Raw genomic sequence first — 144,179 nt, 5'->3', positions numbered from 1 at the left:
CAAGATTGCAACCAAATCTTATTCTCCATCCAATTTCCATTCTACACTAGCACACTACTTACATCTTAGTGTCTAATTTCAAAGTCCGGGTTTTAGGAAGTCCAAGTACATAACACAGAGACTTTGACTGTGGCACAGTATCCCCGCTGTGTTTTTAGATTCCCTGGGGGAATTACAAATCTCCTTCAGTGTTTAACCAATAATACCCATTTTAAAATTTATTTTCAACCCACATAGTTTTTGGAGAAAACATTTGCACTAAATGACTTGGATAATTTAGATGGAATCACAACTTCTGTGCCAGTCAATCCAGTTTACCTTCCAATCATCATTGTTTCAGATAATGGAGAATTCTTTTATTTCTTCTAACAAAATATCTCACTCAGGTATTTTCATCCTGACCTTTACACTTATTATCCCTTCAGTTTTTTGTTTGTTTGTTTGTTTGCTTATTTTGAGATGGAGTCTCACTCTATTGTCCAGGCTGGAGTGCAGTGACATGATCTCAGTTCACTGCAACCTCTGCCTTCCAGATCCAAGCGATTCTCCTGCCTCACCCTCTCAAATAGCTGGGATTACAGGTGTGTGCTGCTATACCTGGCTAATTCTTATACTTTTAGTAGAGAGGGGATTTTGCCATGTTAGCTAGGCTGGTCTTGAACTCCTGGCCTCAAGTGATCCGCCTGCCTCCGCCTCCCAAAGGGCTGGGATTACAGGCACGAGCCACTGTGCCCAGCCTCTTCAGTTTTGTTTTGTGTTTCTTTTTTGTTCTCGAATTTAAACATAACATTACATTAAAAATATTATAGAAGGAGCCATTAGGTGAATGATCTTTTCTCTGGTTCTTTAGACTCTAATCTAGACTTATATTTATTCACCCATGAAGAGGGAGTCTATAGTTTATATAGGTGCCTTTTGCAAAATAAATATTTATTTTCTGAAGATCACTACTGCTCTGTAGACTCCATTTCAGAATTATTGCTAAATAGATGATTGGTGGATAGATAGATGAAAATCTGGAATGTTAATGTGCGATCTGCTGCCATTAGTGCTGTAATTTTAAAATATTAGTCATTTATAAACATTCGGCATGTTCATTTTTATTCAAAATAAAATTTCCCACATAAATATATATTTATCTACAATTTCTCTTTTGTTCTAAAATAACCAAATTATCTGAAATTTGTTGTTCCTTTTTTTTTTTTAATTTTTTTTTTTTTTTTATTTGAGACAGAGTCTTGCTCTGTCGCCCAGGCTGGAATGCAGTGGTGCAATCTTGGCTCACTGCAACCTCCACCTCCCAGGTTCAAGTGATTCTCCTCCTGCCTCAGCCTCCCAAGTAGCTGGGATTACAGGTATGTGCCACCATGCCTGGCTAATTTTTGTATTTTTAGTAGGGACGGGGTTTCACCATGTTGGCCAGGCTGGTCTTAAACTCCTGACCTCAGGTGATCTGCCTGCCTAGGCCTCCCAAAGTGCTGAGATTACAGGCATGAGCCACCACACCCAGCCAATTTGTTGTTCTTCAAAAAACACCCATTTAGAATGTTTATGCTACTTATCTAATCCTCTCTATATTCAGAGTATAGACATGTGTCTAGTAATTCCCACTTTTACAAATATATCTTAACAAAATTCTCATGGGATGTCTAATAGGATTTTGCTAGAAGAATATCACAGCATTGTTTATTGTGCAAACTATTGAAAACTAAATGTGCAACAAGAGAGGATCTAATAAATGTATTATGGTACCTTTTATATTATCAACCTATTTAAAACTACATGATAGACTTAAAATACACTCATGATTTATTTTTGAATGGCAACAAAACAGAGCTACAAAACAATATGAGCATCATTATGTCATTTTTGTAAAAGATCATATAGATTGATAAAAGCCTGAAAAATATATGCACTAAGGTGGTTTGTTATTTTAAAAATCCCATCTGACAATATTTTGGTCAGTCTGGAAATCCTGCAAACTGGGTTGATCTGAGGAACAGAAAACTATAAGTCTACATGAACTTTGAATTTTAAGAGTTTATCGTTTAACATGTGCTCCTCCTTTTCTGCTTCCTCTTTTCTCTCACATGTTAACATTCTACAAATGTAGGGTGTTTTCTTTAGTTAACGTCATTGATTGTGTCAAAACATTAAATGCTACTGGCATTAATAAAGTTATCTTTTGTCTGTTGTTCATATCTATTAATGCAACTGAGTTCACCAGAATATTTCCAAAGAAAGGATGAAGACAGAGGAAAACGGAGAGGGCATAAAGTACACTGGGTCCAAGCCAGCAGAATCTTCTTATCTCCCTGAACCTCAGTTTCCCCCTCAGGAATGAGGAGATTAGACCATATCACTTTAGCAAGACTTCCTTGCACAGCTATTTCATGACTATGGTGGGGGGGGGCAATGCATATCAAAGGGAGAAAAAGCTATAGAAAGGAGAAAAAGGAAGCCCCTATCAATCTCATACTTAGAGTCCAATTTTATTGTAATGGCTTTCAAATCGGTGTGTCCATTCAAATCATCTGCAGTTCTGCTAAAATTAAGCCAAGTGTCCCTTTTGAGTCCATACATCTGACCTCGGATTTAAATGTCTGTATTTTGAGGGCCCTAAGCAGTTTCGATACAGCAGGACTGTGAACTAGTGTTTGGGAACTACTGCTCAAGGATAATGTTCTAAACATATTTCCATCTTAAAGTTAGACAGATAAATAGAACACCTCAGAAAGCATTTGATTGACTTGGTGTTTCTGCATAAATCTTCTTACCTTTTCTAGGCAAGAAAAGCAGAAAATGCAGCCAAGCCAGTGATGTTATTTTGATTAGCCGCAGAGAACACTTAGCCACCATGTTTTGAAAGTATTTGTATTCACAGCCATTTTCCAATAAACATTATCTATTAAGGGTCATAGGGTTAAAAGGCTCCTTGTTAATTTGATAAGGTACTGAGTTACTTGGTATTATATCTGTTTAAAATCTCAGCTTTTAATGTGACCATTAGACATAGAAGAAATCAATGATTTCATCAGCTTAATAGGGCTATTGCTCCTGTGTTCATCTTACTTTATGGAGCTCCAAGAGTGCCATTGGAGACGGCTTTGAACATTTCAAACAGATTCGATTTCAGTTTCTGATTCAAAATTCAGTAGATATTCTTGAAAGATGATAGTATGTGATGGAAATTATACATCAAAATAGCATACAGGAAAAAATAATCAGAAATATAGCAATAATGGAGAGTCCTACTCTGAGAATACAGAGGTAGGGCATTAAAAAGGCAAACATCTTTGAGTCTAGCCTTCTATTTCCATATGAGGACTCTGCCATTAAGGTGAATTTTCTGATTTCATTTCTTACACACACACACACACACACACACACACACCAAACTTGAAATGATTTTTCTGATTGCAAACTTTCTGCCTGGAAGTACAAATTGGTCACGACAGTCTCAGTCCATTCTGAGTTCTCTTTTCAGAGATGTTTGATGCAAAGACCACATGTTCTTATTTGTCTCTGACCTTTGAGGACCCTTGACAGGACAGACTGTCATGCTGGCAAGGAAACCCGAGGTTGCAGCCTGTGAAGGGCTGGGTAGCTAAGTCTAATATAGGGGAAAATTCTCATGCCCATATGAATTCACACCTAGGCCACATCCTTCAGCTTCAGTCTTCTAATCTTATCAATCATGAGGTTGATATATTGATTTTCATGTCTCTGAATGTTGTGCCTATTTTTAAGTTGGATCTAAAGATTCAACTTTATGAACCTATAAAATCCCACCTAGGGGATCCATGGAGAACCTTCAGAGAGTTTAGGGACCTCTCCAAATTTTATAGAAAATTTCTACTCCAGGAGACAGAACTGATTTTTCTAATTTCTATCCTTGTTGGAAAACAAAAGCAACCCCAGGGAATCTCTTTATACAAAGTGACTAAAAAATTATAGAAGTAGTTTAAGTCAGTTACAGATTTGTTGGCTATAGTTTATCTTTTGTTTCTGGTAATATACACAGCAGCCCTCACCTAGAGATGGGCATGTGGCCCTGAAAACGGTACCATGATTTACTCAGAGATGGATACACAAGCCAGGCCTGCCCAACCAGACCCATTTGCAGATTTGCAGGGGTCTTGCAGTTAATAAAGAAAAGATTGCCCTTTTCATCTCAATTTTAGTTTCAATTTCCATTTTAAGTAGGAAAATGTAAATCTAGAGACTTTTAGCAGTCATGTTAATCATGTTCTCCATCTCTTGAAGAAAGTTTTTTTCCTGAAATGTATGGTAAGCGACCAAACAGGTGAAAAGACTATTACACCTTAAGCCTTTTGGCAAAACCATTGCATAATCCCATGAGCATTTTGCCTTGCTCAAAGCCAATTTGATTATGCTTAAAATAACTTTTTATACCTAAAAGAACTTTTCACAGCAGAAGTAATATATTCTTACTGTTGAAAATTAAATCAATACAGGGACAGAAAATAATTACTCCAAGTGTAGATCAAAATGTTGATGTGGTTTTTTAGCATGTTCTCTGTATGTTTGTTTTTACAAAACACACATACCTTCATACACACATACAAGTAAACATCCAAAGCACTGTTAGTGAACATCCAAAGCACTTTGTAGTGAACTTTTTTTGTTCACTACAAATTCATCGTGAAAAATTGTATTGCATACAACATTTTTGTAGCAGAACTTACTATGCAGCAAAGACTTGCTCGTGGTCCTATCTTCTTACTTTCCTTTCTTCCAGGTGCCAGGAATTGTCCTATGCATTGGGGATATAGTGCTGAATGAGAAAGGTGGAGTTTCTCCTTATATGAAAATTTTATATTAATGAATAAGGCTGACCCTAAGCAAGAAAACAAAATATATCCAGAGGACCAATAGTAACAAGCAAACAAACAAGATTGTGTGATAAAATTAACAGGAAATGGGAAGAGATAGCACTCAATAGGACAGTTAGGAAAGGGTCCTTGGAGGAGGCAAGAATTTGATGAGAAGAAACAGTAAGTCTTTTAGTATTGGGGTGAGCATTTTCTAGAAAGAAGGATTCACTAGTGCTTGGGCCTTGCAGTGGAGACAAGGTTAGTGAGTTTGAGACACACGAGAAACAGGTGGTGGTTCAATTAGAATGGGTAGAGAGGGCAACAGAAGATACAGTCAGAAAAATAGGCTGGAAACAGGTGACATAGTAACTGGGAGGGCATGCAAAGGAATCTGGATTTTATTCTAAACGAAATAGAAAAAAAAATCATGAGGTTTGAAAAAGAGGAGGAAAACAATCAAGGAAATTTAATTTATCGAGATACATTTGTGGCCTTCATTATGCTGGGGGCAATAGAAATGGAGAAAAGTGGACAGATTTGGGTGCATTTTGAGGTAGAACCAACAAGACTTCCATCTGGGCATTGACAAATAACCTGAGCCTCCATCCCCTCATCTATAAATAAAATCAGTGGCGTTAACTTAGTCCTGAGCTCCCTTCCATGGCCTCTGTCATGTTTCTGCAAGTAGCACACCCATTTTAATAGTACTTTGATCTATAGAAAATTCTGAGGTGGTTATCTTATTTATGTTTTTCTAGTGACTGCTGCTTAATTTCTGGAAAATTACATGGGTGAAAGGGAAAATCATTGGTGAAGTTAAACTCCTTTGCAGAGAAGCTGTCCTGTTGGAGGGTGGAGATGGCTTAGTGAGCCCAGCAGCTGGTTCAAACACTTAGAATCCCTGGATGCCGAGGCTCAGATCTCAGCAGGACTCACTCGACCATTCATCCTTCCAAGGTAGATAAATTGAATGTTGCACAATTTAGAATGTGTGTGTCTTTCAGATAATGCCTTAGAAAGCAAATTCTGTATGAACATTAAAGACTACATAGCACTATAGAGGAATAGGGGCCACCCTGTGTCCTTGGCCTAAATTTCCTCCTTCCCTAATGTGGTAGGGTGGACTACTTCAGATACCAATATTTTACTGTTGCTAAGTCCATGCCTTTTGCTTGGTCACTAGAATCCTTCAGAATAAAATGAACTTTATTAACAGAAAACTGTTTTGACTTACTATGAGTACCTCCAAAGTTGACTCTAACTTCCCTGTGCTTTTTAATGATGTTCCCATCACAGAGACTTCAGCCCTCACAGACTGGAACAAACACATTTCGCAGGTGAAAGGTAGCTTGATCTCTCCTATAGGAGGTCTGTAGTCAAGCTCTGATACCAGGGGAAATTCCACCACTGAGGGCTCCCTGCCCTGAAGATAACCCAGTTGAAGGCACTGAAAGATGTGGAAAAGGACACTATGAACAAATGAAGGGCAGGAAACCCAGGCACAGTCACCAGACGGCTGCACCTTTTATTTTTTTTCTTTTAGAGATTACCAAACTTTGCAATGAATTTGGATGGAGATTCGAAACTGAAGTCTGGATAATTTATTTAGCCACAATATCTAATACATTTTCAAAGACTTTATATAAATAAACCATTTAACAGTATAATATACATTCTTATTTTTATAATTGTAGAAAATTTTCATACATTCAATCATGAGATAGTGGTTTCATATGCATTTTTTTCCCTCACCTCCCTTCCAATACTCTCCATTCCCTGGCACCTAGAGACCTGCTCCTTTCTAAGAAATTCACCAACTGGAACCCATTACCAGGCACTGAACCCAAAGAAATGAGGAGTCAAAGTTTTGACTTCTGAGTTCCAAAAGCAGACGTTTACATGAAAGGCAAAATGACAAAGAGAAGTATCAGTCCTGATAGAACAAGTTCTTTCTGCCTACTGGAGTCCAGATAAAATTGACAGATTGGATGAAGGCAGAAGGAAGTGAGCTAGAATGACGATGATAAAGAGGTGAAACCAGGGATACAGGGAACAAGATTTGAAAGAAGTGGGGACAACACCCAGAAATATCTCAGCACGTCCTTGAGTCAGCAACAGAAGGCCACACAGGAATCGAATAAGCCCTTTAGGCCAAAACACAATTCATTAATTCTATTAGATTTAATTCAGTGCTCATCATGGTGCCAAACATGGTGTCAAGTGACAAAAACAAAATATTAATAATATATTGTAGTATATTTATATTAATATATATTAATTCTATATATAGTGAGAGCTAGTCGTGTGTGTGTGTGTGTGTGTGTGTATGTGTGTGCATATACACACAACTAGCTTTGAACTCTTTAGAAGTTCAAAGTTAGTTTGAAAGACAAATATAATAATTATAATACAGGGTAAAATCATCCAGGAGGTCTGAGAAGGCGATAATTGATTTGAGGACTGCAGTTTTCTGAGAAAAGAATTTATTTGGCAAGTCTTTCTTTAGGTAAAACAGAATGATTCCCAAGAGATCACCCCCTATCCCTGCTCTCTTCCTCCTGAAAAATACAAGAATAGGAACAACTCAGCTTCACATAATGAGAAAATATGGATGAAAGATGTGTTGCTAGGAAGGATTAAAGAGCCACAGAAAGTTTGGGAAATAGATGGGTTTTTGTTTGTTTGTTTTACTTTTTGTGCTGACGCAAATAGCCACAATGAGATACAAAGATTTTAAATGAAAGTAAAAGATTTTGTATGATTTGGCCAAAGTGACTCTTAAACTAAGCCAAAGATCTACCATTTGTCTCCTAATGGAGAAGAAAGAAAGAAAGAATGAGTGGGAGTTATAGATCCCGTGGAAATGAAGTAACAAGTGGAAGGGCCTACCAAGCTTGTGCTTGGTGTGGTGAGGAGGGTGATGGCTTGCAGGGCGGGGATATCAAATCAGAATCTTTACCTTTTCAATGCTGTGATAATAGAATCGTGAAGTTAAAATTGATTTGATAATTATTTCAATCCCTTTAAAATATTTTGAATCTATCTATGGACCATGTATCCAGTCTTTTGTACAAATCTGTAATTTAGTTGATTATCTTATTTAATAATGGGCATAGGATATGGTAGAATATAGACATGTAATTATTCAAAATCTGCATTTTGTAGCTGGAAGTATTTAATAAAAAATTGTTCATGATTTTATCAGCTTGATTCATGAAAATAAAAAAATAATAAAAATAAATACCTAAAAAAAAGCGAAGTTTACCTCTAATAAAAGCTATGTTAGAGGTTGCAAGATGTTTTCGGAGCTCAAGTTGGATTCTCCCATGTGGGCTGTCATGATACTTTCTTTTGACTCTGTGTACCTCGTACTCTCAAAGCTACATCACTGGTGATCCCATCTGAATGAGGAGATATTCACCCTCTCAGAAGCAGGAATTATATAAGTATTTTCACAACCCCACCCTTTTAAGAAACATGAGATTGTCATGTATTCTAGACCTAGGATCCATTAAAAGGAGACTACCTATAGATTCCTGGATGACTCTTCTTCTCATACTGCTTCTTTTTTTTTTTGAGACGGAGTTTCCCTCTGTTGCCAGGCTGGAGGGCAGTGGTGCGATCTCCGCTCACTGCAAGCTCCACCTCCCGCGTTCACGCCATTCTCCTGCCTCAGCCTCCCGAGTAGCTGGGACTACAGGCACTCGCCAACATGCCCGGCTAATATTTTGTATTTTTAGTAGAGACTGGGTTTCACCATGTTAACCAGGATGGTCTCGATCTCCTGACCGCGTGATCCGCCCACCTCGGCCTCCCAAAGTGCTGGGATTACAGGCGTGATCTCATACCTCTTCTTTACACAGCATCTATTTCTCACATATTATCCCCTCCATTCTTGTTGCCCCATATGAGTAATGCATCCTATATTGTATTAGACTCCAGAACTGCTCTTGTCCACTTGCCTTGACTCTGTAAATTTGTAGTTTCACCTGATTACTCTTCTCTAAGATCCTTTCCCAAACGTTGCCCTTCTCTGAACCTCTAAGGTAGCTGGAGACCCTGCTTTGTTATCTAACTCATATTCACTCTTATTCACTGAAGACTACTTTCCTTTTCTTTATTGGTGGAACCACATTAAGTGGTTCTACATGGTCTACTACTCTTTCTGTGTCACAATGGAGATAAATACTGAAAAAATTCATTGCCAGTTTTCACACACCAGACTAAACCTCCAGACATCACAATTGCCTACATTTCACCTGGTTTTGGGCCATGTGTAATTTCCAAGCCTTGTTTTTATAGTTGGTTCAGATGATCTAATCCTTACTCTGCTCTAAGAACCCCACATTGATGCACACATACACAGCCACTTGGGACATAGAAATTTACTGAATATATAGAGACAAATAGCAGAGACAAGGCTATAGAGGACTTGGGAAGACTCTAAATACACATCTGGCTGAAATGGAGCAGGGGGTGGAGATAGAATACAGAGACAAAACAGGGTACCAATTGCTGCAGCAAGGCAGTCATTTACTTTCCATCTCTATTATCCCAACAATACAATAAACATAGAGCAGGGACATTTAAAACTCTACTAAAATGAGATTCTTTGACATCTTTAACATTCTCCCTGATTGGCCTTATCACACTTTCCTACCTTATACCACATTACTCCTCTAAGAACAATATGCTCCAGAAATATCTACTGATTTGTAATTCCAGGCGTATGTCACATTCCTTGATATTGGTATACTACTGAATTAGGCACATATTCAAAATATAACCCCTCCCCTCCAGTTCTACAAAGTCTATTTAAAGAGAGATGCATAACACACCAAATAACATAAAACATAGGATTGTACCTGCCGGAAAACAAACAACTTGGAAAGTGAGACTCAGTTTGGAGAGTAGGGGAAGGGTAAAATATAGAGTGGCATAACAAAGAGGCAAGCAACTGACCAGGTGAGGTTGCAGGTTCTTGAATCAAACCCACCAGAATTTGAATCTTGATCCTCCCATTTACTCACAGTGGGGTCAGTTGCTGAAATATTCATTGCTCAAGTTTCCATATTTGTAAAGTTCCTTATCTTTAAAGCTTCTAGCACATAGGAAGTGCTTAATGTAAGTTAATTAACATCATTTATGAAATAGCACTTTTTATGAGACAACAACTTAACAGGAGAATTTACAAGTAAAAATGAGTGTAAATAATTCATTATTGGTGCTCAATTAATATTTGTTCACAGCATATCCTCAGAAATACGAGGAATAAAGTTTTCCTGAGGATTCACCTCAAAGAGTGAATAAAATCTCTCAAATTTAATTTTCTTACTTTTTATTAGACATCTGCAAGATTTGAGGTATTGTGCTAAGAAGTTTCATGCATAAAATTTCATTTAAATTTTATAAAAATTTTGAGTCTGTAATATTATTACAGTTTTATAGATGAAAAACTAGCTCTCAGAAAAGTGAAGTGATTTTTCCCAAGTTCCACACTTATAAGAGGGTTGAGAATCTGGGTTCTGTGAATCATAGCCTAGGTTTTTTTTTTTTTTTTTTTTTTTTTTTTATGTATATATAGCTCATTAAGGAAAAAAGTAACAAACAAAAATTATATAGATACAAGAGACAGAATGAATTATCCTAACAAAGAAAATATAGTGCATAACCACCAGCCTAAACAGACCAACTGCAAAATTGATAGCTAATGCAAAAATAAAAAAGAAATAAGAAAAATGGCTGTCCAGGTGGAAGGTTAACACATATAATAAACAGGACTGAAAAGACTTAGGGAATGTGCCAGATTTTGCCATCACGTGAACAGCAGAATCTTCAGAAACATAATCTTCAAATGGAAAGGGTGATGATACTTATGAATAGGCTCAAATTTGCTTAAAAGGTCTTTTATCATTAAGAGTTTATTCATATTAAGAAACAGATCCAGTTACATTGCTTCAGGAAAAAATGTGCTGTAGGAATAAATGTCTTAAAATTTGTCAGACCTGGAGAGCAGACTTTTTGTCCATGCATGTCTTCTTTCATCTAGCCTTCTATTTCCCAACTAACTAGCTTCCCGTCAATTGCCTTAACTCTTATGCCATTATTACTCTTTTACATACAAATTTGGTTTTGGTTTGTATGGCGCCAACTCCAACTCAAGGCCTTTTTATAATTACGCTTTTTTTTTTGTATTAACATCTTCGGCTAGCCTTTGGATTGAATGGTTTAGGCTGAGGCAAGTAATCAGCATTTTTTCTAGACAATTGTGTTGGGAAAGTCACACAGTGTTGAACTTGGCCATTTAGACAGTAACAGGTTTCCAGAAGGGTCCCTTAAAAGCCAGACTATGGGGAGCAGGCTATTATGCCACTTAAACCTGGTCTTGGGTAGAAAAGGAGATAAAACACCTAGAGGACTGCATTGTGTCATACATATGGAAACTATATTAAATATAATGCAATGATTTTAGCAACGTGTGTCATCAAAAAAATAGTTATGGGTTAAAGGTTTATTACAAAAGTTAGATGAACATTAACTGTTGGCAATTATTCCTCCAAGGCCATAAAATCTCAATTAAACAAAACCAAATACTTTCTCCTTTTAAAGTGCTGTTTTAAAAGTATACATAAAGGGCATATACATCATACTAGAATGAACCACACGCTTATTTATAGTTACTAACTCATGACAGGGAGGGGGATTTAAAATAGGTAAAGTTAGGAGAGTTAGACTTGCCTCTGAAAATAGGGTACTAGGAATCCTAGGAGAGTTACATAAAATTTTCTTCTTTCCTTTTTGTTCGTTTTGGTATCAAGTTTAGAGAAAATAAATACGATACTTTTCCAATCAATATTTTGAATCCATTGTACCATATTCTTTGTTTTTCCTTCTGCTGCAGTGTGTATTTAGAAACACATTCACCATTGAAGAGGAGCTGGTCAGAGTTCTTGCTCTCACTAGCACATTTTATACAGGTTGTTTGTCCAGATGACCATTTCCCATAGCCTATCACAGCTATCTTACAATCTTATTCCATTTCTCGATAGTATTCTTAAAGTCATGGCTCCTGGACTATCTTTCCCTGCTCTCTTGCCACTGTCTGCATGCTAGCACCTTTTACTTTTGAATCAGACACTATTCATTGTTGCAAACTCAAGTTCATTTTGTGAACCTGTTTTGTACTCACAGATGTCCATCCTGAATCAAAAAGCATTATGATTAAATGAAAGAAAAAACAATCAATTAATTAAGATATTTCTATCAATTTCGGCTTACCAAGTCATATTTTATTAGATATGCAACTTTAAGTAAGCCACCTAAAATTTAAACCAATTTCAGGTGAAAATTATTGAATTTCAATATTGAAGAAAGTAAGGAATCTTTCTACTTAAGAAGTTCTTCAGTCAGTAACTGCAGTTCGTTTGCTAGGAGACTTTGAAATATACCAGAAAACAGGCTGGCTGGCAGGTTGGTTTGTGCTGCAAGATATTCTGACAACCTGTCAAAGTTCCACTTTTCTCACATTCTACCAACTTCTCTTTTCTAAAGAAAGCATGAAATGTCAAAATGACAGGTGCCGAAGCACAGCAGCATCCAGCTTCTGGGCCTATTACCTTAGGAAGGAAGGAGCTGAAAAGTTGTGCAAGTGACACATGCTGAAGAGTGATATAATTTGCCAGGTAAAGGAGTGGCTTGATGGGGCTTGTATTAACCCTTTGGGACTGACTAATTTGAGGTACATCCTTTGGGAGGAAATTCTAGAGGTAGCTAGAGAAGAAAAAATACATAGCTTTTGAGAAATAACTTTCATAAATAATTGGGTACCAATTTCTTTATTGTTGGTGACTTTTTCCAATTAATTTGTTGAATGAAATCAACATTGCCTAGCTACAGAGGATCTGTTGTTGCAGTTCCACAATTTTCAAATGGAAGGATGGGGCATGTAGCCAGAAGAAAGATAAAAACATGAGAAGCAATTGCAATTGTATCTCTATGGAATCTGTTCGTGTGTGTGTGTGTGTGTGTGTGTGTGTATAAATACCTATTGAGAGAGTTAAGTATGACTCAGTTAATTGGGAAAAAGCCTATCTAAATTAATTGACAAGACTGAGTTATGAAATACAATTTTCAAAATTTTTTATTTTACTACTTTTAAGTTCTGATTATGTCTTATACAGATAATAGTAACTTGCAACTCTCAGCCATTTCTTTAAAATGTACAGAGAAAGCCTATAAAAGAGCAATTTCTTCTAAGTGATGAATAGTTCTTAATTGTGTTAATAGTTGCCGCTTTGTATGGTAAACAGAAGTTATGTTTGAGGACAATGGAAATAGATAAGTAAGACTGTGGTGATCACAGTCTTTGGCTGGGAGAAGAATGGACAGGGAATCTAATAAAACAAGAAAATTTGAAGGATTGGAAGAAGAAGAAACAGATCAACTTCTCAGATTTGAGAAGGGTCTACAAAGTTAAGGATGAGACTAGGAGAAGATTTGGAAGTGGCTGAGAGAGAGAGAGAGAGTTAGTTCTAGGTTTCTGGGTTCTGAGAGAAAATGAGATTTAATGGTAGGAGTCTGGAAATGTAATCCTACCAGTTCCCTGAGAAGTTATATCACGTAGCAGTTAGGAATTAAGACTCTGAAGTTGTACTGCAAATAACTGTGACCTTGGGCCTGCTACCCAATTCTTGTTGTTCAAAATTTATCTACGTGAAAACAGAGGTACTTGAAGTATCTGCCTCATTGTATTGTGAGAAATTAAGTGTGATTATGTGTACATATAGTAGTTATTTCATGATTATATCTTTAGAAAACCAGTTAAAAAGGACTTTCTTTCCTATGATTTCAGAAGAAAATAAAAGGGGGGAATGGTATCAAATTAGAGCGATCAATCAGATTCGGAAATTTCTTAGCCTGAGGGGAGTTAGGACTCTATTACTACAAGAGGAGGGGCTTCAATTAACCAATCTGCTTACTGAATCTTTATATTACATTTGTTAAATGCTCTTACAACAATCAGAGAGATAGCTGTGTGTGATGTTGCCGATGAAGAGTTACAATAGCAACAGCTAATCATTACTGAGCATCTATCAATTGTCAGGCAATGTATTAAGAGTTAAAGACTACACGACTGATATAACTTATCCCACTTATAATCCATGTGGGTAATGTAATTTTTGCCTTTATTTGACAGAAATGGAGTATTTTTTTTCAGAGTCACATAGTGGCAGGTGCCATGCATCTCGGGCAATTTGACTGGGAAGATGGTGTTCCAACCCACTTTCTTGTGATTTCATTCCCAAATCAGAGAAAAGATACTTAAGGATGAGGGGGAAGTGATGGATATTTTCAAAGAAGAACGTCATATTATTGAAAAATGATCAATATCCCCTTTATGGTAGGAATTTATGCAGGATTCTTATCTATGTTAATCTGTCTCTCAAGTGGGATGGGTTTCTTCTGCTCTAAGAAGATGGTAGTTACCCCTTTAAAATATATGACTGACAAAAATTTAAGGAGTATCAAAGAGCCATAAGGAAAAGCAAGAGCAAAAGAGGTAAGTTTTGCTGTCTTTCACTCCATCCAAGGAGCTGTTACTGGAATCCATTATTGTTGCTTCCTAGCTTATATCCGGTTCTGTCTTTGTAATAAGATGCTATAAGATAGCATCTCCCTGGACCCTTTACCTTCACTTCATACTTTTGATGAAGGGGTTTTGACTGTCACTCTCCTTATCTCCCAATATTGAGAGGTAAGGGGGAATATTGGAAAGGTTTGACAATCTAGAATATAGCATTACCCTGGTAAAATTGAATAGTACAGAAAGAGGCTAATGACTCAATTAAAGCCACTGAGATTGACTGTGAATTTGGCTGGAACTATTACAATAGATGCATGTTCTATTTTTTGCTGATTCTGAGATTATTTAGGATAATGTGACCCGGAGCTATTGGGGCCACCACAGAAAGCCTCAGAATGAAGACCATCTAGCAGAAGACAGAGCCAAGAGAGGTCATCATCACATTACTTGAGTCCCAGGATCAAACCTTAAGTTAATTACAACTGGAATTCCCCCTCTCTTTTTTTTTTGGCTTAAAAGGGTTGAAAGCTTTAACATTTGATTGTTTTCATTTGCAATTTCACCTGTATTAAAAGATATAAAATCTCCCTATTTGAGGTTGTCTGTCAGCAACTCAAAACATGACACTTTGTTCCCCATGTCATGATGACTAGAAACCTGGGAACTACAATTCCCACAGTACTTTGCTGGCAGGTGTTTGGCTTATCATCTACCATAAAAGTCACATAAATTAGATTGAAAAGTAAAGGGCAGTCAGAAGTGATGGTTTTGTTACTATAACAACAATATGCAGTTTGATGGATTCAAATTTTGCAAAAAATCCTGCAGGTACCTATTAATAGTTCCTAGGAAATCACCTGATTCTAGGCTGTAAACTGTAGTGATCATTCCCATGGCCTCTGCACTTTCTTAACTCTCTGAATAAAAATAAAATTTGGTAGCTAAAATGAGATATTGACAGTTTCCCAACACTTAGATTATTCAGTCTTACCAATGGATCTATAGCACCTAATTACCTCTATTATCTTCCACCTGCTCTGGAATACCTAGAGATGTTTACAGTTTTGTTCTGATCACACAGGAACATTATATTTGCTGTCAGAAATAATTCCAGGGAAAAAAGACCTTCAAAAGTGGTGATGAAAGGGAGTTCATCCTTAATAGTTAGAGGGGAAACAAGTGCCCATAACATCGTAGAGCAGAAAATGAGAAACTAATGTTCCAAAGCATTCAATGTCAAACAACTATTTTAATTATATTGTAGCAGCCTTAAATTAAGTAGATCGAAAAGCTTCTGCAATGCAATAATATGCAGACTGTGATGCATTCACAGAAAAGCGGTATGGCTGATTCTAACTGCACTGGAGATCTTTCAGAAAGAGCATGTCAAGAACAGAGATTTCAATTTTCAGCTCAAGATGTTGTCAGAAAACCACAGAACTTCTGTGATTACCCTAAAGAAGTATTCCTTTTTACAGCGAGGGCTGATATATCTGAAAAATAGAGCCAACATTGAATTATTCAGGTTAAATAATGAATTAGATTTATAGACACACGAGGTCTCATATGAAAGCTAGGCCACTGTTTGGCAAAAGGTGGAACTCTGGGAATTGTAATGGACATATTTGGGTAGATGCAAATGACTGTGAGTGTCTTGCCTCTCTAAATCTCATTGAACTTCCTTTACTGGCAACAGCAGACCCCCTGCATCCACCATCTGAGGAGACAACCTACCCCTTCCTTGAATACATACAATGACATAATTTGAGACAGAGCTCTTTGAAGGGGGTGGAAATATTTTTCAACATCCAGACCTAGTGCCCAGCTTTGCCTCTAGACCCTTGGCGAGAATCAGAAAGAACTTTAGGAAATTATCTTCAAAGACCCACCGAGAAAGAGCTAGCATATGCATAAGATAGACTTCAACATGTTAAAACACTTAAAATTTAAAACACACAAACACATCATATGTTTTAAAAATCATGGGCTATATCTATATGTTACACACACACGCACACACACAGAGATTCCAAGAGTGCTATGTTAGAATTTGTCTAATTCCACCAATAATGATACACATACCAGAGATTTTGAATTCAAGGTGTTAGCATGAACAGATGGCCATGGTGCTCATGGTTTTCCGGGTTGATAGATTGAAACACGGACTCAGTATTAGCCTACGATTAGCCTGCATTGTAATGTACAGAAAAGAATCCAAAGGTTTAACAGAATAGGAATGTTGGATTATTCTATGCATTCTGTTCATCCATCCCTCACTATATTTCTTAGAAGGGCCCTAAGAAATGTCACCAAAGCCTCAATAATTACATTAGAGATGTTAACAATGCATTTGTAAGGATCTCTATAATTGCCATACTTTACTGTTTGGAATAACAATCACATCATCCCTTTCTTGCTCTTTGCCCTTGGTCAAGCTACTTAAACTCGCTGAGACTCAGTTTCCTTAACAGTAAAATGAGAACAACAATGCCCACTTTGTTGAGTAATTGACAGTCTTGGTAGAAAAATAAATATTAACGTTTTATTGTGTGTTCTATATGTAAGACACTCTTCTAAAGCTATGCATTGTATTTAATCCTCTGAACAATTAAATTAGTATGTACTTTGTCTAGCCCCCTTTTACAGGCAAAACATTTGATTCCCACTTAGGCCACGGTAAACCCAAGATTTGAACTAAGGTAGCTTGATTCTAAGATTCACATATTTAAGCACTATGCTGTACTACATAGAGCAGACTCTCCATAAAATAAATTATCATTATCGTCATCACCACCATTAGCAACATCACCATTATTATGTGATCATTTCTCTTTATTTTGTGATCATAGTTTGTACTTTATCCTCACTTTATAGTCATAGTTACATTAAGGTACTTCAGATCAAAGATGGATGTAGGAAGGTTTTAAATAACAAACTGTTGATGATCACAGTATAATAAGATCTACAAATCATGATTTCTATAGATCTGAGTTTCCTGATCTGAAATAGAATATATACGATTGTATGCCACCTGGGGTCCCTTTTAGTTCTATTAGGCAAGTTTTAGCAAGTTTATTCTTCCAAGGCTGTCAGCTCGTGATACATAGCATATGTTCACAGCTTCAGTTAGAAGGATCATTGATGATGGCAATATCAAAGCCTTCCTGATTAAATATTAGTTATATTAATATTAATTTAATGCAAAGAATTTCATCCTAGGGCTCTTAGAGCCTCAAAAAAAGCCCAGGATATGTTATTTATGCTTTTACTTGATAAAAAATAAATTCTTTCTAGAGGATACCCTTCTACCCAAAGATCAGTTGCCACAGATTATTTTTTGTTTCTATTAAGATTTCATAGGTTCATTAAAATTATGTGTGTGTGTGTATATACATATACAAGGACTATTGCTGTTGGAAAAATTTAAAAACGTGGTAGGGCCTTAATTTTTATGCAGTCATTTCAACTGCAACACATACATACAAGGACTATTGCTGATGGAAAAAATTAGAAATGTGGTATGGCCTTAATTTTTATGCAATCATTTCAACTGCAACTTAATAAGAGAAGTTTCTTAGGTCTGTTGGGAAATTGTAGTGCCTTCTAAAAACTTGATGTTGGGAGTTTGTTTGAAAGTTTATGATTGCTTTATTCAAATGTAAATTTCACTTAAATTACAAAATAAAATGCTAGGTTAAGGAGCATTACCTCTTTATCATTTAGACTTCTGAGACCTTAAATTCAGTCTAGAATTTTAACGAGTGAATTACAATACCCACCTCTTTCAGCACTAATTATCATCATCCTTGATGTATAAAAGGCCATTTTTATTAATTATTGTAAAATATAGATAATACAAAGAAAAGAGTCTGTCCCAGTTCCAGAAAATTTACAAAAACAAAACAAAGATTACAATGAGACCCTTACGTGCAGACTCTGTGTCATGTCAAATCAATCAGCTGAGAAAAGAATAATTCAGCCAGGAAGTTCATTGTTTGATGGACACAATGCCAATTAACTAATTTGACACAATGCAGTTAACAAGTTTGACTTATTTTTTTTTTAACAAATTGACTGCCTTTACTTCTTGTTTCAGTGTCATGTAGATGTAGTAGCAGATAACAGTAACGATATTGAATCAAGAGGTTAAGGGATTTAATTTTGAAGACGTTACTATTACAGAGGCCACATTTGATAAATCAATGTGTTTAAGATGCTTGGAGATCTATGGATTAAAGATTACTTTGCTTGTGAAGTGCCTAATAATCATTATATGTTGCAAAGCCACACACAACACTAAGAGCTTGTCTTTCTTAGCTGTCGATAATTCTATGCATCTCCAGGTAGCCCCAAACCTCCCCTCCACCCAACACTGGCTGGCTTTCTTCAACAGAAATCATCCACTTATCTATAATAATAGATCAAACTCTGCACCTCCCTGCCTCAGCCTTAATTACTGGTGCTTGACAAATTTAGTTTAAAATATCAATACAATAGTTATAGTAAGCAGAGAACAAGTCATTCATTATTTGAGGTGAAAACAATATTGTGCTTTGGATTTTTTTTTTAACTAAGCAAGCTGAGTCACTTGTGTGGATGAAGAAACAAACAAATTCAGATGCTCTTGCTGTGCAGCAAAACTCGGTGTCAAAGCTGACCTCCTGCTCCTATAGGCAATTGTTTAGCACTGCTCATTATTTGTAACTTGCGGGCTGTTGCACAGGACTAACCTCAGAGCATGATATGAAACCAGCATGGGAATGGTGGAAGGTATCCTTTTAGGACAGAAGAGCTATTAAATCATAATCATAAAATTAAATCTTTATTTCTCTCCAAAGATAAATTGCCAGCTGTTTGAATTCATCATGTCAATCAATAAATTTTAATAATCAAACATCTTTCATAATGAATTCCAGTGAAGAAAGAGATGAACATCTAATTTGAATGAAATATCAGAAAAAACTGATAGTCATTAGAATCATCAAATTACAGAATACAAGATATGGATTGGAGCTTAAATATTGCCTAGTCCAATCTTTGATTAAAAAATAAGTCTAGGGACTTATCCAAGGTTATAACCTCATCAGAGGCAAAGTTGAGTCTAGACTCCGTTTCTTCCTTCAGCATTTTTCTAGGGTCATGTTTCAGTATGCGCTGGAATTACTTTCCAATGTAGGGAATGTCAGAAAAAGAATTTTTATTTTCTTACAAGATTGCAGTTGTACTGTGTCACACTCTGGGATAAATTATAAATAATTCTATTTAAAGCATTCTTCTTCCACATCTTGGCCAGTCCCAACGAATCATAGCTTCCCATTCTTGGATTAAGTGTATTTGAATTAATCGTCTCTTCCCCACACTTACTACCTGATGGAAGTGTCCTAAGGCAAAGGCCCACATCTTCTCTGTCTCCCGTTATTAGTCCAGCCAGGAAGAGAGACAGGGCTCAATAAAAATGTGTCCACTGCATTACAACGCTCCCCAATCCTGACTCCTAGGCTAGCTTTTCCCCTTCACATGCCGTCATCCTTTGAATGTATATATGAGATTATATTGAGCTAACCAACCTGATGCCCACCTGCTCCTACCTCCACCAGCACAGGGCATTAGATAACATGTGTTCTTTTTTTTCTGAATCAATAGTGTTCTTTATTCTCAGAGAGGAAACCAGCACCTCTCTGCGGGGAAGCCATACTGGTGGAAAAAGCACCCATGAGGTCATTACCGATGTGAAAGGAAAATAAATCTTGGGACCCCAAAATCATTAAGCCAAGGGAAAAGTCAAGCTGAGAACTATGTCAGACAAATCTGCCTCCCATTTTATTCCTAAATAAGATAGCTACAAAGATAAGAAGCTACGTACCTCCCTCACAAGTTGCCCACAAGGAAATTTCTTGTGGACAAAGGACAGACAGAACTCAAAGTCGTCCCTCTGTTCACGTGAGACAAGTGCGTATCTGAGTTCTTCCTCTGCTCCATTGTTTCACTAAGCCAGCCTAAGGGGGAAGTAACTATTCCTGTAAATTGCATATTCAGTGAAAGGCTAATCAGAAACTCAAAAGAATGCAACCATTTTTCTTTTATCTACCTACAACCTGAAAGCCATGTCCCCACTTTGAGTTGTCCTGCCTTTCCGAACTGAACCAATGTACATCTTACATATATTGATTGATGTCTCATGTCTCCCTAAAATGTATGAAACCAGGCTGTGTCCCAACCACCATGGCACATGTCCTCAGGACCTCCTAAAGCTGTGCCATGGGTGTGTCTTTGACCTTGGCAAAATAAACTTCCCAAATTGACTGAGACTTGACTCAGATACCCTTTGGTTTACGCTGACTTTGAGGAAAAGAAGCTATTTAATCCTAAGCTTTTAAAATGTATTCTTTAAGGTCTCTTCGAGGCTATACATGGATGAAATTTCTATTCTAGCACGATTTTCTGTAGCATATTAAATATAATTTTCAGCCATAAAATGGGATGATAATATGGTTTTATACAACTCTTAGCAGCTCTTCTAATTTAGTGGATTGGGTCTAGTATATATCCCTCTGCCTCCACTGTTTTATATCATTCAATTACAAGGAAGCATTCTTTCGAACCCTAAGTATCTAATAGTAAGTATTCTGCCTAAATAACATACGACAAAATTTCCACCTCAGAGTAAATTTGAAAAAGAAAAAGAATGAAACTATAATTTTGCCATCTATCTTACACAACAATAAGCATAGGAGCTTATGTTTGTGAAGCATTGTACACAACTTTCCCATCCTCTACATCCTTTGAATTCATAAAGACCTTGTGGCCGGAAGATTAGGCCCCAGTGTTCCCATTTGGCCGATGTCATGGAGCCTCATACAAGGCATGTGACTACACCAAGATCACACACACTGAAAAGATGCAGAGTAAGAAACCACACCACACATTTTCCACTTCGTTTGCTCTCTTTCCTCTTCCTGACCTGCATGACCTCAAAATATACAGGTCTATAAGCCAGAGAATGCAAGAAGACTCTGAATCAACATGGTGTATTTCCATTTCTCTCTTCAGTTTACATACCTAGGTTCCTGGTTACAGGTTCATTTCCTGTCATAAGACATGCTTCTGTGGGAACATGTAAGCAGCTTGGGTATCATGCTTTCTCACAAGCAGAGAGAAAGCCTGGCCATCCTGCCTCCATCTTCCTATCTGTGTTCTCCACTGGGGTATGCAGACTTGGAAAACAAGAAGCTGATGATAGTGACACGAGAAATGGAGCTGGTTTTGATTACAAAATGAATTATATGAGAACTCAATCACATGCAGGTTAACATATAATCCTTCAAAAATGCAGATGAGTTGGCAACGGAGGTTTAAACTGTGTAAAACAGTTTTCTCTATTGTCAAACTTCTTAGAGACATCAATGTGGTATATGTGTAATGGTTTCCCTGTAAAGTACGATATGTAGTATTTCATTGTACTTTGTTAAAGAAAAAATTAGTTTGGCATCTGTTAAAATGATAAAGAAGGGTTACTCAAGATTATAGAGTATTGCAACAGGGGCATTGCGACAGGGGATTGAGATTGAGGTCAGCTTCTGATATAGGAGAGGCAACTTAGGATTTATAGCCAACAAGCAGAGTGAGGGGGTCAGTGAATGAAAAAGCACAAAGATGAGACATCAAGGGTCTTAGCAAGATTATTGCTGAAATCAGGCCAGGGGCAGGGTAATCAGATAACAAAGTTAGAGAATTCTTTCTTTCTTTTTTTTTCTTTTATGAGACAGGGTCTCACTCTAACACCCAGGCTGGAGTCCACTGGTGCTATCACGCGTCATTGCAGCCTCAACTTCCCGGGATCAAGCAATCCTCCCACCTCAACCTTTCAAGTAGCTGAGACCATAAGCACATTCCATCATGCCCAGCTAATTTAATTTATTATTATTATTATTATTATTATTACTATTATTTTTTTTTTTTGGTGGAGACAGAGTCTTTCTATGTTGCCCTGGCTTGGAATTCTTGCTAAACCAACTTAGCAGGATTCTTGCTACAACAGAACTAGGTGGACAGAAGACAGGAGTGGAACCAAGGTCCAGGATTATTCGAGAAGATTGCTCAGAGAACCCTAGCTAAAGTTTGGCCAAGGAGAGAGTCTGTTTAAATGTACTTGATGGAGAGCCCTTTTGGTGGGCCTTTGCTTTGGATTAGTTGCCACAGAATACATTTTGGAAGACAATGCCCTAGTACATTTATCAGACAACCAGACACACCTTAGAAATTGGTCTTCATTGATTCTACTTGCCAGCCTCAGAATAGGTGAGCCCAATTTAGAGACACAAAGTTATCCTTGTGCCAGACTATTAAGATTACATAGGTAGGGAAAATAAACAATGGATTTAGCTTGCCTTTTGTTCATCTGAGATTCCTTCTAGAAGAATCTTTATTTTTCACTTATTCACTGAATAACTCTGGGTAAGCCACTTAACCTTTGGGTCTTCAGTTCCTCACTGGTGTAATAAAAAGGTTTAACTGAATGATCTCTGATGCCCTTTCCATCATAAAAAAATACCTGTTACGTTTTCTGTGCTTCTGTATATCCAATTAATGTTTTACGAAGAGCAGATTAAAATGATCAGTTTTCACTGCCATGGGCTGCGGAGAGGAACAAAAGATTTTAGACAGGAGAGGAAGGCAAGTGTCAATTTCTAATCTCTGCTGACAAAAGATGTATTCGTTCTGGTTAACAGAGAAATTTTCTCCAAAGTAGGCTGGATGCTTTAAAAATAAAGGAATTTGTTTCAGGATGTAAAACCGAGGCACAAGCATGAAACTTGTGCCTAAATGAACTGTAATGAAAACAGTCCTAAATGAACTGTAAACAGGGGATATTCACATTTCTCAATGAGAAGGAAACTACGCCATATCTGCAATCCAGTGGTGTTAATTCATCACAGTAAAAAAGAACATTGACATGCAAAGTCCTGTATGAATAAAGGTGTAGACTTTTGTTCTTTTCTTTTCTTCTCTTTTCTTTTCTTTCTTTTCTTTTTTGAAAAGACAGGGTCTTGCTCTGTCAGCCAGACTGGAGCGCAATAGTGCAATCATAGCTCACTGCAGCCTCGAACTCCTGGGCTCAAGCAATCCTCCCACTTGAGCCTCCTGAGTAGCTAGGACTACAGGCATGCACCACACCTGGCTTATTAATAGTTTTAATTTTGTGTGTGTGTAGAGGTGGGGTCTTGCTATGTTGCCCAGGCTGATCTTGAACTCCTGGCCTCAAACAATCCTCCTGCTTCAGCGTCTCAAAGCACTGGGATTACAGGCATGAGCCACTGCACCCAGCCAACATTCAACTAAATGAATTAAATTTGCTCGGAAAGCTTATTTGAAGGAGAGAAGTTGGGGAGTGAATTTCCTCATGGAACGCCACTCTTTTGTCTTTAACTTTCAAAATCAACATCTCACATTTACAGTAGGAATCCCTTACTTGATCGTTTTTTTAAAATGTTAATTAAAAGTGGAGAAAAACATTCACCTTCACGCCTGTTTATCAATGTAGGTATGGATAGACATAGATGAATTTTTTAACTCAGAAGCAAGATTTAAGGCACAGGCATTTAAACTCACATCTCTTGTTTCTGTGAAGAAAAAAAAAAGTTACAATTTCATTACCATTTTATAGTAAAATCCAGAGTTACAGTTGGAAGTGACCTTCAAAATAATTTCCTTTAACTCCCTCATTTTACAGATATGAGCATGGAGTCTCAGAAAGATCAGAGTCCACAGCTGGTGAGTGGCAGAGTTAGGCGCAGAGGCCCCACTTCCTGACCCTGGGTGCAGGGTGACTTTTGACCCACCATAAACCTAACAGGAATTAGGCCAGCAATTCTTAGAAGGCCTAACACAGGACTCACTTGTGGAATCAGCGTGCATTTGTCCCATGGAATTTGTTATCTCCAATTGTGTTCCTGTTATGGAATTTGTTGTCCTGTTTTCTGACTCTGCACTTGATTTGCAATTCTGGGCCATAGCAATATGCTTCCCCAGAGCACTGAGCAGTGGTCAGTGAATTTAATCTGTCTCTCACTGTGATCTGTGAGCGAAGTTGTTACAGCTCCACCTAGTGGACAAATTCACATAGAGGGGAAATTGCAAAGGGGAATCGGCCCGCTGAGGACGAATCTGCAGGCGAGAGGGCAGAACACATCACAGAGAGGTTAAAGCTGCAAGAAGTTGTACTGACAACTGGCTGTAAACTAAAGACTGTTGTGGAGAAATCAAAGTATAATTATTAGAGAGGGGGAAAAAACATCAGCTTTCTCATTACTTCAAGGACCTCTAGAGATTTTTATAGCTTCTGGAGGATGCTGTTAGGTATGAAGAAGGACGAGTCAGAGGATGGAATTAATAGAACTCACAAATGAAAACTAATTCTTGGAATTTTTCTAAAAGTGCACACAGGCAAAATTTACTCAGCCTCGGGTATCTGACTGGTCCCCAAGATTTCTTAAGGCCCCAGTACAGTAGAAAGGCAGATGCTGAACGGTGGGCTCCAGTCTTCAGCCAGAGTTAGTTAATCCCCTCTGCCCTCTCAGGTTCATAACAGGAGCTCTGGGCTCAGCGCTTCAGAAGATCCCTTGTTAGTTTATATTCACTGTCTGTCTTTTGTTGTCTTTCTAAAGAGACAGGACCAGAAGCCAAAGGATTGAGTTAATATTACACAATCCCTTGAAAGCAGAAGCAACACTGTCTCTAAAAAATACAAGCCCCAGAACATGAGTGTTATATGTGTGTCTATGTGTGACACACATAGACAAAAAAAATTAACCATCTCTCAAGATAACTGTTCACATTGATTCCTTCCCCGCTTCTCCTCTATACCCCTTTCTTACATCTTAGCTTTCCATTACCAAGGAGCCAAGTAGCTTTTATGGTATTAATTTCCACTCTATGCAAACATCTCTGAGACATATTGCTCCATGTTAAGTACAACTGCTTTCTGAAAAGAACTGACAAAACAACTGCTGCTGATTTTCCTTTACTCAAATCAAGTTTATCTTTTTTATCTTCTTATCAACATCTATACAGTATGTTTTAAAAGCTTTTGCATCGATAGCAATTTTAAGAATGTCCTTGACATTAATGATTTCTATGTTTGAGCTCAGATCACATTCTCTTCTGAAGAAAGTGTATAATGCTCTAAGGCTGAGTTGGCATAAACATTGCAGAATCACAGGTAAATGACACCTGGAATGTAGCATACATTCAATAAATACTATCGAATTGAATTGGAAAGATGGTTTGTCTTTTAATAGATGTGATTGGCATGGTTCCTCAGGCAGCTGGTTGAGCAACCGAAGTGAGAACCTCAGAGAGCCGAGACCTATAACTTATTGCCAACGACCTTGGAGTTTGTGATCGGGAGCTCAGATCAAGCCGGTTTTGACCCTAACTTGCTATGTGAACACAAATAAGCTACCTGAACTCTTTGTGACTCAAAGTCAAACCTACTGCAAGTTGGGAAGAGAAAGAAGAGTATATAATTTAGAATTTTCTGATCATAATAAGACATGTCGAGTTCTTAGCATAGTGTTACAAACAGTATTGCAAGCTCTTGAAGAATCCTGGCTATTTGTAGATGCTAGATTGAGGAGCTGAACTTTTTTATCAAGAAAGACTTCTACCAAAGGTTTCACTTAGAAAGGATGGTAAAATAATGAGAACAGACGTAATTGACCAAGGATTATTCAACTAATTATTAAGTACTCTGATGAACTTCTTTTTTTGAAGCAAATCTTTGTATGTGACATGAGTGTGAGAAAAATATGCAGGCAAAAATGAACAAAACTTTGCATTAGACATTAGAGACTAAAAGAAGCTAAAAATGCACATTTTTAAGGGAAAAAGAAAAAATACATAACAAAGTAGCAAAATGCCCACATCACAGAGAAAATTAAGAAATCTATGAAATAGTTGCTGTTAGGCAGGAAGAAATATGTAATAAATTCTAGATACCAAGCAAAGAAATGTTAAAGACAGAGAAATCTGGAGTAATTCGAGTTGAGTGGAGGTGTCAAGGACATCTCACAGCATAGAAGTTTTGAAACCAGAAGCATTACATAGATTGATACGGATGAAAAAAATCAAAGGGTACCTGGGGAGTTTGTAAACATAGAAGCCATGTTTACTGTGGAAGCAGGTTGTTTAAGAGATGGATAAGGGAGATCCCTTGGCCTGGAATTCCATACTTACGTGGTTGCTGCTTTCATAAACCAAATATCGTGGGCAGTAAAGGGATGCAATTTAAAGTCATGATTTGGTCATTGTGGTAGGCAGAATAACGGCCCCCCAAAAGAACGCTCACATTGTCATCTCCAGAAGCTGTGACTATGTTATGTTACATGACAAGGAGGGATTAAGGTCGCAGATGGAATTAGGTTTACTAATCAGCTCACCCTAAAATTAGATTATTTGGGGTTATCTGATGGGCCCAATGTAATCATAAGGGAAAAAAGAGGCAGAAAAATTATTGTCAGATATGATTTAAGAAAGTGCTGGGTTTGAAGATAGAAAAGAGCAGTGAGTGAAGGAATGGTGAGCAGCCATAGAAGCTGGGAAGGGCAAGAAAACAGATCTTCTCCTAGACCTTCCAGAAAGAAATGCAGCTGTGCCAACATCTTGATTTTAGCCCACTGGTACCTGTGTCAGATTTCTGACTTGCAGTCTATAAGATAATACATTTCTGTTGTTTTCAGCCACTGAGGGTGTGGCAATTTGTTAACAGTAGCAATAGGAAACGCATACAGCCCACCTTTCTTCTTCCAAGACAGTGAATGCAGGAAGCCCACACCCTTGGAACATAGTTGTAGCAAAACACCTAGATGGGATTTAAAAGTAAAGGAGGTAGAATTAGAGCAGAGAGGATCTTTTTTTTTTTTTTTTTTTTGAGAGGGAGTCTCACTTTGTTGCCTGGGCTGGAGTGCAGTGGCACGATCTCGGCTCATTGCAAGCTCTGCCTCCTGGGTTCACGCCATTCTCCTGCCTCAGCCTCCCAAGTAGCTGGGACTACAGGTGCCTGCCACCACGCTCGGCTAATTTTTTGTATTTTTAGTAGAGACGGGGTTTCACCGTGTTAGCCAGGATGGTCTTGATCTCCTGACCTTGTGATCCGCCAGCCTCGGCCTCCCAAAGTGGAGAGGATCCATTTTAATTGCTAAGAGTTGAAGTACCTTCTGTCCTCCTAAGAGCACCCCAGAATAAGCTTAACCATCCTCAAGGATAGGCTTTCAGAGGATGCGCTGTCAGCCCCTCTCATTGTGTGCTCATGGTGACCTGTGAGTTCAAGAATCGGGGCAGATAATTTTGACAAAACGCAACCAGAGAGGCTGACCCTGGATGTCCCAAGAAGGAGGACTTATATATAGTAACAGCAGTAGGAGGATGCAGTCATCAAATGCATAGAATTTGCAAATTGTGGGGGATAGGAATGTAGCCCAGTCAGAAAGGCAAAGGGAACAAAAATTGCAGAATTGGGCCTTTCTTCTTTCCAGGGGAAAGAGCTCAGCCCCTGTGTGTAGAAATTTTGCAAGGAAAAAAAGTAAAAGATTTAGGCTGGATTAAGTTTTAGTAAGAGAAATAAATTGACCAGGTAGAGTCTGTTAAAATGCCTGCTCTGATTTACTTCTGGGGTTTATATACCAGCTTCTTTTCTCACAAACTCAGGGCTCTATTCTCTTAAAGCCCAGATAGATTAATCTGCAAAGCAGAAACAACAAAAGGACCTATGTTATAAAATTATTGTGAGAATGGTACCATGTCAGGCACTGAGCGTAGTGTCTACCACAGGATAAGCTATTATGATTGTTGCTATTAGATCTAGCTAAGAACTATCATGAATACACTAGACAAGCGTGATTCATAGTTAAAATTCCATTTGCATTTGTAGAACTTTTCAGAGCTAATGACCCCCTCAGACTAGAACAATGTTTCTTAAACTTTGGTCTGCACTAGAAACACTGGAGGGCATGTTTAAACAGATGGCTGAGCCCTACCTTCAGGGTGCAGGGGACTAAGAATTTTTTTTTTTTTTTTTTTGAGACAGAGTCTCACTGTCTCACCCAGACTGGAGTACAGTGGCCCTATCTCAGCCAACCACAATCTCTACCTTCCTGGCTCAAGGGATTCTCCTGCCTCAGCCTCCTGAGTAGCTGGGATTACAGGTGCGCGTCACTACTGCCCAGCTAATTTTTGTATTTTTATAGAGACAGGGTTTCACCATGTTGGCCAGGCTGGTCTCGAACTCCTGATCTTAAATGATCCACCCACTTTGGCCTCCCAAAGTGTTGGGATTACAGGCATGAGCCACCATGCCCAGCCAAGAATTTATATTTCTAACATGTGTCAAGATGATGCAACTAGTTGAGAGACTACACTTTGCGAAATGCTGGCCTAGGTGATACAACTTAACTTGAATTTTCACGATAGATCATCTTACATTACAGTATCCTCAAATAAGCCCTTTTAGTTTCAGATCCAGTAGGAGATGGTTTCATGTTTCATTGGAAAACCATATACAAGAAGGGAGATAAGAGTCCATGTGATTACTTCCAATCATTGGGGTTAGAGAAAGTGGTTATATTTCCAGGCTAAATAATTTAAGAGCCAACGAATGACCCTTCAGCTTTCACCTTCTCTGCTCAGTGTCAAAGAAGCAATCATGGAGATCTGATCTTGAGTTCCAAATGGTTCATTTAGAAGAGGACGGAATGTCATCAGCCTGGATCTTGACCAGAGCCCCTCTACGAGCCCAAATAAACATGTAATGTGAGGAGGAATTCAGCTTTTGTTGAGTGAAGGGTTTATTTTTTCCCTTAGGCTAACTTAGCCTCTTCTGACTAATACGGATTCCAAGTTAGGACTCATAAATGGGCATTAGAAGACTACTGCTCTTGCTGTTACTAAGCTGGTCATGAACCAAGATTTGAACCATGCATTTCATCACTCACTACATATCAAGAAAGTGGTGTTAAGGTAATCCTTCCCTTCCCAATCTCAGTGCTGGCTACCTAGCAGAACTGCATACATGCTTTTTAGATACATAATACATTTGCCTTTCTCTCTGTCTTCTTCCCTTCACTTTTCTTCTTCATTCTCTTGTGAACTTTACAGTCTGGTCTGCATAAAGGAGAATGGAGAGCCATTTGAGGAGGACAGAGACAAAAGATTGAATGGCCTTGGAAAGACACTGAAAAAGTATTTGCCTGGATTCAATAGCAACTGTGGTCCCTGGCACCGAATCCTAACAACCTCTGCACTAGTTGGCACAGGCTGCCACAACAAAATACTACAGGCTGGCTGGCTTAAACAACAGAATTTAATTTTCTCGCCATTCTGGAGGCTGGAAGTTTGAAATCAGGGTGCCAGCACAGTTGGATTCTGGTGTGGGTGTTCTTTCTGGCTTACAGGCAGTACTTTCTTGCTGTGTAACTCCAATGGTGGAGTGAGTGGAGGAGGGAGGAGAAAGCAAGCTCTTTGGTGTCTCCTACGAGGCTACAAATCTCCTTAGGAAGGCCCCACTCTCACGACCTTGTCAAAACCCTGTCACCAAATGACATTACATGGGCAGTTAGGACTTATAAACATATAAATATGGGGGGATGTGAATCAACCCATAGCAATTTTTCTATTATAAACAGCATGAGGATTTCCTAGTCTTACCATCATAGTCTTACCACCAGATATTCCTCAAACCTATCTCAAATTTATGTCACACAAATATATGCAATACAGTAGTTTCCCCTTGCCCACAGTTTTCCCTTTTGCGGTTTTAGTTACCCTGGTTCAACCACGTTCTGAAAACATTAAATGGAAAATCCCAGAAATAGACAATTCAGATGTTTTAAATCATGCACCATTCTGAGTATAGCCATGAAATCTTGCACTGTCCTGCCCCCCACGCCAGACACAAATCATCTCTTTGTCCAACATATCCATACCATACCCACCCATTAGACACTTAGTAGCCATCTCGGCTATCAGAGCAATTGTCGTGGTATCACTCCATTTTAGTATTAGTTAATGTTGTCAATATCTTACAATGCCTATTTTATAAATTAAACTTTATCATAGGTATGCAGGTATAGAAAAAAACATAGTGTAGACAGCGTTTAGTACTATTTCTTGTTTCAGGCATCCACTAGGTATCTTAGAATGCATCCCTGATGAATAAGAGGGTACTATTGTATATGTTTTCCACAGTCAATTCAGGGCAAAAGATAAAAGGAAAACCAGAGAAAGGCAGTTATTACAAGTTTTTGCTTAAATATTTATAAAAATAAACATTTGAAGCTTGGTGTATTAGTTCGTGTGACAGAGTAACTGCCATGTGAGAAGGTAACAATTATAATATGCATTTCTTAGAAGTACAGTATTCTGTATACTATACCCACACACACAACACACACAATACACACACACACACGCACACACACACACAGTTTCATGACCTTTTATCCTCATAATTTGCTTCAATAAACAGAAAGCTAGAAATCCTGGCACAAAATATTCACAATCTTTAGAACAGTCTCTTTCTCCTAATTCAACAAGCTCCTGTTCCAATTCTTCCTTAGAAACAAAAACAAGAACCAATGTCTGTAAAGTTATTTTCCCAAAGAAGCCCCTCTCTCAGTAGCTGGATGAAGGTGCAGAGTCGCAACTAATGAAAATCCCTTTATGTAGTGTTTTTCATTCTGTGCCTTGCATGGTTTCACTTTCTCTTTTTCTTAATGCCATGACTGCTTTCTTCTCTAGATTGTAATTTGCTTGAGGGCAGAGGCTGCACTTTCCCTTTGTTGAGCACAAGTATTTTGAAAGAGCCTGCAGGATTGTGAGCACTCAGTAGAATTTTGTTGATGACAGTGATGTTTCTGAAAATGTCTAAGAAAAAAGCAGACACCTCTGGCCTGCTGTGGCCTTCACCTGCTTAATCTAAAGTGTCTTTTTTTTTCCTTTCATAAACAAAAATGCACCCAGGCAGCACATATGCAAGAAAGTGAGTCAGAAGAGCAATTCAGTTTTCCAGTGCCCTTATGTGACTCCTTCAATGCCTTAGGAATCAGCTTGAGGATTTATGTGAAGCATACCAGCCACGCAGTTTCTAGACTCCATGAGCACAAGATATGATTCCACTCCCTCCTCCTCAATCCTCACATTCTTAATGCTTAAACTGTGCCCTCGCGACTTTTCTGTTAGTTAAGAGATGTACAACATAGGGGCAAAAATCAATCTTAATTAAGGCGAACTCTGGAATTATGATCGAAGGAGGTACACTTGCCCAGTGCTTCCAGCCCCCCATACACTGTTGTTATTGATGTTTGGACAGATGGGGAAAGTGAAACAGGAGTCAATACTTCGATCTACTGTGTTCTCTAAGGATCTGAATTTTTAACACATCCATAATGAGTGCTGGTGGTGTTTAATAAATACACAGCAGCCCCTAAGAGTGGCTCTGTGTGTAGAAGGTACCAACAAAGTCCCTGAAGCTTTTGGGTGGTAGAAGAAAGTAGGCTTAGCCTAGAAGAATTGAGATATAAACGTGACTTTTCCCAATGACACCATGTCTGGGAAGCCCTTTTGCCAAAGCAATCAGTGCTACTCACATGACCTTAGGCAGTTTGCTCAAGGAAAAAGGCAATTCGGTAAAATTATTCATTTTGATATGTAAGAATTCAGTTACTTCTCTTGCTTATATGTGGCAGACAGATGTTGTCCCATCCAACATTCTCTCCTCTCCTTATCTGGAAAGCCCCATAATGCCTCCTTAGCATTAATTCTACTTCAAGTCCCCAAATTCCTGGCTGTTGTTAATTGGCTTATGAGAGTCATCTAACCTAAGAGGACCAATCAAATCCTCTCTCTGACGAACTGTTATTAAGGTGCAAGAGGCCTAGTTGTTCTTCATAATATGAGTGAATGGAAAAGACATTTCATTTTGGGGGTGTGATGGTTAATACTGAGTGTCAACTTGATTGGATTGAAGGATGTAAAGTATTGATCCTGGGTGTGTCTGTGAGGGTGTTGCCAAAGGAGATAAACATTTGACTCAGTACGCTGGGAAAGGCAGACCCATCCCCTAATCTGGGTGGGCATCATTTAATCAGCTGCCAGCAAGACTAGAATATAAAGCAGCCAGAAAAACATGAAAAGACTAGGCTGGCCTAGCCTCCCAGATTACATCTTTCTCCCAGGCTCGATGCTTCCTGCCCTTGAACATCGGACCCCAACTTTTTCAGTTTTGGGTCTCAGACTGGCTCTCTTTGTTCCTTGGCTTACAGATGGCCTATTGTGGGACCTTCTGTTTATGTGAGTTAATATGTAATAAACTCATATATATATATATTTTTTGATATGTAAGATATATATATATATCTTATTAGTTCTGTCCCTCTAGAGAACCATAATACAGGGGAGAATAAGGTGGGCATTTTGGGGTGCCTATCTTCTTGCCTCTTTTGCTTGAGATGCAAAGACAGCAGGCCGAAGAGAGGAAAAAATGAAATAGATGTGTCCAGTGTGACAGAAACCAAGGAATTTTTAACAGTGAGAGATGGAGAGAATCAGTCATGAAACTGACAACTGCTCATTTAAGCCCTAGCTCCCCTTTCCAATCCTTGGTTTCATTAACACTTCCATATCCTTTTCATAAATTATTTTTTCTTAAGCGAGTGATTCTTGGAACTCAAATATTCTTGAGTTCATTGCTTCCTTCGTCAAAAATTTGCCATACTTTCAGCAGTGTACTAGGTTCTGTGCTGCTATATGGGACATGGAGATAGAAAAGACGTGTTTTCTGCCTCAAGTAGATCCCTATGTAGTTGGTGGACAAGATAGTAAAGCAACAAGTCATAATGGTATATTCTAAGTGGAAGGAAAGGACCAATACAAGGCCTGAAGGTAGCTTAGAAATGGATAGATGGACAATTGGCAAAGAGGTGTAGAGAGGGAAGTAGTATCTGAGACAGCTGTTGAATGGTCAATACAGGTTTCCTAAGTGAATAAGGAGGCTAAGAGCATTCTTGGTAGAGGGAATAGAAGATATATACAAACAAAAAGGCCTCAGAAGATAGCATGTGTATTTGAAAAAAACAATATATTTCCTGGCCTTGGCGCACATAAAATGTCACTCAATGGAAAAAAGTAAAGAAGGGAAGAGGGGTCAGATCCCATCCAATTATAAAAAGCTTGGACTCAGGTTGTATTTTAAGAGATAATTTATGAACAGATGGATAAATGTACACTCTCTGTTAAGAAAAGTGCCCCTAAATGATAGCATCTCAAATAGTAACCTTAGGCCGGTGAAAGAGGCTGATGAATAAGAATGGCTTCAGAAGTCTTTAAATAACCAGATGCTTCTCAAGACACTCTGTAGATTGTTAGAACTCCACGACTTGCACCATCTGGCTGTGCGTCACCTCTAGTACACATGAATTTGGCAAGGATATGCCCTCTCTTGTCTTGGCTTATGGTCAGCCTAAGAATGCCCATTTATCTTTGCTTTTGACTCAACCTCAATAGGCCTCTGGAAAAGGGAGAGATTCTGCAGGTGGGGAGTAAGCTGGTTTGGCTGGAGAGATTGAATCCATCTGTCCATGACAAACACTTTCCCAATTCTCTCATAGAACATTGAATATGCCAAGAAAATTGAGAAATCTTTTAAGATAAAGTTATTGTAGAAAGAGCTGTATATCATAGAACATGAAGAGATGATTAATGCTTTGTATTATTATAGCCTGGGCAATAAAGTGAGACTCCGTTTCTACAAAAAATAAATATGTAAAGTAGCCAGGTGTATTGGCACATGCCTATCGTCCCAGCTATTGGGGAGGATGAGGGAAGAGGATCACTCGAGCCTGGGAGGTAGAGGCTGCAGTGAGTCATGATCAAGCCGATACACTACAGCCTGGGTAACAGAACGAGACCCTGTCTCAAAAATTAATAATAATAATTTGTATTATTATCACAAATTATAATAATGACTAACTTGCTATTGAGTACTTATTAGGTATCAGATAACATGCTAAAAGCTCTATGTACATTTTCAAATTTTATCTTTTCAAAAATTCTATGAGGGCTACGCAATTATTGAGCATATTCTACAGATGAGAAATATAAGGACCAGAAATGTTAAGTAACTGAACTGAGTTTGTACAACCAAGAAGTGTTAGGAACTATACACATATTCTAATTTTCACAATATTAAATTTCTTAATAAATCAATTATTATTTTACTAGTGTGAAAAACTAGACTCTAACTACTAATAGCTATCATTTACTAAAAGATCTTTGATGTTTTATTTCCACTAGTTTATTTAATTATCACAAATACACTATGAAATTGAAACTGATACTATTGTTGTTTCCACAGAAAATAGAAACCGAAGAACCTGCCAATAATTAGCACTTCAAATAGGCAAAAATAATATTTCCCTACCCAAAAATCTTCACATTCTAATCCTCAGAACATGTGAATATATTAGGATACCTGGCAAAGAAGAATTACGGTTGCAGATGAAATTAGGGTTGCTAATCAGGTAACTTTTTTTTTTTTTTTTTGAGATAAAATCTTGCTATGTCGCCCAGGCTGGAGTGCAGTGGCAGGATCTCGGCTCACTGCAACTTCTGTCTCCTGGGTTCAAGTGATTGTCCTCTCCCAGTCTCCCAAGTAGCTGGGATTACAGGCATGTGCCATCATGCCTAGCTAATTGTTTTTTTTATTTTTAGTAGAGACAGGGTTTCACCATGTTGGCCAGGCTGGTCTCAAACTCCTGACCTCAGGTGATCTGCCTGCCTCGGCCTCCGAAAACGCTGGGATAACAGGCTTGAGCCACCGTGCCCAGTAACTTTCAAGGAGCTAGAGCAGCCTGAATTATCCAGGTGTGTCTAATGTAATCCTAAGTGTTCTTAAAATGGAAGGAGAACTCAAATAAGAACTGAAGAGATCCTCTCATGAGCAGGACTTGGTCTTAAACTGTTGAATTTGAAGATGGAAGAAGCAGACCATGAGAAAAGGAAAGCAGGTGGTTTATAGAAGCTGGAGAAGGCAAAACATGAACTCTTCCCTAAAGCCCCCCAAAAGGAAAGCACTGTGCCAAAACCTTGATCTCACCCTGTAAGATCCGCATCAAACTCCTGCTCTGAAGAACTGTAAGATAATGAATGTTACGGTGTTTTAGGCCAAAAATTTGTGGCAAATTTTCACAGCTAGCGTATCAAACTAATACAGCACTTCCAACCATTTTGTCATTTAGTTTTTATATCAGCTGACAAAGTTAACAGTATTATTGGCCAGACACCATGGCTCACGCCGGTAATCCCAGCAATTTGGGAGTCCGAGGTGTGTGGATCACTTGAGGCTGGGAGTTTGAGACCAGACTGGCTAGCAAGGTGAAACCCCATCTGTATTAAAAAATACAGAAGTTAGCTGGGCATGGTGGTGCACGTCTGTAATCTCAGCTATTTTGGAGGCTGAAGTGGGAGGATTGCTTGAGCCCTGGAGACGGAGATTGCCATGAGCCAAGATTGTGCCACTGTACTCCAGCCTGGGCAACAGATGGAGACTCTGTCTCAAAAAAAAAAAAAAAAAAAGTTAACATTATTATTTTCACTTCACAATACAGCAATTGAGACTTTGATTTTTTAGTTAACTTTTCCAGAGACATTTACCTAGTAAACAGGAAACTGCGCTCTCTGATTCTGAAACTTCTGGGCACAAGTCACATTTTGGGTGACCCAACAATTCTATCGAGTTTCTAGGAGATCTTTTGGTTGATTTGTAATTCGGTGTTTCAAAGCAATAATAATTCTCTAAATTCTTTAACTTTACTCCCAACCATTTCTCACATTAAACTGTAGAACTGTTGCTGTTCCTCAGAGATATGCTAAGAGTAGGAAGGATCTAAAGATAAATGCCTATTATATTACATCTTATCCTATCCCCAAACCTCAAAATTTTAGTAAAAAATGTGGCATACTCCAATGCTGCTTACAGGAAATAAGGGATTAGAGGAAATTCCTCCAGAAGCCCACTCTGTTATAATGCCTCAAATTGTCTCCTCATGGCCAAGTGAATATCCAGGCCTTTCTAAATATCTAACCTATTCCACCTCTGAGTTATTACCTGAACATTTGAGTCTCTACCACAAAGTGTTTAGTTTTGTACATTGCAGAATAATTTAGGGGTGTGGAGAATAAAAGACCCAGAAAAGCAAACTACTAGCTTTTCTAGTATTCATTATTCAGATTTTTTGAAAAGCTACAAGAGTATCTTTGGGCCATCCTTTTCCCTAAAGAATATCAGACTTAGGATCCTTGTAAGACTGAGGAAGTGAATAAAGAAGTCTCCATTCACCTGACTCATCTACCCTTGAGTAGAAAAAGGCCAAACATTGCTCCCTTTAGAAAGCAGTGTGTATATTTATTCTTCTATTGAACTGTACCCCCCATTCATCCATCCATCATTCCATCCATTAAACGCATATTTTCTAAACCAACTTATGCAAGCCATTTCATTTTAACTTTGGAAATACAGGTACAGAATATGAACTGCATGACAAAGTTGTTGGAATATATAAGCTAACATTTGCAACAGTGCATTAGAAAATAGTTAGAAAACACAGAATAAATTTTGCTAAATATGGTAGTTGTTACATGTAGAATCGGTAACGTATCCAATGGTAACTTAGAGAATAAAGTTTCCTTTGAATATAAAATCACAATAGCAGTGCATATAGAATCAGAATGCAAACAGTCACTTTACAGGAGTTGAACAAAAGCTCTCTAACTCGAATAAGAACAAAATTAATTACCATAAAAATGCCCTAGCTGTAGTTCTGAGTGAGATGGAGTAAGCACACTCCATCTTCTTTCTTCCACTGAGTACAGCTATAAAATTTGGACAAAATGCATGGAGCAGATATTTGAGGTCTTAGAAAAGTAAATAGAAGCAGGCAAATTTGGAGTAGGAGGCCAGAATTCAAGATACCACTGAAATGGCAGTGAGGTTAGCATTGTTTGTCCTCAAGTACCCCCTTGGCTAAATTCAATTCACTGGAACTGGATACTAGGGAACAGATATAGGAAGCTCCAGGAAAAACCTTCTAGTTCTAGTTTAGAGAGTGAGAAAGTGAGCATTTAATTCTCATAGGGAATGTGAAAATTCATCAATTTTTTTGGTTTCTTTTCTCTGTTCTCCTTTGCCCCAGGATCCAAGCAATACCATAGTGGTAGCAGCACTCAGCAGTAACAGAAGCTTGCAGCAGCCAAACTCCTGAGGGTAAGGAATCTTCTTATCCAGTTGGTGGAGCTGTGGCTCCAAGAGGGTGGGGCAATCATTTCCTAACAGGGAACAGTAATTTAAATTACTGCAGATTACTCATCAGAAACCATAGAAGCCCCACATGAAGAAAGTGGCACATTTTCTAAATAATGGAAAGGTCTCTTATTTCAAAATTCTACACTCAGTGACAATATCCTTAAGAAGTGAAAGTGAAATAAAGGTATTCTAAGATAAAGAAAAATTTAGAGTTCTAGCCAACAGACCTCCTCTAAAGGATTTCTAAAGGAATTTTATCAGACAGAAAGGAAATAATACTAGAAGAAATTTTTGAAAACAGTAATGAAGGAAGAGCAACCAAGATGATAAATATGTCAGTAAATATAACATACCAATTTTCTCCTCTTGATTTCTTTAGACTACGTTTGACAATTTAAATTTAAATCACTGCATGTAGATGTAACATATAAGATGTATGTAGATGTAACATATAAGAAAACTGTAAGATAAAGATGATAGCGTAAAGGACCTACATGGTAGTAAGATTTTTATATTCCAGTTGAAGTGGTAAAATATTGACTAAGTAGATTGCAAAAAGTCAAGTAGGTATGTTACTGTCTCTGGAGAAAAAAAAACAAGGAAAACTATATGCACATTATACTTTTAAATACAATATACAGATTAAAATGGAACCATATAATTTTGAAAAAACCTACAAGAAAATAAGAAAAGGAAAACAGAGGAACAAAAATCAGAGCAAATAAACAAAAAGCAGATAATGTTACAGTAGAATAAATTAAAACTTAATAATCACAAATGTGGAGAAAAAGGAACGCTTTTACACTGTTGGTAGGAGCGTAAATTAGTTCAACCATTGTGGAAGACAGTTTGGCAATTCCTCAAAGACCTAGAGGTAGAAATACTATTTGGCCCACCAATCCCATTACTGGGTATCTACCCAGAGGAATATAAATCATTCTATTATAAAGATACATACATGAGTAAGTTCATTGCAGCACTATTAACAAGAGCAAAGATATGGAATCAATCTAAATGCCCATCAATGATAGACTGAATAAAGAAAATGTGGTACATATACACCATGGAATAATATGCAGCCATAAAAAAAAAGATCATGTATTTTGCAGGGGCATAGATGGAGTTGGAGTTGGGAGAAGGGAGAGCATCAGGAAAAATAACTAATGCATCCTGTGCTTAATAACCTAGGTGATGATAGAAGATGGCCGAATAGGAACAGCTCTGGTCTGCAGCTGCCAGCGTGATCAAAGCAGAAGACAGGTGATTTCTGCATTTCCAACTGAGGTACCTGGTTCATCTCATTGGGACTGGTTGGACAGTGGGTGCAGCCCAGGGAGGGCAAGCCGAAGCAGGGCGGGGCATTGCCTCACCCAGAAGCACAAGGGGTCAAAACCCTCAAAATAAGAGCTATTTATGACAAATCCACAGCCAATATCATACTGAATGGTCAAAAACTGGAAGCATTCCCTTTGAAAACTGGCACAATACAGGGATGCCCTCTCTCACCACTCCTATTCAACATAGTGTTGGAAGTTCTGGCCAGGGCAATCAGGCAAGAGAATGAAATAAAGGGTATTCAATTAGGAAGAGAGGAAGTCAAATTGTCCGTTTGCAGATGACACGATTATATATTGAGAAAACCCCATCATCTCAGCCCAAAATCTCCTTAAGCTGATAAGCAACTTCAGCAAAGTCTCAGGACACAAAATCAATATGCGAAAATCACAAGCATTCCTATACACCAATAATAGACAAACAGAGAGCCAAATCATGAGCGAACTCCCATTCACAATTGCTACAAAGGGAATAAAATACCTAGGAATACCACTTACAAGGGATGTGAAGGACCTCTTCAAGGAGAACTACAAACCACTGCTCAATGAAATAAAGGAGGACACAAACAAATGGAAGAATATTCCATGCTCATGGATAGGAAGAATCAGTATCATGAAAATGGTCATACTGCCCAAGGTAATTTATAGATTCAATGCCATCCCCATCAAGCTACCAATGACTTTCTTCACAGAATTGGAAAAAACTACTTTAAAGTTCATATGGAACCAAAAGAGAGCCTGCATTGCCAAGACAATCCTAAGCCAAAAGAACAAAGCTGGAGGCATCACGCTAGCTGACTTCAAATTATACTACAAGGCTACAGTAACCAAAACAGCATGGTACTGGTACCAAAACAGAGATATAGATCAATGGAACAGAACAGAGGCCACAGAAATAACACCACACACCTACAACCATCTGATCTTTGACAAGCCTGACAAAAACAAGAAATGGGGAAAGGATTCCCTATTTAATAAATGGTGCTGGGAAAACTGGGAGCCATATGTAGAAAACTGAAACTGGACCCCTTCCTTACACCTTATACAAAAATTAATTTGAGATGGATTAATGATTTAAATGTTATACCTAAACCCATAAAAAACCCTAGAAGAAAACCTAGGCAATACCATTCAGGACATAGGCATAGGCAAGGACTTCATGCCTAAAACACCGAAAGCAATGGCAACAAAAGCCAAAATTAACAAATGGGATCTAATTAAACTAAAGAGCTTCTGCACAGCAAAAGAAACTACCATCAGAGTGAACAGGCAACCTACAGAATGGGAGAAAATTTCTGCAACCTACTCATCTGGCAAAGGGCTAATATCCAGAATCTACAAAGAACTTAAATTTACAAGAAACAAACAACCCCATCAAAAAGTGGGCAAAGGATATGAACAGACACTTCTCAAAAGAAGACATTTATGCAGCCAACAGACACATGAAAAAATGCTCATCCTCACTGGTCATCAGAGAAATGCAAATCAAAACCACAATGAGATACCATCTCACATTAGTTAGAATGGCGATCATTAAAAAGTCAGGAAACAACAGATGGTGGAGAGGATATGGAGAAATAGGAACACTTTTACACTGTTGGTGGAACTGTAAACTAGTTCAACCATTGTGGAAGTCAGTGTGGTGATTCCTCAAGGATCCAGAACTAGAAATACCATTTGACCCAGCCATCCCATTACTGGGTATATACCCAAAGGACTATAAATCATACTACTATAAAGACACATGCACACGTATGTTTATTGTAGCACTATTCACAATAGCAAAGACTTGGAACCAACCCAAATGTCCATCAATGATAGACTGGATTAAGAAAATGTGGCACATATACACCATGGAATACTATCACCCATAAAAGTGGTTGAGTTCATATATTTTGCAGGGACATGGATGAAGCTGGAAACCATCATTCTCAGCAAACTGTCACAAGGACAGAAAACCAAACACCACATGTCCTCACTCATAGATGGGAATTGAGCAATGAAAACACTTGGACAGAGGGCAGGGAACATCACATACTGGGGCCTATGATGGGGTTGGGGGCAGGGAGAGGGATAGCATTAGGAGAAATACCTAATGTAAATGACGAGTTAATGGGTGCAGCAAACCAACATGGCACATGTATACATATGTAACAAACCTGCACGTTGTGCACATGTAACCTAGAACTTAAAGTATATATATATATATATATAAAATAACCTAGGTGTTGGGCTGATCTGTGCAGCAAACTGCCATAGCACACATTTACCTATGTAACAAACCTACACCTCCTGCACATGTACCCCAGAACTTAAAAGTTGAAGGAAAAAAAATCATAAAGGCAACTGCCCCAACCATACCAATTAAAAGACAGATATTGTCAGCATGTATTAAAAATTATATAGATCATCCTCATGTTCTGTCAAAAAACTCAGTCCACCTGTAGTGACATAGTAGGATAAAGTAAACAAATGAAAAAAGACATACCATATACTAATATATTACTTTTAAAAAGCAGAGGTGTCTGTATTAATAGCAGACAAAGTTGACTTCAAAGCAAAAATTATCAGAAATGAAGGTGGACCTTACATAGTGCTAAAAGGGTAAAAACACTAGGATGTCATAAGTCATAACATTCTCACATGCATATACACCTAACAAAGCATGTTAAAATACATGAAGCAAAAACTAAAAAGAAAGTACTGCAAGAAGAAAGAAATAAACTCAATTTATAGTTGTAAACTTCATCATACCCTCTCAGTAAAAAATACAATGTGTAGACAGAAATTCAACAATGCATAGAACTGAGAAACACTATAAGCTGCCTGCATCTAATTGACATTTGTAGAACACTTCACTAAGCAAGAATAAAGTGCACATGCTTTTGAAGCATTCATGGAACATTCACCAAGACAGATCACACCTTAGGTATAAAAAATAAAAATATGAAACCTGAAATTACACAAAATATGTTCTCTGATCATTACGGAATTAAACCACTAATCACCAAAAGAAAGTAGAAAAACTCCAAATATTTGGAAGTTAACACACATTAAATAATCCATGGGTCAAAGAGAAAGACACAAGAGAGATTAAAGAGTATTTTGAACTGAATGAGAATATAAATTTGACAAATCAAAATCTGTGAGATGCAGCTAAAGCAGTGCTAGGAGAGAAACTTATCATATGAAGTATTTATATTAGAAAAGATAAAGGTTCTCAAATTAACAATGTAATTTTCTACCTTAAAAAATTGGTACAAGCAAAATAAACTGAAAACAAACAAAAAGACAGAAATAATAAATATAAGGACATAAATGAAGGAAATTGAAAAGAAAAAGTCATAGAGGAAGTTAAAGGAACAAAAACTTGTTATTTAAAAAGATTAACAAAATTATTAATAATAAACTTCTGACAAAGCTGACAAAATAGAGAAGACAAACCAGAAGCTACTGACGCTCACTCAAGATGAAATAGAAAATAAGAATAGTCCAACTACTCAAGAAATGAAATCTATAGTTAAAAACATTCTGAAAAAAATTTTCCAGGCTTAGAAGGCTTCACTGGGGAATTCTGCCAAACATATGAGAATAAATTGTACCAATTCTGTATAATATTTTCCAAGTAATAGAAGAGGAAAGAATTTATTCTGAGATTATATGATGGGCTATCGACCTTTAGGACTGTATTGAAATCAAGGACTTGTGTCATAGCACAAACACATCTTCATAGTAGTCAAATAAAAAGTATGAAGACTCAATTATAGAAGTATTTAAATTATGATTGAAGTTTGGCTGGTTTTACTATCATCTAAGTTAGCAAAAATGTGTATATTCCACCAACTTACAAATGCAAACAATGTAATATATATTTTTTTGTTTTACAGGAGAAAAGAGTGGATGGCATTATTGTTTGCCTGTTTAAATCCCTTATTTACCTTTGTTTTTACTAAAGAAAACCCATGCTTTCCAAGGATATTAGACCCAATTTATTTTATTTATGTAAGCCTCATCCCCTTGTCAAATGATTAATTTAGGCATAGGTTTGACACAAGACTTGCCAAAGAGACATGAGAAGATATCAACTAGAAGACTTAATACAATGATTTTCTTTCTCCTTTTTAAAAATAGAGCACAAGACAAGAACAGTTCTGCCTCATGTAGAATCTGACATGTACATGTGACGCCTTGGAAAGTGTCAGCCATCATTGGATTATGCACAGTGACACACTAAGAGCACAAGTCTACAAGCTGAAGATGACAGGATGGAAATATGGAAGAAAATTTGATAAAATTTTTGAACTATTTGATTAACCAATTCTGGAAACTTTCTGACTAAACTTTTTGGTATGTGAGATATAAATGCCCTATGGTTTATTGAGGTTTTGTTAGTTTTTTTAATATTAGTTGGAGAATAAAATGCTTCAAATGATACGAGCAAACATTTTTGTATTAACCTATCATCAGCAGTTTTCTAGATCTGGCATAAAGAAACTAAAAAATTTGACATCTTAACATTTTTGTTTGGGTCCACATATCTATAAATCTATTATAAGACATGAACAAGGAAATGAAAACTAACAGAAAAAAACATATATATGTATATTATATATAGATATATAGGTATGCATACATATACATACACATATATTATGGCATATTATACATGCCTTTATATTCCATGAAAAGCATAGGTGATTTTTTTCAAGTGATAATACAATATGGGATAATAGAAAGGACTTTGATCTGAAAATTGAGGACCTTAAAGTCTGTTTTTTTTTTTTCTTTCTTTCTTTACAAATGGCAGACTGCCACATGCAGCACCTCATTGGGATGTGTCTGGAGTCTTGGAAGCCTGACTACTCCATGTTCTCTTAGAATTGGATCTTGAGGCCGGTGCAGTGGCTCATGCCTGTAATCCCAGCACTCTGGGAGGCTGAGGAGGGTGGATCATTTGAGGTCAGGAGTTCAAGACCAGCCTGAAACCCCATCTGTCCTAAAGATACAAAAATTAGCTGTGCAGTGGTGGTGTGAGCCTGTAATGCCAGCTACTCGGGAGGCTGAGGCAGGAGAATCATGTGAGCCTGGAAGGTGGAGGTTGCAATGAGCCGAGATTGGGCCACTGCACTCCAATCTGGGTGAGAGAGTGAGACCCTGTCTCCAAAAAAAAAAAAAAGAAAAAAGAAAAAGGAAAAAGAAAAAAAAAAAGGATCTTGAGAAATTGTCTGGAATTTCTTCTAGCAGGCGAGTGCAGCTACTCTTCTATTCTTTACAGAAGACTGGTTCTTTCCTGTAAGGGAAGGTCGTCCTCTTGACTGAGTGCTCGGTTCTGGAGGGGTGCGATGAGGGAGGAAGGAAACACCAGTCTAGGCAACCAGATCAGCAGTTTCAACTCTGGTGAACAAAGAGGTGGCAGATAGTGCAGCCAAATCACCTTCAGATCCACTGAGGCACCTGAATTTTTGTTCTCACTTTGACATTAATTAACTGTATGAGCATTGGTAAATGATATAATTTTTTTCTCCCTCAGTTAATGTTGCAATAAATTAAGAGGCTTGGATTATAGAATCTTGATGTCATTTTCTATCTTACGAGAATATAAGTTTGAATTTATTTTAATTAACAACACCAAATAGTGAATGAAATATGTTAACATTGTGGTTCTTGCATGCTTTCTTTAATGGATTCAAAGAGGAAAAAAGACTGGCATAGCACTACTACTGTGCGGTGAAAATGAGAAAAAAATTAAAAGACTAGTTTCATTTTCAAGGGATCTCAGATTTCTTAATGGTTTCAAATTATGAGGGATGTGTGAGATATATGTTAAAATAAGAAAGCTTCAAATTGCACCTCCCACAAACTTGAAAGGCAAAATTTAACATTTGTTATGATATTAGTTTTTTATTAAACTTGGAAGATACTTCCAAGGGATCACGATTGGATGCACCTTTAATAGTCTCTTTTCTTCAGTTATTAAGTCAGTTTACTACATATAAAGTTTTCGGAAGTAATTATTAGAAATCACAGACTCTAAATCTGACATATGCCTATGGAAATTTACTATTAATTGACAATGAATTCAGATATAAATGAGGCATCCATCTAAATGTAAAGAGTTAGGAATTTACAGAACTGATTCCGTCTGTATTTATTATCAGGCTTTTATTGAGTACCTGCTCTATGTCAGGCACACTTCTAGGCACATGCAACACACAAGCAATAAAAACTTCAGCCTCTGTGAAGCCAAGGTCTTATGCTGGCTAATGAGAAATGTTGCAAAAATAAAAACATAAACCAACATAGGTGGGATTAGAGTGACAACGCGTGGATAGAGTAAGTTATATTAAAAGGAAGGTCTGAGTATGCCTCATTGAGAAGATAATATTTGAGCTTATACTTTAAAGGAGTGAGAGAGTTAGCCATTTAAATTTCTATGTGAAAAGTGATCTAAGCAGAAAGAACTGCTAGCGCAAAATCCTAATCTGGAAGAATATCTATCTTGTTTGCTGAATGGCAAAGACACCAGTACAACTGAAATGGAATAATCAAAGAACAGATTTGTAGACGATGTCAGAGAGGTAATGAGTGGCAGACTGTAAGGCTTTTAGGCCATTATAATGAATTTAGCTTTTACTCTGAGTGAAATAGAGAGACACTGGAGGGCTTAGAGCAGAGGAAAGATAGTATATACTTTATCACTAGATAAATGCAAATCAAAACCACAATGAGATACCATCTCACACAAGTCAGAGGGCTATGATTAATGGCCCTTAATAATAATATTAAGGGATGTAAATAATAATAGGGACTATTAATATTGTTTAAGCAGATGTAGTTTTACATTTATATCTCTCATATATTCAGAATTTGTACTGTTAAGGATGTGATGATGGCTCTATTTATATCTCTCATCTGCATGGAAACTTGACCATGAAATAAATAAGAATAAAATAATTAATATTATTAAGAGCACTTAATAGTCAAAAAATAACAGATGCTGGAGAGGTTGTGGAGAAAGGGGAACACTTATACACTGTTGGTAGGAGTGTAAATTAGTTCAACCATCATGGAAAGCAGTATGGTGATTCCTGTAAAAGCTAAAAGCATAACTACCATTCAACCCGGCAATCCCATTACTGGGTATATACCCAGAGGAACAGAAATCAACACATGCACAAAAATGTTCATTGCAGCACTATTCACAATAACAAAGGCATAGAACCAACCTAAATGCCCATCAATGGCAGACTGGATAAAGAAAACATGATACATATACACCATGAAATATTATGCAGCCATACGAAAGAATGAGATCATGTCTTTTGCGGGAACATGGATGGAGCTGGAGGCTATTTTCTTTTTGTTTCTTTTTTTTTATTTTTATTTTTTGAGACAGAGTCTTGCTCTGTTGCCCAGGCTGGAACGCAGCGGCGCCATCTCGGCTCACTGCAATCTCCACCTCCCGGGTTCAAACGATTCTTCTGCCTCAGCCTCCCAAGCAGCTGGGACTATAGGATCCTGCCACCACACCCAGATAATCTTTGCATTTTTAGTAGAGACGGGGTTTCAACATGTTGGCCAGGCTGGCCTCGAACTCCTGACCTCAAGGTGATCCACCCGCCTCGGCCACCAAAAGTGCTCGGATTACAGGCATGAGCCACCACGCCCAGCCGCCGGAGGCTCTTTTCCTTAGCAAACTAATGCAGGATCAGAGAACCAAATGCCACATATTCTCACTTATAAGTGGGAGCTAAATAACTCTTGAACAGAAAGAAGGAAACGACAAACTGTGAGGTCTATTTGAAGGAGGAAGGTGAGAGGAGTGAGAGGAGCAGAAAAGATAGCTCTTGGGTACTGGGATTAATACCTGGGTGATGAAATAATCTGTATCACAAACCTCCATGATATGAGTTCATCTCTGTAACAAACCTTCTCACGTACCCTCAAACCTAAAATAAATGTTTTTTTTTTAATTAAAAAAGGTGATATATACTTTTAAGTTTGAAAAGAATGACTCTGGCCTCTGAAAATATTGAACGGAGAAAGCAGGAGGACCAGTTAAGAGGTTGTAAGTAGTTTATATATAAAATGTTAGCACCTCTTACCAGTGTGGTAATAGTAGAGTTGGTAGGAAACATACAAATTAGAAATATTTTGGAATTAGAACCAATAATATTCCTTGATGAATTAATTAAGTGTTAAGTTGAAGAGGAAAAGAAGAGTCAATAAAGATGCATGACTTTGTGATCTGATATGTCTTCACTGGATACACTCCTACTTGGACAACTGCTGAAAGGAACGCAGATATTGGGCAGTCAAAGTCATTGTCACTAGAGTGTACTTGATTACTGGGCATCCTTGTAATATAATTTCATACCACTGACACATTATACTTATAAGAGAACATCTTTCCCAGAGTGCCTCAGACCTTATTGCTTTAAAAATAATAATGTTTTCATTACTTTTATTATTTGAGTGATTTAGTAAAGTTGACTGAATCTGGTATAGACTTTGGGAGTATGTGTGTGAAGTTTTTATCAAACTGTAATATTTGTGAATGGAATGCCTTGCAATATGAATGTTAATATAATGTGTAAAGGGAGATTGAAAAGTTTGAATGATTATCCTAAAAAAATAAAAAATAAAAACAATAAAGATGCATGGCTTGGGGTCTTAATAATAAAAAAATGGCTGGGCGCGGTGGCTCACGCCTGTAATCCCAGCACTTTGGGAGGCCAAGGCGGGCGGATCACGAGGTCAGGAGATCGAGACCACGGTGAAACCCCGTCTCTACTAAAAATACAAAAAATTAGCCAGGCGTGGTGGTGGGTGCCTGTAGTCCCAGCTACTTGGGAGGCTGAGGCAGGAGAACGGCCTAAATGGGCAAGGCAGAGCTTGCAGTGAGCCGAGATCCCGCCACTGCACTCCAGCCTGGGCAACAGAGCTAGACTCCATCTCAAAAAAAAAATAATAATAATAATGTATTTGCCATCAATGGAAAAGAGAAGTCTTAAGGTGGCAGGGCTAAGTTAGGAGGAGGCAAATCAAGAAATCAGTTTTGAACACTTGAGTTTGAGGTGTCTTTTAGAAATCCAAGACAAGATGTTGAGTAAAAACTGTATATGTGAGTCTGGAAGTTAACAGATAGATCTAGGCAGTAGATACAAAGCTGGAAATCTGGGAGACGAAAAGAAGCAGCAAAAGAAGCTGAAGAAGCAATGAGAAAGGTATACAGAGAAACAAGAACGTAGTGTCCTAAAAACAAAATGAAGGAAGTATATTCAGAAGGAGAAAGTTATCATTGCTATCTACTACTACTGAGAAATCAAGCAAAATGAGGGCTGAGAATCGACCAATGGAGTTTTGCAAAACAATAGCAGCATGATTTCAAATCTCCCCTTAACTCTTAAAAAATAAAAAACAACACAGCAAACATAAAACCACACTAGACAAATATCTTTAGCATTCCTAGGAGACAGAGAGAATCAATCTTCAAATTATCTCTAAGTAGAAGAAAAAGGAAAAATTCCTACAACCCCCAACTGTGGCCACTATCACAAGCCAGTGGTAATGGTGGGCAGCAGGAAGAAAACTGGAGGCTCCATGAAAAATAGAAGAGGGGAATGAAAGTCTTAGGAAGTTCAGTAAAATCACTGTCAGAAACAGGAAAAAATACACAAAAATACTGAACATCACAACTCCATGGGGAAGGGGCCTTCCTCATGAGCAGAACTGGAAGTAGCAGTCTTAGAGAAGCTTTGCTTCTGGGGAAGAATTAGCTGTACAGAAAAAGGGTGATCCCCTGTAAGACAACACAGGGAGAAGAAAGGACATGAAAAGAGACAATATGAGACCTTGAAGAGAAGGAAAAAAGTTGTGATATACCAAACCTTATCCCAACTTCCACCAGCAACAGCACATTTATAGGAGAAACTACACAGGAGAGGGTAGGACTGACACAAGAGGATACTCTTACCCAAGAGTTCGAGACCAGCCTGGGCAAGACAGGGAGACACCATCTCTACAGAAATAATAATAATAATAATTAATAATTAATAATAATAATAATAATAATAATAATAATAAAGCAGGATACTCTTGAACTTGGAAACTTGACCATAAAATCAATTAGAATAAAAGAAACTGGGCTACATAAACACAAAACTACTGTAAAATGCTAGAAAATGTGAAAGACCCGCTAACAAAAATAGAAAAACTTTATCCTAAAAAACAAAACAAAACCCAAACCAACCAAACAAAAAATCAGCCAATGAAAATTGAAACACAGCACCCCCAAGACTGAATTACATATACTCAAGTGAGAATTTTGTGAATAGGAAAAAACACTTTGATTCAGAAATATAAAAACTTAAATAGGAAATGCAAAACAGGAAGAATTAAAATAAGTGCTGATTGAACTAATTAAATAATGTTGTAAACAGACAACTCATTAAAAATATAGACAATTGTAGGATACAAAAGGGAGTCTAGAACTAAATGAAAACGTAAGGCATTGAAGGAAATTAGAAAAACAACCAAAGAATAAAAATGAGATGAAGAAAGAAGATAAAGGGGTGAGAGAGAAAATGATTTAAATGGAAAACATATAAAGGAGGTTAAACATTCATATTAGTGATGTCCCTGAAAAAGAAAATAAAAACATGGAAAGCCGAACATTTAAAACCATAACTCAAGAAGAGTTTCCAGAAATTAAAGAAGATTTTTCTTTTTTTTTTTTTTTTTAGATGGCGTCTCGCTCTGTCACCCAGGCTGGAGTGCAGTGGCGTGATCTCTGCTCACTGCAACCTCCGCCTTCTGGGTTCACGCCATTCTCCTGCCTCAGCCTCCCGAGTAGCTGGGACTACGGGCGCCCACCACCACGCCCGGCTAATTTTTTAAATTTTTTTTAGTAGAGACGGGATCTCACCGTGTTAGCCAGGATGGTCTCGATCTCCTGACCTCGTGATCTGCCCACCTTGGCCTCATAAAGTGCTGGGATTACAGGCGTTCGTGAGCTGCCGTGCCCAGCCTAAAGAAGATTTTAATCTATGCATTGAAAGATCCCACTGAGTACAGAGGCAAACTGACCCTAGAAGGCTAAATTCTAAACATATCCTAGTAAAAGTATCAAATTTTAAACATAAAGAAAGATCCTCAGTGATTCACAAGCACTTCTCTATGAGAATTAAACTGGCACCACATTTTCGACAACGCAAATAGAGAAACAGTGCATCATTTTTTGTAAATGGCATTGAAACAACTAGATAGCCATTTAGTGAAAGATATAAATACGACCATCAACACATCCTTACCAGTATAAATTCTAAATATATGAGAGATTCTAAATGTAAAAATAAAGCTGCATAAATACTAGAAAACATATGGGTAACTTCTTCTATTGTAAGACTTTCTAACTTGACTAAAAATCCATATGCAATTAAAGAACATACCAATACATAGTGCTACATAAATATTTTTTAAACATAGTAAAAATAAAATAATAAGCACTGTCAAAAGACAAATAGAAAACTAGAAAACAATTATGATGTATATCACAGATAAAGAATGGATATCCCTAATTTCTAAAGAACCTGTAAAAATTGAGGCTAACAGGACCGAGAGTCCTATCATGGTAAAGTATATGAACTTAATTATTCACAAAAAGAGATCTGAAAATGACCATTAAACTTATGAAAATACATTCAATAACACTCCTAATAGATAAATGTAAATTAAAATGATATTGAAGTTCCATTTTTCTACTGTAAGATTGGCAAATACTCAAAATCTGAAAATAACATCTCTTGGCAGGATGATGGGGAAAAAGGCACTCTCATACATTGGTGATAGGAATGTAAATGTCACGACTGACACACATAAGAATTTAGCAATATCTAGCAAAATATTACACTGAATTTACTCTTTAATTCATCAGTACAAGTTCTAGGAATTTATCCTGAAGATACACATCCAAAAATATGAGTATGTACACACAAAGGTTATTCATTGCAGTATTATTTGTCATTGCAAAATGTTGGAAGTGCAGGAAGTCCTCTCTTAACATAAATGATACGTTCTTTGAAACTGTGACTTTAAGTGAAACGATGTATAACAAAATCAGTGTTACCATCGGGTAAGTGTTAGAAGCAAGAGTTTAGTTTCTGCAGCCTATTTCCTGTCACAAAACATCACTACATTACTAAATAACGACCCAAAACACTTCTAATACTAAACTTTAAAATAAATGTGAGCTATATATTTAAGAAACATTACTAAAAACAAGTGAAAAGGGCCGGGCACTGTGGCTCATGCCTGTAATCCCAGCACTTTGGGAGGCCGAGGAGGGCGGATCACGAGGTCAGGAGATCGAGACCATCCGGGCTAACACAGTGAAACGCCGTCTCTACTAAAAATACAAAAAAAATTAGTCAGGCGTGGTGGCGGGCGCTTGTAGTCCCAGCTACTCGGGAGGCTGAGGCGGGAGAATGGCTTGAACCCGGGAGGCGGAGCTTGCAGTGAGCTGAGATCGCGGCAATGCACTCCAGCCTGGGCGACAGAACGAAAGCCCATCTCAAAAAAAAAGAAAAAGAAAAAAAAAAACTAGTGAGAGGATGATACCCAATTTTGGGTGAATCAGTGAGCAAGGGCAGTTGTAGTGGTGATGGGTTCAATCAAGAAATAAATGTTTACAAAGGGAATATTGTCAGGAGCACCTCCTCCCACCATGCAGTTCAAAAAACAAGCAATCTCCAATACAGCAGGCTTGCTGAGCACTGTTCTGTCACATTGTTTACTGTCATGCACTTGTACGATTATTGTATACTTGATGAATTTTTTAATTTTATGATCTGCATTCATTCATTCGTTCGTTCGTTCATTCATTCATTCATTCGTTCGTTTGTTCATTCATTCATTCATTCGTTTGTTCACTTGTTCATTCATTTGTTCATTCATTCATTCATTCATTCATTCGTTTTCCAACCCACTTATTCCATTTCAGGGGCCTGGGTAGCCAGATCCTGTCTCAGTAGCAGGACTCCAGGTGGGAACCCACCTTGTCCAGGACACCATCCCATCGCAGGGCACACTCACACACACACTCACATTCACTCACCCCGGGACCATGTAGACATGCCCCAGTTCATCTTATGTGTGCACCATTGGGATGTGAGAGGAAAGGAGAGAACCCTGAGAAGCCCCATGCAGACAAGGGGAGAAAATGCAAACTCCGCAAGGCCGTGGGCCCCAGACAGGAAGAGAATTTTTTCCTCTTTAACATTATAAGGAAAGAACATTGAACAAAATAATGTTATTCAAGGAACTGTGGTATTTAAATTTTTTGAGCATCCAAGATTGGTTAAATAAACTATAGTACAATGGAAGTACATTGCAGCTGTAAAACTGAATGAGAAAGAACTGAATGACAAGGAGTGATTTCTAAGTAATCTAAGTGGGGGTTAAAAGTACAGAAAGCAAATACTATGTTACATTTTGTGGAAGAAAGAAGTAAGAAGGCATACACATATCTGCTTATGATGACAAACACAGCACAGGATTAATAAACAAACACAAAAAAACAAAGCAAAGTCAAAACAAAACAATAAGATTAGTTATCTACAAAGGAGAATGAATTCAAAGGGACAGGGCAGGAAAGATACTTCTATGACTAAAATTTTTGGCATAGTTTCTTTTTCTTTTGAAGGTACAGTGTTATTAAATTAAATTATTTTATCAAATTATAAACATAAGAATTTATAAATAAATAAAATTTAACCTTTCATTTCCCTTAAGAATGAGAAGGTGGGGAATAATCTCAAAAAAATGGAATAAATGAACACAATTTTATTGCAATGAATACTATAATCACATAGACGGGATGAAAGAAAGGAAAGGAGGAAGGAAGGGAGGGGGCAAGGGAGGCTGGCCAAATCAAAATAATTTATCAACACAGTTTTTGTGTTGGGCAGGCCAGGTGGAAGCAGGGATATAATTGCAAAGAAATCTTAAGCTTTTTTAGTAAGTTTGTTTATTGTAGTGGTATGGCCATAAAACTTCTAAAGCTATTTTAGAATTCCAAATTACATCTACTGTTTTAGATGTAATATAAGATTGAGTAAACGAGTAAATGTGTGGAGGCTGTCAGGAGGCAGGATTCTCACTGTGGAAGAATGGGAAAACAAATATGGAATGAGAGAAGGGAGGAACAAACTCTGTGGGAACGGATAGGAATGGAAGGTATTGCTGTGAATTTGTGATTTCACATGTATGCATGCATGTATACAAGTAAATGTAATTCTTTACATTTGTATGTGTGTATGGATATATACATGTATATGCATGCGTATATTTCCGAGACATAATTACTGAAAGGGCAATCGAGAAAAGATACTCAAAGCATATCTTGCACCCAAATCCTGATCTCCACTACCTTCCTGAAAAGAACCAGAGATCCTAGGAGAAACAGTTGATTGTCAAGGCTGGGCAGAATAGGTACAAAATGAGCCTATAACATCTTGTTAGGTCAGAAAGTAAAGCAGTGCTCAAAATTGATGGGGGCCTTTTACAAAAACACAGGAGCCAGACTGATCAAATCTACACAATGTTAGCACCGAAATGGTGACATACAGTAACGAATTATGAACCAATGAAAAAATAGGAAACCCTGAGTTCATATGACAACAAACAAATAAATAAATAAATGAGAGAATCGGGAGGGGTCTTACTTATAGTAAAATGCTGAAGGCCAACTGGTAAATGTGGAAGAAAGACCGGGGTTGGAAAAAATCATCATTTTGCAACAATCACGGTGAAGTTTGGATCAGGCAAAACTACCTGGATGCTAAATCTAAGGAAGAAATTTTACATGGGGATAGGATGTTTATTTCCATTATTTTTTAAATTAATTTACAGACCATTTATTAGTTGAAAAGGGGGAAAAATTACAGTATTTATAAAGTGAAGATATCAAGAGACACCTTGAATGCGTGATCAAAATTACTATCAGTGGGGGACCGAAGGACATTATGTGCCTGCATATGTGATACCTTGACATAGATAGAATATTGCCTATTTCACTCAAGAAGGAGGTATGTTATATTAATGAAAATAGTTTGTGTTGGGTACACTTTATTTTCTAGAAACATCAATGTCATAAAAGGCAAAGAGAATAAGTGGAAATGTTTCAGAAAGAATAAGCTGCTACATGAAATAACTAGCAGTAGACTAGATTTTGTACCTGAGAATGGAAGGAAGGCATAAAACACATTGTTAGATCAAATGGAAAAATTAGAGTATCAATAGCAGGTTAGATACAATTATGATATCTATGTAAATTTATGAAGATTATAACTCTGTCGTGGTAATGTAAGATATTTATATTTTTAGAAAATATACACTGAAGTATTTAAAATTAAATGTCCATCCATGACATATATGTAACTCAACCTCTAAATTTTCAAAAAAAAAAATGGATGTGTGTATGTGTGTTTGTGTATGTTAGAGAGAGAGAGGAAATCAGATAAAAACTTATAAATGAATATGATTAAAGGCTGATTATGTTATTTGCACTACTTTTATTGTTGGAACTTTAATAAGTTTGAAGTGTTTCCAAATAAAGTAAAAATAACTCATCATCTGGCTACACAGAAGTTACTGATGACCTTGTTATGGTCATTTTTGATGGTGTTTAGGATGAAAGCCAAGTTGAAGTACATTTTTTAAATGAAACCTGAGAGAGTAGAAACCTTAAGTACAAACATATATTTTAGGAAGTTGTGCTGCTGCCGGGCTCTGTGGCTCATGCCTGTAATCCCAGCACTTTGGGAGGCCAAGGCAGGCAAATCACAAGGTTAGGAGTTCGAGACCAGCCTTGGCCAACATGGTGAAAAGCTGTCTCTACTAAAAATACAAAAAAAAAAAAAATTAGCTGGGCATGGTGGCAGGCACCTGTAATCCCAACTACTTTGGAGGCTGGGGCAGGAGAATCACATGAACCTGGGAGGCTGAGGTTGCAGTGAGGTGAGATTGCACCACTGCACTCCAATCCAGGTGACAGTGAGAGACTCAAAAAAAAAAAAAAAAAAAGAAGTTGTGCTGTAAAATAGAGCAATAGAGCAGTAAAAAGAAGGATCTATATACATACATGATATAAACAGATTAAGCAGATAAGAACGATTTTGATAATTAAAAATGAGTGATGTAAGAAAGCAACAGAAAGCTAGTGGAGTGAAGTCCTTGCTTGAACAGGCATGAAAAGACAATCTATTATGCAAGTGGGGATAGAGATTAGCTATGAATAAATAGTTTCATTGACAACAAAAGGAAGACAGGCAGGAGTTGATGTGTGAGTAGATGTGTTGATGGAAGCTGGTGAGAGTCCTGTTCCAACCATGCATCAGCCACTTCATTAGGTGCCAAAGATGTAAAGATGAACATGAAATAATTCCTGTCCTTGAAGACTTTGCAGTCTAAGGGAGACCAAGAAGAAAATAGGACATTTCATAACTGCTAAAGATAGAAGATGGTTTTATGAGTCAGAGAATGCTCTCTCAAGGAAGAACAATCTCAGTTGAGATCCTGAGCCCATGGAGGCATAAGCCAAGTTAAAACATGGTGGCAACATAGCCTTGGCACAGGCCTGAAAGGCGAGCAAATCATGGGGAATTGAACGTAACTCAGTATGGTGGGAACATGGCCCTGGAGGTGGTTTGAACAGGGCATAAGATGAGACAAGAGAGATAGGAAAAGGCCAAATAATAAATGTCCTTATGTGCTATGTTAAGAAGCTTGACCATCATCTTATAAAGACAGTGTCTGGCCATTTAAGAATGGTAAGTAGACAGTATGATGAATTTACTTTTTAGACTACTCTTGCTACTGTTTTGTGTGGCATAATGAAAACATCTAAATTTTGCATGGTGACTTCTACTAAGCAATGCACCAAGCTCCTTACATATTTTATCACTTGATCCTTACAGCAGCATAGTGAACTAGGTGATATTACTACCCACATTTTACAGAAAAGATATTAAATGAACAAATAATTTACTGAAAGCCTATGATATACTAATGCTTCACTCTAAGTTGCAAGAGATAGAAGAGTGATAAGACAGAGTGAGTTCTTGCCTGTAAGTTTAAAAAAAAAAGATAAATATGTACACAAGAAAATTTCTGGAGCTGCTTCTTGCTAAGAACAAATAAAATAGAAGTATTTCTCAAGTAAGAATGACAATGGAAATTGAAGGTTTTTTTAAAATTTGGATTATCAGAATAGGTACCTCTGAGTTGATATCTGATTCACAACCCGCCTGATTCAAATATTCATTCAACATACATCTTTTGAGGGCCTACCATGAACCAGGCACTCTTATAGATTCTGGAGAGACAGCAGTGAACTAAACATAAACATCTCTGTTTTTCCAGAATTTATGTTATTTGGGGGACTAGAACAAAAGGAAAATCAAGCATATATAAAAGGAAAAAATATTTCAAAAGCTAAAAATGAAAACCTAAGGCTCACAGAGATTAACAAAAAACATCAAAAGAAAGGGAGTTAAGGGGTCAAATCTTTGAGATACTGATGAGATAAAAGAAAGATTTAGGGCAAGTCACTAATGAAAAAGCTACACAGATATGAAAATAGGAGGCTTGTTAAGAAACAGGAACATCTGAATATCACATTTTTAGGATAAAGCAGGCAAAACCTAAGGAACAGTTACAGATGTGAAATTTGATGGAGGTGAACATTATTAGAGGTGAACATGGGAATGAACTGGGGCATGATAACATTTGGTCGTTCAACAGCATGAAGTACAAAAAGGTAAAAAGCAGGGTTTGGAATAGGGTGTAACACCAACTGCAAAAGCCTTCAACTAATGAGGATAAATGACCAGGACATTGTTGAAGAGAGAAAAGATGATGGCAATAATTCTCAAAAGAGCTAGGGATGTTCCAGAAGGGTAGAAGATTAGATGAATAGTGTCTTAGAAGTCACATTAAAGAACAGTGTCTTTAATGATAGCCAGATTTCATATCAATCATGGATACAGTGACCATTTAATTTATCATACAACTAGGGATGCTTTCTAGAGTGAAGGGGAATTATTGATGGTGTGCAGAGATACTAGCATTGATTGGAACTATCATGGGCAAATCGGAATATTTGTTCACCCTAAACACAGAGTACAGAGAGCACCCAGTCGGGATGTTGAGAAACTGGAGATTTGTTACATATGGTCACTTTTAAATTAATAAATAGAATACACGTAAATTTTTATCACTTACATAAACAATATTTTGTCAATATCTGTATCAACAGAGAAAGAAAAACCCTTTGTTCTAGTTGGCATCTTGCAAAAAAAAATACATATGGTATTGCCTTAGAGAGTAAGATATGCACACGTACATAATAAATTATAATTTATTTAAAAATTACAACGGCCATTATAATATGAGTAAAATGGCATGTTCAGAACTTTAGACGAACTGAGTAAGATAAAAACATGAAACCTAAGATATGTGAACGCACAGGACATAGCATGAACAGGAAATATAACAGGATACAGGCACATGAATTACATATGAGATATTGTTTGTTGAAACAGAATACTGGGTGTAATCAGATCATCAATACCAACAAGATATTAATTCTTTAAACAACAAATTACTTTAGTGCAAATAATGTAAAAAATGTTTAATGTGTTTTACTCTTTGTTAAATTATCTTATTCCTGTCTTTAAAACAAAAGAAAAAACAAATTTGAGGCTGGGCCATAGACCCTCTCGAAACTTCTTATTATTGCTGATGTGCTGAGCAACCAAGATTAATGAGAAAATGTTTGCAGCCACCAGAAACTACATGCTGTTCCGTGATATGTTAAGCTTCACATCCCATTTGAGGCCATTTAAATGGTAACAGAGTGAAGTTGAGTCGATAGGCTGTTAAAAATTCTTCATTAACTCTTCACTCTTTAGGAATGGCTTCTTTCATTGGCTATTTCAGAGCTTATTTCTTCAGCACATTAGATTTTCCATCACACTACTTAAGCAGGGAGTTGATTGGGAACAAAAGAAAAAAAATACAACCCCCAATTGCGAAAGGAGAAAAGGATTGTAATCTATCATCCTCAGTCCCAATTTCTGCAGGAAAGTTAAAAAAAAAAAAAATCATTTGTCCTCTTTCTTCCTCTCTTTTTAAAACTGCAGCGTTGCTCTCACATATTCACTGTTTACCTTTTTCATTTGTTCTCTTTTTCATTTGTAACGTAGCACTAGATATACATGTATTTATTAAGAATATTGCTTATTGTCTGGTTTTTTTTTCTCACTAGAAAAAGGTTAAGTTTCTCTAGGGTAAAAATCAGTGTCTATTCTGTCTATCAATGTACCCAAGTGCCTAGAAAAGTTCCTTGCATATAGTAGGCACTCAATACTTGTGTGTTGAAAGAATAAATTTTAAAATTACATAATTGCACACATGACCCAAGCATAAGGAGATTCATATCCCATATTGTCAACAAATTGATAAATCGGTGACTGTTACAAGAATGGCCTAGAATCAGTTAAAAGGTTTTATAACGTATCTTTTTCTTAAATGGGTATGTTAAAACCCCAAATGTTCCCTGGGATTGTAGGTTTTCTCTCCATGTGAAGCAGGGATACGCAAGAAGGTAAAATCCTATCCGGACAGACAGGATCATGAAAATAGCGTTTATGAAAAAAATTAAATCCTGCTATAGCCCACCAATGCCAAGCAATATTCTAACAACAAAATTCTGGTGCAGTCAACCCATAAGGATGATGAATAATAAGTCTTTGGAATTGTATCCATGTCAGTATTTACTGTGTACCTAATATAAAGTCAGAAGTGAAGTAACATTGGGCCTACAAGGTGGGCATAATTGGTTTCTATCCTCAAGAATTTACAATTCGGGACAGGCATAATTACTTAGTAAATAATGGACATTGAGTAAAGAAGAAAGAGTGGGATGACTAAGGTTCTCAATTAACTGAGCACAGTAAGTTGGGACACTAACAGTTTCATTATAATAATATAGTTGAGAAGACAAGTTTAAGGGAAAATAAAATGGAATCAGATTTAGGTGGGATATGTTTAATATGTATCTAGGCCGAGGAATCTAGCAGGTGGAAATACAATATGAAATCTAGATACACTAGAAGAGGTGACACTTCAGCTCATGGATATGAATAAGGATTGCTTCAGGAGAAATCATAGAGCAAAATGATAGACACAAGGTTTATGAAAAATGTTTATGAAAGAGAAGAGCTAATCATAAATGTAGAATTATAATCAGGTTTAATAGGCAGAAATTGTCAGACTACGAGATCAAATAAAATAATGACTAAAAATAGCATGTTAACTTTGGTCATTGGTCACTTGCTGATGACTTTTATGGCAGCCTATTCATCAAACAAACCTATCAGATGAAGCAATTTTCTGCTAAAAGGAAAATTGATATTTTTAATGATAAATCTGATTTTTTAGTTCATTGATATTTATAGGTACATATACTGGATGCTCTTAGTTTTCTTCATTAATTAATACATGTTTATTTGTATTTGAATTTCTAGCCTCATTTAAGGCTTAGGAAAATAGGTATCTGAAAGAGTTAATATATTTATCTAAGCACCTGAGTGATAAACTCACTGGGGAAAACAAGATACCATATGTCTATTTCAGAAATTTATAATGCAGGTAATTACCAGCATTACATTGTCACATGTGAGTGATTTTTCAACAACAAAGCTAATATTAGGCCTCTCAAGATAGCGTAGTAACTGAAAACTAGGTAGAATGTTAAGTATGAAAAAATCAACTTTCAAGTTTGACTCCAAAGTCAAACTCTTATGTTAATAAGAGAAGAACATTTTTTGACATAAGAAATCAAGGAGGAGATTATGAGGAATAAAGTACACATTTTAATTGCAAGTGAAAGCACTCATGTTATTTTAAGAACAAAGGTAAAATTTTTAATCATATTCCTACACCTCCTTTTTTTTTTCTCTGCAGTTTCACTGTTTTGTTTTTTTGAATGTCATGATACTTAAAGTTAATTTTCTAAATTTCCATGAGCACAAATGAAATAAATCAGATTTTCCAAACAACTTTTTTTTCGTCACCTTTTCAAATCTGAATTCATGGACATTAGGGGAAAGACATTGTAGACAAAGATTGTTAGTGGGGCTCATGGGGCCTTTTTTCTGGTTTTGAATTCCTGGCAAACAGATTGCTCCAGCTCGGAGAGTAAAAATAGCAGATGGGATTAATTAACTTGGTGACAACTCTTCAGACCTACCTAAATTAATATTTTTCTCCAAACAATGTATTCTGATTATCATACAACTAAGTGACGTTCATAGAAATAGATACTGGTCTCAGTGATTTTCAGAATATATTGCTAACTATTTATCCCCCCGTAAGAGGTTTAGTCTGTTATTTGCATATTAATCTTTCTAATCATTTTCTTGAAGAAAGCAAACATATAGAAGAAAAGTACATTTTGTTTGTAATGCTAGAGTTTGTCCTGACCTGAGGGATTCCTTCCTCTGCAGAAGTAAAAGGTTCAGGAGATTAATTTATTCACAGAAATTCTTCTCAAACCCAAACCTCTAAGGAGCAATTAATTATCTTTTGTATGAAAACTGCAAATGAACACATCAACATAACATTTTCACCAGAGCTGTTTAAACTATGTAGAATCCAAGGGTAAAAGGTCATTTGTTCCAAAAACAAAAGACAAAAAAGTACCACATTTCATCAAATTGAATACAACACAGACTGACAGAAAAATCACAATTTCAAAGATTTTAAAATGTGAATCTGTTCTCTCTCTCTGTCTCTATCTATCTTTTTCTCTCTCTCTGTCTCCTATGACCTATGGGACTTTTGTTTCAGGATATCTGCAGCCAGCACAAGGCCAAATAATACCTTATGGAAGATAATATAACACTTTTATTAGTAAAGGGATTGTCTTTTAATTTGGGGTCATTTTGTGTCCAACAACAAGAAAACAGTAGCGAAGGACACTCCTTTTTGGCTTCCTTCAGATTTCGTGTGTGTGTGTTTTACTAGTTGACATTGTGAACTCTACTTACATTGAGAGACTCTACCATGGAAGTATGGTGAATTACCATGAACCTGCTATTTAATGTGTTGTATAAAGACTGTTAATGACAGTACTGTCCTCTCCCATGCTCTACTGTAGTGTGCTAGGTATAAAGGCTAGTAGAAAAAATTACTTTAAAGCCAAAACAAACAAACAAAGAAACCCCAAACAAACCAAAAATCCATCTCCACCACTTTGTTCAGCCAGTGAGAAATGACATTTAGGTGAACAGGTTTACCTTGTTGCTTTCATGACCAAGGAGCAGAGTGACATATTTGTTGTTAATTTTTAATAATGTTTTTGGCCTCTTTGCATTTTGATTTATTCTTAGGTCTTAAGTTCTTCTTCTAATTTAGAGCACTATTTGATGATTGCTTTCTAAAATTATACTCATGCTAATACACATACAAGTATAGACACACACATACACATACACTTCTATCTATTTCAATTTACATATCTTTTTAGTCTACAGCTAATCCTAAGGGAAGAAGTCTGGGTACAACAAGCAAAGGACAAGTAGCAATCAGAATTCTGAGTCCCAACAGAACACATTTTAAAAAAAATCCTTACCATTTACAAATTTTAAGTTTAAAAAAAAAGTCCCTCCCTCCCTTCTTTCCTTCCTTCCTTCCCTCCTTTCCCTCTTTTCTTTCTTTTGCAGATGGTTCTAGAATGACAACGTTATTTCTTTACCTGCCTGCCTGCTTGCCTTCCTTCCTTCTTTCCTTACTTCCTTCCTTCCCTCCTTCTCTCCTCCCTCCCTCCCTCCCTTCTTTCTTTTCCCTCTTTCCTTTCTTTTGCAGAGGGTCCTAGAATGACATTATTTCTTTGCCTGCCTGCCTTCCTTAAAGTGCACATTTTAATTGCATGTGAAAGCGTTCATGTTATTTTAGGAACAAAGGTAAAATTTTTAATCATATTCCTACACCTCCTTTTTTTTCTCTGCAGTTTCACAGTTTTGTTTTCCTTCCTTCCTTCCTTCCTTCCTTCCTTCCTTCCTTCCTTCCTTTGTTTTTCTTCCTTCCTTTCTTCCTTTTTTTATTTTGCAGGTGGCCCTATTGCAAAATATAATGATATTATCTCTTTGTTTTTCTTCCTTCCTTCCTTTTGCAGATGGCCCTACAATGACGATATTCTTTCTTTATGTGTTCTACTCTCTCCTCAAATTTAGAATAAATGCAGATTGATAGCTATAGTTTTGAAATTAATAGCAAGTAAATCCACAGCCATTTAACTAGCTAGAGAAAGAGGAAGACAAGGAATAAAGAAAGAAGGAATCTTTTTTCTTCTTTAACCTACTCTGCAACAAAATGTCCAGTAGAGGTTTCTTAAAATGTTACATACAAGTAAATCAGTTTGTTATGGATTGTGTTTCAGAATATGCTATTTTGTACTATGTTATTTACTTTTGAAATCTACTAAAATCTCATTCATACCCCAAGGGTACTATTTTGCAAATGCCTGCATTGGTCAACCAGCTACTAAGTGATACAAATGAAGTTTAGACATAGCACGGATTAAAAAAAAAAAAAAAAAAAAAGTTACAGAATAATACTCTAATGTCAGCCAAAAAACAAAAATTCTATTTTTTCTGCTAAATATTTTATCAAATTTTCTTTGCTTTAAAATATTAGTATTTCCTCCTTCTATCATTTTTGGGGAGATTCATAAGGAATAATATAGTAAAAGTGGAATAAGAAAGAATATAATAAGAGAAACACATGACATACGTTCTTACTAGGTCAATTTCCTTAGATTCTCTGGACATCAGTTTTTATCTTGACCAGATAATTTCTGCCATTCTTCATTTCAGACATTATCTGCTTCTAATTCATGTTAAAATACATAGCAAGTCTGTGAATTATTATTAAATATAACGCTCTGTAGTTGAATAAAAAATATAAACCCACTTAATTAAAAAACGTTATCTGGAATATGTTAAAATAATATATAGCTTTTTTGTTTGTTTGTTTTTGTTTTTGGTGATGGAGTCTCACTCTGTCACCCAGGCTGGAGTGCAGTGGCGCAATCTCGGCTCACTGCAAGCTCTGCTTCCTGGGTTCATGCCATTCTCCTGCCTCAGCCTCCTGAGTAGCTGGGACTACAGGCACCTGCCACCATGCCTGGCTAATTTTTCTGTATTTTTAGTAGAGACGGGGTTTCACTGTGTTAGCCAGGATGGTCTCGATCTCCTGACCTCGTGATCCACCCGCCTCGGCCTCCCAAACTGCTGGGATTACAGGCATGAGCCACCGCGCCCAGCAATAATATATAGCTTTTAATAATGAAACTTGCCCAAGTCTAAGTATGGTTGCCAACCCCCATTATTATCCCACAAGTTTCGGTTTATCAAGGAAAACTTCAGCCAACCTTGAAATATTAAAAACTTGAAAAAACAGTAAAACATATTACTTGAAATGACAATTAAAATTTTCCACATTAACAGAATTTTTTTAAACAAAACTGTTCCTTTTTATATTGTTTGAAAAAAATGTGTTTTGGAGTGTGAATTTCTTATGTATCAAGTTTTAAAATGACAAACAAGAAGCTTAGATTTTTCAGAAATTTTTTTCTAATCCTATGATGTCTACAGAGAGTCCCATAAGATTGGATGTCTATGCAATATATTTAAAATTTAGCCATCTAATGTGGAATAAGCACATGAGTCATTAATGAAAGTATGTTTGCAAAATGTCTCTGATCCATTCTTCAAGTACAGTTATTTCTTAGAGTCCTAGAACTAAATAAAAAGCATCAATAGCACATAATATTCTACTCAGCTCATATCATGGAACACATATTTAAACATTGATTGTAATAGCAACAGTTTTGATCTTCATTATTTCAAAAGTTGACATCCTTCATGTGTGTATTCAACAACAGTCAATATCCACTGATTGATATTTAAGAGTAAATGATGGGCCGGGCACGGTAGCCCACGCCTGTAATCCCAGCACTTTGGGAGGCCGAGTGGGTGGATCACCTGAGGTCGGGAGTTGGAGACCAGCCTGACCACGTGGAGAAACCCCGTCTCTACTAAAAACAGAAAATTAGCCCTGCATGGTGGTGCATATCTGTAATCCCAGCTACTTGGGAAGGCTGAGGCAGGAGAATCACTTGAACCTGGGAGGCAGAGGTTGCCGTGAGCCAAGATCGTGCCATTGTACTCCAACATTGGCAACAAGAGCAAAACTCCGTCTCAAAAAAAAAAAAAAAAAGTAAGTGATGGTACCTGCAAATACTTCAGTATGTTTTGCATGAGAACTATGACATTCCCCTTTCTAACCACACTATGATTATCAAAATAAGGAACTTTAACAAAAACATAATATTATCTAAGCCACAACCCATTTTAATTGTTCCATTAATGTCCTTTTTAGCGCTCATTTTCCTGTCCAAGAATGAATCTGGGATCATGTACTGCATTTATATATGATGTCTCATTCGTCTCTTTTAATTTAGAAAAGTATCTCAGCCTTTCTTGGTGTACATTGATCTTCATATTTCTGAAGAACATAGGCCAGTTATTTTAGGCAATGTTTCTCAGTTGGAGTCTATCTGTTGTATTTTATGGTTAGATCATGCATGTGAACAGAAGTATTGCAGCAGTGTTATCACGGGCCTCTTTAAGTGTTCCATATGAGGAGGCCCATGATGTGTGTCCCAGTATGAGTGATGTTAACTTTCATCCCTTGGTGAAGGCAGAGTCCACAGATTTCTGCTCTGTAGCATTGTATTTCCCTTTATAATTACCAATGAGAAATTTGTAAGGACATTCTTTGAGATTATAGAGAATTTCTGCTCTTCAAACTCACTACTTTAGCAAACATTGATAATGTTTTAGCTCCATCATGCTTTCTAGATCTATTATTTGGCATTCCAGTTAAGTAAAAATTTTTCTATTTATTTATTTATAGCAGTATGGCTTCACACATATTTTATTCAATTCGTCACAATTCATCATTATCATTGTGTATTTTGATACTCAAATTGTCCCAGATGTGGTCAGAGAAAGAGCACTTTCAAATGGCTCCTGCAGACACCAAGTTTTATCTGCCCAGCTCCACCCTCTCCTACCAATTTCTCAGAAATGTTCTTTTCCTACTTCTATCTCCTTAGTCACATACAAGACAGCCACACTTTTGCACTTGGAAGCTGATAAAGTGGGCATAGTTTATGTCTATAAATGGGTATGTGACCTAATCTGCCAATCAAAGTCACATCCACAGATGCCACTGGCAGATTTGTCAAAAGGTCTGCAGCTGACCCTAGCTAGGCCAATCACAGGCCCAGCTCAGCATCTGCAGTTGAAATTAAGTAATTCTATTTAGAATATGACTGGTCCCTTGAATAGAAGCCAAATTAATTTGTAAGTTATGGGTAACATAACTCTTGAACACAGCTAATTTGTTTTTATAATACCCTGTCACATAGTAGACACAGAACAAATATTATTTCTCCCTTTAAATGTTTCTTTTATTTCTTGCTACTAAGCAAGACATGGGAATGTGGTGGACTTTCAGCCAGTAATCCCCTGCCTTTAAATCATAAGGATCCTCAACTCTCCTTACAAATAGCCCTTCAGTTATATTCTTTACCCTGGTGATTTCTAGTCCATCCCTTTCTATTTCTGTCTCTAATACACATACAGTCAGCCCTTTGTATCTGCAGCTTCTCCATCAGGGATTCAAACAATGGTGGATGACAAACATTTGGGAAAAATATTTTAAATGCAACAATACAAAATGATACAAATTTAAAAATACATCTATTTATATTGCATTAGGCATTATAAGTAACCTAGAGATTATTTAAAGTATATGGGAGGGTGTATGTAGGTTTACACAAATACTGTGCTATTTTATATCAGGGACTTGAGCAAACATAGATTTTGGTCTCCACAGGGCCTCTGGAACCAATCCCCTGCAGATACCAAGGAGTTGACTATAGGACAACTGCTCTATGCTTTTTCCCCTCTTCAAACGTTTTATACATTTTTCTTGTTTGGCAGATTCAGATTAGTCTACCTAATGTCCTGTTTTCTGAAGGTGGAAAAGAAAAGCAAATCCAGACATAAATCCACTCTGAGTTAACATTGAGTCAGGGAAAGAGTTTCCAGTCTTCACTAAGGGAAGTGGTGGTAGCGTTAGACAGCATCGGTTGACACTGTTACGTGGACATTTGCATATTCTGCTTTACATATCATATATGATTATGTAAATTATAAAAGCTACATGTAGACTATTGTGAATAAAATATTCCAGTATGTCTCATCAGTTCATTCTCGTGTATAATCCTACTGTGTGTTGCTAAATCAATGTCACAGTTGCAGTTTTTCCCTCCACTGCCTCTCAAATCATTTTTAAAGCAATTTAATAAGACTCAGTAAGACAAATTCCTGTTTGAGTTCATTATCAGGAAATATTTTATGTACATATATTTATTTTTTTCTTATCAGAAAGCTAAAATGATGTAAAAATATCTCTAATCCTACCCCAAATAGCAGAAAAGTTCGAGATAATTACACTGTCCAAATATGATAAACCAATGAAAATAAACATCTGAAAATAGGTACCAATTATTATTTCAATGGCATTTCTTATACATTATTTTCACATGGATTTTCCAGAACTTTATGTAACCTTAAGCAAACAATAAAAATGTATTCATAAGGTTATATAAATATTTTTGAAAGTAGATGGGCTTATGCATTAATCATGTATTTTTCCAAAGTTGTTTTCTTTGCTGATGGATAGAATCTTTAGTTCATGTATCCAGTGATGTAGGTCCTTAGTATTGATATAATAAGGTAGCTAAATAGGAGATACTTTGTGTCTCCCTCACTATATGGAATAACTGTCAGCTGAGCCCAACCCTTTACTTTTATATGCAGTAAGGCGATTTTCATTTCAGATTTCATTTTATTATTCCCTTTTCTTCATATACTCTAGGAAGAGGCATCTATGTCTCCAACTCCAGGAGAGGAGCCAATTGGCCTAAGGCAATTATCTTCAGAATACAATCATCAGTTCAGAGATAAGTATGTGACGAAATTGTGGGGGCAAATGAGGTGAAAACATTTGCTTGGAGCTTCTGGAAATGGAGAAAAAAATAATTTCTCATTTTCATGCGACATCTACCGAGACTAACATTCTCTTCCTTCTGGATGTGAACAAGGAAGAATATAGGCTCCAGAATCTGCAGAATGCTGTCTACCACCATGAGGAGATATAATATTAAGATGAGGTTCAAGACTAATACCAGCTTTCTATGAAGATTTTACTGTGTCACTGGATTAAGCCACACCTGGAGTCCATTCTCTCTATCTCTGTATTTTTCAGTTAATTCCATTGAGTGTTTAAGCCACTGCATTTTCCGTCACTTGTAAGAAAACGTTTTGTGTTAGATTCCATACCAATTGTAATTGTTTGGAGATGGCATCAAATTGCACAATATTGAGAAGGTACTAAGAATTTGTTTTCTTCTCTTTTCTTTTTTTTTTTTTTTTTTCCTTTTTTGAGACGAAGTCTTGCTCTGTCACCCGGGCTGGTGTGCAGTGGTGCAATCTCGGCTTACTGCAACCTCCACCTCCTGGGTTCAAGCAATTCTCCTGCCTCAGCCTCCCAAGTAGCTGGGATTACAGATGCCCGCCACCACACCCGGCTAATTTTTTGTATTTTTAATAAAGACAGGGTTTCACTACGTTGGCCAGGCTGGTCTCGAACTCCTGACATCATGATTGGCCCACCTCGGCCTCCCAAAGGGCTGGGATTACAGGCATGAGCCACCGCACCCAGTCACATTTGTTTTCTTATTCTTGATTTAACAGAAAAGGCAAGCCAAACGAAGAAATGATTGGTGAATTAAAATGTCTGTTGGTTTATTTGGGGGGGAGATTATTAGGATTATAGCATAATCCTACCTATTTCCCCAGAAGCAAATAAAGAAAAGTATCAATCTGGTTAAAGCTTCCACCAGAGAAGCAAATTTTAGCTTTAAAGCAGATAATTATTGGAGAAAAGGAGTACACAAGAGTCAAGAATATCCCAGTTGTTAGTCTTCAATTAACCTACCGAAGGACCTAATAGCTCTTGCTTAGACACAGTGAAAATTCACATTGCTGGTTCTAAAATCTTAAAGTGTAAAGGAGGTCATTGAGGAATTTTTTTAAATGGCTGTACTCGATCTTCACCCTCAAATATTTTTATTTAATTGTTTTGGGGTGGAGCCAAGGCATCTGAATTTTTAGCAGCTTTCCCAGATGACTCTGTTGCAGGTGTTCCAGGGACCACTGCTTTAGAGTAATGTAGATGTTAACTTCTTTCACTACACCTGAAGGATTTTAACAGAGTCCCTCAACAGATGCCTCCTTGCCTAGGGCTTGGCTGAACAAAAACTTTCCAGGGAGAACTGAGTTTGCTTCCCCAGGCTTCCTGAAGACTCTAGGCAATAATCAATCATCCAGAAATGGATATGCCAATAAAGAGAATCAGCAAGGGAGCACATTCTTTTCTGTGGCAAACCTGAACCAGCACTGTTGGCTGTTACAGGAAAGCTTTGTAAGGACCAAGTCCCCTTTCCCTAAAGCAGAGAGATGTGGCATTGTGTCTCACTGTGCTTGGTCTTCCATTTACTTGTCGAATTGAATTAATTTATGGGAGAAAATGGAGATTGCAATTTCTGTTACTTAATCGGAGAAAGGAACCAAAATAAATGTGAAATGAGGTGTATGCCTAGTACAAAGGCTATAGGAATTACAAAGTTTACTAATTCTAAAGTAGAAATTTGGAACACTAACCTCAAGATACATTTTACACTCCAGGAAAGTGGTCAGTTAAACTTTTGCAACACTGTTACATTGTGCATGGATCTTTTTCTGAAGAATGGGATTAGCTGTTTATCTTAAAGTGCCAAGATTTATATATTCCATGTTAAAGTAACATCTATCTAGCTGTATTTATATATTTTTAATTTAGATAGCAAAAAAAGTAGAATGAAAAGAAAATTACTCATGTTTTCATTATTCATATATATATGCTCATTGCTTTTTATATTTTCTCAGGATTATTTTTAGTATGTATAAGATATTTTCTAGCATAGCACATAGAAGCTATTTTATAGTCAATATTTTAAATAGATTTGTCTCTTTCCCTCATTTAACTGAATAGTTTTCATTGAAGTCTTTAATAATGACTATGCTTTAATCCTCCAAATGTATGTAATGTATGTCATTAGTCCATCTTCTACGGTTGGATACTGTGAATGTTTCCACTATAAAATAGGAATAATAATAATAAAACAAAATGCCTATTAATTTTGAGTGCTTACTATTTCCCAAGCACTGTTCCTGAGGTCTTTTTATGCAATACCTGAGAAAAAAAATTAATATTTTATATAAAAAAATGAGGATTTTAAATCACGTTCTACAAGGAGATGAGCCCCAAACAATCATCAAATTTAATTTGGGGATATTTAGCCATGTAACAGAAATGAAACCATCCTACATGAAAGAAATCTGCTGCCAAGTAAAAATTTATTGCTTTGATATTGAACATTAGCATGCATTTGCAGGGGCAAAAAGAGATAATCTTCCAATTTCCCATCTTTACAAAATAAACAGATAATTTTGATAATTACATTTTTATGCAGGTAGGAGACATGGCCTGATTCCCATCTGCCACCTTCTCTATCATCTAGCTAAGCTTTAAATGAAAGATGAAACTAAAGAGAAAAAATAAGTTTGTATTTCATGACTAGCCTCAAGGTTAGCACAGATAAAAAAGAGAAAAAAGTAGCTGATTTTCCCCTAACTTCTTATCTTCTTTTTTTGACTTTAAAGAGGATCAGAAAACAACTAGGGAGGTCTCATGCAAAGAAGATCCTATATGGCTAGTGGAAGCTGGAGACTGGCAGTGAGAAAGAAGGAGCCACGACAGGCCTTACATAGCAGCCCTAGGGATCTTTGAAGATGCAAGAAGATCATGAGAGCCTGCAGCTTACAATAGCTAACAGGGAGATGCCTTTCATCTTTGAAGAGCTGTCCCTTACATTTTTCTTGCACCTGGTGCACCTTAGCAGAGTGGTGAGTCTACGGACTGACTCCTCTCTATAAATATGCGATCGCAGATTACTATCAGCATCATTGAACAGATGAAACTTCTTCAATTCATATTTTATATTGTGGCTAATCTTAGCTATTTTGTGGATGAAAACCCTTATAAAGCAATAAACTGCTGTTAGCAAAAGATCTCCTTTATAAAATCAAAAAATCAGAGAAAACGCCAAATGTAACCAAGAAACAGCTTCAATCTTTTACCTCTCTTTATGCAGTAACGTAGAGGCCTTTGGAACAGAATGATCTTCCTTCTTAAGTGGAATACACTATATTTGGGGTAGGTTAGGGTTTTATACACTTTTTTTTCCTTTTTACTCTTTCTCTAAAACCAGAAATTGCTTTTACATGGTGATTTCTACCTGCCCAAATAGTCCTAAAACCACTACTAAGAAAATACTTACATATATAAAATTGCTACCTTCAGTTTGATCAATTATGGAAGAAAAGCTATCATTTCCATAGCCTTAAAAATGACATTTTCAACTGCCTCACACAGAGCATGCCCCAGGGGGTTCTTGGAGACTCAGAAGCAAAAATTATCCATTTTCATTTTTCAAAATTTTAGAGGTATGAGCCAGATTTTCCTTAAGTCTCTTTACCCAAAATTGCAAAAATAATCTGCTATGACTTTGTACTCATGAAATAATGTTCAGTCACACTGTTGATTTTTCTGTTCAGAAATACATTTATTTTTAATGTAACACCTATCTTTACGCATCACCAAGCATTCCTGTTACAGGGTAAAAGTTTAAAAAGAAGGACCGCATATGATTTACTAAATACATGAATTCAGGTGAAATGGCAATACAGGGGAGGAAGAAATACAGGGAAAAATAAGAAACTGGATATAAATTGGATTTTATATATATATGTGTTATCTTTTATGACAGGATTTGATAAGAAGAAATTAGAAAGGGGATATATTACTAAAACATTAGTCAGTAGTGTTTTGCTTTTTTCAATGAATTCATGCATTAATTCTACAATTAAGAAAGGAAAGGCTGGGCGCGATGGCTCACGCCTGTAATCCCAGCACTTTGGGAGCCCGAGGCGGGTGGATTATGAGGTCAGGAGATCAAGACCATCCTTGCCAACATGGTGATACCCCGCCTCTACTAAAAATGCAAAAATTAGCTGGGCATGGCGGCACGTGCCTGTAGTCCCAACTACTCGGGAGGCTGAGGCAGGAGAATTGCTCGAACGCGGGAGGCAGAGGCTGCAGTGAGCCAAGATCGTGCCACTGCACTCCAGCCTGGCGACAGAGCGAAACTCCGTCTCAAAAAAAAAAAAAAAAAAAAAAAAAAAAAAACAAAAGAAAGAAAGAAAGAAAAGAAAAAGAAAAAAAAAGAAAGAAAAATAAGGATGTTACCACTGGAGTGGAGCTCAGATATCATGTGTTCGTTTGTGTTCCAAACCACTTTCTAAGAAAAACTAGTTCCATAATATGGTACAAGGTTATTAACAACAAATGAGAAAACAAAAGTAAAATTTGTCTTTTTAAATAGATTTGAGGATCAGGGACTTCTACCTACTTTAGGAGCATCAGATTATACTATACTTCACTGTTTTAAAGTAGTATTCTGAGGAATGCTAAAGGAAATAAACAACAAGCATTTAACTTTATCCAAGTACTTGCCAAGCCTTTTTGATCATAGAATGTGGTTTTCATAGAACATCAAATAATACCTTGTGGAACTAATTTTGTGGTTCACAATTTTGTAAACACTGAGTTAGAATCCTATCCAGATTAACAGATGGGGAAGTTTATACTCAGGATATTCTCCTTTCTACAACTACAGCAGTATTTAAACAAATCAATAATATGGCAAAATAATGTAGGTTAAAACTTCAATGTCCCATTAATTAGATAAAATATTATTATATTAAATACTAATCTCACCACATGCCCTGGTTCCAAAGTTCTCTTTTTACTAATATCTCTATTATTTTCAATGTTACGTGGTTGCATATAAAACATCTTATATTAGAGATAAATTATATCTATCTTATTTGAGAAGTCCGTTTCACAATGCTGATAAAGACATACCCAAGACTGGGAAGAAAAAGAGGTTTAATTGGTCCAAGCGCGGGGGCTTACGCCTGTAATCCCAGCACTTTGGGAGGCCAAGGCAGGCAGATCACGAGGTCAGGAGATCAAGACCATCCTGGCTAACACGGTGAAACCCCGCCTCTACTAAAAATACAAAAAATTAGCCAGGCGTGGTGGCAAGCACCTGTAGTCCCAGCTACTAGGGAGGCTGAGGCAGGAGAATGGCAAATGGCATGAACCCTGGAGGAGGAGCCTGCAGTGAGTGGAGATCGTGCCACTGCACTTGCACTCCAGCCTGGGCGACAGAGACTCCATCTCAAAATAAATAAATAAATAAATAAATAAATAAATAAATAAATAAATATAAATAAATATAAATAAATAAAAAGAGGTTTAATTTGGATTTACAGTTCTACATGGCTGGGGAGGCCTCGGAATCATGGCGGGAGGCAAAAGGCACTTCTTACATGGCAGCGGCAAGAGAAAATGAGGAAGATGCAAAAGCGGAAGCCCCTGATAAACCCATCAGATCTCATGAAACTTATTCATTTCCAAGAGGATATGGGGGAAACTTCCCCCGTGATTAAAATTATTTCCCACTGGGTCCCTCCCACAACACATGGGAATTATAGGAGTAAAATTTAAGATGAGTTTTGGGTGGGGACACAGAGCCAAACCGTATCTGTTAAGGCATTGGATCTATTTGGAAGAAGTAAAATGTATTAAGTCATTGAATTCTGGGACAACATGGCAGATAAGAACACGGAAAAAGACTAGCATGTGCCCACATCCTTTTAAACATAAAAATGAATGATTCCAGTATAGAGTTCCAAATCGACTAAATAGAACAGGAAACTGAAATTAAAAATTACAATATGATACTTCTAGTTCCCTCAATTACCAGGCTCATACTCTTCATGTTAATAATAGAATAAGTTAAAATGCTACATCAAACAAAATGAAGAAGTAAAGTGAAGACATATCTAAGCGAACAGGTCAAAGTTTAAAAGAAGCTGTGAGATAAAGTTTCAAATTGGTTCACATAACAGAAAGGAGATGTTTCGGTTTATAAAAGAATTAATCGTAGGGAGTCTGTGAGCTTGCCAGCCTCCTGAGTATTGCAGACTTGTGTCTGCTAATGTGGCTGTCATCAGTGTAAATAAGTAAATATTTTAATAATTCCATGTTGTTTCACCTCCTGTCTAGAGAAAATCCCAGGACTGGCCACTGCTGTGACTTTTGCAAATTGGCTTCAGTTACCAGAAATTACAGCAGTTACTTTCTTAATTATTTTCTCTAGTCCTTGCTATTACCAAAGAACCTTGGTCCTTATCAAATAAGCTAGAATCAACTCTCAGAATCATTTTGTCAATCTATGACTATTAATAACTCCAGTTTGGTTATACAATTATAAAATCTTTGAGACTGATATAATTCACAATGAAAATCCATCATTTTCTAGGCACAAGAAAATGAATATCTGTAAGACTTCAAAGACAGAAATTCCCTAACTATCCTTGCTACTGCAGAACATTATAATGTTAAATAAATAATAATAGTTAACATCTGTGTGTGACTTTTCTAGCCACTTTACAAGAATCATTCTCTTTAATGCTCACACAATTCTATGAAATGGATTCTTACTATTATATTATCATAATCATATTTTTAAAAACCACCAAAATACTGAACAAATTATAATTTGCCCAATTTTCATAGTAACAAAAAGTAGTTAGTTTTCAAACTTAAAACAGTTGGGCTGTAGAGCCTACTACACTCATAAACATTATTCTATATGCATTAGCTTTCTGGAACTGCTGTAACAGATTACCACAAACTTGGTAGTTTAAAACAACAGATGCTTATGCTTTCACAGTTCTGGAGACCAGAAGTTCAAAATCAGTTTCAGTGGACTGAAATCAAGGTGTCAGTAGGGCTACACTTTCTCTGGAGGCCCTAGGGGAGAATGTGGTCTTTGCGGTCCCTTGACAGTTACTGGCATTCCTTGGCTTGTGGCTTCTGGCATTCCTTGGCCTGTGGCCACATTACTGCTATTTCTGCCTGCAGGATCACATTAACTTCTGTCTGTGAAACTCCCCTCTCCCTCCCGCCTGGAAGGACACTTGTGATTACATTTAGGATGCACCCAGATAATCTAGGATAATCTACCTATATGAAAATCATTAACCTAATCACAATTGCAAAGACCATTTTCCCATATAAAACAACATTCACAGATTCCAGACATTAAGACCTTATACAATTGAGGGGGTATTATATGGACTGCCACACAAAACCTTCCCACTTATATGCCTTTGGTCTGTTCAACTTGAGACTTTACTTATATAAACGGCCATCATATTTCTTAAGTTAGTTAAAAAGAAAGTAAGCAAAGAGATTGGTGATGTTATTCTTATTCTGTGCTTGGTAGAAAGCATACATTGAATGATAGATTTAATAAAGAAGATTTCAACGAATTTTCCAAAAAGAATAAAAAATATGTGCCTAATTTTTCATCCTTGCAAGGTAAGCCTAGGGCTTCATACCCAAGTAAGTAAGCCTACAAAGCATAGGCTTTGGGCATATATAAAAATAGCATCCGAACAGCGATGACTTCAAATATCTAGCCAGGCAATACTATATGGGTTTACCCCCAAAATTAGAAACTAAGGTCACAAAATAAGAGCAAGAGATGCAAACTCTACTTAATTTTGGAAAAGGGATAGCTTTGAAAGGCCGTATATATCGTACATATATTTAAGATACTGGGAAGTGGCTTCTGGGGCCTGTTTTAGTATAAAGGCAGAGTTTGAGGGCAGGATAACAAATGTGGAAAGAAGTAGAACAAGTCGAAAAAACTAGTCTAGAAACTCAATTCATGGTTTCTTTGTTGAGCGTACCAATGTAGGCCCAACTGTTTGAAACAGAAACCTAGGAGTCAGACTTGTCATCTTACCCTCTCACTCTCCATAATCTATTCACCCAGGACTGGTGGCCTTAGCTCTTAAACAGCTCTCATATCCATCTATCAGCTACACTACCTTTTCTATGCTATGAGTATCTCTTGCCAGGACTATCTTAATAACCTACTTATAGACATTCAAATTGAGGCATGGTCTATTCTTTATTGATATATTAAAAGTTCAATGTATGTAATGCAGCTTAATAAACTCAAGTGGTCGTATTTTTCAATTTAACAAGAACTCTGTAGTCATATCATATACATAGAAAAATTTCCAAGCTAGATATAAATTACTATCTTAAAAGTAAAATTCAGTAGAAGTTAGATGTGAACATCATGAGAAATGGTACCAACAATATGTGAAAACACATTTTTGTGATATTAAGCTAATGTTTTCTCTTAGAAAAATTTCCATAAAAAACAAGGACGAGGGAGCTTGTGTCCTTTGTAGAAATTTACTATATGACTTCCTAAATTATATTAAGCTCCTGCAAAAAATGACACATATGGGATGACTTTTTATTTGAAATTTTGTTTCTTATACTAGGGTTCATCAAGCTGTTTCATATTTATTTCTCTGATTAATGATATGTCAAAATTCTAATTCTAGTACAAATTTATGGTGTGTTGGCAATTGGAGAATGAAAACAGCAATGTAGACAACAGGCAAAATTGATTTGTATCCATCTTTTTTGAATTCTAGTAAACGTTTTCCAAATGTGCTTTTCTGTTGCAACCAAATTAAATATTATAGTCTTTATTTCTCTCAACTATTAATTATGTTACTTCTGAGAGTTGAGAATTTTTTAGAGCACAATGGTACAGTTGGATGATGATTTAGTGTGCCAGTTACTCAGAATTAGAGGTTCTTTTTTTTAAGAGCTTCTAGTATTATGTTTCCCATTCATCAAGATGCATCATATCTTTAAAAGGTTATGTAGTACAATTGGTTTTATTAAGGTTTCAAAAATGAACATGAATGTTGTGAATTGATAAGAAATGAAATATAACTGGGTGACTATACTGGACATGGATGCAATCAGAAAGGAAGAAAATAAATGAACTACTGGAAAAAAAACCACAAAATAAAGAATATCAGACTGGGTGTGGTGGCTCATGCCTGTAATCTCAAAGCTTTCAGAGGCTGAGATGTTAGGATTGCTTGAGGCCAGGAGTTTCAGACCACCCTGGGCAACAAGGTGAGAGTCAATCTCTTCAAAAATATAAAATAATTAGCTGGGCATGGTGGTGAGCACCTGTAGTTCCAACTACTTGGGAGGCTAAGGCAGGGCGATTGCTTAAGCCCAGGAGTTAAAGGTTACAGTGAGCCATGATTATGCTATGGCAGTCCAGCTGGGTGACAGAGTGAGACCCTGTCTAAAAAAAAAAAAACAAACAAACAAACAAGCAAAAAAGAACATAAGAGAGAAAACGGGGATGAAGAAAGAAAGAAAATGCATGGAAAACACACAGCTCATATATTCAGGAGGTTGAACATTTATTCCACCTGTTTAACATGTAAAGTAGTATCAAGAGAGTTCTAAATAAATAAGCACTCACAGAGGCAAACATAGCACCATCAAAATGGAGAATAGGACATTAAAATTGCTTGTGTTTTCAATGGTTCTTACAGATTCAGGACATGAAGTATTGAGTCAGAAAAGAAAAATAACTATTGGCATTTGAGGCAAAATGCTAACAAAGCCAACTTCTTATTTTTTTATATATCAAATGTTACTAAGAAATAAACCTTAAACTTGTTTGCAAAGATTAATGAGCATATTCTTTCAGACGCCACAATTTTTGTCAAAGTTCAAATAGTGCAACAATGTTGAAAAACACACTATTCATACTTACGAATCTTACCACTTTATAAGTAATGAAAAATAGTTACTTCAACAGTATTTATCAAACCTAACTCCTTGGAGACCTGATGATAATAGGATTTTGAATGTTGACTACAGGGAATGTTTCTTAGTCTATTGCAAATCACTATTGCAACAAGTTGTTCTACCAGGAGTTTAGCTTATATAGTAGTTAATGTGACATAGAGGTTCACCTTCCTGCCATTAGTCAAGAAGAAACTACAGTCCTGCATGCACAATCAGTATATATCTAGGGATTAGGGCAGAATGAAATGGAATGTGACTCAAACTGAGATTCTTCACTTAAATGTTTGAGATACCTAGTTTTGTAACAGGATGAACTTCAGTTATAAATGCAAAGGAGAAAATAGAAGTGTTCTTTGTAGCTCAGAAGTATTGCACATAGACTTTGTACCATTTCATAATGAAATCATGGGGATTTCTTACTTGAAGTTACTCAGTTTCAATCTCTCTTTGTATACTCTCCATTTTGTTGTGGGGGAATTAATCTCCTTATCCCCAGGCTTGGTAAGAAGGTTATTGCTGCTGGTATTTTCCTAGGCTGGAAGATAAAAACGGCTGAAGTTGGCCAGGCATGGTGGCTCACTCCTGTAATCCCAGCACTTTGGGAGGCCGAGGCAGGCGGATCACGAGGTCAGGAGATCGAGACCATCCTGGTTAAGACGATGAAACCCCATCTCTACTAAAAATTAGCCGGGCGTGGTGGTGGGCGCCTGTAGTCCCAGCTACTCGGGAGGCTGAGGCAGGAGAATGGCGTGAACCCGGGAAGTGAGCGGAGATCATGCCACTGCACTCCAGCCTGGGCAACAGAGTGAGACTCCGTCTCAAAAAATAATAATAACAAAATAAAATAAAAATGGCTTAAGTTGTAATTCAAGAGACCATTTACTCATCTCCTGCCCCAAGAGATCTAGGGGGCCAGCCTGTAGCTTAAATATTTTCGATCACTGAGGCTCTGGTGAACCAAAGAGAAAGGAATATATGTAGGTCATTCAACCTTATACGTCATCCAACATCCTGACCACATTGTTTCAGTTACAAAATGATCACTGTGCATCTTTCTTCTTGGTTTCTGACAATTTCCGTGTTTTGTCCTCCAGCCTCCTACTAATTGTTTGAGACTCCATAGTACTTCTGACAAATTCATTTTTACTTAGATGCAGATATCATCAGTGAATTCATATTGAAATAAGCAAAATAGAAAACCTCAGAAATGAACTCATTGCCATGTGAATAATCTTTAACATTAGTATACTGAGTTAGCTTTGAATCTTGTTCACTTTATAAAATAAACAGTTCCTCATTAGGATTATCACAGGCTTTTCTAATTAAAAGCACGCTCAAAACTTTCAATTCTAATCTCTCATTTTTTTGTTTCCTTGCCTCTGCGGGAGCAGTGACAATGATGTAGCTGTAAAAATGTGAAGTATCTTTGAAAAAGAGTCACAAACTATGGGAAGAATAACACAAATTAGTTACATTTATTTCTATGTCTTAAAAAAGATACATTAAAAACAATTTATATTATTCTTATTCTTCTGATAGTTTTGATGTGTTTTACATAATTGTTGAAGTACAACAGTCCTTGATACCTTAGGCTCCCAAATCATGAAATCATGTACACATAAACAGTTCTAAGTATTGAAGTTTTGGAAACAGTCTAAATTCATCTAACAATACTTTTTGAGTAATTATCATGTAATTGACTCTTTTTTTTTTTAAGACAGATCTCAGTTGCCCAAGCTGGAGTGCAGTGGTGCAATTATGGCTCACTGCAGCTTTGACCTCCCAGCGCCAAGTGATACTCCCACCTCAGCCTCCCAAGTAGCTAGGACTATGGGCATTTTTAAATTTTTTTATGCTCTTGTAGAGACAGGGTTGCCTTTCATTATGTTGCCAGGGCTGGTCTAAAACTTCCGGTTTCAAGGGATCCTACATCTTGGCCTCCCAAAGTGCTGGGATTACAGGTGTGAACCACTGCACCTGGAGAGATGGTTGACTCTTTTATACAAAAGGTAAGCAACAAAGAAATAGTCAGTGATTGATGCATCATGTTTCCCAGTGGAATACATTAGGAATTGAGATGCCTTATTAGAAAGTTCTGTATAATATCACTACTAATATATAAATGCTGAGGATAGAACAAACTATAGCAACAAACAATGCATTTTTATGGGCCATGCAGAATCTCCTGTATGACATAGTGGAAATTAAAACACAATAGTAGTTCACAGTACTCAGAGAAGAGTTGCAGTTTAAGAAAAGGGAAGTGTACAATAAGGAAAATCTTACAGAAGGAAAAGAGAAAGCAGCGGTAGCTATCTGACACCAAAAAGTCCTGCCAGTTCTGCTTCTTTCTTTTTGCAGTTGCCCTTGCCTCCTTGCCAGATTAACTCTAGAGATCTGTCACCAGGGGTCTTGAAATCTATAGCTTTTTGGTAGGTGGACACATATTTCAAATCTAGATGAGTTGGCCTGAATCCTATTTAATGGGAATATTGAGTCTGCTCCCACTTTGATTTTGGAAACACTTGGTGTTGACGATGCTGAAGACCATAACCTGGAGAGTAGCAGTGTGAGATCCAAAGATATCAGTGCCCAGAAGCTTGCGAGAGTGACAGCCATCTTCATAAAAACGGCTTGGAATCATATGTCCAACTGAGAAATATCTCTTTTGTTCATTTTCTCTCTCTTTATCTCTCACTCAGCAAGAAAAAAAGCTACTCTACACTCTTGCCTACTTTAAACACCGGACAAAAAATACAACATCTATTTTGAAATGCACATAGAGATTCAGGTTATATTGGAAGGAGAAAAGCTTCCACAAAGCTAAGAGGGTGCATCTGTGAATGGAGGAGTCAGACAGATGCACCTGATGCTAAACCAACTTCCGAGGAGGCTTGGAAAAAGCAACACACTTCCTTTCTCATTGGAAATGAATCATGGCCATTCCCTGCTTATGAAGATGGAACACAGTTTCCTATTTTTATTACAGGAAGCATTACCTGGCAAGAAAAGTGAAACAATCCCCACACACTTAAAGAAAATAAGTGGAAAGGAAAAATCACTAATTTACTTTTCATAATGAGTTTCTCCAGACCTTCACTTTGATTATTTTCATCATCACGTCTTTTAAATGAGTTTTTTCTGTTTTTTTTTCTGAGTTATTGTTTAAATTAATGATGTTCTTTTACGTTGATGAGAACAAATGAAAATGAGGGCATGCACACAAAAGGTGTATTTTCCCTTGAATATTGGCATTAAGGTATTTTAGGTTATGATTTCCAGAATTAAACCAATGAAGATAGATATATTCAAAAAAGTTTTGTTCTAATGATCCGGAATGAGATACTACAGAAATAGAGGTTCTATATTATTCTGTCAGTGCCATTCATTAACACACTGTACAAGTGTGAAGTGTGCATTGCAAAGTGCACAACTCTTTGTCATAAAATTTTTTTTAGTACCACTGACGTCAACTCCTTCACTGTCCTTAATGCTCTCTTAAATCCTGTATGTACCTGGTTCTTGATCTTGGCTTAAATTTCCTTGATTTTGGCTTCCCTATTTTTCTTCCTTGAATCATACTCTGACTCATCTTTAGTCTGAATGCTCCGGGAAGCAGCACATGCAATGGAAGCCCTGGCACCCACGACCCTTCCCCTGTGCCAGCCTACTTGATTGGTTGACGTCTCATCCTACCCAACACTTGCCAACCTGTCTACCCAAATGTGTATGAACGAATAATAAGTCATTTAATATTTTAACATTTCTTCCATATTTGGAACACCGGAAAATTAAAGAAATTCAGTGAGGGCAATTAAAAAGAAATATATAAATTCTTGTTGGCATAATATTTACCTTAATATTTTAGATTTCCATATATCTGAAGTGGTTACAAGTACAAAACGCTGTATTTAGATGAATAAAATGAAAGTAGAAATCAATCATCTAAGAAATTATAATCATTAGCATACTCTAGGTAGAATATATTTATTTAATTAACCATTTGATCAGTGTAGTTTTTTTCTAAGTAATCCTTACTATAAGAATAGTATTAGTTTGTCATTCCAATTTCAAAATTCCTTTTGGTGCTTTTGCTTATGGTAGTAATAATGTTGCAAAGACTTGATTATTAACTACTTTGTGAATAAAGAGAGTAGAATTCTTTACTGTAACATATCTACAGTTCTGATCTTGCCTTTATTTCTAGACTCATCTACTTCCATGCCTTACGTTCAGTTTTTAAATTAAGTAAAATAGTTTAGAGTTCCCTAAAGCATGTGCCTTTGCACTTGCCATTTTATCAGCAAGAAAAGCCCCTTCTTCTCTACCATCATGACCCTGAAGAACTATTTTCTTTTTTTTTTTTTTTTTTTGGGGGGACAGAGTCTCACTCTGTCACCCAGGCTGGAGTGCAGTGGCGTGATCTTGGCTCACTGCAACCTCTGCCTCCCAGGGTCAAGTGATTCTCGTGCCTCAGCCTTCCACGTAGCTGGAATTACAGGCATATGCCACCGTGCCCAGTAATTTTTGTATTTTTAGTAGAGACAGGTGTTTCGCTAGGTTGGCCAGGCTGGTCTCAAACTCCTGGCCTCAAGAGATCTGCCTGTTTTGGCCTTCCAAAATGCTGGGATTACAGGCGTGAGCCACCACGTCCAGCCTGAAGAACTATTATTAAAATGACTTTCAAGACATAACGCCTTTCGAAGCTTTTCCTGACTAACCCCCAGCAAGCACCTCTGGCATGATTGTCTCCCTCTTTCTGTTCTTAAATTATGCCCCCATATATACCTTTTTCAGTCAAAGAGTATGTGGCACAAAAATGTGTTGATTTTGCCTCTATCATCCTGTTACTACAGCTAGCTTTTAACTTCTATAAAATCTTACGTGGTTATGTGGTTATGACAGTTGTAACAAACTTAAAAAAATAATTCATATGAAGCTTTAAAGGGTTCTGCGATAGTTTTTTAAACATCTAGGAATTATTTGATAATATTCTTTTCAAGATATGAAGCTTGATTCCTCTCCTGTTGAGTGTGAGCTGGACTTAACGACTTGCTTCTGATAAATAATGTATGGTGAAAATGATAGTGTGTGACTTCCAAGACTAGGTTATCTAGATAGGCATTGCAGCCTCCTTCTTGGTTTTCTGTCTAAAATCCCTTGTTCTGAGAGCAGCTAAGTGCCATGCCATGAGAACACTCACAGTCTACAAAAAGACCCATGTGGCAAGGAATGAGGGTGCCTGCTGATAGCCATGTGAATGAGCATTTTGTAAGTGAATTCTCCAGCCCCAACCAAACCCTCAGATAATAACAGTTCCCACTGACATGCTGAATTCAACTTCTTGAGCTAGCCTGAGCTAGTACCACTGAGATGAGTCACTTCTGATTTTCTCATCTCCAGAAACTGTGAGGTAATAAATGTTTGTTGCTTTAGGGCACTAAATTTGGGGGTCAATTTGTTATGTAGTGATATGGTTTGGCTGTGTCTCCACCTAAATCTCATCTTGAATTGTATTTCCCAAATCCCCATGTGTCATCGGAAGGACTTGGTGGGAGGTAATTGACTTCTCACTGCTGCCACCATATGAAGAAGGATGTGTTTGCTTCCCCTTCTGCCATGATTGCAAGTTTCCTGAGGCCTCCCCAGGCCTGTGGAACTATGAGTCAATTAAACCTCTTTTCTGTGTAAATTGTAGAATCTCGGGTATTTCTCCCTAGCATCATGAGAATGGACTAATACAGTAAATTGTTACCACAGAGAGTGGGATGCTGCTATAAAGACACCCAAAAATGTGAAAGCAACTTTGGAACTGGGTAACAGGCAGAAACTGGGACAGTTTGGAGGGCTCAGAAGACAAGAAAATGTGGGAACGTTTGGAACTTCCTAGACACTTGCTGAATGGTTTTGATGAAAATGTTGATAATGATGTGGGCAATGAAGTCTAGGCTGAGGTGGTGTCTGATAGAGATGAGGAAATTATTGGGAACTGAAGCAAAAGTCACCCTATGCATTAGCAAAGAGACTGGTGGCATTTTTCCACTGCTCTAGAGATCTGTGGAACTTTAAGCTAGAGAGAGATGATTTAGGGTATCTGATGGAAGAAATTTGTCAGTGGCAAAGTGTCCAAGAGGAAGCAGAGCATAAAAGGTCAGAAAAGTTGTAACCTGACTATGAGGTAGAAAAGCAAAACTCATTCCCCGAGAAGTCCAAGCCAGCTGCAGAAATTTGCATAAGTAACAAGGAGCCAAATATTAATCATCAAGACAATGGGGAAAATGTCTCTGGGGTACGTCAGAGACCTTCACAGCAGCCCCTCCCATCACAGGCTTAGAGACCTATGTCTCTGGTTTCATGGGCCAGGTCCAGGGACCCCTTTGCCCTATGCAGCCTCAGAACATGGTGCCCTCTGTCTCAGTCACTTCAGCTCCAGCCATAGTTAAAAGGGGTCAATGTACAGCTCAGGCTGTTGCTTCAAACGGTGCAAGCTCCAAGCCTTGGTGGCTTTCATGCAGTGTTGAGCCTGAGGGTGCACAAAAGTCAAGAATTGAGGTTTGGGAACCTCTGCCTAGATTTCAGAGGATGTATGGAAATGCCTGGATATCCAGGCAGAAGTTTGCTGTGGGGATGGAACCCTTATGGAGAACCTCTGCTAGGGTAGTGTGAAAGGGAAATGTGGGGTTGGAGCCCCCACACAGAGTCCCTACTGGGGCACTGGCTAGTAGAACTGTGAGAAGAGGGCCACTGTTCTCCAGACCCCAGAATGGTAAATCCACTGACAACTTACACTGAGCACCTGGAAAAGCTGCAGACACACAATGCCAGTCCATGAAAGCAGCCAGGGAGGGGGTTGTACCTTGCAAAGCCACAGGGGCAGAGTTACCCAAGGCAATGAGAGCTCACCTTTTGCATCAGCGTGCCCCGGATGTGAGACATGGAGTCAAAGGAGATTATTTTGGAGATGTAAGGTTTAATGACTGCCCTATTGTATTTTGGACTTGCATGGGGCTTGCAGCCCCTTTGTTTTGGCCAATTTCTCCCATTTGGAATGGAAGTATTTACCCAATGCCTGTATTCTTATTTTACCTAGGAAGTAACACACTTGCTTTTGATTTCACAGGCTCACAGGTGGAAGGGATTTGGCTTGTTGCAGATGAAGCTTTGGACTTGGACTTTTGGGTTAATGCTGGAATAAATTAAGACTTTGGGGGACTGTTGGAAAGGCATGATTGTGTTTTGAAATGTGAGGACATGAGTTTTGGGAGGGGCCGAGGGCAGATTGACATGGTTTGGCTGTGTCCCCACTCAAATCTCATCTGGAATTGTAGTTTTCACAATCCCCATGTGTTGTGGGAGGGACCCAGTGGGAGGTAATTGAATCATGGCGGCAGTTACTTTCATCCTGCTCTCGTGATAGTGAGTGAGTTCTCACGAGGTCTGATGGTCTTACGAGGGGCTTTCCCCACTCTTGCTCTGCACTTCTCCTTACTGCTGTCATATGAAACAGGATGTGTTTGCTTCCCCTTCCACCATGATTGTACGTTTCCTGAGGCCTCCCCAGCCCTGCACAGTTTAATTAACTGTGAGTCGACTAAACATCTTTGGTTTATAAATCACTCAGTCCTGAGTATTCCTTCATAGCAGCATGAGAACAGACTAATACATGCAACAATAGATAACTAATACATGTCCTTTAAGTAACACTTAAATAGTGTAGTAGATACCTGTATAGTCCTTTTAGTGATGGGTAAATATCATAATATTCAGAGCAAGAGAGTTATGAGGCTATACATTCAGAAGAAGGGAGGATTTTGATTATTTAAGAGAGGATATTACTAATAGTTGTATTAAACACTAGAGTAGGCTGACTGAAATATATTGCTGAATCTTCTAAATGCTTCTTAAAATAAAATAGATTTTTTTTTTACCTGTGTTTGATCTTCCAGTACAACTTTTTAGATCTTATTGCTATATAACATTGAAATTAAGTATTTCCATAACTTCCTGATATGTGAGTTGCAGTTCTGTCATGCTTGTCATATGGCAAATGATTAATCATTGTTTAATTTCACATCATTAAAACTCAGTGAATGAAATGGAAAATATATTTTTTAATTTATTAGGTAAAAATAGGTATGGTGGAATGAATGAAACTGCTAAACATCTACATGAATTTGGAATGTGGTTCTTAATTTTGGCTGCATATTAGAATCACTTGCAAAAATATTAATATATAAATATTAATATATGAATTAAACAAGAATGATGCATGGATCCTATTTTCAGAGGATCTACTTGAATCTATTGGGTAGGAGTCTGGGCATTTGGATTTAAAATGTTTCAAGATGACTCAAATGTGCCACTATATTTGAAAACCACTGATTTATAACAGCATCATCAACATCTGATTACAACTCTGAAATGGCTCACGAAATTATACACCAGTAGGTCAAAAATATTAGGGTGCATGAGAATCACTTGTAGAACATGTTAAATATACTGTTCTGCATTCTGAGGCATTCCCCAAGAGATTCCCAATTCAGTATATCCAGAATTGGTCCTATGATACTGTAATTAAGAAGCAGCAAAGAGGATTTTGATGCATGAGGGACATGTATTCTGAAACATTGACCTACACAAGAAAAGCCAGCAAGCTCATCAAAAAGAGCAATTAAAACCCAACTACAAATGAACAAACACCCCATCATAAAAATGGGCAAAAAGTCTATACAGACACCACACCAAGGAAGATATACAGGTGGCAAATAAACATTGCTCAACACAGTGCCACTTGAGAAACAAATTAAAACAATGAATACCACTATAAACATATTAGAAATTGCTAAAATCCAAAAAAGGGCCTGATAATAACAAGTGCTGGCAAGGATTCTCTTCCATTACTGGATTATATGCAAAAGGGTACACAGCCACTTTGAAATATAGTTTTACTCTTTTTATAAGCTACATGTAGACTTAACATACAACACAACAATTACCATCCTATATATTTACAAAACAGATTTGAAAACTTATGTCCAAACATAAGTCCAACAATATTCCTATGAATGTTGATAACAGCTTTGTTCACAATCACCACCAAAAACTGGAAGCAGCTGAGATGCCCTTCAAAAGTGAATTGATTAATGGTGGTACATTCATACTGTTCAGCAATCAAAAGGAACAAACTATTAATCCACACAAAAGCATGAATGAATTTTAAATGCATATTGTAAGTGAAGGAAGCCAGTGTAAGACAGCTTTGTACTATATGATTCCATTCATGCAGTATTCTAAAAAAGGCAAACTAGAGAGGCTGAAAACAGATGGTTGTTTGACAGGGGTTTGGAGGAGTATTGAGAAGGTGAAGCACAGGGGATATTTTAGGGCTATGAAATTATTTTGTATGGTCCTGTAGTTGAGGATCCTTGACACTACCTATTTGTCATAAGCTATATAGCTATACAGCAGTAAGTTTAATGTATGCAAAAAAACCCATAAATAATCAACTAGGAGAGCAGAAGACACCAGTATAAACTCTGATTTAGCTTAGTATAGACACTAGTGGATACTGATGAGCATCTATTAGTGTGTGTATAGATATGTAGATATTGGTATTCTGATGGATAATAATGATATACATTAATATATATATGCAGAAATATATATATATATATATATATATGTATACATGGGGTACTATACATACATACACTTCCTAGCTTTGTCCCTTGAGAAGACCTAGAAACAATGAAATTCTAGTAGCCGTGAGCAATTGCCCAGCTCTTTGCTTCCAATCTCATTCTCCAATAAAAGGAATCTGGGATCCTTAAAGAAACAGCTGATTCTAGAGCTGAGGAAGAAATGTACAATATGGGCCTGATGGATCTATTAGTGCCAGAAAGTAATTAAATGAGAGAAAAAAGAAATAAAAATTCACTATGAGGATATGTCAAAGGGACAGAGGAACCACTGAAATAACTTCCAATGGCAAAGCTGCAACAAAATAGTAGCATAGTAGTAGATTATAATCCTAAATATAAAGTAAATATTCACGAGTCCATACTGATACAAAAAACAATCACCGAATCAATTAATAAATAGAGAAGAAAAGACACATCTCAGGTATAGAAGAATTCAAACAATTTATGTAGATATTTCCCACTCACAAAATTTGAGTATAGCTGTCTGCCCCTTAAGTGTGGGCTACAGTTAATGAGTTACTCTCAAGGAGTACAGTAAAGAAAAAAATTAAAAATGAAGTATACTATGGAGAATACCTTTGCCAGGTGGGCAAGGTTAGCATCATCAGTGATGAAAAGTCATGCTGATAGAATACATGCTACTCTGTATATATAATCTGTTTAATTGAGAAGGGCACTCTACCTCTGTGTTCTTGCTTCCAATAACCCATAACCCCAGTCCAGCCATGACGGAAATATCAGCCAAGCTCAAATTGAGGAACAGTTTACATACTACCTGAGAAAGACTCTAAAACTGTCAAGGTCATCAAAACAAACAAACAAACAATAACAACAACAACAACAAAAAACAAAAAACAGAAAGAAAAGTATGGAAAACTGTCACAGCCAAAAGCAGCCTAAGGAGACATGATGACTAAATGTGACCTGGATGCGATCATGGAGTAGAAAAGGGACAATAACTATTGTCCTAATAGTTACTAGGACAATAATGTATGGAGTATAGTTAACATTCGTATATTATTATTTGTCCATTAATTGTAACAAATATGCCACAGTGGTATATTAACAAAAGAAGAAATTATGCAGGGTATTTGAAAATTCTCTGGCTGTTTTTGCAAATTTTGTGTAACTGTATAATTGAAAAGAAATGTAGAATGAAATAATAACTTTAGTTTTTAAAATGAGCCCAGTTCCCCTTGTTTATGGTATATAGTAAAATGTTGTCCCTGTAAATTACAGTACAGGGTGTAGCCTTAATTAAGCTCTCTCTCTAGACTTGAGGGCTTAGCTTGGCCTAACTTTTTATTGAAAAACAATGAATGAGTATGTTCACTCTGGCAGCAGTTTTTCAAGTTCACACAGCTCTAACAGAAATCTATTAGAGATAAAAAGAAGCTTAAACAGCCTATATTACTACTTCTTGCTTTTGTTTATACACGGTGAAGAGTATTCAGAATGGACCTCATCTCAGGCTTTCACTAATCCTTAAATAATTACAATTCATCTACTCGATGCTGGAAACACCTCATGGAATGTGACTTTGTTCTGCTGGCTTGTCTAATCCGATTCAATTACTTCAGTTCCCTCTCCCAGAGGCTTCACACTCAGAAACTGAGCTCTTTGTGGAAGGGAGGACTTGGGAGGGGTGATGTTCAGTTTCAGTGGAAATAACTGAACATTAGAAAAGAAAATCTTAGTCCTTTCCCAAATATCAATCCATCAATAAACATGAGAAACAGCCTGTAATTCACAAAGCTTCCAGCACCTCTGTTGTGATAAGGGCAGATTGGTCTGGCTGAAGAGATGGGAATAGTTCACTGGCTTGGACCAATCTGAATGGATAGAAATCATAAAAGTCCCTGAAGCTGGAGAAAATGAAGCTCTGAAGCTGGTGGAAGCTTGTCATCTGCATGCAGAAAGTGACAGAGATATTACAGATTTTCCGTACAAAGCGAACTCCTTTAATCACCTGTAAAGAGTTCCCTTGTCAATTAGAACTCTCAGAGAAAGGCCCCGACAACTAAGGCATGCCTCCTTCCTCTCCTTGCCAAGAACAGCCACCTGACCAGAATGAAAACTTTGATTTAAAAAGAGAATAAAATATCAGAGTTCAGTGATTGCTCACCAGAAATTCCATTAAAGAAATTGCAATCCAAAGGAACAGAGAGGCAAAGCACATGCTATAACACATGTAAGGGTAGATTTGGGGTTGTATGATCTCAAGATGAAAAAGATCGAGGTCTTAATTAATCACCCAGCTTCTTGACAGAGGTAAATGCTACAATGAAATAAAAAGGTATTGCCATTCTGCTCTTATGCCCAATTCCTGACCCTTTGTTATATTATTTTCAGTGAATCATGTCTTTCGTCTCAAAATCATCTTCATCATTCCCCTAAGCTGCCTACAATTTTACAATTGAAGAATGAATAATGAATCATGGGGATGCATGAGAGATGTATTTAGAGATAACGTTCTTTAAATGCAAATGCGTATCTTTTTCAGGTTCCTGCCTGTAGTGAAAATGGAAAACAAAATTACACCTTAGAATTAAAAGTATGTTTGCTCTTGATGTTGTTATCTTCCGGGTAGTTAGCAAACTTTCATGGCTGCATTTAAAAGCAGTTTAATATTCCAAAATAAATGCTGCTATATGAAAAACAAACAAACAAACAAACAAAAAAAAACCATGAACCTTTTTAATTCAGTAAGCTTCCTTCTCTTCCATGACATTGAGAAATGACAGTAAATAGATTATTGGGATTTAGGGAGTTAGTATAGGACAGGTTAAATAGCTCTGTTTTAAAAAGTAGAGAAACAAGCATACAAGGTATGACCCTGTTGCTTTTCCACCACACTATATACTGAATACTTACCTTCTGTTAGTCTTTACTATTTGCAAAATGCAAACAACGGTAGTATCCAGTACAGTGCTGTTGAGAACATTAAATGAGATAATATAAAAGTGCTCATTCTCAGAGCCTATCATGTAGAAAGTACCCACTCATTGTGGTTACATGAAAGAAAACTATGCTTATGTTATTGGTGAATGTCTCAGGTGAGTAAGACACTAAGCAATACAAAAACTCGAACTTAGAATCTAGTGGCTAATATAAATGAAAAGACTATAATTTATTATTTCATTTTTAAAACATATGTTTATGGAGGTCTTCTTGTGTGCCAGCCACTGTTCTTGATATTGAATATAATACATCAACAAAAGCAAGATAGACAAGGCCATGATGCCCAAGGAGCTCACATTCTGGAGTAATATACTGGGTGATATGGTCTGGCTCTGCGTCCCCACCCGAAGATCACCTCGAATTATAATCCAAATTGTAATCCCCAGGTGTTGAGGGAGGAATCTGGTGAGAGGTGACTGGATCATGGGGTCAGTTTCCCTCATGCTGTTTTCATGACAGTGAGTGAATTCTCATGACATCTAATGGTTTCATAAATGGCGATTTCCTCTGCTCTCCTTCTCCTGCCTCCTTGTGAAGATGGTTGCTTCCCCTTCACCTTCCGCCATGATTGTAAGTTTCCTGAGGCCTCCCCAGCCATGCGGACCCGTGAGTCAATTAAACCTCTTTTTTCCTTAATAAACTACCCAATCTCAGGTATTCTTTATAGCAGTGTGAGAACAGACTAATACACTATGTTATTTAACAATTATTTTTAATTAAATAACCAATATCATCAAAAGATTCTTGTAAACAGACTGTCATTATTGTTCTTTTAGTTTTCCCAGGATTTATCTGAGATAATGTTTACAGATATCAATAACCAATTTTACTGTATACTTCAATTAAGTTTGTTTTATTATTCCAAAATCAAGGGTGGGCAGAAGTTTGATTAAGGATTTTCAGAGATGGCAAATTGTTCAGATCAGTTGTTTCATTCAGATATCTTTCAATTGATATGTTTAAAGTCTCTTTACTCCAAGTGATTTTCAACAAAACCTGTCCTTTTATGACTACTGGCATGCAGCCTCTTAAAGGGATGAAAACAATAAGGAGTTAGGACACTGCCGGGAAGCTTTTCCCCCCAAATTCCCAGGTGTTCTATTCATAGAAATAATTTGAATTGCAAACATTTCCACAAAGATTAAGTTTGATCTCTCTCCCAATATGGAAGCTACTCCACGGCTAAAGTATTCTTCCGAGGAGTCAAACTTGAACCACAACAGAACTAAGATATTACAAAATAATTTATGCGAGGAGGAAAAAGCCCTTCCTTTAGGTTTGTGAATAACTTCTTTTAGGAGAGATAAAAAGTCTTCTTAATCCTGGGAGTACTGATACCTGTATTGATATTGATATTCGACCACTGGTTCTTCAAAGGGCTGGTTCTTCAAAGGAAATAAAATCCACAGTAAAATACACTGACTTAAATCTCAACTCCCTGTGACTTTATGTAGCACAGTTAAGGAGAATAAAAATTTTATGTTTTACCTATATTAAATTTGCTATGTTTTATTGTCTAAAATAGATAATAATATTGTTAATTAATACATTTGTTAAAAGCCTTAAAACTTCTTGGTCTGTGAGTTTAGTTCAAGTAAAACCTTCAATTCCTGGCCAGTGTTTGCTAAACCTGGAATGTTGTATATCACGATTTAAGCCACTATAGGTATCTGTTCCTCATTTGCAGATTAGAGCTAAGAAATATAGAAGTGTATCACATTATACTATCCTGTAGATATTAATAGATTTGCTCTGGAGAAAAACCTGATCATTAGTACCATGGACATTGAAAAAAATGATAAATTTTCGTCATTTATGATGAACACAATTTCTAGATAAAAGTTAGAAATAAAGCAAATATATTAAAATTTTAAAGGATATCTATCAAAAAACCACAGCAAGCATCTTATATAATAATGAAAGATTAATCCGTCTTCTTGAAATCTAATACAAGACAAGGATATCACTATCTCTTTTTGAATTTAACATTGGTCTGGACTAAAGCATGAAAAGCAAATAGGAACAAAGATTGAAATGAATAAATAAAATCACTACTATTCACAGAAAATAATTTATGATCACTTAATAGCTATCCAGGGGAAATTACACATAAAACAGTACAAATAACAAGAGTTTTCGTTGAGGATTCTGGATATATAATCAATATATTTAAAAGCTAGTAGAATTATTTCCCCCAGCACCAACAATTAGGAAATACTTTTGTAATAATAAAGCTCCAAAATAATAATGTACTTATGAGTAAATGGGAGTAAAATGTGCAATTAGATAAATGGAAACACATACCATTTTCTTAAATGGTATGACTCAAAATCATACAGATGTCCAATTTTATGCATCAACCTATAAAATTCACAGCAATTTTACTAAAACTCTCCTCAGAATTTCACAGAGGGTAACACATTTTTCTAAAATAATAGTGTAGAAAACTTTCCAAAGTAACAAAGACAACTTTGAGAACGGATAAAGTGTGTAGTCCACATAACTAGATATAACAGCTTACTATATAAGGAGACCATTGTAGTTCTAATATTAGGGTAAAATAAATGTACTCAAGCAGACCACATTATAAGTTTCTCATATATTTACATGCAATGTATTAAACACTTAGTATACGTTAGAAGTGAGTTTTATGAAAGAGAAGAGGGGAACAATGAATACATTAGACATTAATTTGTATTATTCAACTCTAATCTGAATATCACCTTGTTTGTTTGTTTGTTTGTTTGTTTGTTTGTTTGTTTGTTTTGAGACATAGTCTTGCTCTCTTGCCCAGGCTGGAGTGCAATGGCACAATCTTGGCTCACTGCAGCCTTGGCCTCCTGGGTTCAAGCAACTCTCCTACTTCAGCCTCTAGAGCAACTGGTATTACAGGTGTGCGCCACCACGTCCGGCTGATTTTTGTATTTTTAGTAGAGATGTAGTTTCACCATGTTGGCCGGGCCGGTCTCGAACTCCTGACCTGAAGTGATCTGTCTGCCTTGGCATCCTAAAGTGTTGGGATTACAGGTGTGAGCCACTGCACCCGATCATCACCTCCTCTTTAAAGCAGTTACATATTTCTCCTACTAGCTTTCAAAACTCTCTTATTTTTTGATACATTTTACCTCCTTCTATTATAGTTTATATACAGTATTTTAATTATCTTCTTGCCTACCTTTTCCCCTTTGTAGACTAAAAGTTTATTCAAGGCAACATCTGTGGCATATTAATATTTATATCATCAAATTCCCCAAAATTATCTGTACTCATCAAAGTGTCTGATGTAATTTTTTTTAATAAAAACAAATACAATTGTGGACATAGAGGTCATTCTTCAAGGGAATTAAGCATGATTTTCTCTGCATTTCTAAGAATGAGAACAATAAAAACATTTCTAGACACAAACAGTTTCCTACATACATTTTTGAATATATAAAGAAATTATATATCTTTCTATTCGTGTTACATACATGTATACCCATGTGTTTATTTAATACATTAAACCATCATCATGCATGTATATATGTATATTTCTCTACATTTACATGGATGCATCAGTAATCTCATGTGACCCAAACCGATGTAAACATTATTTAAAGTGGAGTTTTACTCTAGATTATTCCAAGCTTCATTCGTCCTCCTGTCAGTCAGGAAGCTTCTCCTCATATTTCTACAGTTCTGTCATCTTTGTTCCTCTGCTCTTATTTTCTGTCCTTCTGTCTGCCTTTTAAGCTAACACTCTTAAAAACCTTCTTTTAAATGTTTACTAAAGCTAGCATCAGACCATGTTTCTTCCCTGGTGTTAAATCAACACTTCCCACTACATCTAGTTTTTGACTGCTGAGTTTAACACTGGGAGGAGGTGAGGATTTCTGTGTCTGCCAATTGGCACTGCTTAGGAGGAAATCTGGCATTGGAACTATTGCACATGTAAAGTTGATGTCACCCGGCCACTTTTCAATGGGCATTTCCCCTGCTCTTTTCGTGGACTTTTGTTCCTCTGAAACTTCATATGGCTCTCACAAAGGATAGTAAAATGAATGGTAGGCTTTCCAGAAAATTACATTTTACACAAAATGGAATGTGTTATCTGGGCATGATATAGCAGAGAATCTGGAGTGAATACCAAGAGAAAAGACTTATGCTTCTATATGTGTGAGTTCCAAACTGTATCGAGATATGCATAAGAACCAAACTGTATCTAGACAAGAATAAGGTTTTTAAAAAATAAATTAAAATACTTTGTAAGCTGACAGTTGGAGATTAAGCAAAAGAAATAACGTAACTCCACAAAGTATTATTCTGGGATTTGTCTTTCCAGGTAGGTCAGTGCAGGCTAACACTCTCGTGGTAAGAACCAGGAAGAAAACTGGATAATTTGTAATCACAGGCTTAAATAGATCCGATTGCTGGGGGAAAACAAACAAACAACACCACAAAGACTTGATGCACTAAAAATTTTACAGAAGAAATAGCCCTTACTAGGAAGTCTGAAAATTGCTCTTTGACCTTTGCAAATTCTAATTATAGGTTGAAGATAAGTTTGGGCTTGGCATAGCAACTAAACTGGGAGAAAGAAAACCCAGGTGAGTACTGATGGTCTGGTGAACCGGCATGACAGGTTGAAATCTAGCAAAGCTCCAAAAGCACGAGTATTTCCTAATTGAACACTGCTGAGTCCTGAGGCAACATGGAAAGTTAGAGGGCTATCCAGAAACAGCTGAAGGCAGAAGGAAATCACCACCATCACAATAGTCCTTAGGAGACAAAGTCCTACTAGAAAGAGGAAGTCTGCCTGAGGCTAGACCTCCCTCAAGATTTGCAAAAATATAATTGCTACTGGGTGGGAAGCGAAGGAGCTTGGTTCAAGGCTTCTAAAAAAAAGAACTGATCACTTCCTATGTTTCAGAGATGAAGAAACAAAGAGCTATCAATCTTGCAATCAACAGTCTAGGAGGAACATGCCCAAGAAATTGGTGATATACCAGTTGTGAATTAAGGCTTGCTAAAACTGCTATTTAGACCTGACCCACCTGACTGTATTGCTACCTAACAGATGAAAAAATTTACCCTCTTTGAGGGGGGGAAAAAATCTTTGGCTTCTACAGTTTTTCCACACAATTTCCTGAATGCAAAAAAAATTACAAGGTATGCAAAGAGGAATGAAAATGTGACCAAAAAGTTTTTAAATGTTAACAAAAACAATAAAGACAGAGATCATTCAGATAGTACATTATACTCACGTGGACTTAAAACACCTATTATAAATATGTTAAACAACACAAGGAATATAATAAAATGAGGCCAGGTGTGGTGGCTCATGCCTATAATCCCAGGACTTTAGGAGGCCGAGCCAGGCAGGATCACTTGAGGTCAGGAGTTCGAGACCAGCCTTGCCAACATGGTGAAACGCTTTATTAAAATACAGAGATTGGCTGGCTGTGGTGGTGTGCACCTGTAACACCAGCTATTCGAGGGGCTGAGGCAAGAGAATCGCTTGAACCAGAGGTTAAGTGAGCCAAGATTGCACCACTCCAGGCTGGGAGACAAGAGTAAGACTCCACCTCGGCCAGGCACGGTGGCTCACGCCTGTAATCCCAGCACTTTGGGAGGCCGAGGCGGGTGGATCACGAGGTCAGGAGATGGAGACCATCCTGGCTAACACGGTGAAGCTCCGTCTCTACTAAAAATGCAAAAAAAAATAGCCTGGCGTGGTGGCGGGCGCCTGTAGTCCCAGCTACTTGGGAGGCTGAGGCAGGTGAATGGCGTGAACCCGGGAGGCAGAGCTTGCAGTGAGCAGAGAGAGTGCCACTGCACTCCAGCCTGGGCAACAGAGGGAGACTCTGTCTCAAAAAAAAAAAAGAAAAAAAGAAAAGAAAAAAAAAAGACTCCATCTCAAATAAATAAATAAATAAATGAACAAAATTATTAAAAATATCGAGAGAATTGGAATCTATAAAAAAGAATAAAAATGACATTCCAGAATTGAAAACACACAAAAAAATCACATAGCAAAGTATGACTATTGACCTCAAGGAAATAAAAAAAAATCCAAACAGGAGCACAGAGAGGGTAAGTAAAAGATTGGAAAAAAGAAGAGTGTAAAAAACATGTAGAACAAAATAAATTATGTTCAAGATAATGGCTGAGAAATATCTGATAAAATGATAAAAGATGTCAGCCCACACATTCAAGCACAGCAAACTCCAATTAGGACAAAGAACTAGATGACCATATTTACGTGTGTCTTAGTCAAATTACTGAAAACCAAAGGCAAAGTGAAATATTAGCAGCTAGAGACAAATACATTTTTTGTTCAAAGAAGCAACAGGAAGACCCCAGGCAAGCTTTTCAACCGTAACTGTAAAAGCCAAATGACAATAAATGACAGCAATAAAGAGACAAAAGAAACAAACAAAAGAGTGTGAGTCGAGAGTTCTGTATCATGCTAAATTATCCTTTAGAAGTAAAAGTCATAAAAATACTTTAATATTAAAATAATCTGAGAGAATTTGTCACCAAGGAACTTATAAAAAAAAATAAGGGAAGTTCTCCAGACTAATGCAACATGATGTCACACAGATGCACAAAATTACAAGGAGAAAGGAATACCACTGAACAGAGTAAAACCGTAAAAACACTTCAAATAATATTAACATTTAAATTAATAATGCTAGCAATCCATTGTGGGGCTAAATTATTCACACCAGTAAAATAACGTGGGAGCATGAACAACAGAAAAAGGGAAATGGGTTCCCAATTGTAAAATTCTTGCATTATGTAGAAATATTGAAAATGTTAATTTAGAATAGAGTATTATAAGTTGAAACTGCATGTGGTAATTTCTGGGGTGATCAGTAACAGAGTAACAAAAAATACACAATTACAAGCTAATAGAACATATAAAATGAATAACACTTGATCAATTATAAAAGGAGGCAAGAAAGGAGATAGAAAGGAACGGGAACAAACTATAAATATATAGGATAATTCCAACTATATCAATCATGACAGTAAATATAAATATATTCGTTAATTATATCAAAAAGCAGAAATCATAGGACTGAATTAAAAAACATAATTATACCCTGTTGATAAGAAATATACATGAAATACAATTACACAAGTTCAAAATAATAAGATAGATAAAATTATATCTTGCAAACATTAACCAAAAGAAAGCTTGTATAGTGATATTAATATAGACAAGGTAGACTTTAAAGCAGGTAGAATTTTAAGTCACAAAGAGTGATATTTTAATATGATAAAAGGTCAGCTGGAAAGGAAGACAAAATAATCTCAAATTTGTGTGTACCTGATAACAACTTTAAAAGAAAAAATTATCAGAACTAACAATAAGATCAACAAACCTGTAATTCTACATTAAATTTTAGTGCATCTTTCTAAATAACAGAAAAAGTACGTAAAAATCAGTACTATTGTGAAGAAAATTGAGCATCACATTTTAACAACATGACAATTGACATGCAGAACAGTATACTCAATAACTGCAAAATACGTAAGATTTTCCAGTGTATTTGGGAAATCAAAATAGAGCTTACGCTTGACCATGCAACACATCTCAATGAATTCCAGATGTTTGAAATCAGACAAGATATGTTTTCTTTTTTTTTTTTTTTTTTTTTTTTTTGAGACGGAGTCTCGCTCTGTCGCCCAGGCTGGAGTGCAGTGGCGCAATCTCGGCTCACTGCAAGCTCCGCCTCCTGGGTTCACGCCATTCTCCTGCCTCAGCCTCTCCGAGTAGCTGGGACTACAGGTGCCCGCCACCACGCCCGGCTAATTTTTTGTATTTTTAGTAGAGACGGGGTTTCACCGTGGTCTCGACCTCCTGACCTCGTGATCCGCCCGCCTCGGCCTCCCAAAGTGCTGGGATTACAAGCGTGAGCCACCGCGCCCGGCCACAAGATATGTTTTCTGACCAGAAAGGAATGATACTAAAATTCACCAAGAAAATGGTAACTAGAAATGTCACAAAAGTTTGGAAAATATAACACAACACTGCTCTAAATAACTATGAGTTAAATTAAAAATCAAATAAAAAGAGAAAGAAAATTCTGTTTCTTTAATTTTTATTTTATATTCAGGGGTACATGTGCAGGTTTATTATATAGATATACTTGTGTCCTGCAGGTTTGTTGTGCAGATTATTTCAGCACCCAGGTATTAAGCCTAGTACTCATCAGTTATTTTTGCTGACCCTCTCCCTCCTCCCACCTGCTACCCTCCAGTAGGACCCAGTGTGTGTTGTTTCCCTCTATGTGTCCGTGTGTTCTCATCATTGAGCTCTCACTTGTAAGTGAGAATACGTGGTCTTTGATTTTCTGTTCCCCCATTTTTTTTGCCAAGGATAATGGCCTCTAGCTCCATCTAGGTCCCTGCAAAGGATAGGATCTTGTTCCATCTTACGGCTGCATAGTATTCCATGGTGTATACGTACCACATTTTCTTTATCCAGTCTATCATTGATAGGCATATAGGTTAATTCCATGTCTTTGCTATGTGAATAGTGCTGCGACGAACATATGCATACATGTCTTTATAACAGAACAATTTATATTGGGTTAGGGTTAGTGATGGGATTGCTGGGTCAAATGGTATTTCTGTCTTCAGGACTTTGAGGAATGGCCACACTGTCTTCCACAATGGTTGAACTAATTTACACTCCCACCAACAGTGTAAAAGTGTTCTTTTTTCTCCACAACCTCACCAGCATCTGTTATTTTTTGGTTTTTTATTAGTAGCCATTCTAACTGGTGTGAGATGGTATCTCATTATGGTTTTTGATTTGCATTTCTCTAATGATCAGTAATGTTGAGGCTTTTTTTCATATGACTGTTGGCTGCATGTATGTCTTCTTTTGAAAAGTGTCTGTTCATGTTCTTTGCCAACTTTTTAATGGGATTGTTTGTTTTTTTGTTTCTTGTAAATTTAAGTTCCTACAGATGCTGGATATTAGACCTTTGTCAGATGCATAGTTTGCAAAAAATTTCTCCCATTCCGTAGTTATCTGGTTGCTCTGAAATATAACTAAAAGTTTACTTTTAATTTATTTTATTTTATTATTATTTCTTTGAGATGGTGTCTTGCTCTTGTCACCCAGGCTGGAATGCAATGGTGCAATCTTGACTCACTGCAACCTCCAACTCCCAGGTTCAAGCGATTCTCCTGCCTCAGCCTCCCTAGTAGTTGAGATTACAAGTGCATGCCACCACACTTGACTAGTTTGTGTGTGTGTGTGTGTGTGTGTGTGTCTTTTTTTGAGATGGAGTCTCGCTCTGTTGCCCAGATTGGAGTGCAGTGGTGTAATCTCAGCTCACTGCAACCTCCACCTCCTGGGTTCAAGCAGTTCTCCTGCCTCAGCCTCCCAAGTAGCTGGGATTACAGGCACCTGCCATCGTGCTGGTTAATTTTTGTATTTTTGTAGAGACAGGTTTTCACCATGTTGGCCAGGCTGGTCTTGAACTCCTGACCTCAGGTGATCCACCTGCCTCGGCCTCCCAAAGTGTTGGGATTACAGGCATAAGCCACCACGCCCAGCCCTAATTTTAGTGTTTTTAGTAGAGACTGAGTTTCACCATGTTGGTCATGCTGGTCTTGAACTCCTGACCATCCACCTCGGCCTCCCAAAGTGCTGGGATTACAGGTGTGAGCCACCGTGCCTGGCCTAAAAGTTTACTTTTAATTATAACAAAGTTTACTCTGTTAATAGTTTCTTTTGCTGTAAAGCTCTTTATTTTAATTTGAAGTTTTGCTTTTGTTGCAATTGCTTTTGGCATCTTCATCATGAAATCTTTGCCTGTGCCAATGTCCTGAATGGTATTACCTAGGTTGTCTTGCAGAGTTTTTGTAGTTTGGGGTTTTACATTTGAGTCTTTAATCCATCTTGAGTTAATTGTTGCATGTAGCGTAAGGAAGGGGTCCAGTTTCAAAAAGTTCTGTATTTAAGAAAATATTTTTAATTGAAGAATAATGAAAGTACAGCATATCAAACCTGCAGGATGCAGCTAAAAGAGTACTCAGAGGAAAAAATATAACTGTAAACACACATACTAGGAAAAGAAATAAAGGTTTAAAAATCATTGATCCATGCTTTTAGCTTAGGAAGATGGGAAAAGAAAGGTAAACGAAACCCAAGGGAGGAAGGAAGAAAAGAGAAAGGTAGAAAGCAAAAAAGGAAGAATTAGTTTTTGTAGTATAGGCTACCTGTTACTTCATGAAATTCACTCACTGTTTCTTTAGGTTCATGGTTGGAATAAATATTTCAGCCTCCCTAGCAGTTAGGGGTGAATAAATATGAGATTTCTGGCCAATAGAACTGACATGTTCCTCTTACAAGATAAATCGTTTAAAGCCACCAATGCAGAATCTTTAACCCAGCTTAATATCAACACTCAGGGTTGTATTAGACATCACGTGGTAAAGATGGCATTGTCTCTGCCAGCCTTGTTTTCTGAATTGTTGCTGGAGCAATTCACTCTCTCCACCTCCCACCATATGCAAACAGGAGTTTGTGAAAGAAAAAAAAATCTATTGTGTTGATGCACTGAGATTTCAGGTTTATCTGTTATATAGAGACTCTTATAAGATTAGGGTGCATATTTTTAGCCACAATTCCTGTACAACAGAAAAAATTCACTTAGCACAAAATAGAATTCTATTGCATTACCAAATGTTTGAAAAGGGTTCCATGAAGTAAATTCCAAGAGGGATGCAATTATGACCTCTAAATTTGAGCATCTAAATTCATATAAATGTTTTCTGGAGAGAAATAAAATCTTCAGGTTAACAAGGTAATTGGTGAATGAATATTTTAAACTATAAATCTTGCTTGAGTGAAATGTGATTACTCATAGTTTTCAGCCAAAAGATGGCTTTAAAATGTTTTATAGCGCCTCAGAGTGATGCCCACGTTAGGATCATTGCCTTGCTGTGGTTGTTATTAAAGTAGCACACAAATCAGTGAAATGCAACATTGTGGCCTACCAAAGTGAGTTCCTTTCAATCTGTTTCTGTCGGCCTTCAGAAGACAGAGAGGATACACTGGGGACAAAATGATGCAGGTTGGAATAACAAACAAAGTTGTGATATCTTTGTGATAAATACGGAGAGCATATGAAACCTGAAGGAGCTGGCAATGTATTCTCTTGTACCAAATTAAACCCAACAGAAATGCTAGGCATCTTTTAATATTTTGTTATAACAACAGGTTCCTAAAGATTAAAAAGATGCAAAATGAAAGATGAGTTCATTCATCAAGATCTTAGGATAAGGAAACAAATATTACCTTTTTTTTTTTTTTTTTTTTTTTTTTTACTTTTAACGTGTACACACGTAAATGGCTATGTGCATGCACACACACATACCCACAACTCTAATGGACAAATTGATGATGAGAGAATTTTTCAATAATCTATAGTAAGACTGTATCATTTTGAAATGTTAAACATTATTAAAATCATGGAAAGTGCTATATCTTGCTTCTTTATATCCAATTTATCAACATGTACTGTTATTACTTCCTTCAAAAATACCTCTAGGTTTCATTCCTTTTCCTCTATTTCCAGCACTTCCAGTCCCTAAATTACTTCATGTCTGGACTTCAGCAGATTTCGGGTTTCAGAGTCTCTCCGCTTCAATCTACTCCATTCCCACTGGCAAAGATATCTTTCTAAAATAACTGCTTTCATTATAACATGTCCCTCTTGCAAGACTTATAATGTATGGCTCCTTTGGGGAAATCACTTGGGAAATTGTTCAAAAATGCATTGCTTTTTAATGTCATGTTCAAATCTATGATGATGTTTTACTTGCTTGCCAGAGAAATGCCTTAAGACAAGGCCGTGTGATAAGGGGACTTCTATGAGCAGAAGAGCCAAGAAGGATGGAGGATGGATGGATGGATGGATGTGTGGATATGTGAGTAGTTCTTTCTTAACTTAAGATTACAGTATTTCTTGAGCTCTTAATGCAGATCAACTTTAAATTGAGATCATATTAGATCACGGAGTTAGGTAGAAGGACCCAGTATGTCAAGCACCCTAAAAGGGAAGGATGTAAATTTGCAGAATCTTTGCTTTCCAGAAATGGAAATCATCATGGAAAAAAAAAAGAGGTCAGAAAGGCATACTTCTCTTTTTGACCATGAGAATTACCATGTGAACTCAGATAAGAACAGGCTCGGAGACTGTCTCATTCCTTCAGCGTAACTGACAGTTAGAAACAAACACCCAATGTTATATTTAAAAAAAAAAAACATTTGAAAGGATTTGATTCCAAAAATCTCATCAACTTTGCATGAAAATGTTTTATGAAAGATTTCAGGATAAAATACTGACTCAGTTCTTTCTCCAAAGATCTTAAAGAACAGAAGAGATATATTTAAATAATTACATAAAATACGTTTCATTTTGCTTAATTATCCTTGTAGTGAGGGCTACAGAGCAGAATTTCAGGGTGTGAAGGGAACAAGGGAAAATGCATTTGAAGTATAATTAGGACGTTCTTAGAGGTGTGATTTAAGCTGGGACATGAAGAAAGAGTAGGAGGCTAAATAGGTTGAAATAAATATGTTGTTGTAGGGGAGTGTGTGGTGAGCAAAAATGGCACATTCTTTCCTAGCCCAAGAGAGTCCGTGGCAGGAGCTCAATTGCCCATGATTTGCAGTAGAGGTCACTGGACTCAAAAGAACTCCTTGGCTGTCATTTTGGTTTTGGTTATGTCAAATAACAATAGTAATAATTTAAGTGGAATTTGGATGGCTTTCTGCAATTCTGGGGTTTCATCATAATTTGTTTTAGATAATGAGATTTTGACTCATATTAAATCACTGTCACCTCTGAGACCAAGTCAGGGCTAATTAATAAAAGGGCTATGATTTTCAAATCAAGTAATATTCAGAGTTAAATAGACTGTACTATTCTATTTGATAGACAACAGTCTGGCCAGAATGGACTATCGAGAGATTATTTTCTCTAGAACAATTATTAAATTGGCCTAGCATAAGTACACTCATTTAAATAATGTTTGGTTTATTGAAATGAATCTTTTCTGTAGCAGCAAAAACACTCTTGAGAATGTTGTTAAGACAATATAACAAGTTAGATTAATATAGGTTTGACCAACAAATGATTCTTCTTATTGGCCTTTGGATTTTAATAATATTTAGCCAGAAGCAGTTCATCAAGTACTGTCATTTGAACTTTTTATAATAAAAGGCAGAAAGGGAGCTTTAATGAGCTCTACCCAAGTTCATAAACATTCAGGCTGCAAACCCAGAAAACAAAACCAGCCACCTGTAAATGTTTGACCCATTTTTCAGAAGGGAAATCTTTGAAGAGAGGTAGAGATCTGCAGGGTATAGAAGTGAAGATGGGAAAATACCAAAAGATAAAACATTCCAACTTGCAAATTTAATAAAGCGAGCCTGATTCCAACCCTGTAGGTGGTGTTACTGAGGCGTATGTTCCCAGAGCAGTCTGGAAAAAACAGCATTAAAAATTTGTGCTCAATGTGTTAATCTGTTACTTCCCAAATCACAGGCAATGTGTTAAATATTTTTTATTGGATAATCTTAAAGTTTGGACTTTTTAATAAAATTATTAAAAAGAGAGTAAATCAGGCTATATTTCATAGGATTTCAATTCTATCTCTGTTATTTGTGCAATGAGCACTGATATGTGTCAGCAAAGGGAGGAAAAGGTCTTGTGACAATGCAAAATAAAATCTTCCACTTATGAAGTGCCTGTTATGAACACCTGGCTTGATACTTTAAAATGGCTGCACTGTAAAGGAGGTAATTCTATCTCCATTTTACAGATAAAGAAATTGAAGCTCTGAGAAATAAGCAACTGCATAAGATTATATGGCTAGTAAGTTCCAAAGCTGAGATTCAAACTAAGGGATTTCTGATCCCAAAGAATAAGCAATTCTCTAGCAAGATCTTAATTTACTTTTCCCAAGTGTGATTCCTACCTATGAAAATTCAAATTCATATCTGCCTGAATTATGTCATTTAGAAAAAGGGCTTTATGTTTAGTGTGTGTGTGTGTGTGTGTGTATGTGTGCACGTGCGCACGTGCTTCCCCTGTAGACCTAGAAAGCATCAAAAGAGCTGCAACATCTCTACAATATTCTCAAATTCTTTAGGTTTTTATGTAAATGCATAAAGGAAAACTGGGGCATGAAATGATGTCTTTGTGATTATTTTTACTGAGGCTCATTTTTAAGGTATTATTTAAAACTTCTCATTTGTTTGAATAGAGAATACTGACACAAGGTTTCAAATTGAAGCGGTATAAAAGTGAGTATAATGACAGTCTCCCTCCAAACCTTGCCACCAGCCAAGTTGTCCTGGTGCAGGCGTCTAATGTTATCCATTACTCCAATACCATGCCAGATCTGTGATCTTATATACTTATATATGTAAACATATATATACATAGACATATATATATATATATATATAACATATGTATCACTCTCATATACATCTATTTCCCCTCTACTACCAAAAAGTAAGTCATTATACCTTTGGCCTCAGCATCTTGTTCTGTTTTCTCATAGCTTTATATCTAACGGATTATTCCATGTCAATACAAAAAGAGCTTCTCTATCTTTTTTATGATTATATATTATCCTTTTTTACTTTTATAGTGAACCTTTGTTTCCAATTTTTTGCCAAAATAAACTTTAATAAATATATTTTCATTCATAAGTGTTTTTCATAAGTTGAAGTGGAATTGACAGGTTTAAATATACATGTCTTAATAATTTTGAGATTCCTGGGCAAGATGGCAGAATGAGAACAGCTCCAGGCTGCAGCTCCCAGAGAGACCAAAGCAAAAGGCGGGTGATTCTGCATTTCCAACTGAGGTACCTGGCTCATCTCATTGGGACTGGTTAGACAGTGGGTGCAGCCCACGGAGAGTGAGCTGAAGCAGAGTGGGGCATCGCCTCACCCGGAAAGCACAAAGGCTCGGATCTAGAACCAGAAATCCCATTTGACCCAGCCATCCCATTACTGGGTATATACCCAAAGGACTATAAATCATCTTCTATAAAGATACATGCACACGTATGTTTATTGCAACACGAATCACAATAGCAAAGAGTTAGAACTATCCCAAATGCCCATCAATGATAGACTGGATAAAGAAAATGTGGCACATATACACCATGGAATACTATGCAAGCATAAAAAAGAATGAGTTCATGTCCTTTTCGGGGACATGGATGAAGCTGGAAACCATCATTCTCAGCAAACTAACACAGGAACAGAAAACCAAACACCACATGTTCTCACTCATAAGTGGGAGTTGAACAATGAGAACATATAGGCACAGGGAGGGGAACATCATACACTGGAGCCTGTCAGGGGGTGGGGGGCAAGGGGAGGGATAGCATTAGGAGAAATACCTAATGTAGATGACGGGTTGACGGGTGCAGCAACCAGCTATGACACATATACACCTACGTAACAAACCTGCACTTTCTGCACGCGTATCCCAGAGCTTAAGTATAATAAAAATTTTTTTGATACATGATTGTCATCTATAGAAGATTTAGAGATTAATACTCTCATGACAATCCAAAAATTTCTGTTTCCTATACACACAACAATACTGAATGTCATCAATTATTTTCATCTTTGTCAATCTGATAGTGGAAAAAAATCTATTGTAATTTAGTCTTCATTTGCCATTGTCTTATAATAAGGTTGAGAATGTTTTCACATGTTAAATGACCATTTGTATTTCCGTATCTGTGAGTTGGCTTAGAATCATGCCTTTCCTTTCTTTCTTTTTTTAATTTGGCTGTTGCCATTTTTAGAAAATATGAAAGTAACTGCTAAAGACTAAATGTTGTGTTCTCCCCCGAATTTATATTTCGTAACCTCATTCCCAGTGTGAGAGGATGAGGAGGTGGGGACTTTGGGAGGTGATTAGTCATGAGGGCAGAGTTCTTGTCAATGGGATTAGTGCCCATATAAAAGAGATCAGTGAGAGAGTGAAAAGATGGCCATCTACGAACCAGGAAGTAGGCTCTCGCCAGACACTGAATCTTCTAGCCCTTTGTTCTTGTACTTCTCAGCCTCTAGAGCCATGAGAAATAAATTTCTGTTACTATAAGCCACCCAGTCTTCTGTTACAGCAGCCTGCACCAACTAAGACCCTTTGTGATCCCAGTTACAAATGTATATTTTTCCCAGTTCATTTTTGTCTTTCTATTTGTTTAAAGTGATTTTTTTTTGTTTTGTTTTGTTTTGTTTTGGCCATTCATACCAGCCAGCCCTTACCTATGCCTAGTATCTTGAAGTCCAAAGTAGCTTAGACTTTAAAGTCTTTCAAATGGGATGGGGAGAGATAGTGGTCTGGGTGTACAATTCTCAACCTTCCACTCCTGTTTCCAGTACTATCTCTACACTATCCTCTGCAAGTATACATTCCTAAAGCTTCTTGTGTCTCAAACTGATAAATCTGTGTCTTCTGAACTCCCCTCTTAAATTTTCTGTCCTAAGTTTTAGTTGTATGCTAAATTATGGACTACACATTCACTGCTTTTCATGGTATCATCTATATCCTAGAAGATATTTATAGACAAATGTATAGCAGAGTAATTAGGATAACATTTGAATATTCTCTGACGTCCAATGATCGGGGTTCAAATGTTGACTCTGACGTTTATTAGTTTTTGTGACATTAGGAGAGTTTTTTAAACTTCTAAACATATATCTGATATATTAGTCTCTTCCTTAAAACCTTTAATGTATGGTTGCCAGAGTTAGCAAATTAAAATGCAGGATAACCAGTTAAATTTGAATTTAGGATAAACAATGAATACTTTCTTAGTTTAGGTGTGTTCCATGAAATAGTTGGGATATTCTTATACTAAGAAAGTGTTCATCAATTATCTGAAATTCAGATTTAACTGGTATTCTGTATTCTATCTGGCAGCTCTACTTTAATGACTTTTTTTCCACTGTACCATGAATAAAAGACAAACTCTTTACTGTGAGCTATGTGCTTTGAAATAAAACACAACTCTGCTGGCCTCTGCCTGTCTCTACCACTTCATCTCATGTCATTCTATTCAACTCATACTATGTTATGGCCATGCTGATTTTCTCTTAATTCTTCCAAGACTTTTTTTTTTCTTATCTCAAGGACTTTGCTCATCATTTCCCTGACTCTCCACAAGGCTGCCCCTTTTCATCCTTCAACTCTCCTCTTTGATGTCATCTTCACAGAGAAGCCATCTTGTCCACTTATCTAAACACATCCCCTTTCCTCCACACCTCCAATATACAAAGTGTGTTTTTCCATGTATTAGTATCTTTGTTTTCTGTCTTTGCCATAATTCCAGTAGCTACTTAGGGGCAGGGACCTTGTCTGATTCACTCAGCAATACACACCAATCCTCTAGTACATAGGATGTACTCCATAAATATTTTAAAATTCATTAAAAGTAAATTCACAGATATAGAAATACAGATGGTCCTTTAACATGTGAAAACATTCTCAACCTCATAAGACAATTCCAAATTAAAGCTAAACTAAGATAGATTTTTTTTCCACTATCAGATTGACAAAGATGAAAATAATTGATAACATTCAGTAGTCTTGAGGGTATAGGAAACAGAAATTTATAGACTGCTTTATAATTTGTGATTGAAAAAATAGTACCTACTTCAAAGGGTTATTGGGGATAGTAAATAAAATAAAATAAAATACTGCTCACCAAGTCCATAGTGATATACTTGACACAGAATAAGTGATCAATAAATGGTAGTTTTTTTACAACTGTCTGATAATATTCTTGTGAAAGGATAATACATTTGTGGAATATATTCTTGTGACAATAATTTTGGGAAAACAAACATATAAACAAAGGAAGGTGTCTCTAAAGAGCCCTTTGGAGGCTGCATACACCCATAAATACTAAAACCAACCCCTTCACAGACATTTTTATAATATACCCTCTGCATCCACATGGACAGCTCTAGATTTCGTGATTAATCTGTTTATACATTCTGCAAGTTTGTTGACCATTTTATTGTTAACAGGACATACATGTTTGGCATTAGGAGGTAGCTCATCCTTGTCCATGACTCTTCTTCCTTTCCATTTTTTCTCCTCCATCTCTCTCGCTCTTTATCCCTATTTCTTTTATCAGTATAACATAGAATCAAGTAACCTCATTGACTAAATATCAATAGTTCCTCAGCTTTTTATTTTTGAAGCTTCCATGTTCTCTTGCCTTTCTGTTTCTCTCAAATTTTGCCCTGACAATTATCCTCCCAGATCACTATCGGCTTCAGAAGAGACTGAAATCTTTCACTAATAAACAAAAACAAAATGAAACAGAGTATTAAAGAGAATGAAGATAGTCTAGCCACCCTGAATAATTTTTTTTCTTTATTGTCACAATCAGTAGAGTACCACTGGGATATTTTAAGTTGCTGAAAAATTTATATTACCATTTTCAATTATTAAGCACATAGAATGTAAGGTTCATATCTCTTCACCCACAGCTTTAGTCAATCAATCTTTTGCACATTTATTTACTGAGCAATAATTGCAGGGCAAGCACTATGCTAAGCCCGAAGTGGGGCACAAGATCCTCACTTAGTAAGAGACATAAATAAAAAACCATGAGATAAACCTCTTAAGGACATTAGGGACACATACATGAAGTGTTTTCAATATTTGGAATAGGAAAAGATTACACAGGAGAATCAATAATGTTTGGCAGGGATAGCGGATTTTAAGATATGATACGAAGGATGGCTGATATATGTCTATATGGAATAAAGAGAATAAAATGTTCTTACTACCTGTAGAACACATTTTGTTGTTTGCGCATTTCATAACAGGTTTTTTTGCGTGTGTTTTTTTGTTTTGTTTTTTGAGACTGAGCCTTGCTCTGTCGCTCAGGCTGGAGTGCAGTGGCACAATCTCGGCTCACTGGCGCGGCCACCTCCCAAGTTCAAGTGATTCTCCTGCCTCAGCCTTCCGAGTAGCTGGGATTACAGACATGAACCACTATGCCGGGCTATTTTTTGTATTTTTAGTGGAGACAGGGTTTCACCATTTTGGCCAGGCAGGTCTTGAACTCCTGACCTCAGGTGATGCGCCCACCCCCAGCTTCCCAAAGTGCTAGGATTACAGGCATGAGCCACCATGCCCGGCCTCATAATAGGCTTTTATTTACTGACTTTAGGCCAGTCTCATCAGACAATCTTGAACTGGTCAGCTCTATTTAAGTGACACTACAGTGGCAAATACTTTCAAAATCTTCCTTATTTATAAATACACAAATGTGTTTCTTGTTTTTATTACATGTGCTTTGCACAGTGGCTACAACTGTATCCTGTATCTTCTGCGCAGAAGTGGTGTGTCATCTCTGCTCACATTCACTGGCCAGAGCATGTCACATGGTGAAGCATAATGCTAATGTGATTACCAAGAAAAGCAACATATCCTTAAAAACTCCACTATGTATGAGGAATATATTACAGGAAATACAAACAAATTAAATCTTAATTATATAGTCAAGTTTGCTAAACTTTTGGGTTATACTAATGATATTACAATGTATTTACACATCTTTATTTCATTTGTCTAAATGTTTTAAGCAACCTAATTAACATTATCCTTAAATACCTGCATTTTTGAAATTCTCTTTTAAGAGACAGAGAGAATATCACTTTGTCACACAGGCTGGAGTACAGCAGTGCAATCATAACTCACTTCAGCCTCAAACTCTTGAGTTCAAGCAATCCTCCTGCCTCAGCCTCCCAAGCAGCTGGGCCTACAGATACACGCCACCATGTGCAGCTATTTATTTTTATTATTTTAGAGACAAGGTCTTTCTATGTTGCCCAGACTGGTCTCTGATTCCTGGACTCAAGTGATCCTCCTACTATGGCCTTCCAAAGTGCAGAGATTATAGGCATGTGGCACTGTGTCCAGCCTGGAAATATTTTTTTGACAGAACATTTGAAGAAACTCATTTTCTAAACTTGCAGAAGCCCAATAGCCCATCTCTAATCTTGCGCAGTATCCAGAAACAACAATGATGAGGAAGTATGAGAGAAGAAATGACAAAAGGATCGATGGGTAATAGGATTGAGTGAATGGGAAACTGGAAGGAAAGGATTTCAAAGACAAATGCCACATGACATCAAAGTGTAATATAACGAGGCTCAGAGCCACATTCAGTTGATGATTTGCAGATTCTCCGCTACAATTGTTCAAATTTACTAAAATCTCAGCCAACTGATTTGCAATTGAAAATGAGACATTAGATAATTGACAGAAATCTCAATTTTAATTTCCATATACAACTTGTGGCATCACAGAGTATCACTCTATTAAAGCAATATTTTACCCCTTTACATGATTTATCTTTATATTTAATTTGCTTTTGTGATGCACAAAGCAAGCAAATCTCAGGCTGTATGGTGGTGCTCTGTAGGACGATTTTATCATAGTTGATGGGCTCTTAAGGACATCAGTGGGATTTTTACTGCCCATAGAAAATTCTAAATATTCAAGAGAAGAATATTATATTCACACTACACACAAATCAAAACCCCAAATAAAATGGCTTTTAACACAGTGTGAGCTTGACGCCATGGTTCATGAATCAGGTTATGAGTTAAGGAAAACAGTCAGTGTAGAAAGGAAGCCCCGATCAACAAGAAAAGAAAGGTCTGTTAGTCCCAGAATCTAAGAGTGCTATATAAAGTTTAACGTTAAAAGGAAATTCAAAAACCACATGAATCATTAATTCTGTTTCATAGTGCGGCTTTCTATGTTATCCATCATCAAGTTATTAGACACAACAAAGCTATCCTTTAATGGGCACTTGTAAATGTTATACTTTTTCTACAAATTATCTCATTTAATCTTTACTACAACCCTGCAAGGTGGACATTCATAGTACTATTTTAAAAATAAAAGTAATAAGACTGAGAGATCAATTAAAAAGAGAAACTTCATGCAGAAAGTAATCAATGAAGCCTGGATTATGAGCCAAGATCTAGCTGATTTCAAATATTAAGATCACATAGTGTTGTCCCTTATAGGGAGTAAGACTGATAGATTTAAATTTCGACATTCATTTAAATTAAATTATTCTGCATTTAACATTGTTCTGTTTATACCTTAAAAACAGAGAGTCCGAAACTAGAAAGACACCAGCAAACCAATGCCCACGGTTTCAGCACATGATTACATTTAGATATATGTAAGTTTTAGATTCTTGCAATAAAAAAATTTTACAAGGAACTTCTTGACTTCATTTTAAAGGAAAGATCTCAAATTGCGCTAGATTTCTTTTTTTCTTTTGTTTCAATATATTTTTTAAAGTGTCAGTCTCCCAAGGGCCAAAGCGTATTACAAAGAAGGCAGGGTACAATTTTCATGATGAATGTTGCTTAGCATCTAGAGAGTTTTTTTTTTTTTTTTTCAGATATTTGTAGATGGTAGATGAATCACAAGAAAGGCAAGTGTAATTTGTTTAAAATTATTATCATTATTACAATTGTTAATATCATTCATATTGTATTAAAATTGTTTTTACATTGTAAGAATTGCATTGCTCTGTGTCCTTTGCAAAACATTAATAATAGGGATTTGAGGAGATTATCATACAAAAAGGGGACTAAAAATAGGTCATTTCTGAACAGTGTTTTTTGCTTTATTCATGTGACACCAATCCACTTAAAAGTGAAAATGCAACCTTCAACTATATATTTCAATTACTAGCGTGGACTTAGCTTTTTGTTGTTGTTTTGTTGCAATTTTTTATAATGAGCAATTTAGTATTATAAGACATAAATTTTAGGTTATTCACCTCTTTTTTAAATCAAAGGCAAAGAAAACAATAGGGCCTTTCTGAAAAGTCCACTGGCTTTTATACTGTAGTTATCTAATTGTATACAAAAAAAAAGTGTTAGATAGTGTTATAGATTATTTTCACATACAATAAAAAGTATATGTACACAGTTCTTTTAAGAACTAATAGAGGCCGGGTGTGGTGGCTCATGCCTGTAATCCCAGCACTTTGGGAGGCCAAGGTGGGTGGATAACGAGGTCAGGAGATGGAGACCATCCTGGCCAACATGGTGAAACCTCATCTCTACAAAAAAAAAAATATATAGGCCGGGCATCATGGCTCACGCCTGTAATCCCAGTACTTTGGGAGGCCGAGGCAGGCGGATCACGAGGTCAGGAGATCGAGACCATTCTGGCTAACATGGTGAAACCCCATCTCTACTAAAAATGCAAAAAAAATTAGCAGGGCACGGTGGCAGTCGCCTGTAGTCCCAGCTACTCGGGAGGCTGAGGCAGGAGAATGGTGTGAACCCGGGAGGCGGAGCTTGCAGTGAGCCGAGAACACACCACTGCACTCCAGCCTGGGCGACAGAGCAAGACTCTGTCTCAAATAAATAAATAAATAAATAAAATATATATATTTATTATACAATATAATTTAATATATATAAATAAATTATATATATATATATATATATTAGCTGGGTGTGGTGACAGGTGCCTGTAATCCCAGCTACTCGGGAGGCTGAGGGAGGAGAATCAATTGAACCAGGGAGTTGATAGTAATTCTGACCGGGCACGGTGGCTCATGCCTGTAATCCCAGCACTTTGGGAGGCCAACGCGGGTGGATCACCTGAGGTCAGGAGTTCGAGACCAGCCTGACCAATATGGTGAAACCTCGTCTCTACTAAAAATACACAAACTACCCAAGTGTGGTAGTGGGTGCCTGTAATCCCAGCTACTCGGGAGGCTGAGGTGGGAGAATCTCTTGAACCTGGGAGGCGGAGGTTGCAGTGAGCCAAGATCTCACCATTGCACTCCAGCCTGGGCATTAAATTCCACATTCATGTAATTATCCTATATTTACATGGTGTCACAATTTTCTAGTCTCATCAAAAATTTTTTGGGAACAATTGGACCTTGCCTAAAGATATTAGCATTTGGCTCCGCATTTATCATGCAGAAGGAAACAGAAAAAAACAGTCCAGATGATCTATAATGCAAGGAAACAGTAAAGATCTGCATGGTTTAAAACATCTAAAATTTCAGTAATGCCCTTGAACTTCAATCTTTGCACTTAAAATATAATTTTGAGGTTACATACATGAAAAATGCAGAACAGGAATTAACATATTCAGTCAACATTATTTCAGATTATTTTAACTCTAAATCATAAAGTGCATGGATTATGTATAACAAGTTAAAAAATAGACATGGATTTGAATCCTCTCCTCGTTACTAGCCGTGACCTAGGCATTTGCATAATAGGGACAAAAATAGCATCTATCCAGTGGTGTTTGAGGGCATGAATCACAGCACTTGATGAGATTGGCCAATGTATGCTGATGCTTCTCCCTTATATCTGCATTTTCCCATCTCTGTTCCTAAAACTTGCATTACCATTGACTCCTTCCTTGTCCTTTGTTTTACATCCATACCATGCACACTCAAGCTCCCTTCAATGTGTTCACTCTTCTCCTATCCTATGGTCCTCACACCTCTCAAGGAAACCTCTGCACCAGCCTTCTAATCTAACCTGCTTCTTTGTACCAGCTTCTCAGTCAGGCTGTTCTAGACTTTCAAGGATTTATGTTATCTCATCTCAACCAACTATTCTGATTGGGTTCTTCTAATCTCAGTCACATGCTATGCTCAGAAAAAATAGACTAACCTATGCTCCATGAAAATCTGTTCCATATTCTTTGTCTCAAATACTCTGCTGTTACATCCCTATAAATTTCACTTAAATCAAAGGCCAGTGTTGGCTGGGCGCAGTGGCTCACGCCTGTAATCCCAATACTTTGGGAGGCCAAGGTGGACAGATCACAGGTCAGGAGTTTGAGACTATCCTGGCCAACATAGTGAAACCCCATCTCTACTAATAATACAAAAATTAGCCAGGTGTGGTGGAGCATGCCTGTAGTCCTAGCTACTTGGGAGGCTGAGGCAGGAGAATTGCTTGAACCCGGGAGGCGGAGGTTGCAATGAGCCGAGATTGTGCCATTGCACTCCAGCCTGGGCGACAGAGTGAGACTCCGTCTCAAAAAAAATCGGCCAGTGTCATCTCCCATGTAAACAATTTCCAAATCTCCTTAGTTTCAAGTAATCTAATCTTCCCCCAAATTGTCAAATTTCAAAATATTATTTTCCTATTGTAAAATGTGCTGTAGATAGTTTGGAAAATATGTAAAAGCATATAATACATTAAAATTATTAAAATTCCACAACTAAAGGCCATTGCTTATGTTTAGACCTGTATGCCCATAGAGGAACAAAGTTGTACAGTGTATGATATATTTTTATACATATGTTTATCTGATTATTTTAGGATACATTTGTAGAATTAAACTGATAGGTGAAAACATTTTAAGAATTCTAAAACTTTTGGTATATATTGTCAAATTGACCTTCAAAATATTATGGAAATTAATACTGCCTCATCCACGTATAGTAATAGCTATTAAAATGTTTCTGTATTTAAACTTTTCAGTATCAAAATCTTTCCCAAATTATTGATTAAAATTCTTTTCCCCAAATCGTTTCAAATTTCATTAATTTTGTTCTCAGTAAGACTAAACAATTTACCCATTTGAATATGTCATGTGCTTTTCTTTGCTTATAAATTGCCTTTTTTGGCAATTTTTTTATTCTTCAATTTGATCTTTTTCTCTTCTTAAGCATCATGCAGTAGTAAAAAAAAAAAAAACTCATAAAATACATTGCAAGTATTTTCACCAGTTTCACTTTGCTGTTTCATCGCATATATGGTATTGGTTTCATGTCTAGAAATTTAAAATTTTCACACATTTATATACTTAAATCTTTTAATTTATGTTTTCTGCCTTTGACCCTATATTTACAAACATTTCTGATACTTTAAGATTGAATAAATATTTACCTAAATTTTATTCCTTGTAATTTAATAGTTTTATATTCATTTTTTCATAGTTTATTTTATTCTGTAATTTATCTTGAACATTTTTTGACATAGTTTATGCTATGGGCTGAACCATGTCCTCTCAAAATTTGTATGTTGAAGTCCTAACACCCAGTACTTCATAATGTGACTGCATTTAGAGACACAGCCTTCAAAAAAGTAAAATATAACGATGTCATATGGGTAGGCCTTAATCCAGTATGGCTGGTGACCTTATACAGAGATTAGGACACAGACATGTACAGAAGACCATGTCAAGAACCAGAGAGACAGCATCCATCTGCAAGCCAAGGAGACAGACCCTTGGAAGAAACCAACTCTGCTGTTATCTTGATCTTGGACCTAGTCTCCAGAACTGTGAGGAAACACATTTCTGCTGTTTAATCCACCCCGTCCCTGGTATTTCTTATGTTAACCTTGGCAAATTAATATAGTATAAGAGGAAAAACATCTAGTTTTTCTCCCTTACAAATAAATACACAATTGTTCCAACATCCTTACTATACAATCTGTTCTTCATTTGAGAATAAATTCGAGAATATTTGAATTTGAGAATAATAAATTCTTTAAATAATGACATCTGTTTATTGATGTGTTAATTGTGGAATAATTTTACCATAGCTAAAAAATATTGCTTAATGCAGTCTCCCTTTTTTATACTTCAATTTTAAAAAGTATTGACTCTTCTGAAGCATTCATATCTGAAATAAATTTTTGAATTAGGCTACCAAGGTCTGAAACATTATACTAATGAGAATTTATTCATAATTGTCACTATTTTTCAAATTAATTTGGGGAAAATATTGTCTTTATATTACAGACTATGTCAATAATATTGATTTATATGTAACGTTAAAGCATATCTATCAATTAATAGCCAGGCTGGTTTCAAACTCCTGGGGTCAAGTGATCCTCCCACCTCAGCCTTCCAAAGTGCTGGGATTATAGGTGTGAGCCAACACACCCAGACTATCTTTTGAATGTTTTAATAATGTTTGGCATTTTCTTCATGTAAGGCTTGTATGTATTTCTCTATATGTTTCCTAGTATTTAATTATGTTATTAATCTCTTAACCAGCCACCATACTGAAGAGTCCTATTAATTCTCATAGTCTTTTCTAATTTGTATAACAGAAAATTACAATTCTAGGACTTCCATTACAGTAAAACTAATAATGTCAATAACACAAACACTCTTAGGAAAGTTCTTGGTCAAACATCAAAACAGAAATCCACCTCCTTGGCTGCATTCAATTTACTTCACAAGTTTCTTTAATAAGGCAGTGAGTACAAGTCTCAAAACTCCACAGGACAGCCATCACTCAGTTTGTTTAACTAAAACTAAAACAATTTTATTTTCTTCTGATGTTGGTATTAAGAAAAGTCAGATATGACTCACATTTTTTTCTCCCTCAGTTACTGAGAGTTCTTTTCTTGGATTGTTTTGGTTATTAAAGAAAATTGAAGACCCCTTTTACCCCATCCTAACACCTACACACACTCATACTCTGTTTTAGGGGGGAAAACTTGAAACAGATTCGTCCATGGTCATAAATAACTAGATTAGTGCTACTGCCTCTCTAGTAGCTGGGATTATAGGCGTTCAATGCCTGGCTAATTTTTGTATTTTTAGTAGGGACAGGGTTTCACCATGTTGGCCAGGCTGAACTCTAACTCTTGACCTCAAGTGGTCAACCCCCCTCGGCCTCCCAAAGTGCTGGAATGACAGGCGTGAGCCACTGTGCCCAGCCTCTCCTCCCTTTTTAAAAGTAAACATTATTCATAATGTTTACATTTACAAATTCCACAAAGCTGTAATGAATTGCATAGTAGCATGAATAACCATACTGTTTAATTTGGCCCTCTTTGTATTAAGTTCACCATTTTCCTTTTCTCTCTCTCTCTCTCGCTCTGTGTGTGTGTGTGTGTGTGTGTGTTGGAATTTCACTCTTGTTGCCCAGGCTGGAGTGTAATGGCACAATCTTGGCTCACTGCAGCCTCCGCCTCCTGGGTTCAAGTGTTTCTCCTGCCTCAGCCTCCTGTGTAGCTGGGATTACAAGCACCCACCACCACACCTGCTTAATTTTTTGTATTTTTAGTAGAGACAGGATTTTGCCATATTGGCCAGGCTGGTCTTGAACTCCTGGCCTCAGGTGATCCTCCCGCCTCGACCTCCCAAAATGCTGGGATTACAGGTGTGAGCCAACATGCCTGGCCCATTTTCCTTTTTAAGAACCATGTGTGTGTGGATGTGGGTGTACAGGGATACACATCTCATTTCCTCTACTAGACTGAAAGCTCCTCAGAAGCAGAATTGTTTCTGATTTATGTCCTGTTACCAACACCAATACCTTGTACACTCTGGAGACATTCATTGAATGCTTCATGACTGAGTAAAATTTATTATTGTTTTCTGACATTTTTATTTACTCAAAATTTTATTTCTAAATAGTTACTAATTAATGTGTTTTTCACTGTCATTTGTATTTGAAGATGTATATTTATAAAGTACTCTTTTTTTTTTCTTCTTTTTTTTTTTTTTTGAGACGGAGTCTTGCTCTGTCGCCCAGGCTGGAGGGCAGTGGCGCAATCTCGGCTCACTGCAAGCTCCGCCTCCCGGGTTCACGCCATTCTCCTGTCTCAGCCTCTCCGAGTAGCTGGGACTACAGGCGCCCGCCACCACGCCCAGCTAATTTTTTGTATTTTTAGTAGAGACGGGGTTTCACCATGGTCTCGATCTCCTGACCTCGTGATCCACTCGCCTCGGCCTCCCAAAGTGCTGGGATTACAAGCGTGAGCCACCGTGCCCAGCCTATAAAGTACCTTTGTACTTTATAAATGTCTTGTTATATATCTTGAGGGAGAGTTGTGTCTTATTGTTAATTCCTCAAACATGAATGTAAAGAATATTATTAGATATTGGGGCAAGGATCTTAATTCCTGCCCCATAAGATTCACTGTTAGTCATCTCAGACATTAAGCAATATTTAAATATGCTTTTTTGAGAGTAACACAAAGTTCAAATATTTCTCTTTTCTAATTTTTCTTTAAAATTGTTATATTTGTTTTATAAATTATAAATAACTTTAAATTTTTAACAAACTATATAATCTAAACACATTTGCATGAATAGAATTATAATTTTAAGTACACTATACTTATAACAATTGTATTAAACTGCATAAGACCAGTCCTCAAAAGATAAATCCACATTAAACTGAAGCATCATGAAAAATGCATGGAAAATGCAGTAGAAAGGAACATAGTTACTCTGGACTAAAACATTTGCATAGGGTGAAGAAGAATAAAAATCTATCAAGTGCCTAGATTAGATCACCTTTATTGTGACTTAAATTCTAAGAAAATGATTGCAATTAAGGCCCATTAGCTTAAAACAAGATAAGAGTTTAAAAGGGGCTTGGGCCTTCCCTTTATTCTGTTGGTTAATGTTTGATATTTGACTTTTAAGTAAGTCCCTTGTCCAGATGCATATAAGAAACACAGGATTTTGTCTTGATACAAAGATTCAATCCAGACTCCATCCCTGAGATTTTGATTCTACAAATATTGGAAATAATGAATGAATATATATATATATATATATATATAGATAGATATAGATAGATGGAGAATGAATGAATGAATCAGATGTACGTATGTGTGTGTGTATGTATTACATATTATTCTCAACTATAGTCAGTTTGGGGCCCATTATTAACAGAAAACAAAATTTTAAATATAGTATTTACAGTGATTTTGGCCATCACAAAAAATTTGAAAATATTTATATTTGTCCCTTCAGAGTTGATGATCATACTGACAAAATAATAACTATCATTTATTGAAAGCTATGTATTAAGCATTTTACATCCATGATTCCACCTAATCCTCATACAACTTTATAATGTACTACCTTCTTCTTTTATTTAGTTTTGTATAGTTTGTGATTTTGTATTTTGCATGAACAATATAATGAAGCATGTCTAACATAGAGAAAACAATAATTTTAAACATGCAGTAAAATGCTAAGGATCTTCTTATACAAGTCTTTTTTGTGGATATACGCATTTATTTCTCATAGGTATATTTCTAGGAATGAAATTGTTGGACCATAGTGAGAGGTGAAGCTGGCTGGGCTTCTGGGTCAGGTGGGGACTTGGAGAACTTTTCTGTCTAGCTAAAGGATTGTAAATGCACCAATCAGTGCTCTGTGTCTAGCTAAAGGTTTGTAAACACACCAATCAGCACTCTGTAAAAATGCACCAAGCAGCACTCTGTGTCTAGCTAATTGGATGGGGACCTGGAGAACTTTTCTGTCTAGCTAAAGGATTGTAAATGCACCAATCAGCACTCTGTGTCTAGCCAAATGTTTGTAAATGCACCAAATCAGCACTCTGTAAAAACGGACCAATCAGCACTCTGTAAAACGGACCAATCAGCGCTCTGTAAAATGGACCAATCAGCAGATGTAGGTGGGGCCAAATAAGGGACTAAAAGCTGGCCACCCAAGCCAGCCGTGGGAACACACTCAGGTCCCATTCCACACTGTGGAAGCTTTATTCTTTTGCTCTTCGCAATAAATCTTGCTTCTGCTTACTCTTTGGGTCCGCACTACCTTTATGAGCTGTAATACTCACTGTGAAGGTCTGCAGCTTCACTCGTGAAGCCAGCTAGACCACAAACCCACCGGGAGGAACGAACAACTCCGGATGTGCCAGCTTTAAGAGCTGTGACACTCACTGCGAAGGTCTGCAGCTTCACTCCTGAAGCCAGCAAGACCACGAACCCACCGGGAGGAATGAACAACTCCCGATGTACCACTTTTAAAAGCTGTAACACTCACTGTGAAGGTCTGCAGCTTCACTCCTGAAGTCAGCAAGACCATGAACCCACCAGAAGGAAGAAACTCCAGACACATCTGAACATCTGAAGGAACAAACTCCGGACACACCATCTGTAAGAACTGTAACACCGCAAGGGTCTGTGGCTTCATTCTTGAAGTCAGTGAGACCAAGAACCCATCAGAAGGAACCAATTCTGGACACAATAGGATCAATATATGCTTAATTTAAAAATAAACTTCCAGTTTTTTAAGTGGAATTTTTTTAAACAAATGAAGGATACAAGAATCACAGAAGTAAGTAGCTTGTTTGATGAATTATGAAAAGCAAGTCTGAATTCAAACCCATATCTGTCTGACACCCAAATCTGTGTAGTTACACATTTTGCTATTCAAGGCTACATTCCAGGTATGTGGCAAATTTTTCATTAAAGACTAAATCTGTTGAATCAAAGAGTTCACTGCTATAGTGGGGGAATAAAAGACAACAGCATATTCTTTCATTGACTCGGGCTTTATTAAAAAAATTTAACAATGGTCTTTGAGTATCTCTACTTGACAATCATTATGACATTTTATCCTCAAAACAGCCAAATTTAACATCTCTTGGTTCGTGTGGTCCCACTTTTTACTCCATTCTTCATTGCGACAACCAGTTTCCTTACCCGGGGCTCTCTGCCACAGTTGTGGGATAGTCTTGCAGCAAATCATTAAGCCATTCTGGTGCATGTGCAAATGTACAAACCTGGCAGTCAACAAGCAGTAGTGATCAGCCTGATAATAAAGCCTTGGACTGGCTTTCCGTTCTGTTCCCCAATTCAGCTCAGGTTCCTTAGGATTGCATCACAAAATAAACTATCTGCTTGAAATCTCCTTTCAGAATCTGCTTTTGGGAGGAAGCTAGCTTAGGTGCAACCCTTTAAGACGATATTACTGTTATCCTATATTTCTAAGGAAACTGAGGGTTAGAAGTTGAGTAATTACCTCAAGGTAAATAAAACAACATGGCAGGACCAAAATTCAAGCAAAATCTGTTGACTTCAAAGGGCATATCTTAATCTAAAGCTATTCTGCCTTCCAACACACTTGAGGTCAGTTTAGGGTCTGGGTATGCAAACAAGAATTAATCATTGACTTGCCACCAATTTTTACAATGTTATTAGGAGTTAAATACATAAATCAATGGTTATAGCATAATTGCGAGTCACAGAGAATCAAAAATTGTAAATCTGAATGAGTCTGTCTTTACTCTTTGTTTTTGAATTATTCACATCCCATTGTCTATGGAAGACAATAAGGATCAGATGGAATGCAATGGGTGGTTCTTGGATGCAAATCCTGTTTTCATAACATAATAAGGAAGAACTAACAAAAACAAAAATTGATCGATTGATTTACTAAGTATGTATTTGCCACTACAAATAAGTGCTAGGTACTATTATAAAATATCGACCAATAAAAATTATTATAATAAAAACACAACACAGTCGTCTCTCGGTATCCATGGGAAATTTGTTCCAGAACCCCCCATGGATATCAAAATCTATGGATGCTCCAATCCCTGTGTAAAATGGTATAGTGTTTGCATATAACTTATGCACATCCCCTTTGTAACTTAAATCATCTGTAGGTTACTTAGAATACTGACTACAATGTAAATGCCACATAAATAGTTGTTCTACTGTATTGTTTAGGGAATAATCACAAGGAAAAATAAAGTCTGTATATGTTTAGTAAAGACACAAGCATCTCTTGTATTTTCCGAATATTTTTGATCCAAGGTTGGTTGAATCCATGGATGCAGAATCCATAGATAGAAAGGGCTGACTGCACCTCGTTCTTGAAACCTACACCTTTTTTCAACACACATTTTTCAGCACTTTGCTTTACGCCCTAATTTCTCAATTCTGCTTTAAACTGTTGGCTTTTGCTTTCCATATGATTTCGGTTTCTGTATTCGTTTTCCCCCAGGACTCTGCCTCTGAATCTCTGGTTGAATAAGTAAATTCCACTCGATCTTGGCCCTTGTATTATCTACATGTAGTTCCTGGGATATTGTGCTTTAGTGCAAATCTAGAGTGCCTATAGATAATATGAAAGGAATTATAAGAAAATCAACAAGCTATTTTATATGTCTATTGCAAAATGGCTTACTACATTTGCTTAGTCATCTCTGGGTTTCAGAAAATTGATTCAAACCTATAAACTACAGACAGGAGCAAAAGCACCTCTGTAGCTTTATAGATGATACTGGAAATTGCCCTATTTAACGAGCTTTGATCAGTCATATAAATTCTCTTAATATTTAGTTACTCTAGAGAGATGTCTCTATTCAGAATCCTTATAAATTTTCCCCTTTGCTTATACATCCATCCTTCAAGGTCAGTGTATTTAATTTCCAGGGCTTCTGTAACAAGGTGCCATAGACTCAGTAACCTGAACAACAGAAATTTATTTTCTCACAGTTCTGTAGTGGAGAAGTGTAAGATCAAGGTGCTGGTAATATTGGTTTCTCCTAAGGGCTGAATTGTTGATTTGTGGATGGATGTCTTCTCTCTGGCTCTTCACATGGTTGTCCCTCCATACATGACTGCATCCCACTTTCCTCTTCTTCTAAGAATACCAGTCATATGAGACTAGAGCTCACCCCAATGACCTTATTTTATATTAATTACCTCTTTAAAGTCCCTATCTTTAAATAAAGTTACATTTTGAAGTACTGTGAACCAAGACTTCAACATATGAATTGGTGTGGGAGGAGGCACAATTCAGCCCATAATAGTCACATCCTTGACAAAATCTTCTCCAAAGCCCCCAGTACTGCCTTGTGCCCCCAGACACTGATTCTTGCCTCCAAAAATTGCTATTTTTTAAAAGACTCTCAATGGATATTATTCCCTGTTTTTTATATGCAATCTGCCTTATATTTGGATTAAAAAAATATTCTAGAGGGGAATGACCACTTTTTCCTCTTTGTTGTTTTCCCTCTAGGGTTTTGCAAAAAGAAGGTGTCCAGAAATTGGAGGGTTTCCCTGGTCATTTGTAGCATAAAATATATCACAAGATGCTTTACCTCTAATGGAACATATACAGATGCACCCAGGCACACTTACACACACACGCACACAAAACACACACACACAAATAATACCCTTGAACAGCCTGTATAATGATTAAATAATCTGTCTTTCCCTTAATTGGCACATATTTAAGAAAAGCTTTTGGCGCTTTTTTCTTTAACCTGTTTTCTCGCTTTTGAATAGGAGTATTTCATAGGATTGTGGTGACTATGTCATATAAGATAATATGATAAGATAATATAGTATTGTGCCTAAGATATAATTGGCACTCATAACCCAATAAATGATCATTATACCTCACCACACCCTCTCCCTCATCCTCTCTCTCTCACACAAATACACACACACACTGTAGGGCATACAAACAATTTTAAATGTCTACATTTAATAAGTGGTTAGAATCTGCTCAAAATGAACATGTATTTTTTGTGTGTGTTGATTTGACATTTTTGTGTTGTTTTCTTCCAAGGAAGTCAGAATATGTTCCATAAGAAAAAGATATAATATCTTAAAATTCCATCAGTTTTTTGGTCTTTTCTATGAATGGTACCAATATCTATATTTACAGAATCATTTTTAATATTAATTTATCTTTTTCCTAAATAATTTTAATAAATAACAATATCTTCCATTTCCTGAGCACATCTACATTCTTACCTGTGTTCCAGGTACTTCATATACATAATTTGATTTGATATGACAGTAATAATATAATGCAGGCATGATTGTTCAAATTTCACAGAGTAAAGAGTAAAAAATATATAATAAGAGTGATTCACAAAAGGTTACACTGCTAGACATTGGCAGTATTGGAATTTTAGCCCAGGATTCTCTGTATCCAAACTCAGTGCTCTTTTTACTATTTGTTTTATTCTTTGTCTAAAACTAAACAAAAATCACAACAAAAATGACAAAAGATTGTACTAGACTGAATAGTATTCCCCACCTCCCAAATTCATGTCTTCCGGTAACATGTAAATGTAATCTGTGGAAATAGAGTCTTTGCAGCTCTAATCAAACAAATTTACATTTTTCCCCAAAAAACAGGAGAAAAAAAAAACTTTCATAGGAAACTCTGTCTCTTAATCAGCTTGGAGTTCTCAAAATGGTATTAACCTTTTAACCAAGAACTTCTTTTTAAAACATTTGAAAGCATCCTGGAAGGACATAATACACTTTTAAAAATAGGTATAAATTTTAGTCTCTGCATTTACTAACAATGTATTCATTTGTGTAGGAAAGGAGCACGAAACAGGGTCCCCTTAAAAGCTCTTAAAAGCTTCCATAGCAGATGGCTTAAAATATTAGAACTTTCCCTCCACAAATGCATTTTGTAAACTTCTGAAAAGAGCACAGAGAAATGGTGAGCAGATGTCCTACCTCTTTGAGGAGACCAGTAAGTACCTGGGTGATGGGGCAGCCAGCACATAGTCTGCTGTCATACTTCTTAGGTCACCTGGTTAGAAAGTTTATCAGCTGACCATTTGTTGAATGTTCACAATGTTTTAGGCACTTATACATTATCTCATTTAATTCTCGCAAAAACTTCGTTAAAAGGGTCCTATGGTTATCAGCATTTTACAGAAGATTAACTGAAGCTCAGGAAAGATAAGTAACTTGCCCAAGGCTGCATACCTCTAATTTCGTATTCAAATTAATTCTGTCCCACACTTTTCGAGTATTATATCAACAGTCCACAATACTCTCTCTCAATTTTAGTGGGGAAATTATTATAAAAATGAGTTGAACAACTTAGTTTGAATTTCCACAGCATCAAACCCTGAGAAAGGATTCTAATTCAAGTGGTTTACGTGGAAGGTGAAGAAGCCACAGTTAGGTGAATTGGAAAGTAAAGTAAGGATAGGAAGTTAAGGATAAATGTGTTATCAAGTCAGCTATCACTGAGAGTGAAGAAGGCTCTGTTCTGCTGCAGAGAATCTGGGAGCCCATGTAACACCCACATATCAGCCTTCTCCTATCAAAGAGGTGAGGATCTCGGGTCACTAACCTCAATTCCCCACATTATTGGTTGAGGGCTACTCCTGGAATGGTGATAATTCTCAGTCATTTTTGGCTTGCTACACAAGCTGTGAAGCACCCAGAGAAAATCGTTTATCAAAGACATTCAAGTGCTGACTGTAAGCAGGCTGGCCAGTTTGCTCTTAAATGCTGAGTTGGTAATATGGAGGGGCACCACCAATGCCAGCTACAGATATTTTTGCTCACTATTGCAACCCAGAGCTGATGACTTTAAAAGGATGGAGGTAACCACAATTATTTTTGCACAAACCTAACAGCAGGAGTAGCATGAAACTGAATAGGGAGACCAGAAAGGGAAATAAAGGAAGCCTGAAATCGTAGTACTATCTTAGGACTATTTATAATTCCATTGCAAATATGGCTTGTATTAGTTTGTTCTCATGCTGTTAATAAAGACATACCCAAGACTGGGTAATTTATAAAGGAAAGAGGTTTAATTGACTCACAGTTCTGCAGGGCTGGGGAGGCCTTAGAAAACTTAACAATCATGGCAGAAGAAGTAGAAAGCATGTCCTTCTTCATACGGCAGCAGCAAGGAGAAGTCTCGAGCAAAAGGGGGAAACACCCCTAATAAGACCATTGGATCCCATGAGAACTCATGCACTATCATGAGAACAGCATGAGGGCAACCACCCCCACGAGTAAATTACCTGCCACCAGATCCCTCCAACAACACATAGGGATTATGGGAACTACAATTCAGGATGAGATTTGGGTGGGGACACAGCCAAATCTTATCATTCTGCCCCTGGCCCCTCCCAAATCTCATGTCCTCACACTTCAAAACAGACTCATGCTCTTCCAACAGTCCCCCAAAATCTTAACTCATTCCAACATTAACTCCAAGTCCAAGACCAAAGTCTCATCTGAGACAAGGCAAGTCCCTTCCACCTATGAACCTGTGATATCAAAAGCAAGTTAGTTACTTCCTAGATACAATAGGGATACAGGCATTGGGTAAATACACCTGTTGCAAATGGAAGAAATTGGCCATAATGAAGGGGCTACAGGCCCCATGGAAGTCTGAAATTCAGTGATGTAGTTAAAGCTTCCTTTGACTCCATAACTCACATCCAGGTCACGTTGATGCAAGAGGTGGGCTCCCAGAACCTTGGGAAATTTTGCTCCTGTGGTTTTGCAGGGTACAATCCCCTCCTGGCTGCTTTCATGGCTGGCGTTGAGTGTCTGTGGCTTTTCTAGGTGCACAGTGCAAGCTCTTAGTGGATCTACCATTCTGGTGTCTGGAGGACCATGGCCCTCTTCTCACTGATCCACTAGGGAGTGCCCCAGTGGGGACTCTTTGTGGGGCCTCCAACCCCCATTTCCCTTCTCCACTGCCCTAGCAGAGGTTCTCCATGAAGGCTCCACTCTTGCAGCAAACCTTTGCCTGTACATCCAGGCATTTCCATATATCTTCTGAAATCTATGCAGAGGTTCCCAAACCGAAATTCTTGACTTCTGTGCACCCACAGGCCCAATACCACAGGTAAGCTGCCAAGGCTTGGAGCTTGCACCCTCTGAAGCAACAGCTTGAGCTGTATATTGGCCTCTTTTAGCCATGGCTGGAGCTGAAGGAGCTGGGAGGCAAGGCACTATGTCCTCAGGCTCCATAGAGCAGTGAGCCCTGGGCCCATTCCAGGAAACTATTTTTCCCTCCTAGGCCTGTGATGGGAGGGTCTGCTGTGAAGTTCTCTGACATACCTAGTGACATTTTCCCCATTGTCTTAGTGATTAACATTTGGCTCCTTGTTACTTAGACAAATTTCTGCAGCTAGCTTGAATTTCTCCCCAGGAAATGGGATTTTATTTTCTATCACATTGTCAGGCTGTCAATTTTCCAAATGTTTATGCTCTGCTTCCTCTTGAATGATTTCCTGCTTAGAAATTTCTTCTGCCAGGCCAGGCGCGGTGTCTCAAGCCTGTAATCCTAGCACTTTGGGAGGCCGAGGTGGGTGGATCACGAGGTCAGGAGATCGAGACCATCCTGGCCAAAATAGTGAAACCCTGTCTCTACTAAAAATACAAAAAAATTAGCAGGCCATGTTGGCGGGCGCCTGTAGTCCCAGCTACTCGGGAGGCTGAGCTAGGAGAATGGCACGAACCCGGGAGGGGGAGCTTGCAGCGAGCTGAGATGGTGCCACTGCACTCCAGCCTGGGGGACAGAGCCAGACTCTGTCACAGAAAAAAAAAAAAAAAAAGAAATTTCTTCTGCCAGATATGCGAAATCATCTCTCTAAAGTTCAAGGTTCCACAGATCTCTAGGGCAGGGGCAAAATGCCATCAGTTTCTTTGCACAGCAAAAGTGACCTTTACTCCAGTACGTAACAAGTTCCTCATCTCTATCTAAGACCACCTCAACCTGGACTTTACTGTCTACATCACTATCGGCATTTTGGGTAAAGCATTTCAACAAGTCTCTAGGAAGTTCCAAACGTTCCCACATCTTCCTGTCTTCTGAGCCCTCCAAGTGTCTAGGAAGTTCCAAACTTTCCCACATTTTCCTATATTCCTCTGAGCCCTCCAAACTGTTCCAAACTCTGCCTATTACCCAGGTCCAAAGTTGCTTCCACATTTTCAGGTATCTTTACAGCAGCTCCCCACTCCTGGAACCAATTTACTGTATTTAGTCTGTTTTCATGCTGCTGAAAAAGACATACCTGTAACTGAGTAATTTATAAAGGAAAGAGGTTTAATTGACTCAAAGTCTTACGCCTTTCAAGTGGAAAAACAGAAGCAAAAGAGTGATTGCATCAAACTGTGCCAAAACAGACAAAAGAAAGAAAAAAGAAAAAAAATCTATTTGAATTACAATCATGGTAGAAGAAGCAGAAATCACGTCCTTCTTCACATGGCAGCAGCAAGGAAAAGTGCCGAGCAAAAGCGGGAAAAGCCCCTTATAAGACCATCAGGTCTCACGAGAACTCACACACTATCACAAGAACAGCATGAGGGTAACCGATTCCTTGATTAAATTACCTTCCACTGGGTCCCTCCAACAAAACATGGGGACTATGGAAACTACAATTCAAGATGAGATTTGGGTGGGGACAAAGCCAAACTCTTTGTTTGGTTTTATTAGGTCTTATTTGTCTTTGTAAATAACAATGCTTTCATTATATTCTATGAATAAACCTGGCCATCTCCGGTGGAAAATATGAACTTGGCCATTTCTCTTTATTATTTTGTTTTTGTGTGTGTGTGGACCTGACTTATGAGTTTCTTTCTTTTTTCTTTTCTTTTCTTTTTTTCTTTTTTGAGATGGAGTCTCTTTCACCCAGGCTGAGTGCTTTGGCACAGTCTCGGCTCACTGCAACCTCCACCTCCTGGGTTCCAGTGATTCTTCTGCCTCAGTCTTCCGAGTAGCTGAGATTATATGCATATGCCACCACACCCAGCTAATTTTTGTATTTTTAGTAGAGACGGGGTTTCACCATATTGGCCAGGCTGGTCTCGAACTCCTGACCTCGTGACCCACCTGTCTCAGCCTCCCAAAGTGTTGGGATTACAGGCGTGAGCCACCACGCCCAGTCTATGAGTTTCTTAGTGGACTGGTTTCTAATTCCTTCCATTGTTTATTTTCTAATTCCCTCCATTATTTCCATTCAATTATTCAATCACATAGTGGTTTAACCAACATTAAAAGTCGAGCCAAAAAAAAATTAGTCTTCAATCATACAGCGGTAAGTAATTTCTGGTACGGTAGTTATTACAAGCAGATTCCAGAATATCTCCCATTTTTGATAATTTTTGGTGACACTTTTCTGTGACAGCCAAAGTATTTTCCAACTCATAAACATTTTCACCAGGAAAAAATAGTGCACTCATCACAAAGTTTCTTTTTTATAACACCCAGGACATCAAAGGTGTTCATCACCGAAAGAGAAAATGTTTTCCTGTGTCTTTCCAGCCCAGTAATCTGCCAAACCAAGAACGGGATGACCATGTAAGAAAACGTCATCTCTGCTAATAAGTCCTATGCCTTTCAAGTGGAGAAAAACAGAAGGAAAAAACTGATTGCATCGAATTGTGCCAAGGCAGACAAAAGAAAAAAAAAGAAAAAAATCTATTTGAATTTCCTTTTGAAGTAGAAGTAACAAGAGATTCCTGTCTTTCAACAATTTCAGTGCTTCATGAATGTGCCAGCTCAGCACACACCTAAGGACAGCAACCTAAGGTTGCAGAGCCTCTATTTTTCCATTTAAACTGTTACCATAATACCTTGGAAGCTGGAGTGTGGGAGTAGAGAAAGATAACAGAGAGTGTTACTATGACCTTCTATAAGAAAAGAAAAAGACCAGTTAAATTCCCAGCTAATTAAAGGTTAACCACAAGTTGCCAATTAGTATGGAAGATAATTGTTCTTCTTTGACAACCTGATTGTGTGTACCATTTGGGAAGGAAGAACGAGTGTTTTCATGCTACTGGTGAATACGATCACTAGTTTATGCTATTGAAGTTATAACTTTCAAGAAACTTATCCTTGGAGGCCAAGGTTGTGTGAAATTAAACACCCCTGTTTTGTTAGAGAAAAACAAATGCATACAATTTGCAACCCTGTATGTTTGTAATGATTCTTATTATTGCTCAAGACACTTTACAGTCTATAGACATAAGCTAAGTATTAGAGAGAACAAAGAAAATTCTACATTAGAGAGCAAGGGGCTTTGTCCAATCCATATTCTTTGCTAAAATTATGCAGCATATCATAAGCCATAGCGTGGGCATTAAGCACGGGTGTGCAAGTAGACAATGTGAGATATATAATGAGAGAGATATATAGAGGATTTGTGTCAGCAGTGGGTGTATGCATATTAGCATTTAGAAGGGGAAGAAGTGACAAATTATGCAAGAATTGCATAGCATGGAGAGCATGCCCAATGATATCATCACCACATGCCACAGAAGGAAAGAATCTGACGATAAGAACTCAGGAATGCATAGTTTCATCACATAGCAAACCTCAAGCACCATGCAAGTGCTTACCAGAGATGGTTTTTTTAATGTTGCTGTGAATTGTTACTCCAAAAACTTAGGCACTGTAGCAATTTAGGCTGAAAGGTTAATTCTACTCCTTTTTGATCTTTGTAGAAGCACGTGAAAAGGTATTTTCCAATTATTATTACTATTTTTTTTTACATTTCCAAAATTTTTGTAAACCTAGATAAGTATTTGTCTAGGTATATCATGATCTAATCATTATTCCCCTTCATTAGAAGTTTAGTTTAGCTTAGTAACCATTTAATGAGTAATTTCTATGTTCCAAACATTGCTTTAAATGTTGCAGTGGAGCTAATTCCCTGGTCCTGTTGTCAGCTGTGGACTGAATATGCAGCTTATCCCTTTCAGCTTCCCTTTATACTGTGTTCTACCATCCACACAAACTGGAGTGAAAGTACCTAGCACTGGGTTGCTATGAAGAATATAAGAAGTAAAATACATAAATATATTTGACAAAAAAAATGAGAAGGACCATTAAATACTTGTTTGTGTTCTGCCCACATCCTAATTTTCCATGTGCTCTAGAGAAATAGAGAGAAACAATACTGTGGTTCAAGGACCTGGAAATTAGAATATGACCATCAATTGATACTTTTTAGACATATTATCAGAATACACTCACAATCCTGGCACTGTTTATTTCTCTTTATGCTTGAGAGGGGAGGATAATCTATATCTTTCAACCACTTAAATCATAAATGTTTAACAATATCTGTTATAAAAATATTACTTAAATAGATTTGAGGTAGAGACAGATTTTCTGAACCTTTCGGAGTTTAAGGAATGCTTAAACACTGTTGCTAATCATAATACCTAACAATTTCTGAATATTCAGCATGTACCAGGAACTGGGCCAACAGACTTACAAGGATAAACTCATTGACTCTTCATAATAGTTCCATTAAGTTAAGTGAATTGCCCAATAGCCATATAAACAGCACTTTAGTAAAACCTCAACCAGGCGCGGTGGCTCACACCAGCAATCCCAGCACTTCGGGAGGCCGAGGTGGGCGGATCACGAGGTCAGGAGATCTAGACCATCCTGGCTAAGACAGTGAAACACTCGTCTCTACTGAAAATACAAAAAAAATTAGCCAGCGTGGTGGTGGGCACCTGTAGTCCCAGCTACTTGGGAGGCTGAGGCAGGAGAATGGAGTGAACCTGGGAGGCAGAGTTGCAGTGAGCCAAGATCATGCCACTGAACTCCAGCCTGGGCAGCAGAGCGAGACTCCATCTCAAAAAAAAAAAAAAGAAAAGAAAAAAAACCAAAGATCCCAAAGTCTTTGGTTACTCTGTGTGTTCTTAGTAACTACACTATATTATGGAAAAATCCCTTAGAAAACACTCAAGGGAAATGAAACTGAGGACAATAGCACCAAAAAGACACCCAAAGTATTTTTCTAGAAAGTAATTCTTCATATTGTCAGCTTGCTAAATGACCTGAAATTCCAGGGTATATACCAAACTACAGACTTTCTTCTGAACCCAAAACTCAAAGGGCAGTTATTATCATGCATATCAACTTTACAATTTTTATGATCTGATTCTCATATTAAATAGATGGTGCTACCTAAATTTACAGTCCTGATTTATAATTACCAGTCTGGAGAATATTAATTACAATATAAGTTTTTGAATAATCACATTTTTCTATTTTCTGAAAATAGTAGTCCAATCATGAAAGATTAATTCTTTCATTCATGTACATTAATTTTAGTTATTTAAATATTATACTGAGCCTTCTTTTTCTCATAATAGAAAAGTAAAACTTCATAACGCATTTTCTAAGATTTTTATCAGACTCGGTGCCATAGCTTGCACCAGTAATCTCAGCACTTTCGGAGACTGAGGCAGAAGGATTGCTTGAGCCAGTTTAGGACCAGCCTGGGCAATATGGTGAGACCCCATATCTACAAAAAAAGTGGACCTGGTGGCTCACACCTGTACTCCCAATTACTGGGAAGGTCCAGGTGGTGGGAGGAGCACTTGAGCCCTGGAGTTTGAGGCTGCAATGAGCCATGATCACACCATTGCACTCCAGCCTGGGCAACAGAGTGAGACTCTGTCAAAAAAAAAAAAAAAGATTTTTATCATGAAATACTGAAATACTTAGTTGAAATAATATATAAATGACTATTTCAATTAAATTTCATGAAATAAATAATAAATATGAGACTATAAAATGTTAGAAATACCTTTTATTTAAAATTTATTTATTTGATTTTAATTTCCCGAGGGCTTGATTTTATTTTATTGCTTATTTTTCATCAGCAACAATAAAAAACATTATCAAAAATGTATATTTTTAAGATGATAAAATATTAAAATCATAAGTCAATGAAAACTTATTTTGATATTTGGTTCACAGTTCTTCATGTGCGTTTATATGGGCAAATTGAGTTTATTCTCAAACAGTTGCCTGATAACTTTAAGCCATAAGGATTTCATTCAGGGAAACAGATAAAAAAAATTCACCTCTTATTCTGAAAAGAAGGTGAATCCACATAGTAATTTGATGTTTTAGAGTTATGGACCTAGAAGTAAATAATATAGGATCAATTCCAAATTTTGAAATATATTAGCTATATGATTTTGGAAAATGTACTTAAACTAGTTTTCATAGAAATAAGGGCAATAACTGTTCCTGCCTCCTATGATTTTTCTGAGGAATCAGTGAGCTTAAATTCATGAAAATACTGCAGGGTGCCTAGCAGAGCAAGCACTTCATACACTTTATTTTTTATGTGTTTTAACGTTGTAGCAAGAAACCAAAACCAAAGCAACAACAAAAACACTCTATACATGACCAAATAAGTAAGCTGTAGCAGTACACAAACGATTGGGTGTCCTTATAAGCCAGGATGCATTTGGTTCCAAACACAGTAATTGGAGTGTGAGAAATGAAACATTTGGCACTTACTTTGCCTTAACCTGAATAGTTACAACCAATTCCAACGCAGCTTTCTAAAATCTACTCTGGAGCAAACTGAAAGGAATTTCTTAGCTTTCTTTTTTTTTTTTTCCCCCTTTTCTTTTTTTTTTTCCCTGACACAGTTTTGTATTTTATAGCATCAAAGGTCTAAACATAAAATAAGAGAAAGTTTTCCAAGAGTAGGTAGATATTTTGGAAATCTTTTTCACTTGGACCAGCTCAGAAGTATATTTAGAAGAAATATAAATCCTTTCTAACCTCATTCAGTCAGTTGCTTACATTTTAGGTTGCAAGATTTCAAACTGCACTCCATATTTATTGAGCTCAGTGAGGCAAATGTCTATTAAAACCTCAGCAAGCAACTTCGAAACTATTAAAATCCCTCCAAAGGGACGTCACTGTTAAAGTCGGTCAATAAATTAACCACTGGGTTAGGCAAGATGGAGACTCATCTGTCTTTCTGAACATTGTTAATGAAGCCTACATTTCTGTATGTTAGTTGCTGCGAAACTGCCTGTGACACGTTTCTTAGCTGCTTTGCCTCGTGTCCAGGCATTAAGTGTCTGGTAGTTCATTAGAACTTTGATGATGTGTAATTATCTCACAAAGGTTGTCACCAAATGGAAATTTAGAGAACAATTATAACAGTCAGAAATTTTCATTAGAGATTCACATTATCCAGGCATGCTACATGGCTGCTCATCCTCAGATTGAAGAGGCTTCAATGATAAATCCATGGACTGACTACTTGTAGCATTAATTGTTCATACATTCCAAGTGAGGATATTTTAAAATAACACATATACACACAGGCACACTCTTAAAAATTGTCTTAGGTTTTTCATAATATAAAATTCTAAAGCCATTTTCACCAATGACCTCTGATTTTCTTGCGTCTCTGATGGCAATTTTGAATTGTTATACTATCATGTGCCACATCATAAGGCAAGAGAAGCTTTGAAACAAAGACCTGTTTTCAATGAAATAAATTGAGTTATTGTGCTTAATATTGATTTTTTTTCCTTATTGGTTTCAAATACAGAAATCAGCAAATTACATAGAAAAGTAGTTGGTTTATGGACCACCTAGTTAACGCTGATGCTGTTGAAAGTTGAAAAAAAGTTTTAATTTTTTTCTTTAATTAGACAGTATGATGTTTTAAGGATTATGACAAGAACATCATGATGCCATCAAATGATATTTCAAAAATGAACTGAGACCTGGGGTATAACCTACTGATTCAATGACAATGATATGCCTATGTATCATATGGCGGCATTCCTCATTACAGAGAGTTTTTAAATAAAGTCTTTGCTTTCAATGTTAGTAGTATAATACTCTTAGAACACAATAATTACGGCCGGGCGCAGTGGCTCACGCCTGTAATCCCAGCACTTTGGGAGGCCGAGGCAGGCAGATCCCCTGACGTCGGGAGTTCGAGACCACACTAACCAACATGGAGAAACACCGTCTCTACTAAAAATACAAAATTAGCTGGGCTGCTGGCACATGCCTGTAATCCCAGCTACTCGGGAAGCTGAGGCAGGAGAATCGCTTGAATCCGGGAGGCAGAGTTTGCGGTGGGCCGAGATCGCACCATTGCACTCCAAGAGTGCATTCATTGCACACAAGAGTGAAACTCTCTCTCAAAAAAACAAAACAAACAAACAAACAAAAAACAATAATTACATAGAACAGAAAAATTGTATCAAAGAGATCAGCAATTTTTTAAAAACCCTACAATTTTTCCAAAATATTGGTGCTTTACCAATATTTCAGCTCATAGTGCTTTAACCACACACTTTAAAAATTAACATTTTGCAAAACTGCTCATATGCTTTTCTGTAGGATAAGGCATAATGATTGGTTGCTAGGAATAGGGAGGATTTTTAATTTTTCTGTGGTCCTATTCCATGGAGACTGCAATCATTTTTAGACTGGAGACTTTTGTGTAAGATCCATATTCTGACACATTCTTATGAGGAAAAGAAGTCATCAGTCACCATGAAGATGCAAAGGCCAAGGAATCATGTAACTCCAAGTCTCATACAAGAAGAAGAAATAATAGTATTTTAAAATAACTATGTCCCCAGACTCTGGCACAGTACCTGGGACACTGTAAGTATTTAATTAATCTTTCAGAATAAACAAACAAGTGAATAACAAATAGAATGTATGAAGATGGTGTCAGGGTAGAATTAGACTCAGATTTATTCCTTAAATTACTTCATCAATTAATCAATAATTAATTGGGAATATATAGATAAATCAATTGAAAAAAGAATACTGTTCAAATAATTTTATAAGATTAACATTATCCTGATACCAAAACCAAAATAAAAGAGAAAAAAATATAAAACTTTATCTCACATAAACAAGATGCAAACTTTCTTAGCAAAATGGTAGCAAATTTAAGAACGTGCAAAAAGGTAATATTTCAGGACCAAATGTAGTCTATCTCAGAAATGAAAGGATTGTTCAACATTTGAATATCGGCAATGAAATTACCATATTAAAAATAATGAGAGAAACAGCACAGTTGCCTCAATAGATAAGGGTAAGGCATGTTACAAAATTCAACATCCATCCTTTGTAAAAAACTCTTAGCAAACTATAAATATAAGAGAACATCTTCAAATTGGTACAAGTTATTTAAGAAAAACCTACAGCTTATCATTATATTTAATGATAAAATGTTAAATGTTTTATCTTTAACATCACGACATGACAAGGATATGTGGTCTCACCACTTTTATTCAACATTGTACTGCCGGCCGGCCTCGGTGGCTCACGCCTGTAATCCCAGCTCTTTGGGAGGCCGAGGTGGGCGGATCACGAGGTCAGGAGATCCAGACCACCCTGGCTAACACGGTGAAACCCCGTCTCTACTAAAAATACAAAAAAAAAAAAAAAAATGAGCCAGGCGTGGTGGCGGATGCCTGTAGTCCCAGCTACTCGGGGAGCTGAGGCAGAATGGTGTAAAACTGGGAAGCAGAGCTTGCAGTGAACAGACATCACACCACTGCAGTCCAGCTTGGGTGACAGAGCGAGACACCATCTCAAAAAAAATAAATAAATAAAAAATTGTACTGCTAGTTCTAGTCACTGCAATAAAGCAATAAAAATAAATAAAAGGCAATCATGTTGGAACAAAACAACCAAAATTATTGTTATTCCCAAGTAGCATGGTTGTACATGAAGAAATTTCCACGGAGTCTACCAAAAAACTGTAAGCTCTAATAAATTCATCACAGTTGCAAAATTTAAGAAAATATGCAAAAAACAGTTTCTTCATACTACCAAGGAGCAATCAAAAACTGAAATTAAAAAAAAGTCATAATCATGAAATACCTCGGCACAAATCTGATATAAGATATGCAAGATTTATAAACTGAAAACTACAAAACACATTGCAGAGACAAATTAATATAGATCTAAGTTGAGGGATATACTATGTTCATGGGTTAGAATATTTAATATTAAGCCCTTAATTCCCCCTAAATGGTCCTTCTGATCTAATAAATCATGATAAATATCTCAGGAGTGTTTTCGTTTTAGAAATTAAAATCTAGGCCGGATGTGGTGGCTCACGCCTGTAATCCCAGCACTTTGGGAGGCTGAGGCGGGCGGCGGATCACGAGGTCAGGAGATCGAGACCATCCTGGCTAACACGGTGAAACCCCGTCTCTACTAAAAATACAAAAAAAATTAGCCAGGCGCGGTGGCGGGTGGCTGTAGTCCCAGCTACTCGGGAGGCTGAGGCAGGAGAATGGCGTGAATCTGGCAGGCGGAGCTTGCAGTGAGCCGAGATAGCGCCATTGCACTCCAGCCTGGGTGACAGAGTGAGACTCTGCGTCAAAAAAAAAAAAAAAGAAAAAAACCAAAGATATTAAAATCTAATTTTATAATCCATGTATAATAGCATAAGACTCTGAATACTCAAAACAACTCTGAAAAACGTCAAAAAAATTGAAGGACTGTTACTACCTAATTTCGAGAGTTATTTTAAAGCTATAGCAACCAAGGCCTTGTGGTATTGGTATCAAGAAATACAAACTGATCAATGAAACAGAATAGAGTCCAGAAATAAACCACATAGCCATCTATCTATCTATCTACCTATATTGATATCTAATATATCTTCATTCCCATCAAAGACGAAAGAGAGAAAAAGTATGGTCTATTAAAAAAATCGTGCTAGGGCAACTGGATATCTATGTGCAAAACTTTGAACTGTAATTTGTATTTTGCACCAAATACAAAAATTAGCTTAACATGAAATGTAGTAAAATTGATGATATGATATAAAACCTGAAACTATAAAACTTCTAGAATATAATGTTATATGTTTATGATATTATATGTAACATATAATATAAATAGAGAAAACTTGGGAAAAAAACTTTGTGACCTTTTTAGGTAAATGTAACCCAAATAAGACACCAAGCACAATTCAACAACAAAAAAAAGCAATTGATTAATTCAATTTTATCAAAATTACCAAAACACCCACAAAGACCCATCAGCAACAATTTTTGCAACTTTTGTTCTCGGAGAGAAACAGGATTAGGAGGAAATATTTGCATCTTGTATCTGATAAAGGAATCACATTCAGATTATATAAGGAACTCTCAAAACTCAAGAATACGAAAACAACCAACCAATAAAACATGGACAACAAACAGTTGAATGGATACTTAACCAAGTAATATTTAAAAAAATTTAAAAATACATGTAGTTTACTGAAATTGAGTTATACCTCACTAAAGCTATTAAAAAATTCACAGAGAGTATATCAAGTTCAAAATAGAATTAAATTAGAAATAAAAAATAAATATATTTAGAAATTAGTTTCTAAATCAATTTCTAAATAATATGAAAGTTATAGAGTAATTTTCAAGGGACCTGAGCAACATTTTTAACTGAATAATAATGGAAATATAGAATATCGAAACGTCGGAGAATCACTTAAAATAGTGCTAGGGAAAGTATCTTTAAATGCTTTTATTAGAAATGAGAGGTCTAGAAAAAATTACCAAAGGCTCTACCTTAAGAAGCTAGAAAGAGAACAGCAAAATAAATGTACAGTATGGAGAAAGCTAAAAGTAGAAATCCATGAGACATAAAACAGACAAACTATAAACATTGAGAAAGCCAAAATTTGTTTATTTAAAAAGATTAACACCATTTACAAACCTCCAAAATGATAGAGAAAAAGATAGAACACGATTATGATTATCAGGGCTGAAAAAGGTGTTCTTATTCCAAATCCTTCAGATACTAAGGCGGGTAGTATGAAATTTTATGCCAATAATTTGACAAGAAATATTATAGAAACAAATTTCTGAAAAGGCACAACTAGAAAAATTACATGAAGAAAATTACAGGACCGTTTGATTTAACTGGTAAATTTTCTTAAGTATTTAAGAAGAAATATGACCAAAAAGCCATTTAAAAATTTTATCCTCGAATGTATCTCATAAATGTAGAAGAGTACTTAGAGTTAATGTCATACAGTTTTCTCTTTAAGATCAGAAACAAGGTAAGAATTTCCACCCTGATTATTTTGATTTATCATTTAAAAAAAATGATAGCCAGTGAATTAAAACAAGATAAATAAATAAAAGGCATCAGTTTAGGAAGGAAGATGTAACAATGTTTCTATTTGTCTATGATTTCATTGTTTATATAGTGAATCCTAGGGAATCTATTAATATAAAATAATTATGGGAATTAGCTAGCACATGCTTTTAGGAAGATTTCAGGATATAAGTTTAATATACAAGCTCAAATGCATTTTTTATGTACAAGCAGCAACAGTTTGAAAATAAAAATTTAAAATATGCAGTTTACAATACCAATAAATAAATTAGGAAGAAAATTCACAAAAAGCATGCAAGATCTTTGCAATGGAAGCAGCAAAACCTTCCTGAGACACACTAAAGAATACCTAAATTAAAAGACGTAGTACTTTTATAGATTGGAGAACTCAATATTGTCAAGATGTGAAAGTTTACATGCAAATGCAAAACACCTAGACTATTTGAAGTAATCTTAAAAAGAAAAACAAAGATTTGCACTATCAGACTTTGGGACTTCCTGAACAGCTAAGTAATCAACACTATGTAATATTGGTTGAGGAAGTTCGGCTCTGTGTCCCCACCCAAATCTCACGTCAAACTGTAATCCCCATGTGTCGGGGAGGGGCCTGATGGGAGGTGATTGAATCATGGGAGCCAACTTCCCCCTTGCTCTTCTCATGATAGAGTTCTCATGAGATCTGGTTGAGAGTGTGCAACATTTCCCCCGTCGCTCTCTCTCTCTCCTCCTCTGACATGTGAAGACATACTTGCTTCCCCTTCACCTTTCGCCATGATTGTAACTTTCCTGAGGCCTCCTAATCATGCTTCCTGTATAGCCTGCAGAACTGTAAGCCAATGAAGCCTATTTTTTTCATAAATTACCCGGTCTCAGGTAGTTCTTTATAGCAATGTGAGAAAGCACTAACACACTGGTATAAAGTTTAACAAATATATCAATGATACAGAAGAGAAAATTCAAAAATAGAATCTCTCTGTAATTTGACTTTTTGACAAAAATGCCAAAGTATTAGAATGGAGAAAAATGTCTATTCAACAATTGTCCTAGAACAACTGTATCTGTAAGAAAATAAACCTCAATTCTCACTTCATATTATACAAAAGCTAATTAGTTAGGCATGGACTTATAGACGCAAACATAAAAACTGAAAACATAACGCTATTAGAAGAATCCATTCTAGAATGTCTGCATGATTTGGAAGTAGTCGTTTTTTAGGCAGGACACAGAAAGCAAACCCTTACATTAGATCTTACCAAATGTTAAAACTTTTCTCATCAGATTATTCCATTTAAAAATTAAATGGGCAATCAATAGAAATTAATGATATTTACTATATATAGACAGAGACAGAGATCAACAGAGATAGAAGTAATTTTTTTCCCCCCTCTGTCAACTGAAAGAGCCCAGAAACAATGACACATCAGTTTCAACGAGCACCTCTAGTGCCCAGATCTTGCTTTCTACATATCATACATAATGAAAACAAACTAGGGCTTCTTGGAGAAATGTCTTAGTCCAGTTTGAATTCAGGGAAAGTGAGATTAGGAAACATTGTAGTACATGAACTAAATAAAAATCCTTTAGCTCACGGTGGTGAAGAGAAAAAAGAACAGAAGGAAAAAAAAGATAAATTCATTTGCCACACTGGAGATAACTATCACATAAAGAAAGTTAACTGTGAATGAATTTTTCTTACCTTACTAACAAAATTTATGATTAATGGACAAAAATAAGACTTCACCTGCTGTCTTTTGAAGAAATTTGATAGTTTATTACCCTTTAAACTATAGAAGTTGGAGTTAGAAGATCACTTTTTACAACTCCCAACAAAATTTTTGCCTAAGGGTCATTAACGGATGTTAAATCCCTTAGTTGCCAAATATAAGTCAAAAAACTTATTAAAAAGGGAAAAGGACTTGTACCCTTCTGATGATTGCTCCCTGAACCAAGTGATGAACCTTTTTGTCACTAATTGTGGGGCAACCTAACATTCTATACAGCCCAATAAGATGCAGTCTGAAGTAGACAGCAATACCCAGGAAGGATGTTTGACAGAAATAGTTAACCTGAATCTATTCAGTCTTTAAACCTAAACACCAGTCTACAGGGATTAAAGGAGATAAAGACACAGGTTCAGAGATACAGTAGACAATCAGAATATCTCAGATGTAGGGCATTTTATAAAATAACTGCTCTAGTATCTTTTAAAAGTCAATGTCTTGAGGAATAACAACAAAAAAGATGGATAGGTAGGAAGATTGTGGAGATTAAAAGAGCCAAAACTGATATAAGCTTTTTCTGTTTGTTTTTTTTCTTTTAAGACAGAGTTTTGCTCTGCTGCCCAGACTAGAGTGAAGCGGCACAATCTCGGCTCACTGTAACCTCCATCCTCCAGCTTCAAGTTATTCTCTTGCCTCAGTCTCCCGAGTAGCTGGGATTACAGTCGCCCACCACCACACCTGGCTAATTTTTGTATTTTTAGCAGAGACGGGGTTTCACCATGTTGGCCAGGCTGGTCTCGAACTCCTGACATCAGGTAATCCACCCACCCCGGCCTCTCAAAGTGCTAGGACTACAGGTGTGAGCCACTGTGCCTGGCCCAAAACTGATATAACCTAAAGAGCCAAAAAAATACATATCTTTATTTAAAAAAGTAAACATGAATACCTGTTAGGGACATTTTGGAATTTTGAATATGGACTGAATTTTAGATAATATGAGTAATTTTTAAGTAATATTGCTAATCTTGGTATAATAATGAAGTTATGTTTATACAGAAAACTAAATTTTAAGTGATACATGCCGAAGTATTTAGGAGTGAATGTCTATTATGATTGTGCTGTGGTTTGAATGTTTTCTCCTCTCCAACATTTATGTTGAAACTTGATCTACATGAAGCAGTATTAAGAAGTGGAAACTGGCAGGGCGCGGTGGCTCACGCCTGTAATCCCAGCACTTTGGGAGGCTGAGGCGGGCGGATCACGACATCAGGAGTTCGAGACCAGCGTGGCCAACAGGGTGAAACCCCATGTCTACTAAAAATACAAAAATTAGCTGGGCGTGGTGGCACGTGCCTATAGTCCCAGCTACTCGGAAGGCTGAGGCAGGAGAATCACTTGAACCCGGGAGGCGGAGGTTGCAGTGAGCCGACCCCCCGCCACCCCGCCCGGGTGAAGAGACAAGGCCCCACCCCAAAAAAAAAAAAAAAAAAAAAAAGTGGAAACTTTAGGAGGTGATTAGGCCATGAGGGCTCCACTCTCATAGACAGGATTAGTGCTGTGTAAAAGGGTTGGAGGAACTAGCTAGGCCCCTTTTCCTTTCTGTCTTCCTCCGTGTGAGGATGCAACAAATAACGTCATGTTGGAAGCAGACAGCAGCTCTTATCAGACACCAAATCTGTTGGTGCCTTGATCTTGGACTTCTCAGCCTTTAGAAGCCTGAGAAGAGTATTTCTGTTCTTTATAAATTACCCAGTCTTTAATAGTTTGTTACAGAAGCACAGACTAAGACAGATTGTGACTTAATTTCAATGGTTCAGGAAAAAGGCATACATCTAAATTATAGCTAGGAAGATATATAAAAGCAATATGGCAAAATAACTGTAAAGTCTAGCTAGTTGGTATATGAATTTTTATTAATCTATCCTTTTAGCTTATCTGTATAATTAAAATTTTTCATAATAAAATTTGGAGAATATTTTATTTTTATTTTTATTTTATTTTATTTTATTTTAATTTTATTTTATTTTTAGAAAGGTGCTCTCCCTCTCTTTGTTACCCAGACTGGTGTGCAGTGGTGCACTCATATCTCACTACAGCCTCAAACTCCTTGGCTCAAGTGATCCTTCCTGATATGGTTTGGATGTATATTCCCTCCACATTTCATGGTGAAATGTGACCTCCAATGCTGGAGGTGGGGCGGTGGGCCTAGTGGGACGTGTTTGGGTCATGGGTGCTGATCCCTCATAAACGACTTGGTGCCTATCCCATGGTAACGAGTGAGTTCTAGCTATGTTAGTTCACTTGAGAGCTGGTTGTTTAAAGGAATGTGGCACTTCCTCCTCTCCGTCTTGCTCTGTCTCTTGCTATGTGACACACTGGCTCCTCCTTTGCTCTCTGGTACAATTCCAAGCTTCCTGAGGCCTCACCAGAAGCAGATCTTGGTGCCATGCTTCTTGTATAGTCCATAGAACTGTGCGTCAAATAAAACTCTTTTCTTTATAAATTACCCAATTTCAGGTATTCCTTTAGAGCAAAGGCAAATTAACTAACAGCCACCCACCTCAGCCCCTCTAGTAGCTGGGACTACAGGCATGTACTACCGTGCCCAGCTATGGAGAAATTTTTGAAGGATTTAGTGTAATTACTTTAATTTTTTTGTACCCATATAAATATCAATCCTTTTTAAAGCATTAACCCCCTTCCTCATATAGTAACTGTCTGGTGGCAACCCAGATCTGGATTGTACCAACAATTTCCCATGGAGTAGTTGTTATATCTTAAAATCATAGGTGTTGAGTAAATTGTATACTCTAGAATTGGCTTTTTTTATTGTAAAGAATTTGCAAGACCTGCACAGAAAAGAATGTCTTGAGACCTGAATAGGAAGAGGACAACCTGCAGAAGTGGAAAGAATGTGGGCTTCAGAGACAGAACTGGACTAAAATTTTTGTTCTGCCACTTTTTTTTAGCAGATCAAGTTTCTATGACCTTTTATTCCCTATCTGCAAAATTAACATGACAATATGTAACCCAAAAATCAGTTGTGAGAATGAAATACGGATGTAAATAGTATATTATAGAGACTGTCATATTACATAATAGCCTAACAAATGATATCAGTAAAAAAAACTTTAAGATACATCACTAGAATAGAAGATATTTAATATAAAACAGGCTGTGTCATTAGTAATAGAAATGATTTATATTTACAGCTCAGAGTCTCTGTGATGAATGGATGCAGTGTGGAAAAAAGACAATCACAGCCACTTCTCTGATGAAGAGCAATGAAACTCCAGCAATCATGGCCTGCTAATTTAAGCTATTACGGAAACAGCAGGGAGCAAGAATTTGTTCAGTGTAAGGAAATGTAATATTTATCAGTGCTCATTAGACTGTGCTCATGGTTTTGCTCTGCTGAAGATGGTCACTGCATTAAAAATTCAAGTAAAGTACAAAAGCAAATATATTTTATAGCTAGATCGAAGGATTAATTAGTACGTAAATATTCAAAGGGGCTTCTTCTTAAATTAAGTAGGGTAGCTGATTTTGCTGGGGATTCCATGTGGAAGTGGAATAAACAATGTCCAAAAAATTGTAGCTGAAGAAAACCTAAAGGAAATAGGGTACAATAGGTCAACTTTCCTCTTGGTCTCTGTATTTTTCACCTATAAAATGGACAGGTTGAATTAGGTTTTGTTTAGAAAGCTGTAGGGTTCTAGCATTCCCGAGATCTATAAGACTACTTGCATTATCTAATACTAACTTCATGATAATTATTATCGTATCTGACCATACGTATCTCTTGTCATTCTCATTGGGTAGCTACGTCTTTCTCACACTTTTTTTCTTCTGAAACATTGTGCTTGACATGGAAAGCAATGCTCCTAAAACACAGTAAATGCAACTTTCACTTTCCTAAAGTTCATGGAAGTCCAATACTACTGTTGGATACAATTTTAAAAATCATACTTTAAAAAGCATTAGAGAGGGCCGGGGTGGTGGCTCATGCCTGTAATCCCAGCACTTTGGGAGGCCAA

The sequence above is a fragment of the Hylobates moloch genome, unplaced genomic scaffold (genome assembly GCF_009828535.3).
Source record: "Hylobates moloch isolate HMO894 unplaced genomic scaffold, HMol_V3 SCAFFOLD_6, whole genome shotgun sequence".
Taxonomy (NCBI): Eukaryota; Metazoa; Chordata; class Mammalia; order Primates; family Hylobatidae; genus Hylobates; species Hylobates moloch.
Note: the sequence above shows the minus strand (reverse complement) of the source record.